Raw genomic sequence first — 105,906 nt, forward strand, 5'->3', positions numbered from 1 at the left:
AACAGAATTTTTGAAATGAGTGGAATTTGCTAATTCATTTGCATCTAGTTAACAAATTATTCTAAAGACACTAAAACCCATTCTCTGAACCAAATTCTCAATAGCCTAAACCAGTGGTCTCAAACTCAATTCCTGGAGGGCCACAGCTCTGCAGAGTTTAGCTCCAACCAGCTCCAAATCACACATGCTCAGAAGTTTCTAGTAATCCTGAAGACCTTGATTAGCTGGATCAGGTGTGTTTGATTAGGGTAGGAGAAAAACTGTGCAGATCTGTGGCCCTCCAGGAATTGAGTTTGAGACCACTGGCCTAAACCAATGTTAAATAAGTCACCCTGTACTTTTCAAACAAATTCAGGTAGTTTAGACACTGTTTGCAGATCTCATGCACTCTTTTTGCAAAACTCTAAACATATTCCCACTCATTAAATGCAATTTACACTGTGATAAACTTGGGATGCAAAACCCTAAATGCAAAAAAGCTAAATGGTTGTCATAGTTTACATACAATAATTCAAAACTGTTTACACTAGTTTCTAAATATGTGAATGTACAAAATATAAACCAATTCAAAGTGCACAGATGGCATGGGTGCATTCATCAATCTGAGAGGTACAGGAGAGTTTCTATATGATGTGGAGGAAGAGGATGACAAGGAAGAGCAAGACCAAGAACAGTCATTTCAGATGAAATTAGAGCTACTGTGACTGAGATTTTTTGTGCATGGAATGACAGAGAACCGGACAAAGTTTTCAATCAATATAATAATCAGTTGGAAAGTTCAAAAGAATAATGGAAGATAATCTTGTGTACAATTGCAAGTCTACCACGTTAGGGTGGAAAAACTGGCCCATGTTGACACAAACAAGGTTTTTTCCCCTGTTGCCTGCCTGCGATGTAGATGAAGTCCTCTGAGAGATATATATATATATATATATATATATATATATATATATATATACACACACACACACACACACCGGTCCCCTTACATCATGCACCTGTTAAATTGCTTGGTAACACCAATTGCTAATCGAGAAAATATTCAGTGAGTGGCAGTAGTGTGGACGATAATGCCTTGTTGATGTCAGAGGTCAGAGCAAAATGGGCAGACTGGTTAGAGATGATAGCTAGGCAACAGTAACTCAAATAACAACTCGTTACAACTAAGGTATGCAGAATACTATCTCTGAACACACACCACATCGAACCCTGAAGCAGATGGGCTACAGCAGCAGAAGACCACACCGGGTACTTCTCCTGTCAGGTAAGAACAGAAAACAGAGGCTACAATTTGCAAGGTTTGTCTTTATTTCTGCTGCTACATTCAGATGGTAGAGTCAGTTAGAGTCAATTTGGTGTTCTGCCTTGACTCAATGGTTCAGGCTGCTGTTGGTGGTTTAATGGTGTGGGGGATATTTTCTTGACACACTTTGTGCCCCTTAGTACCAACTGAGCATCATTTAACTGGAACAGACTACAAAAGTATTGTTGCTCACCATGTCAATCGCTTTATGGCTACAGTTTACCCATCTTCTGATGGGTACTTCCAGCAGGATAATGCACCAAGCTCAATTAATCTCAGACTGGTTTCTTGAACATGACAATGAGTTCACTTTACTCAAATGGCCTCCACAGTCACCAGACCTCAATCCAATAGAGCACCTTTGGTATGTGGAGGAACAGAAGATTCACATCATAAATGTGAAGCTGAAAAATCTGCAGCAACTGCGTGATGCTATCATGTCAACATGGACCAAAATATCTGAAGAATTTAACCAACACCTTGCTGAATCTATGCCATGAAGAATTAAGGCAGTTATGAATGCAAAAGGGGGTCCAACCCAGTACTACCAAGGTGAACTTTATATGCACATCACACCTCTGTTTATCAATGTGGCTACTGGCTACCAATAGCTGCTCACATAAAATTCAAGGCCATTGATGTTTGATTACAAAACCACCATGGGATCTGTACCCCTTTACCTAAATTCATTTCTTCAGACTTACTGTATGTGCCCTCTAGAAGCTTGCATTCTGCAAATGAACGTCACTTGATTGTGCCATCCCAAAGCAGCACAAAGTAACTTTTACAGACTTAATTAAATGTTTCCTCCTGTGCAATGATCTGCTCAACAAACAACTGAGTCCTTAGCCATCTTCACGAATCGGCTAAAAACATATCATCTTTATTTTGACCCTCTAACTTTAGCTCTCACTATTCTAATTCTATTCTTTAATAATAATAATAATAATAATAATAATAATAATATCTAACTTGCTTTCTAATCTTTTTGTATTCTGTTTTCTTTTCAGTTATTATACAATTAACAAAAGCAAAAAAAAAAAAAAAAAAAAAAACACTCTAACACTAGCTAGCTCTATTCTTTTTCTATTCTATATGTTTTCTTTTTATATATTATATTTTTTAAAGCCCTTGGTATGTGTACTCTATTAAGCTAACTGAGACTTGTTATAGAACTTGTATATCATTGCTTTTTAGATGAATTTGATTGTTTCCATTGTCCTCATTTGTAAGTCGCTTTGGATAAAAGCATCTGCTAAATGTATAAATGTAAATGTAAAGTGGGCAGTGAGTGATTATATATATATAATAATCATGAAGTGCTCTAAAACTTCCTGGTATACAGCTGTGTTGACCTTGGACCTCAGAAAACACAGTGGACCAACACCAGCAGATGACATGGCACCGCAAACCATCACTGACTGTGGAAACTTTACACTGGACTTCAAGAAACGTGGATTGTGTGCCTCTCCTCTCTTCCTCCAGACTCTGGGACCCTGATTTCCAAAGGAAATGCAACATGTACTTTCATCAGAGCAAATAAGTTTGTACTACGAAACTATGGACTCTCTCTTTTCTAGCATTTTAAATACAGTTGCTCCTTTACGCTTAAGGAAGGTTAAGGAAACCAGTATGACACCATGGTATAATAAGCATACTCGCACCCTAAAGAGAGCAGCCCGAAAAATAGAGTGCAGCTGGAGGAAAACAAAACTAGATGTATTTCGTATTGCCTGGCGGGAAAGTAACCTATCCTACAGAAAAGCATTAAAAACTGCTAGATCTGATTACTTTTCTTCTCTTTTAGAAGGAAACAAACATAACCCCGGGTATTTATTCAATACAGTGGCTAAATTAACAAAACATAAAGCCTCAACAAGTGTTGACATTTCCCAACATCACAGCAGTAATGACTTTATGAACTACTTTACTTCTAAAATCGATACTATTAGAGATAAAATTGTAACCATTCAGCCGTCAGTTACATTATCGCATCAGACAGTGCACTATAGACCCCCTGACGAACAGTTCCACTCATTCTTTACTATAGGAGAGGAAGAATTGTATAAACTTGTTAAATCATCTAAACCAACAACATGTACTGTATGTTAGACCCTATACCATCTAAGCTCCTAAAAGAGGTGCTTCCAAAAGTCATAGATCCTCTTCTGACTATTATTAATTCCTCATTGTCATTAGTATATGTCCCCAAAACCTTCAAACTGGCTGTTATTAAGCATCTCATCAAAAAACCACAACTTGACCCCAAAGAACTAGTTAATTATAGACCAATCTCGAATCTCCCTTTTCTGTCCAAGATACTAGAAAAGGTGGTATTCTCACAATTATATTCCTTCTTAGAGAAAAATGGTATATGTGAGGATTTCCAGTCAGGATTTAGACTGTATCATAATACTGAGACTGCTCTCCTTAGAGTTACAAATGACCTGCTCTTATCATTTGATTGTGGTTGTATTTCTCTATTAGTCTTATTGGATCTTAGTGCTGCGTTTGACCACAACATTCTTTTGCATAGACTTGAACACTTTGTTGGCATTAATGGAAATGCATTAGTATGGTTTAAATCATACTTATATGACCGCCATCAGTTCGTAGCAGTAAATGAAGATCTATCATATCGATCACAAGTCGATATGATCTTATCATCTGATCGTGGGTGTATCTCTCTATTAGTTTTATTGGATCTTATTGCTGCGTTTGACACAATTGACCACAACATTCTTTTGCATAGACTTGAACACTTTGTTGGCATCAATGGAAGTGCATTAGCATGGTTTAAATCGTACTTATATGACCGCCATCAGTTCGTAGCAGTGAATGAAGATGTATCATATCGATCACAAGTGCAGTATGGAGTACCTCAAGGCTCAGTACTAGGGCCGCTACTCTTCACGCTTTATATGTTACCCTTGGGAGATATCATCAGGAAACATGGTGTTAGCTTTCACTGTTATGCTGATGATACCCAGCTCTATATTTCTTTGCGTCCCGGTGAAACACACCAATTTGAAAAACGAATGGAAAGCATAGTCGATATAAAAAACTGGATGACGATTAATTTCTTACTGCTAAATTCTGAAAAAACTGAGGTGTTAATTATAGGACCTAAAAACTCTGCTTGTAATAACCTAGAACACTGTCTAAGACTTGATGGTTTCTCTGTCAATTCTTCGTCATCAGTTAGGAACCTACGTGTGCTATTTGATTGCAATCTTTCCTTAGAAAGCCACATTTCTAGCATTTGTAAAACTGGATTTTTCCATCACAAAAATATATCTAAATTACGGTCTATGCTCTCAATGTCAAATGCAGAAATGTTAATCCATGCATTTATGACCTCAAGGTTAGATTATTGTAATTCTTTATTGGGTGGTTGTTCTGCACGCTTAGTAAACAAACTACAGCTAGTCCAAAATGCAGCAGTTCTTAATAGAACCAGGAAGTATGACCATATTAGCCCGGTCCTGTCAACACTGCACTGCACTGGCTCCCTATTAAACATTGTATAGTAATATATAGTATAATATTTGTCTTTTTCTCTCTTATTACGAGGTCACCGTAGCCACCTGATCCAGTCTGTATCCAGATCAGAGGGTCACTGCAGTCACCCGGATCCAGTACGTATCCAGACCAGATGGTGGATCAGCACATGGAAAGGACCTCTACTGCCCTGAAAGACAGCCGAGACCAGGGCAACTAGAGCTCCAGATACAGATCCTCTGTAATGATCTTGTCTCAGAGGACCACCAGGACAAGACCACAGGAAACAGATGATTCTTCTGCACAATCTGACTTTGCTGCAGCCTGGAATTGAACTACTGGTTTCGTCTGGTCAGAGGAGAACTGGCCCCCCAACTAAGCCTGGTTTCTCCCAAGGTTTTTTTTCTCCATTCTGTCACCGATGGAGTTTCGGTTCCTTGCCTCTGGCTTGCTTAGTTGGGGTCACATCATCTACAGCGATATCATTGACTTGATTGCAAATTAATGCACAGACACTATTTAACTGAACAGAGATGACATCACTGAATTCAATGATGAACTGCCTTTAACTATCATTTTGCAGCTTCATAAAATTAGGGTTGAACCAGTTTTGTCACATGGACTATTTAAACGATGTCCTTATTATGTCCTTAATATGTCTTATTTTGTGTCCTGAAGATGAATGAAGGTCTTATGGGTTTGGAATGACATGCGGGTGAGTGAATTTTCATTTATGGGTGAATTATTCCTTTAAAAATTAGTTGGTATGGGATTACCATATAATTTAGATTTTCTTTGTTTATTAGTATTAGTAGTTTTTTGTGAAACATTTCATATTTATATTCAACCAAAGTTAAAGTTCAGAATATAAAGTTCTGCCAAATGTGTCATTGTCACTCTGACATGCATTACATGCATTACATTTTTACTTGATTGAATACATCTAAGAAAGTTACTCCTTGCAATATTAAGCATTAAATTAATGATTAAACAAATAATGATGCTAAATTTAAGACCATAAATCCTGTATAATTTCTGATGTGCAATATACTGTATATGCATTATGTAGAATTGATATGATATCATATGATTTGATTTGCAAAAGTCTAAGATCTCTAAATGATCAACAAAATCAACATTTTGCTTAAACTTGTGTATACAGTCAGCTACATTTTGTCTTATTGGTACAGCAGATACTTTTCTAGCAAGTAAAAACCCTTTTACTATATTAAACATTTCCACATTCAGGTCGTGGTACACCTATCCTTTCTGTGAAATCTTTAATGATTTTTATAAATTAAACATAAAGGCAACTTTTTATATTGTTAGTAATATTTGAAGATGAACACTTACCTGACTGAGTCAAAATAAATTTTCCTGATTATCCATACATAATTTCTAATGTTTTTAAAAGGTACTAGTACTTAAAGAGCCAGTAAGATGAAAATTCTAAGCTTCCTATCACTGTTTATAAGTCCTGTACAATAGGTTTAAATCCATCAAGGTTAAAAAACATTGTCATTTTGTCAAAATATCATTTTAAAATTACCTCAATTCTCAGAGATCCCCAAACAGTTCGCGCGAAGCTGTTCTTAAGATTCAGTTTCCTTAAACCCCACCTTTCAGTAGCATACTGTGTTCTGATTGGTCAACTAACATAGTCAGTTTTGATTGGTTGTTCCGCACACAACTTCATGGTAAACCATGCGTTAGCATCTTTTTAGGGTGAATCATGTCTTATTCCTCTCATCGCGAAGCAAACAGTAAAATAAAAAACTTGAACAGTCTCGCTGCTTTTTCTTCTGTGTAGGCGTATTCAAGCCGCTCGCTTCAGTTTGAATCTGAATAGCGCGTTCAGCGCGGGGCGTGGTCACATTAGATATAATAAAGGTAGACGTGAACAACGGACATCTCATTGTTTTCATATGGATTACTTTAACACAGAATATCTGTTAGCAGCACTTGTTACACTTCATTTTAATGACGTGTTTGTAAATGAAGATCAGCACAGACAAAGGCTGCAGACAGCCCACAAACTGATAAGATGCACGGGAGAAAACAAACACATAACTTCATAATCATACTTGGCGTTGTGATTCGGAGATGCTTGTTGGTCTAAATAAAGTTGGTAATGAACCCTCTTTTATGGCCAAACGCTTTGAAAATCCCGCCTTGTATTCATCGAGATTAGAAAAGCAGTCATCAGTGAAATGTTGTGTACACAACAAAAGGGATTTGTTGTACTGCTCTGTTATTGTGGTAAAAATGAATTTTAGCCATTGGTTCTTCTGATCTTTACGGAAGTTCTAAGCGGCCATACATTATAATTTTTTTCCTTTTTGTTTTCTCGTTATAACGACTTAATTTTCTCGTTATCTCGACATAATGAAAGTTTTTTTCTCGTTATAACGACTTATTTTTCTCATCAATATGGTTAACAATAAAGATTAGTAATAAGGAAAAGAAGCACATCAGCCTACATCGTAAAATCCCGTCCTACTGTAGATAAACAGAATACAATGATGTCAACCTTGGTTTTGATAAGCAGTTATTTTATGACACAGAACGCGTTGGTGAAACTCATGCATCTAGCAGGAACTTAATACACAAAATATTCATATTGATTCAAGCATTTAACATTTATGAATTAATTAAATGTCAGTAATGAAGACTGCACAAATTATAGCGATCACGAGGAAGGTCCGCGTACAGTAAAGTGGATAGTGTACAACACCCCTTCAGTTATATTCAGGTCTATAGTGCCACCTGCTGGCGCAGTTTTGTAACTTCTTAGAGAAAATTAAGTCGTTATAACGAGAAAACGAACTTCGTTATGTCGAGATAACGAGAAAATTAAGTCGTTATAACGAGAAAACAAGAAGAAAAAATATTATAATACATGGTCGCTTAGAACTTCCGTAGATCTTCATTCTTTGGCAGTGAAAATAAAACAAACTTGCCTTTACAATTAAAAACACACTCCTCGACATGATGCTATCACACCAACCAGAGCGTCTGTTTTGGGGGGGTGGGGCAGGTCAGAGTTCCGTTTCTCCCAAGACGGTAGGCGGAGATTATTATGCAAAGTGTTCCTAGTGACGTACATAGAGATGGGCAAAAGATTTGAAATCTATAACGACTCGTTTCAGCGATTCAGAGTCGACTCCTTACTTTAGAAGCCAATAACTTTATAAATCGTGTACTTTTTGGTTTAATTACTTTGCACATTGTTTACACAGACTTTACAAGATAATGGAGGATCCATGGCTGTGACTAGCTGCTTTTTCTTTTCTTTTTTCTGTGCGGGAAAATGCAGGGGGGTGGGCTTGCCTTTCTGGATGAGGAGGAGCAGGAGACGGTGACAGTGTGTGTGTGTATGTTAGAGAGAGAGAGAGAGAGAGAGAGAGCAAGCTGCCACATGCAAGCTGGTTGGCATGGACGCACGGCAGGCAAATGGAAAATAAAAATGTTACATTTTCCGCTTTCTTCCAGTCCATAATCAGGTAAGGAAAGGAAAATGACGAAGGAAAAAATGGTGCTAAATAGAAAGAGGTGCACTGGTTGTTTGCAGACTGATGAATGTGTGTAATCTTAACAGAGAGGAGGATAGATATACGCTTTGTGTGCTTGTGTAAAGGTCAGTTCACATGCATGAGGCAGGACATGGTGAAATTCCTATAGATTACCACATAACATAGCATGTGTATGAATAGATATATTTATTGTCATCTGCACATATCTGAAAGATGCAAAAGATTCAGCATGCAGGACTTCACTGCATATCACATGCATGCTTAATTGCTAGAAAGCTTGTGAGTCTTTAATAACAGCTCAGATTGTATTTGTGTGTAATAAAGTGCATGCATGTTTATGGCTGCTTCCAGGTGTTTTCTGTGGCTTTGCTGCTCCTGGTACCATGGTAACAGCTCAAAGTGTTGTCAGATCTCTCCTCCAGCCTCTGCTCCTCTATACTGTAGGTGAGTACCTCTGACCTTGGCTCAATGCCTAATCTAACATATGTGCCTGAAATCTCATAAAACCTGTTAAGAACATGCTCATGTCATAATTCAATGTAAAATTAAAAGAAAGTAATGATAATTTATATACATAGATAATTTCTATAATTATTTTAGGACCTTTAAAAAAAATACCTATAATAATAAAAAAAGTGTTAAAAAGTGCTGAATTTGGAATGTTGTTTTGTACATGCAATTGAAGTCAATGATCACTAAAATTGTTTGGTTACCACCATTCTTCAAAATATACATACAGTATTTTTTAGTTCATTTATTTTTTTGCCTATTTTTCAGACTAATCAGCAGGTTGCACCATTATTCATTAAAAAACACACTTTCTTTACTTTGTGATAATGACTGTAACATATCATCACCAGACGGGGAATCTATCTTGCAAGCTTTATTGAACAACTCCTGGTCGTACAGGCAAGGATCAGTATCAGCAAACACTATAGTAGAGGTAATCCGAATCGTCGTCAAACACAGGCAATAGATTGGGGTAGCAAGCAATATTCAGAGTCCAATAAACAATCCAAGGTCAAGAGGCGGGCAGCAATGGTTCAAGAGACGGTAAACAAACAGAACTGGTAACAGGAAATCAAACACGGGAAATAACGCTTGGAAATGTCAGCCGGAGCAAAACAAGACTTCGCGTTTGACTGATGGAGTTGTGCAGCTTATATAACCGTACCAATGAGCTGCACCTGTGTGATGATCAGAGTCCGAGGCACGGGGATGATGGGTAGTGTAGTGCGAATCAGTATAAGTGAGTGTGAGAGTCAATATTCAGGAGATGGAGCCCTCTGCTGGCCAGTAGCGGGAATCACGGGGTTCGTCTCCGTGACAGAGCCCCCTCCCTGCGAGCGACTCCTGGCGCGAGATAGTAGACGACGTCGGGGTCTACCGCGTGGTCGAGGGGCCGGTCTCTCCGGATGTAACCGATGGAACTCAGTGATGAGGTTGGGGTCTAGTATGTTGTCAGCATTGACCCAGGATTGTTCCTCCGGACCGTACCCCTCCCAGTCGACCAGATATTGCAGGATGCGTCCACGACGCCTGGAGTTAAGAAGTTCTCGCACCTGGTAAGTTTCCTCAGTCTCAATCTGGACGGGCTGGGGACTCTGCTCACGGGACCTCCCCTCTCCCTCCTCTCCAGGGGCCACAGCAGGCTTGAGCAGAGATACATGAAAGGTGGGAGAAATGCGATAGGTGTCAGGTAATGCAAGACGGAATGAGACAGGAGTGATCTGATGTGTAATCTTGAATGGACCCACGTACCTCGGACTTAACTTCTTGCAGGGTAGTCGGAGACGGAGATCTCGGGTAGAGAGCCACACCCATTGTCCGGGTTGGTATACAGGCCCAGGACGCCGACGAGTGTCTGCATGTTCCTTTTGATGGCTGATGGCTCGCTGAAGATGTACGTGAGCTTGGTTCCAAGTCTCCTCACTGCGTTGCAACCAGTCCGTGACAGCGGGTACGTCGGTTGGTTCCCCGGACCAGGGAAACATGGGAGGCTGATAGCCTAGGATGCACTTAAAGGGAGTTATTCCAGTAGCTGGCTTGACCAGGGAGTTCTGTGCGTATTCAGCCCAAAGGAGGTACCGTGCCCAATCTTCTTGGTTGGAACTACAGTATGATCTCAGGAACCGGGTGAGTTCCTGATTGAGTTTTTCGACCTGACCGTTGGATTGAGGGTGGTAACCGGAGGTCAGGCTTACGTTTACGTCAAGGGCTTGGAAGAAGGCTTTCCAGAGACGGGATGTGAATTGAGGACCTCTATCGGAGACGATATCCTCCGGTAGTCCGTAGAGACGGAAGACCCAGTTACAGAGTAGTTCGGCTGTTTGTAGGGCAGTGGGCAGTTTGGGCAGAGGAATCAGGCGACAGGCTTTGGAGAAACGATCAATCACAGTAAGAATAACAGTGTTACCTTGAGAGACAGGTAGGTCAGTGATAAAGTCTATTGCCAGGTGGGACCAAGGTCGTTGTGGGATGGGGAGTGGTTGGAGTAATCCGGCTGGCAATTGGCGAGGAGTCTTGTGCGCATTACAGGTTTGGCATTGTTGGATGAAGGCTATGGTGTCTTTGGGTAATGATTCCCACCAGAACCGGTTCTGAAGCAGATGAATGGTTGCCGTGATACCTGGATGACCGGATGCGGGCAAACAGTGCGTGTGGTTGAGTATTTGATCGCGTAGAGTAGGTGGTACGTAAACCTTATCAGGAGGACAAGTTGTGGGAGGTGCCTGTTGAGAGTTGTGCTGTTGGATAAGTGTCATGATGTCCCATTGTACGGGTGCAATGATTACCTTGAAAGGGAGTATAGGTTCAGGTTCGGAGTAGATCTGTTCATCCTCGTGAATACGGGATAGCGCATCTGCCTTTGTGTTCTTGGAGCCCGGGCGGTAGGTGACTGAGAAGTCGAATCGGGAGAAGAACAATGACCATCTTGCCTGCCGTGGATTGAGGCGCTTGGCTGAGCGTAAATACTCAAGGTTCTTATGATCTGTTAGTACAGTGAAAGGAAAGTTGGCCCCCTCCAGCCAGTGTCTCCACTCCTCGAAGGCCGCCTTCATAGCTAGGAGTTCACGATCCCCTACATCGTAGTTACGTTCAGCAGCATTGAGTTTGCGGGAGTAAAAGGCACAAGGGTGGAGTTTACCGGTAGAAACCTGGCGTTGAGAGAGAATAGCCCCGATACCAGTGTTGGAGGCGTCCACTTCGACGAGGAACTGAAGAGATGGGTCAGGATGGTGGAGTATGGGTGCAGTCACAAACCGTTCCTTTAGGTCTTGGAATGCCTGGAGAGCAGCCTCTGACCAGTGTAGCCGATGGGTTCCTTTTTTGACCATTGACGTGAGAGGACTGACCACAGAGCTGAAGTTTCTGATGAAACGGCGGTAGAAGTTAGCAAATCCCAGAAAGCGTTGGAGTTCCTTCAGTGTTTTGGGTTCAGACCATCTGAGAACGGCATTGACTTTGCTCTCATCCATGGCGACCCCCTCTGGACTGATGACGTACCCCAGAAAGTGAAGTGACATTCAGCCAAGTATGGTGACCCATACTCAGAATTTGTGCTCTGCATTTAACACATCCGAAATGCACACACACAGAGCAGTGAACACACACACACTGTGAGAACACACCCGGAGCAGTGGGCAGCCATTTATGCAGCGGCGCCCGGGGAGCAGTTGGGGGTTCGATGCCTTGCTCAAGGGCACCTAAGTCGTGGTATTGAAGGTGGAGAGAGAGCTGTTCATAAACTCCCCCCACCCACAATTCCGTCCGGCCTGAGACTAGAACTCACAACCCTTCGATTGGGAGTCCAACCCTCTAACCATTAGGCCACGACTTCCCAAAGGTGGTGGAGGTGGTATGGAACTCACACTTCTCCGCCTTGGCATAGAGTTGGTGTTCAATAAGTCGCTGCAGCACGGCTCTCACATGTTGGATGTGTTCCTCCAGGGTATCTGAATAGATCAAGATATCGTCAATGTATATGATAACAGTCTTATTTAGCATGTCTCTGAAGATGTCATTGACAAAGGATTGAAAAACCGAAGGACTATTGACCAGACCGAACGGCATCACCCGGTATTCGTAGTGCCCCTTGGTGGTTGAGAAAGCTGTTTTCCACTCGTCCCCCTCCCTAATGCGGATGAGGTTGTATGCGCAGTGCAAATCCAATTTGGTGTAGTGTTGTGCAGTTCGTAGCTGTTCTAATGCAGAGGGCACCAGTGGAAGTGGATAGCGAAACTTTACTGTTATCTCGTTGAGTCCACGATAATCGATGCAAGGGCGCAAACCTCCATCCTTCTTACGGACAAAGAAGAAGCCAGCTGAAGCAGGAGAGGTGGACGGGCGTATGAACCCCTTCTCCAACTCCTCCTCAATGTACTTGGCCATGGCTTCTGACTCGGGTAATGATAATGGAAATACTCGACCCCGGGGTGGTGATGAGCCTGAAATTAGATCAATGGCACAATCATGACTGCGGTGTGGTGGTAATGTGTTTGCTTGTACCTTGCTGAAGGCGGTGGCGAGATCGCGATACTCCTTGGGCAGACTGGGAATGTTGGTGGACTCCGAGCCTAACGTTACGACTTGCACAGTCATGGGAGAGATGGTTGAAAGGCATGATTTCTGACACTGGGTGCTCCATCTAAGAATTTGTCCCTCTCTCCACGACACTTGAGGGTCATGCAGTCGGAGCCAGGGCAAGCCCAAAATAACAGGAGTGTTAGATACAGGGAGCACGTAGAATTGAATAGTTTCTTGATGTAGCAGACCAGTTAACATTTGCAGTTCTTGAGTGTGGTGAGTGATCAATCCAGACCCCAAAGGGCGTCCATCTATTGTGGCTACAGACAGAGAGTTCGTACATGGAATTAGAGAAATGTTTCTTTTTGGCAAATTCCTTTTGGCAAATTCTTCAGAGATAAAATTCCCAGCTGCTCCAGAGTCAAGTAGAGCAGTGGTAGCTACACGAACGTTGCTAGTCTTGATTACCAGCGGAACTGAGACACAGTAAAAAGAGGCACTCACCGACTTGGGAGTACAGGAAGAGCGGCGTGACGGACAAGTAATTCGTTGATGTCCCGGAGCGCCACAGTAGAGACAGAGTCGATGAGACATGAGACGTTGACGTTCCTCAGCCGTCAGATGATAGGAGTTGATCTGCATGGGTTCTGTATTTTCTGCGGACCGTGTTGTTGTAACAGGGAAGAGGCATTGAGCACTGACACGGCGAGAGCGTTGCAGGTTATCAATGGTGATGGTAAGCGAAATGAGATCACTCAGAGTTCTCCCCTCATCACGGCAAGCGAGTTCGGTTTGCAGTTCGTGATTAAGCCCCTTGCGGAACAATACTTTCAGCGTGTCACTCACCCATGATGTTTGAGCAGCCAGTGTACGAAAGTTCATAGCGTATTCCGCTGCTGTTAATCCTCCCTGCGACAATTCAAGTAGACGCTCACCCACTCCTTTCCCCTCTCGGGGGTGATCAAATACCTCATGGAATCGCACCAGAAAGTCAGTGAAAGTGGTGAACGCTGTTCCATCCTCGCACCATACAGCCGTTATCCATTCCAAAGCTCTTCCCGTTAATAATGAGCAAACGAAGGCGATCTTACCAGCATCAGTGGTGTAAAGGGTGGGTTGCTGCTCGACGAACAGCGAGCATTGCAGTAGGAAGCCCTTACACTTGGTAGAGTCCCCGTCAAATTTCTCCGGGTAAGCCAGTTGTGGATTAACTTGCGCTGGCGTTCCTGCCGCGTGAGCAATGGCGGCCGCTGCCGGTGGTGGTGACGTCACGGCAGAGCTGTGGAGGTTTCGAACAGCCTGTACCAGTTCCTCAGTGATTTTAGTCAAACGATTCAATTGATGCTGGTTAGCAGTGATTTGACTTGCCTGAGCTGCCATTGTAGCACACAGATGATCGTAAGCCGCTGGATTCGGTTGTGGCGAAGTCTTCTGTAACATATCATCACCAGACGGGGAATCCATCTTGCAAGCTTTATTGAACAACTCGTGGTCGTACAGGCAAGGATCAGTATCAGCAAACACTACAGTAGAGGTAATCCGAATCGTCGTCAAACACAGGCAATAGATTGGGGTAGCAAGCAATATTCAGAGTCCAATAAACAATCCAAGGTCAAGAGGCGGGCAGCAATGTTTCAAGAGATGGTAAACAAACAGAACTGGTAACAGGAAATCAAACACGGGAAATAACGCTTGGAAATGTCAGCCGGAGCAAAACAAGACTTCGCGTTTGACTGATGGAGTTGTGCAGCTTATATACCCGTACCAATGAGCTGCACCTGTGTGATGATCAGAGTCCGAGGCACGGGGATGATGGGTAGTGTAGTGCGAATCAGTATAAGTGAGTGTGAGAGTCAATATTCAGGAGATGGAGCCCTCTGCTGGCCAGTAGCGGGAATCACGGGGTTTGTCTCCGTGACAATGACCATCTGATTTACATTAGATTATTATGCCACTTATTACATGGCTACTCGCCAAGTAAATAAATATGTGGATGTGAAATTGATTTAAATGATGTGTAATTATACAGCAGTTTCCTCAAAAAAAAGAGAAAGAAAGAAAATATTCTAATACAATGTAGTAGACACTGCAACTATATTACACTAAAATTAAAAGCAAAACAAGGGAATTCTTGCAACTGACGAATCCAAATCAGTTATTCCAGAGTACCATATAATAATATAATATAATATAATATAATTAGTGATGTGAATAGTTTAAAAAATAATGAATTAATCATATTTCTTTTATTATTAATCACGATTAAATGTGAGTGATTCCACCAAACATTACAATTTTTTTAAAATACTTTTACATAGCAGTAATTCACATTGCACATTCAAACCTCTAATTAATGTAGAAACAACTTAAAGACAGTATTTTTATATATATATATTTCTATAATGGCATCTTGTTTATGACTGAAAGCCCGTATCCTTCTGAAATAGTTCAGCGAGCGTGATTTCACCAAGTACAATATGTTCCTGCATCAACATCCTTGTTGATCCTAGAAAAACAATCCAATTAACCAATCAGAATTGTGGGATAATATCTGTTTTAGACTTATGATAAGGGTTAGGTGCTTCTACATCCCTGTTAATCAGCTATCCTTTCACACTGATTTTAGCAATAAATTATGGGTAGGGATTGGGTAATGACAGTAATGTTGATCCAGGAAAATGTCACATTGACCGAAATAGTTTATCCACTAATATTTAACCATTGATTCAACATTACAAAGCTATCAATTTTAACTTGTATTAGTCTACTTAAAATAACTTCTAATTTAAGTGAACTTTAAACAATCTTCACATAAACCTGTTATGATATCATATTTAGTAAGTAGGAAATATAAAGAAACTGATCTTTTTTTTACCCCTCATCTCAAGAAATGTCTACGGTGCCTGGGAGAGGACATGGCCGGTTCACTTAGTTTTGTCGTGGCCACGACATAATAACTTGTGGGAACATCATATTAACTCGGGGGAACGTCATATTATGTAGTGGGATTATTTTGTCAGGGTTACGACATCCATTTCTCGTGGCCACGACTTCTTATTTTGAAGGAAGAATTTATGACGTGCCAGTGGCAGCGCTAGGGCGGTCCTTGATGGAGTCCCATCAGAAATTGTGCCTGGCACAAAACGTAGTTTCATTTGTCAATGAAAACACAAAATGCTTATTTATAATTTATCTGACAATTATGCCAATGAAGTTTGAGGTGATGTGATGATAAATGAGCGCGTTGTGTTTTAATTTACAAATGAAACTACGTGAATGATTAATTCCTCAAAGAAACTCTATTGTATTTATAATTATGGTCCATTAATTAGCTGAAATAAAAATGAAATATATGTTAAATTTAAAATGCAAAAATTGCAGTCAGCATAAACAAAGCTTGGATTTGAATGTTGAGAATTGTACTGTAGACTATTATTTACAAAAGTATTCAGAACATTAAGTAAAGAGATCGAAATGAAGCAAAAAAAAAAGAAAAGAAAAAGAAAAAAAGAGCATAAATATAAAAACAATAGAAATAGTCTATTAATAATAAGAATGATAATATATAAATATTACGGGGAAAAGACGATCAGTTAATTCAAAATAAAATATTAATCAATACATCTCTGATAATTCCAGGTTGCTATGGTCACACAGGTTTGTTTATGTTTTAAACTCGTAGCCACGAGAAAAACATGTCGTTTCCTCAACATAAGAAGTCATGGCCATGAGAAATGCATGTCGTTGTCTCAACATAGCATCTCATGGCCACGACATATGGATGAGATCATCGACAAAATTATCTCGTTGCCACGCGAGATGTTAACTCGTGCCAAAAATTATGTTCGCACGAGTTAATATAACATTCCTACAAATTAATCTAATGGCCACGACATATCATCACGTTCCCATGAGTTATGTTGTGGTCACGACAAAACTAAGTGAACTGATCATGTCCTCTCCCAGGTACCGTATATCTACGTCCACACGAAACCAACACAAATCGATGTAGTATACATGCCAGACCAATATGTGGCGTTATAATTCTGCCACAGAGATACACTAAAAATGGAGAAGAAGGCTTGGACTTTATATACAAATGAGCATGAAACAATACATTTATTAATCTGTGTTAATGTTAGTTAATACGAAGACAATTGTTCAGTGTTTGTTCATGTTTTTGTTGCTGTTATGTGACATAGTGGTGTCTGACTAGGGGCAAGACATGGGCTGATGATGTAATCATTTCAGAAAATATACATAAGTAACGTTAGCTGTGCTCCTACGCCTAGTGAGAATATAGTTCCCAGTATTTATACGATTAAAAATGGTCTCAGTCTCATATAGCCTTGTTATTTGTACATGCTGTGACTATACAGATCACAACATGTAAATAAGAAAATGTTTGCATTATTTTGTCACTTATTGGGATTACTATGCTACCATTATCCATTTACATCCAGTCTTTGTGCTAAGCTAGGCTAGCGGTGGGTGCGTCTAATAACACTTACAGAATGCAAAGAAATGAAAAAGGTATGTATGGACTTATCTAACTCTGGGGGATTGTGTGAATAAGCTAAAGTCCCAAAAAGTCGGAGTGTTCCTTTAAGAACTGTTATGTTTGCTCACTGGCTAAACTATATTGCCCAGGGACCACAGATGTAAATTAGCTTTACAGCTAACTCTGGTACAGGGCTTGAACTGTGCACGGTCCCTGTCAAATAAACTGATAAAAAAAAAAAAAAAAAAATAAAAAAAAAAATAAATAAATAAAAATATTATGGCTGTAATAACTGGAACCGACACGGAGCTTTCTTCACTGTGTGCTTTTAGCCTTACTCTCTCTAATCTCGTGGGATGCGAGATTTGCCCGAGGGCTATGGTGTCACTTTTAGGACATACAGTATCAGTCAGGATGTTACATCTCCCTTCTCAAGAAATAAATAAATAAATAAATGGCATAACCAAAGCACACACAACATTAATTCTGCGAACATAACAATTGTGCTGAATGCATATATAAACTGTCTGACAGATACAGTCTGTAGTCGTTAGCGTCATTGCTGTGATGTAAACAGGTACCAGGTAGCAGTTAAATGACATACGACATGTGCACCAATAAGTCATTAATTTTAAGTCAGAAATAATGTTTTCATTTCCATGTGATTCAAGTAACTTAAAGGTGAACTAGTTGTGTAAGAAAAACAGAACAGGCAGTTAAACTGATTGCACAGTGTTTCAGAGGTAGTAGGCAAGTAACAGGTATTAATAAAACATGAAAACACCTTTCTCTTGTTTCCTTCTTTTTCTTTCTTTTTTTTTTTTTTACAAGAGACAACAACAACAGCTGAAGTGCAACTTTACAATATTCCGATTTTTTTCCTTTTTTTTTTTTAGGGCAGCGATCCGCCTACACTCTTTACATTATAGGTCAAGGATTTGTCTTGGCCTGGAGATGCGGCCAAACCTTGTTGTGTAATTGGGCTTTTGTTGGTTAGTTGGTTGTGGATGGTCCGCAGGTTCGGGGTGTGGTGGCTGTGTGTTATTGGTGTGTGTGTCTGAATGCTGTGTGTCTTTGGTGTCTTGAGCATCTCTGCTGTCACAGAGGTGCCAACGGTTGCGCCGTAGAGTCTGTCCATCTTCTGCATGGATGTGGTAGCTCCTGTGTGTGTGTGCATGTTGTGTTACCATTGCAGGTCTCCTTGAGCCATCTTCCTGACGGAAACGAATGGGTGTGCCGGCAGGTAGGTAAGGCAGTGGCTTGGTGCCTCTGTTGAAGTATGCTTGTTGGCGGTGTTGACATGCCTTTCGTCTGTTTTGGACAGCTCTTTGAGATAGTACCTGTGGCTGCAGATGCCTACTGGTCACTGGGAGTATGGAATGCAGTCGTCGGCTCATCAGAAGCTGGGCCGGTGACTGAAGGTTGTCAACTGGAGTGTTCCTGTACTCCAGCAGAGCGAGGTAGGGTCTGTGTTTCCAGGTTTTGCTTTGTCCAGGGTGCGCTTTGCTGTCTGGACGGTCTTTTTAGCAAGGCCGTTGCTCTGTGGGTAATGCGGACTTGTGGTGGTGTGGGTGAAGTCCCATGCGTTTGCGAAACAGCGGAACTCCTCAGAGCAGTAGCATGGTCCGTTATCACTGATGACTGTCTCTGTGATGCCGTGACGAGCGAACACGGACTTGAGTTTGGCGATTACTGCAAGTGAGGTGGTATTTGTGGGCTGCTCCATATCAAAGAATCTACTGTAGTAGTCTACAATGACAATGAAGTTTTGAGTGTTCCATGTGAAGAAGTCTGTGCCTACCACTTGCCATGGTCTCTCGGGTATGTCATGGGACCACAGTGGTTCTTTGGGGTTAGCATCACGTCATTCCTGGCATATACTGCACTGTTCTACTGTTACTTCTATTTGTTTGCCCATCCCGGGCCAGAACAGGAGGTCCCGTGCTCTGTGTTTGCTTTTCTTCCGGAGGTTTGTGGTCGGATTCTACAATCACTCTCCAGCCATGTATTCGTGAAAACGCTTACAGCCAAATAAAACCGCATAAAGTTCTTTCTCTATCTGAGCATAATTCACTTCGGTGCTGTTGAGTGACTTGGAAGCGTAGGCAATGGGTTTTTCGTCCTGGAGCATAACAGCGCCGAGGCCACATTTTGAGGAGTCTACTTGGAGTCTCAGTTCTTTTTGTGGGTCAAAGTATGCGAGCACAGGGTGGTCTGTTATACATCTTTTCGTCTGCGTAAATGCTTTGTCATGGTTTTTGTCCTATAAAAACTCACTGTGCTGTCATAGTGGTGCATTTATCTCGGAGAGGCGTGGTGCGAATCTGGCCAGATAGTTAACCATCCCGAGAATGGTTTCTAAATCTCCTCTACTTGTGGGTGGTTGCATGTCTTGTATCGCTTTCACCTTCGCTGGGTCTGGCTTGACACCTTCTTGCGAGGTGTGGGCGAAGTAGCTGACCTCTGACACACATTTTTGGGATTCATCAGGATTTAGCCTTACCCCTCTTTCTCTTGTGCATTTCAGCATGGCCCTCAGGTTGTTGTCGTGTTCAAGCTTGTCTTGCCGAAAATGAGTATGTCATTGACGATGGCAGCTACACCTGTGAGGCCCTCATATGTCTCGTCCACGCGCCTTTGGAATTCGTCCCAATAGCCTGATCTGGCGTTGAGTACGCTTAAGTACTTCGCTCCGGCGAGCTTTGTGGTGACATCCTCTAAAGTTGGTAAGGGGTAGTGTGGCCTTTTTATCGCCTTGTTGAGGTCTCTGGGGTCCAGGCAGACCCTCAGCTTGCCAGTCTGGGTTTTTTCTACACAGGAGCATTAACCCATGGGGGGTGCTTTGGTATCCACTATGTAGAATTCCTGCACAATGGAGGTGTTTTTATACTTGCACTTTTGATGACAGGTGCCTTTCACTTTCAGGAACTCACCGCCATATCCTGAGATTTTTTGAGTGGTTGGTTTTATGGTGTCTCTGAACAGTCTTTCAAATATCTGTACTGGAATTGCATTGGTCTGTGCGCCAGTGTCGATTTTAAATGTAACTTTCTGAGTCCCGATTTCAATTTCAGCGTAAGCTTGTTCGTTACATTTTCCTGTGTTTTCACTTGTGAGTCCGTCAATAAAACGTTCTACCTGCTCATCTTCAGTGTCTTCATCCATCGTGTGAATCACTTTTCTCGTGTGGCTGTTTGTTTGTAGTTTTGACTTACAGGCCTTTGCAAAGTGATTGAATTTTTTGCATTTCATGCATTGCTTGCCTTTAGCTGGACAGGCACCGTCTTTGGTCGTGTGCAGGCCGCCGCATCTATAATATTCTCTTTGTGCTGTGGTGGGCTCTCAGTCTGGCTTTGTGACTCGTGCGCGCTGATCTGTGTTCCGGTCTTCGGGCTATGGCGTGTACAGCGTCGTTATTTGGGTATTTGCTTCCAACCATCTCTTTGAGTTGGACTTGTGCTATATCATGAGATCGCGAAATGTCGATGGCTTGGTCTAGCATTAGCTCCGCGCCGTGGCTGAGCAACTTCTCCCGCACTCGCGGTGAATTTGTAGCGAAAACAATGCTCTCTCGCACCATCTCGTCGCTGTTGGGGTATCCAGAGTCCTTTACTAACAGCTTCAGCTCCGTGACAAAGTGTTCAAAAGTTTCCCCATCACCTTGTGTTTATCGTTCTCATGGAAACGATATCTTGCATATATCGGGTTAGACTTTGGTGTGAGGTACGCGGTGTACTTATCGTAATATGTTTGTAGTTTCGTCGCGTCGTCATCTGTTAGTGTCCATGTGTTGAAAATGTCGCACCCTTTTTCCCCGATCCATAGGAGGAGATAGCTGCATTTCTCCTGTTCGCGTTTGTATCCCGGGTTACCCAGGCTATCAGTGAAGAAGATAAAAGATAAGGAAAAAAATAAGGAAAGAAAATATTATTTAAAAGAAAGTATAAGAAGTTATTTGATAATTAACTGTATCGGAGTGATGGGATCTTTAAGAGCTAGTAATAGCATTTAACTGAGTAAGCCCCGCCTACCTACCGCTTTCAAAACGCGTGAGAGAGAGTTCTCGAGAGGAGAGCGAGTGAGACGAGGCAACCGCATGAAGTGATCTTCAAACCCTTCCACATTAATCAATTTAGAGATAAAAGTGTTTGGATGCGACTGAAAAACAGAATTTCTGTCGCCAGGTTAAGAAGTGGATGAGGCATGGGCTCGTAAAATAGAGACCGATGCAGACGCATGGAGCATCAAAGTACTGCAATTTAACGTCCTTAATTAGAAATATATCGATTCCTTTCCTTGGTGAGTTACAATTCAAACACTACTTTGATATTAATGCAGGAAAAGTGCCGCGAATTTGATAGAGAATCAATATGAGGTGTGTTTGTACAGGCCGCGTCTATGCTGAAGTTGATAGCATATGGGCTAAAGCTAACGCACATGCAAAAATGCTAATGAGCTAACTAAGTATCGTAAAGTGTTCAATAAGTGTTAAAGTGTCAAGTTATAATGTATTATATGAAGTGCAAACGTGATTTGATGATTAAATTATTTGAATTGAACATTAATTATGGTTCTGCCTTGTGTTTCTATAAGGCTGGGTTGTTTTGTGAGATTTGAGTTCTTCTGTTACGAGTTTCCCGACTTCACGCTGGATGCACGAGGTGCAATTCATATAAGGCGAGCCACCCATGGAGCAGTTTTCTCTGCTGAACTGTGTTTTTGAGCCACCGAACTGGTAGGAGAATCGCTTTCTTTTTGCTTTTGGATAAACGGGACCTGAACTCATTGAGAACTGTTGCTTTCATTATTTTTCCTCTGGATTCACAAAGGACATAAACTTTGAACTTGAACTGTTTCAAAAGAATCAACGGTTCTTTGAATTGAATCATTTAGTTCATAGACTCATAGATTTAAACAATTCACTGATTCACTTGAGTATTCATTGAGTATTTGCACAGCTGAAAAGCTATTGATTTTCAAAGGGAAAACGTGATCTATCGAATTTGCAAGATAATTTACTGAATCACATTCTGTACATTGAATCATATTGAGTGTTTATCTGAGTATTTGAACTATTAATTGTAACATTTTGTTTGAGAGTATTAAGTTACGTTTTATTCCATTTAATTTGGGTTACAAACAAACTACTCACATATTTTTTTAGTTTATTTCATTTACTATGCCAATCGCATGGCAATTGTTTCAACTGAGTTTAACTGTTTAACCTGCTGATTCTAAGTGCCTAGAAAGTTCCAAAGAGTAATCAGAGGAAACGTTGTAATTCATTTTACACTGTCAAATTGTAATCATATGTGATTCAGCTATTCAAAGAAAAAGAGAAAAACATTTTCTTATAAAATCAATCTTTACTCAGTTCAGAAGCTCAGTGTTGGTTATTCACTCACCTGCTGTGGCACCTTTCTTCTGATCACTTGGCCCATACTGAACATTATACTAGTGTGACATGCTAGACATGTTACACGCTACACGTTTCTCCCGTAGAGGTGCGGAGAATATTTGCTCCGCGTGCTGCTTGAAACGCCGCCACACATTCCGGCAAGTTAGCCGATTCCCAATCCATCTTGGGTGCTGGGACTCCGAAACTATCCATGTTTCTCTCGGGACAGGAGTACTAGCCTTTACTCTGACACCATGTAATGTTTGCTCACTGGCTAAACTATATTATGGGTGTAATAACTGGAACCAACACGGAGCTTTCTTCACTGTGTGCTTTTATTAGCCTTACTCTCTCTAATCTCGCGGGATGCGAGATTTGCCCGAGGGCTACGGTGTTACTTTTAGGACATACAGTATCAGTCAGGATGTTACAAGAACTATGCATCGTTAAAGTTTCACTTTCACAATGACCAAGCCAATTATTGTGGTGTTTACATGGAATAATCGTAATATCAGTTTACCTTATGAACCCAAAGTCTCCGCAACAGGGGGAAAACGATAAAACGAGCATCTTCCATCTGAAGACTTGTGATGCATTTTAGGGCAAAACAAAAACCATTGTCAACCAACAATATAAAATGCGGGAAACTGTTAATTGGTTATTCTATTATTAATTGTATTAAAAGTTAAACTGGCCCCCCAACTGAGCCTGGTTTCTCCCAAGGTTTTTTTCTCCATTCTGTCACCGATGGAGTTTCGGTTCCTTGCCGCTGTCGCCTCTGGCTTGCTTAGTTGGGGTCACTTCATCTACAGCGATATCATTGACTTGATTGCAAATAAATGCACAGACACTATTTAAACTGAACAGAGATGACATACCTGAATTCAATGATGACCTGCCTTAACTATCATTTTGCATTATTGAGACACTGTTTTCCAAAGGAATGTTGTTCAGTGCTTTGACGCAATGTATTTTGTTTAAAGCACTATATAAATAAAGGTGATTGATTGATTGATATACTACGACTGGAAAAAAAATATAAATTGATAAACTGTTCAGCGTGATGAGATTTAATGTTTTGGACAGTGCCTGTACTCCCATTTAGCAACTTGTTAGCAACCGTCTTTTTTAAGAAACATAACAGTTTAAAAAAAATCATGAGTGGAGTGTAACTTGTGTGTTTTATGTCGTAAAATAAAACGTGAAATTATCTTGAGCCTGTGTGAACCATGGGCCTTATTTTAGAGATTTAACAAAAATCCCATTCAAAAAACCCATTAACTCTGGGACGATGGAACTCACTTCTGTTTTTTGCCTACAACTTGACATCATAGTTCTACCACTCTATTCACAGTGCATTAAGTAAGGGATAATGTACATCAAGCCAGTTTTTATCTCAGAATAAACCCCGACAGGGTGATAAGGACCCTGACTAAAAAAATATATATATTTTTTTACCATATATGTTGAAATGAATGCTGAAGTCTTCATGTCTGCTGAAACAAAGTGTGACCTGAATATTAAATGATTTTGTAATCAGTCTTGATGTATATAGATTCATACAATGTTAAAGTTTCTTCAGCTGGAAGCTGTGTTAAGATGGTAAGGAAGTGGCAGGCTCAGGTGGTGGCTGAGGCATGGTGTCTTGGTTGGTAACGTGGCAGTGGGTCATGCAGGCAGTTTTCCTAAGGCACGTTACAACAAAGCAAGAGGGAGGGAGAAGCTGCAGTTAGTGCAGGATGAGGTGCGGACAGAGTTGGAGGAAGACCGCCTGACCAAGATGGTCGGTATATGCAACAGCAAGGCGCCTGGACTAGGTGGGAAAATGCAGAGCAGCGCAAGATTATCTGGGCAGAGTTGTGGAGCTCTGAACCACTGCGCATCAAGTTCATCATAGGTTCGGTGTACGTTCTTCTACCTAGCCCATCCAACCTGCACCGCTGGGGCTTGGTAGACTCACCAGCATGCCAACTGTGCCAGAGAAGTGGCACACTGGAGTATATCCTCAGCTGCTGTCCAAAGGCATTGGGGAATGGGCGGTATCGTCCTCAGGGCTTTGTCATATACAATTACTGTATATATATATATAAGTGTCAGCATCCTTCCAAGCAAACCATCTCCTTTGTCAGAGCTAGGGAGAAGGCATATCAGCAGCCACGCTCCACAGAGGGGCTCCTCGCAAATGCAAGAGACTGGCATCTTCAAGTGGACCTGGGAAACAGCACAAGTTCCCAAATCACATCACGGTCACCTCACTCCGCCCAGACGTGGTAAAAACATCTGAGTCGACTAGGCAGTTGGTTATTGTGGAGCTAACAGTACCCTGGGATGACGGACTGGAGGAGGCAAATGAGCGCAAGAGAGCCAAGTACACGGAGCTGGTGGGGGACTGCAGGAGTGATGGCTCGAAGGCATGGAGTGTGCCAGTGGTGGTCGGATGCCGGGGCTTCGCTGGACAGTCGTTGCTCCGAACACTCTAAATCCTTGGAGATGAAGAACAACTGTGCAGGCGAGACATAAAGAACATCTCTGAGGCTGCTGAAAAAGCCTCACGATGTTTGTGGATCCAGAGGAGAGATCAATGGAGTAGCATGCCACTTGAACACAGGCCGGGGACTGATCAACCATTGCAGGTTTGCCCAGGAGAGGGTGTCTGTTGATTAAAGACCCGAAACATCTGTGGACCCCATGTTCAAGCTGAAACATTGTCTGTGAAATGACCAGTTAAAAAACCATCAAGATTTATTAGCAAAGAGACAGAGCTTTGGGGCATAGATATAATTACAAAATCCAATCAATATCTAAACACGGTGCTGAATAATAGGCACAGAATGCAATCAATATATGCTATTTGGGTCATTCAATACTTATAGGATAATTGCAGTACCAGTGGCTAACAATGTGAATTTTAGACAGAAATTAGAAAAATTACATTGTTTTTTTTATGGCTTCTGGGTCAAATCATCAGTCTCAGTGAGGCTAGGTGACTTATTTTGTCTAATATTACATCCAGCTTCAGATGTCCAAAAAATTGAATTATACAGTAGAATATTTTTAGATGCAGTTTAGAGACAAAACAGGTTTGCTTGAGTTGTAAAAATGCATACAGTACATACACACATATTTATTGCATTCAATTCAACATATTTTTACAAAATATTTGAAAAAAATAAAGAAATGTAGGTCTGCAGTGTGCATGCATATAGAATATTATTTTTATTTTAGAAATGTTCTTACATCAGTCTCTTTTGAAATCAATTGTGCTTCTATCAATTATAGATTTAACTGCATATATAAAGCATTCTAAATAAGTCCATTTCAGTCAGGACGCTTTCATTAGATGCAACAGCATATGTAGGTAGCAGACAGCGAACTGGGTTTGGGAACAGAGCTATAGTGTATGACATTTCACATTAAAGAAAATCCCTCCCACCAGTGATGGTAACACAACCCAGATGATCTAAGCCAATTTAACACTCAGAGATTCATAAATCTGCATTCACAACTCTGCCTGCCCCCACAGAGATGAACACGTCTTCAGCTAATCATGTTGTGTTTCCCTTATAGAGACTCTGAGAGGAAAATGTGATCACACAGGATGTTAGCATGATAGCAACAGCTGCTGGAGATCCAATAACAGTGCCAAATGAGCTTTATTAGAGTTGATCGAGTATATGCTGCACATTACAAACAGAAGTCATTTTTATGGCAGCTTTGAAAGGCTCAAACTCTGATATTCAGTGATATTCCATCATTCCAGTAAGAATTAATTCTGTTGTTTTTAATTTTGTCAATGAAAAAATAAAATCTAGTTACCAGTATAAATATATAGCACTTTATACAATACAGATTGTTTCAAAGCAGCTTTAGAGTAATAAACAAGAAATTAACAGAAGCCATAATGCAAACTTCTTCAAAATGCCAGACAAATTCAAATTCTGCTGTAAAACAGTTCTAAATAGCCAACAGTTCATGTCAGTTCCATTCAATAACTGTGTGAAGTCATTCAGTTATGAAACAATTTAAATTCAGCTATAAGAAGCTCTATAGAATGCAATAGTGTTGTTACTGAGGTCAAGTCAGTTCATTGTTGATTCAATTCAGTTCAATAACAGTGTTGATGCTGCAAAATTCAATAATCATGAAACTAATTTGATTTAGAAGCAGATTTATCAAACTCAGTTCAGTTCATGTTTTGTTATCCACTAATTCTGTCAGTGCAGTCAAATCGATAATCTTATATATTATGTGCCAGATTTACCAGATAACAGGGAAAATTTGAATGAGACTATCTATCCATAAAAGCTCTGATGGGAGTGTAAAATTCTGACAATTTCTGACAAACTGACAAATTAAAGAACACAGATGCAGCCAACTCATTTCCACAGTACCAATACAATTTACAAAGAGCAGCACAAATGAACAAATATCTGTCACGATTGTCAGCTGGAGTGCTCATGAACTCCAGTAGAAGGCACTCCACTCAGGACTATTGCATTTGGGGTCTGAACTGAACATTTCCCATAATCCCGTGCCTAGGGCTAATCACCGCCAAGTGTTCCCCATTACCACTCCCCTATATATACTGTGTTTGGACTCTCAGTTATTGCAAAGTCTCTGTGTTGGCAGGAGTTGTAGGTGGGAGGGAGTGAATGAACAGAGCTCTCTTTTCACCCCTCAATACCCATGGCTGAAGTGCAGTATGATGTCAAGTGTGGGTTACCATACTTGGCAAATGTCACGACTTTCACTTATAACGCCTGTGATTCTCTGCCGTCTGCCTCAACCTCTGACTGGTATTGTTTCTGATTCTGGATATCCTTTGACATACTTGATGCGGTTATCTGATTACTTCCTGACCATTCTCTAAATAAATATACTGCAAGTGGATCCTAACGTCTCTGACTCTGCATCACAGAAGACTTTGCCTGACCAGGATTAAGCAGCCTGGTATCCTCTTGTTACAGAGATATCTGTTCCCACTTTTATGTCAGCGTTTCACCTATCCAGCTCAACCATGGACCCAGTAGGCCAGCTATTACAGAACATTTATTGAGGAGTATGTTCATCAGTTCTGTGAGTTGTCATATCAAGTGATCACTTTATGATGAAGTTTTGTTTAAGGACTTGTACAGTTTTGAACTCTGTGTACCAACTAAATCAGTGTTACCTGGAGGGGGATTTAATGGCAGGTTGAGGGACATCGTGGAATATGCTATTTTGTTATGTGGCTGTCAGTTCACTGTGGGCGAGGCAAAGGACAGTGTTGGGGGGGTGGGTGGGGGTGGTGTGTCACAATCATCAGCTGGAGTGCCCATGAACTCCAGTAGAGGGCACTCCACTCAGGACGATTGCATTTGGGGTCTGAGCTCCATTTCCCATAAACCTGCACCTTTGCCGCCTGCCCCGACCTCTGCCTAGTATTGTTTCTGATTTTGGATATTGTTTGACATACTTGACATCGTTATCTGATTACTGCCTGACCATTCTCTAAATAAATATACTGCAAATGGATCTGAACGTCTCTGACTCTGCATCACACTATCGTTGGCATGTCAAGTGCAAAATATTTAAAAACATGCTTTTTGGGCATTAAATAATAGCATAAATACCAGTACCATACCATTTGTCTTAGTAAATAATGTTGCATGGTTTATTTAAATCTCTTCCCATACATTTTGCATCTGAAAAGGAACTTCCTACAAATGCATGTGCAATACAGTCAGCCATAAAACAACTGCCCATTCCTTTTCATTGCTTATTTTCACTGTCTTCTGTAAATCCTCACAGGAGATTTTTTTTTTCTTCTTTTAGTGGGGTTTGAATTGATGCAAACTGTTATTAATTCTGGCCTAAGTCTCTTGTAAACTATAACTAAGCAAGTCAAAGGCAACAGCGGCAAGCAGCCCAAATTCTATCAGGTGAAACCTAAATGCCATATAAAACCTATATGTTATAGCCAGAGACATTAAACCAAAGTCCTGACTCTCTGTGGTCATTAAAAGTCCCAGAATATATTTTGAAAAGAGTAGTGGTGTGACCTCGGCATCCTGGCCAAAGCACTTTGAGTTTTTAGAAAAGCATTATATTAATGTAATGAATTATTATTATTATTATTATTATCATGTATTGGGTGAGTTGTTCAATGTGAGATCAACATGATCATTGGAAAAGTGTCAATGAAATCATCACACCTTCTATAAACCTGTGTGATTCTTATGTCTGAGACTGTTGCTTAATTACTGTTGTGTAATGTCCCAGTCCCTCCTGATTGAATTTAAGAGATTAATGTAAAGTTGTTGTTTTATTTAAGGGCCTCCTGTACTGTCTTGTTATGCTAAGACAGAAGACAAGCTGTTTAAGCATCTCTTCAGCAACTACCAGAAATGGGTGAGACCAGTGGAGGAACTAAATGGAACGGTGCAGGTGAAATTTGGCTTGGCTATCTCCCAGCTCGTGGATGTGATGAGAACTAGTGATGCTGAAACAGCATTCTCCTTATCCAGGCAAAATCTTGTCTTACAGTAAACATCATATTTAAGAAATATACACTAGGAAAATCTCTATCATCAGTAGACTGGGAATTTCACATTTATTGTTAACCATTGTGTTCTATTTGGGGTCAGAGAGGTTAGGGTACGGTTAGTAATAATGGGATAAATCATCAGTAAGATAATCTGATTGATGTATTTGGGACACCAAACCTTAAGCACATATAAAATCAATTTTAACAGAACATGAAGGTTAATAGAATAACATAATATAAAATATTGGCTATTATATTGGATTATTATTTATAAGAAACGACTGAACATGACATTTCTGTCAGAACATTAAATAACAGAGAAGCTTAATTTTTTTTAAATGGATATTAAGAGTGGTAGTATGTGTACAAATACTGCATCACATGACTTACTTATTTCATACATAATTCCCATGCGTAACTAGTAACTATGATCATAAAATCCCTTTTTGAATCAATATACTAGACAGTCTGTTGAGCGTTGAAATCGTTAAAATCTTAAAAAAATATTTTATTTGAAGATGAACAAGTCAAAAAAATTCTTAAGTTTGAGTTATATTTTTCTAAACCGGCAAATGAAAAGTAAACTGTTACACTGCAAATTTACAGTCTTACAGATCAGATCCTATGTGCTCGACCCCTGTGAAAATGGCTTAGAGAGCCATTATGTTTTCTATAGAAAACCAGAAACTATGATTTTCAATTATACCATCATAAAAATGCACTTCAAATAAACTAGATGATTTGATTTTGCTCATGTGTTTTTCCCAATAAAAGAACACTGCTCAACACTGTTTACATGACTTATTGGGTAATTAAAATATATTTGGGCAATAAAACATACTGTAATTAAACATAATCGGTGTAAGAGCATGCATGTTAACTGGCTTACAGAGAGACTAAGTTTTGAATGACACAATAACCATTTATAGGCAATAAAAAAATTCTAATTGATATATGAACTTTTTCGACTTTGTCAATAGGCCTATATTTATTATTCAAAATACTAATCGTCAAGTAAAGGATAATGTACATTCATCCTGTTGAAAAATAGAATAACAAATAGTTCAAGCAAGAGTACAGCACCAACTGCAGTTACCCGGATGAACCTGTGTTATTAGCTTTTACAGGTTGTTATCCAGGAATAACATACCTCAGAATGTCATGACTGACCAATCGGAATCAAATATTCCACAGAGCGTTTAATAACATGAAATATTCACTACCTCTGTGTGTCCAAACTAAAATAATTATAAAACCGAACCGTTCGGTACGAGGCTTTTTACGCATTATGTATACTGAACGGTTCGTTGGACTAATTAATTATATTTGAAAAAAAATATATAATGATATGCGTTCAACAAGGTAGCCCAATAACCCAAACGGCGTAACAGGCAACGCCCCTGACACCCCCGAAGAAGGAAAAAAAACACCAACTTATAGTTATATGTTTATGTTAGGCTACTCAGGGGGTAGCTTACAGGGAATCCAAAGTGCACCCAAACACCAGACCTGTTGGTTATTGGAGGATCTTCTATTTCTGGTCTGTTAAATACATTAGACATTTTGCAACGAGTCTTCAGCGCGTGCTGATTGAGCGAGCGCCTTAGGGGCCGTTCACATATCGTGCCTAAAAATGCGTGAAAAATGCTAGGCGCGTCTTTCTCCTCCTTTCCAAAGCGCTCCGGCAGAAGCGCTCATGAGGCGTCTGTCTTTGCTAAGCAACAATGACGTGCTCTCTCCATGAGACGCGGAAATTTCAGCAAAGGATAAATGGATTTGCAGCTCTAAAAATCGCTAGCAGTAGCTCTGCTACTAAATTTATTTCAAAATTGCAATCCATATACAACTATGATCAGCTGTTCCTTCATCTTGGCTGAGTTTTCAACGTTGTTACGGAAAAAGGATGAAGATGATTGGTTAGTCTTGTCACATGACCTGCGATGTGCTTGCGGCATTCTGAAAAGTTGAGATGTTTTTACATTTTGCTGTATCTAAAACGTACCGAACCGAACCGTGACATCAGTGTATCGTATCGAACGGACATTGCATGCGAACCGTGAATTTTGTGAACCGTTACACCACTAATATATATATATATATATATATATATATATATATATATATATATATATATATATATATTAGGGGTGTAACGATACGCGTATTCGTATTGAACCGTTCAGTACGAGGCTTTCGGTTCGGTACGCGGTGCGCATTATGTACCGAACGGTTCGTTGGACTAATTAATTATATTTGGAAAATAAATAAAAAATTGTGAAATATAATGAGATGCGTTCAACAAGGTAGTCCAATAACTCAAACGACGTAACAGGCAACGCCCCTGACACCCCCGAAGAAGAAAAAAAACACCAACTTATATGTTTATGTTAGGCTACTCAGTCAGGCGCTGTGTGAAAGACCCTTTAGCCATTTTGCAACGAGCCTTCAGCGCGTACTGAGTGAGCGAGCGCACTCTGTAGTGGAAAACGCAGGTTTTAAGAACATGCTTAATGTAATTGAGCCCCGTTAGCCTACAATATTCCTTCACGAGCCCATTTCAGCCAGACCGTAATTCCTGCTTTGTTCCAAAAAACATAAGCCCTATAGAGAACCAATTGAGTAAAAACACACTCAATATAAAGAGTTATAGAGTTCCATATAAAAAGTTACATCTTTGTATTTGTTCATAACTACTACAACAATATAACATTTTCATTTATTTTTTTTATAAGGAGCTGTTTTTGTTTTATATAGTATGCTGCTAAGAAAACACCATAGAAGATGGGTAAAGAATAGCTCCATCGTTGTTCAATGTAAAAAAACAAACATAAAAAAACATACTTTGTTAGTTTTAATAAATAAAACATTTTTTAAAAATCAAGGAAATTTATCTGCCAATTTTTTTCTTTTTGCTGTATCTAAAACGTAGAGAACTGAACCGTGACGCCAGTGAATCGTATCGAATCGAACCGAACCGTGAATTTTGTGAACCGTTACACCCCTAATATATATATATGTCTCGCACAGGTTTTATAAAGACCAGATGGCATGCATAAGTTTCCCCAATACCCCATACTGCCCTACAAGACATCTTTGGGGAACTTAAGCCTGGGATGGAATCTGCATTGGTTGTCTCCGTTGAAATTATCAAAAATAAGAGAGAGAACCTGGCCAGAATAGGGATATTGGGTGACATTAATAAAATGTCCCTGTCTCTTCATTCTGGATCCAACATTCTTGGCATCATGGACAGGATGAATCTTGTGTGAGCATCCCATCGGCAGGGCTTTAGAGGCAGAGAAGGCAGAGAACTTTGTCTGAACAGGATCCTCATCTGCATGTTACAGTATTCAAGAAGCAGAGACCTGTGAACCTTTTCTGCATGTTGTAGAATTCAGGCAGAGAAAGAATTCAATCAGATGGACTAAATAGGTGGCATTGATACTATAGTATAGATATATAGAATATAGATTTAAAAGTATATAGATCATAAAGAAGGGAATAGTTAAAGTCTGGGGTGGAGTATACTGATTAGTTTAAAGTGCAAAATGTGCTATTGAAATGTTTAGAACATCTAAAAAAGATGAGGTTGTGCATACTCTGATTGTGAATAGCAGAAAATTGAGAGTGGTGAATGGAAAGCTCAAAAATCTGGAGAAGCAAGAGGCTAAAGTAAATGAACAATCACCTCGTGCATCAAACCCTAAGTCCAAAAGCCTGTACCCAAATATTTCTAGGCCTGAGTTTGTTGATCCATAGAATAATTCAGACACAGACATAGATGCAAATTCTAGTTCTTCTACTGAGGAAGACTATTCTTAGTGGACTAAGTGATCGATAGATTACCCTCCAGGTAATAAGAAAAAGTTATACAACGAATGAAGTGAGACCCTTGAGCATGGCACAAACCCCCAACTGCTCCCCAGGTGCCACAGCGGACAAAATGGCTGGCAACTGCTTCAGTTGTGTGTTCTTGGTGTGTGTGTGTGTATTTTGTGTGTGTGTGGTCTCGCATAGCTAGACCTTCAGACTGATGGCTGAAGGTCTGGAATCCATGGCAGCTTACTTTGGCCAAGGCCCACCCATGAGGCCGTTTACCTGACATCTCAAACAACCAATCACAGTTTTTGAATCAGCGTCATGTTTCGGGGTGTGGAAATGTCGCTACAATAAAAGACCAGTGTGTAAAACTCTTGGATGTATTTTAAGGATTCTGTGCCGCAAAATTTTTATATTTTACATACTTTTGAGAATCCAGAATAAAGTAGATCCTGATAAGTGCTCGTTGTCACAGTTGTACACATGAAGGCTTTCTTCTTTTGTGAGAGAGTTTGGAGGCACGGCATATTTGTTTCCAGGCAGAACGTTAAAGAACATGGCACACACATATCTCATGGAAATCCTGTATAATTCAACCATAGTTAATTAACATATTTAATCCAATGACTTCGACACTCTTGAAGTGTTTCAAATTTTGTGTGCTTTATGCATCAGACGTTCAGCCAACGGTCCATGGGAGTGACATCTGAGGCTGAGACTAGTGTGTGTGTGTGTGTGTGTGTGTGTGTGTATACACTACTCACTGATGTGTGTGTGCACTAGAATGGGTTAAATGCAGAATACATATTCCAAGTATGGGGCATTTCATACTGCTATACCTCACATGCACACTGTTTAAGTGGATAAGGCTGGAAGAAAGATCATTGCTGAATTTCTGATAAAGCTGAAGAAAGTCAAATATGATTTTGGGCAGATCACATCAATAAAACAGAGCCCAGGCAAAACATTTGAGGACTAAACACACAGATTTAGGGTTGCCATACTGAACTTTAGTGGCATGACAAAGACAGAAATGGATGCAAACATATTGCTGATACAAAATGCTAATTATGGTCGATGGTATCTAATGTGTGTGAAAGGAATAGACAAGAGTGTAGCTCACACTCTCAAAAAGTTGCAGGGCACTTATGATGACCTATATTTGTGGCAAGATTACACTATTGACTCTGTGTCCCAGGCCTATGGTCACCTTAAGTCTGCCAATATGCTGCAAATAACAAAAATATCGTACAACGGTAAATCCAGAGTTGAATCAGATGCTGAATGCTGTTCCTCCATGCCTCCATGGGAGGGACATTAACTGTGATTAACCACAATCCTGATGGGTTTATGCTACAGCTTTGATTGACAGTTTAAAAAATGGTTTCTTAATTGACACAGGGTCTTAAATAATGGTAATACCTGATAATTACCAATCTGGTATTTTCTGTTACACAGACACTGACACAGGTGATGCAAATGCTGTCAAGACAGACAGACATGGGGCAAACAATAGTTAGGTACTTGAACAGTACTTGAAAATGGACTAGATAGTTTATCTTGGTTAATTGTATAGATTAGCACATATCTTGGCATTTTTATCTAATCAAATGTCAGAGATGAACAAGTTTTCCTCCTCACCCATTTCAGACTGCCTTCACCAGCAAACAGTTGACCCAATTGCCATCAAGGCACCAGGACAATGGAGGACAAGGCAAGTAATCAGCCTAGTACATTTGCCCAGTCTGTGTATATACTGTATTTACTAGTGGTTAAAAGTGAGGGGCTTGTACTCCACCATAGAACAGACAAAAGACACCTGTGAATGAATAAAGGAGAAAATGAAACAGTGAAAAATAATGCAAAAAAAAAAGGTATAGCAAGAACTTAGTTAAATTAGTTGGTTTTGCTTAAGAAATGCCTCAGATATTATTATCCAATATAGGAAAAATCAGGCCCAATCAGATGAATGAACTGCAGATTCTTACCATGGACATGAGAGGAGTCAGGTATTTCCAGCACAGCATGAATAAGTGGTTGGGACTTGATTTTGTCATGTGATAAGTTGTGTGTAGAGGATTTAGCTTCTTTGGCTTTCCAGCATTGATGTTGTATTCTGTTGGCTTTAATGATGTTAAGGTTTATAGCCTGTGTGTGATTTACCATTAAGGGCATATTGTAGTCAAACAACAGGAATACATACATCCCCCCCTGCAGGTCACAGTATAACATAACAACAGATTAAGATATTGTGGTGTTAATAATATACAATGCAAATTACAGAAATAAAATTGCACAGACCCTTGGTCTTTCAGATTTGAGAATTTTAACAGTAGGCCTTTATACTGTAGGCTCAGTTAATTTTTGTTAATTTTACTCTCATTACACAAAACACTCTCCTTTGACCTCTGTAACCATGATGAATTGGCCCAAGAAGCAAGTGAAACAGAAGAGCAGGAGGAATGTTTCTCCCCGTCCTGCCCTGTGCAGAATCACTGGGAACAGATCCATCACTGATGTCGTGACGGCTTCCACTGCAACAAACTTCAAAGGGACAGTCATATAGTTATGGAAGAATATGAGAGTGAGTAAATAATGACATAAGTTTTATTGTTGGGGGTGCTATCCTTTCAAAGCACTGAAAGCTTTTTTTCCAACAAACACCAAATTATCTAATTTACCTAAATAATCATTTAGTAATTCTTTTTTTTTTTTTTTTTTTTTTTTGTAAAAGAAAACTATATATTTAATGTAAATATAATCTTAGTTACATATAAGTGTTAAATATAAATATTAAACTATCATTCAGAGAACATGCAAATTAGTGCATTTGTATTTATATTTAAATTCCTTATTGATTTTATATTGTAATAAAAAACATTTATAGTAATTTGCAGTTCAAGGCATTACAACTTATTTGTCTGTTTTATGTCACCTGCATCTGGCCCCAGCAAAATAATTATGATGAAGAAACAAACAGCCCACTACTGAGGGAGAGACATCATGGCTACTGCCTGGGGATAAGCTATGAGCACTAGTCCTGGACCTGTCAGAGACAGTGTGGGATTGGATGTTGGATGCAGTCAGTACTCATTACTTTAATAAAGTCTCTGTTTGCCACATTTCATTATGCTTTCAATTCTCCTAATACAGTGTGTTTGAATGTTGCACGAATGTTGCATTACTCTGTAATGGGGATTCCCTGCTATTGGACCTTATTGTCACGGTTCTTGAATTTGCTGGCTCATGCTCTCTGTGTGTACTTGGTTGTGTTGGAGGTGTGGCCACTGATTACCACTCACCTGATCACCACCAACAGCTGCAGTCACTTTTCACCTGCCTATATATGTGCTCATCCCACTTCCCAAGAATGTAATAAACAATATGCTTTTGTTTTGGTAACACTTTATTTTGATTACCCGCTTTAGACAGTCTGTTAACAATAAGTAACTTTGCAATTGCGTGTCAACTACCAGTCATTAGAGTATTAATAGACTGTCTGTTTAATGTTTATAAATGTTCTTGCAAAACTCTGTATGACTGTAATTATTTACTCCCATAACTCAGTAGCTGCAGGCATTGAATTAATCAGCATTGTCCGGTTGAAGATCAAATTCTTTGCAGCAAGATTTATACAGTCATCTAAGAAAAAATATAAATAAATACAAAAAAAAATTGATTTTGTGATTTGGTATTCATCAGAGAGCAGCAGATGGGTGTATTGTTTATTTATTTAGATTATCATGTCTTCCAGGTGTTGTCACAACCGGCCCATGGCAGTTGGTAGCTGAAAGAAGAGATGAGGAAGAAGAAGCGCGCAAGCCATGGCAAAAGTGTTTGCATGGGAAAAGATTAACAAAATTTAATTAAACAATATTTACAAATTTCTGATTAAAACTTTTATAATACATGTAGCAGAGGAATGGAAATCTCCCAATTTTTCAACCACATTTCCTGCCACAGCCAGAAGAAACTCAAAGAGTCAGTGACCTCTCTCTTCTGTTTGTCCTTTTATTCTGTCCATTCCACACAGTTTTCACACATTTCCATTGATGTCCAGGCTGCACAAATTCTGGAGTGGTGATGTACTGCATTCTGGTTAGCATTAGTTTCTACAAATGTGTCAAGGTATTCATTGACTGATCCTCCCCAGCTAAACTGACAAACAGGTTTACATTATTTAAGAAACAGAAAAGACAGAATAATGATAATATCCAAATCTTATGCAATAGTTATCCACAATTATTCAAATAAAGTGGCTAAATGAAATAATGTAAATTTTGCATTGCATTATGCCATGTGATACTGTATGTAGTGGCATACCTGTATACCAGGGTAGAGACAGCACATATAACTCACCTTCCATCTGAAAAGTTTAGTCACAGTATAGATTAAGTCATTGTCAGGGTTATGGGCTGTCTCTGTGTGTTTTTGCTCTGTGTGACCCAGTTTCTTCCTCTTGTTGATGTCTAATTCGAATCCAGGTGTCTAGTCATTAGTCCTTTAAAGTGGGGTGAAATGCTCGTTTTCACTTAATCTTGAGTACCTATAGAGTAGTACTGCATCCTTCATAACTCCAAAAAGTCTTTAGTTTTATTATATTTATCAGAGAAAGATAGTCTGTACCGATTTTTCCCGGAAAAACACGAGCGCCTAGAGGCGTGACGTGTGGGCGGAGCTAAAGAATCACGAGCGCGAGTAGGCTTTTGCGTTGAGAGTGTTTGGAAGCTGTGACACAGATCCAGAGGCTGAAATTTAACAAGAGCAGCATCAGCAAAGGCGTCTCTATGTGGTATACTGAAACTGTATATATTTGCTTAGCGGTTTTGGAAAATGACTAAGTTCCACTTTATGTCGTCTTTTTTTTTTTTTTTTTTTTTACGCTGTACATGTGGAAAGTGCAGTTTGATGACAACATCGCATGTTGTTTACTTGATGTGCTTACGCGCTGATAGCTAAGTTGACAACACAGAGATATTTGAAGCAGTTTTACTCACCGGATGCGGTTCCAACACACGATCAAACTGGGCCTTGTTTGTAAAACAAGCATCTTCGAAATGCAGGGAACAAACAAAAACACTTCCACAACTCCGTTGATGCTCTGTAAAAATAAACTCCATCCACTGGTCCCTTAATGCTGTTTCTCTTTTGGTAATCTGTGCAGGGTTGTCTTGCCCTGGCAAACAAAAACACACTTCTTTTGTGACTTTTTGCCATTCTCTCGCTCTGATCGCTCTGATCTCGCCTGTGCTCAGCCTCTGTGCTCTGCTATACTGGAGCGCGCACTCTTCCGGCAGAAGTGCCTTAGGACCCATATAAGGAAATTCCGCTCCATTTTACGTCACACAGAGCCATACTCGAAAAAAACTTTCCGAAACTTGTGACAAACCGGAAGAGGTTTTTTTGGAACAAAAATACTCCTTCAAACATACAACTTAATTTTTGAAACTTTGTCCATGTTTAGCATGGGAATCCAACTCTTTAACTGTGTAAAAAACTCAGTATGCATGAAATAGCATTTCAGAACTCCTTGTTTCCTTAAATCAGTCATCAAATCATCAAAATAATTTTGTGATATGTTTATTTACTTGAATACATTTTTTGGGTAACTAATACTATTGGAGTATATTTAAAGATGGGTACTTTTACTCTTACTTTGGGGAAAAATCTGTACTTTTACTTCGTTGTTGTGAACGAAACTCCTCTCACTACTTTATCTTAATACAATACAAGTTATAAATGCTTTAGTTTATTCTAAATGCACCATATACATTTCTCTTGGCAATAAGTGATGCCCATTCGCAAATGATTAATTCTTACGTCAATTCTTGAGTCAATTCTTGAGTCAATTCTGTTAAAAGGCTTGATCAAACCAGTGAATCGGTTTGTGAATCAGTTTGAATAATTCAATTCAATGTCAATTCTGATAACTCTGGTTTAATTTCTCAAATGGATGCAGGCAGAGCTCCCCCATTCCCGCCTTCAGGGGAGCAAATCATGATGGCCTTGGCTTACCTGGGGGTAAGCACAGACAAAAGGAGACAGAAGGATAAGGAGAGACTGAGACAAGAGAGAAGAGAGAAGAAAAAATAAATCCTCTGCCAGTTTTCCGGACACACTTGTTCAAACGCTTGTTCCTCAACCATCCCTCAGGAACGACTGCCGCATAAAATATAATAAAACCACAACATTAACAGTCCAAGTCTGGTCCTCTCTTGTCCTTCACTGTCATCACTCCTCTTTTTATCCATCTGGAGCTCCTACTTGGGACTCAAGCCCAGTCAGTGACACAGGTGTCGCTCATTATCAGTCGCTCTACCAGCCTTGATCCATTCCCATGGCTCTTGGTCCTGCCCCATTCATCACAGTATATTATACAGGTCCTTCTCAAAAAATTAGCATATTGTATAAAAGTTCATTATTTTCCATAATGTAATGATAAAAATTAAGCTTTCATATATTTTAGATTCATTGCACACCAACTGAAATATTTCAGGTCTTTTATTGTTTTAATACTGATGATTTTGGCATACAGCTCATGAAAACCCAAAATTCCTATCTCAAAAAAATTAGCATATCATAAAAAGGTTCTCTAAACGAGCTATTAACCTAATCATCTGAATCAACTAATTAACTCTAAACACCTGCAAAAGATTTCTGAGGCTTTTAAAAATTCCCAGCCTGGTTCATTACTCAAAACCGCAATTATGGGTAAGACTGCCGACCTGACTGCTGTCCAGAAGGCCATCATTGACACCCTCAAACGAGAGGGTAAGACACAGAAAGAAATTTGAACGAATAGGCTGTTCCCAGAGTGCTGTATCACATCTCAGTGGGAAGTCTGTGGAAAAAGTGTGGCAAAAAACGCTGCAAAACGAGAAGAGGTGACCGGACCCTGAGGAATATTGTGGAGAAGGACCGATTCCAGACCTCGGGGAACCTGCGGAAGCAGTGGACTGAGTCTGGAGTAGAAACATCCAGAGCCACCGTGCACAGGCGTGTGCAGGAAATGGACTACAGAGAAGCAGCACTGGACTGTTGCTCAGTGCTCCAAAGTACTTTTTTCGGATGAAAGCAAATTTTGCATGTCATTCGGAAATCAAGGTGCCAGAGTCTAGAGGAAGACTGGGGAGAAGGAAATGCGAAATGCCTGAAGTCCAGTGTCAAGTACCCACAGTCAGTGATGGTCTGGGGTACCATGTCAGCTGCTGGTGTTGGTCCACTGTGTTTTATAAAGGGCAGGGTCAATGCAGCTAGTTATCAGGAGATTTTGGAGCTCTTCATGCCTCCATCTGCTGAAAAGCTTTATGGAGATGAAGATTTCGTTTTTCAGCACGACCTGGCACCTGCTCACAGTACCAAAACCACTGGTAAATGGTTTACTGATCATGGTATTACTGTGCTCAATTGGCCTGCCAACTCTCCTGACCTGAACCCCATAGAGAATCTGTGGGATATTGTGAAGAGAAAGTAGAGAGACGCAAGACCCAACACTCTGGACGAGCTTAAGGCCGCTATCGAAGCATCCTGGGCCTCCATAACACCTCAGCAGTTCCACAAGCTGATTGCCTCCATGCCACGCTGCATGGAAGCAGTCATTTCAGCAAAAGGATTCCTGACCAAGTATTGAGTGCATAACTAAACATAATTATTTGAAGGTTGACTTTTTTTGTATTAAAATCACTTTTATTTTATTGGTCTGATGAAATATGCTAATTCTTTTAGAGGAATTTTGGGTTTTCATGAGCTGTATGCCAAAATCATCAGTATTAAAACAATAAAAGACCTGAAATATTTCAGTTGGTGTGCAACAGTGGTAGCACTAGGTAGTACACCTAAAATAGATGCAGAATTATCTTTTATAGTCTCAATAAAAAATGTTTACTAAACTTGGGCTATTGTTGTTTACTTAGAAAATATATATATTTTTAAATCAACCCTTTCACGCGTAAATTACAAATATTTTAATTGACCCCTTGTTTCCATGGCGACACGTCATGATTGTCTCATGACACACCACAGCCGCTAACAGATGTATCGGTATTTGTTTTATATAATGTTTCATTTTTTTATTAAAATATATACACAAACTTGCTTACCATGTCAACTATCTGATATTCCGATTCTTCGTTTAAAAACCTTTATAAATTATCTTGATTTATAACGAGATGAGCACTGCAGTTCAGAGTCCTTTCAGCCGGAATTAACGTACAGCACTTGAATTTCCCTAGTTTCTCCCGGAAAACATGAAAGTAAGTGGCTTTTGAACTTGACGAAGACTAGAGTAAACTTTATGGTTCTGCTATGTGTGTCTGATATATGAATAAAACACGTCGGCAAATTACATTTGATTATAGATAGTTGTTGCTGCTGCAATAGACATCAGTGTGTATTTTACAAACTACCAATATATTTTTTTACTAGTGATTATGTATATTTAAATGTATGAAACCTAAAATAAACATTATGTGGTTTAAAACACTGCATGTTAATTGTGATATATGACAAGCGCTGTGCGTCCGTCTCAGTCTCTCGGTCAGTGCAGCCAAAGCAAAGCTGTTTGAATCTGGCAGTTCTGTGATGCCACTGAACATTCTAAATCATACTCTCAGGGGAGATTTAGAATCCAATATATGGTGCCATAATGGCCAAAATGTTAAAATGTAATTTACATTTTAAATTATGTTTGTTAAAATATATCTGTCGACATTTGGACTGCCAACCAATCAGCAACAGCAGCTGACTTTGACCCCAGAAGTCTATGATATTAACAGATAATTTTTGATTGCACATTGCTAGCTAGCAATATTACTAGCTAAAGTGGAAATGTCCAAGTATTGTACCAGAAGTTCAAAATTATCGTATTTGGAAGAAAATTATTACATTTAGATTACATTTACATTTATTCATTTAGCAGACGCTTTTATCCAAAGCGACTTACAGATGAAGACAGTGGAAGCAATCAAAAACAACAAAAAGGGCAATGAAATATAAGTGCTATAACAAGTCTCAGTTAGGTTAACACAGTACACATAGCATGGGATTTTAAATAATATAATAAATAAAAAGAAAACAGATAGAATAAAAATAAATAAAAGAATAGAGCATGCTAGTTAGAGGTCTTTACACATACACACACACATACATATACAATTGCATAATAAATGAAAAGAAAATAGAATACAAAAAGATTAGAAAGTTAGTTAGATTTTTTAAAGAATAGAATTAGAATAGTGAGTGTTAAAGTTATAGGGTCAAATAAAGATGGAAGAGATGGGTTTTAAGACGATTCTTGAAGATGGCTAAGGACTCAGCTGCTCGGATTGAGTTGGGGAGTTCATTCCACCAGAAGGGAACATTTAATTTAAAAGTCTGTAAAAGTGACTTTGTGCTTCTAATTAATTTAACAATTAACTACATGTTGACACGACGGAATGGTTGGACGGAAGCAGTGCGACATAAATGCTATCCCATCATTTTGCACAGTAATCTGACAATAAATGTGGCACACCCAGATTTTCATATGCACACCCAGAGTCTCTTTTCTGGCTACGCTACTGGTGTGCAATGAATCTAAAATATATGAAAGTTTAATTTTTATCATTACATTATGGAAAATAATGAACTTTTATCACAATATGCTAATTTTTTGAGAAGGACCTGTATGTAGATACCAATGCAACATGTTAGTGTTCCAAGAATCTTCAATCGTTTTTGCATCAGCACCCAGTCCTGTTGCATATGCAAAAAACTATGCTTCGAAGACAAAGAGACGAATGAGATGTTCTTGCATATAAAGAACTGACTTACATATAAAGAGGTGAATCTCATTAAAGGGACACTGAGTAGGAATTACTCCCATCTAGTGGTGAAATTGTATTTTGCATTCAAACTAATTTTGCTCTCCAGCGCCTCGCTTTTTCAAATGCGCGTTGCATCTACGGTAGGCGATATGTACCAAAAAGCTTTGACGGGATGTCTTCTAATAGCACTTCGTCGAGTTTTCCTTCAGGTGAACAGGTGTATTATTTCAAACAAACTGCAACATGACCATAAACAAACGAATGTTACAGTATGAATTACTGACTGTGGAAAACATGAAATATTGTAATTAGTAGTTATGTCTTCTTTATTCGTTATATTTTCTGAATTATAAGCATTGTTAGATATAAAAAAAAATATTATAATATAGATTGTAACACTGACTTACCTGTCGAGAAGAAAACTGGCCACTTCAGCATCTCTTTTGAAATCTTTATCCAGCATTAGCTCTTTCCACCTAGAAAAAGCTTCCCCGACATTAACTCTTGTTTTCTGTAATCTACGGTCACGTTTCCTTTTACGTTCTATTTTTGACTGTTTTGGCGACTATGTTTTCTTCTCCTGTGGCGCGGCATATGTATGGTCCATAATAAGAATGCAATCCAGACTTTTAAACTTGCCGGTGCAGTTTCAAGCGCCTCTCACTGCTCTGCACCTGCGTTTCTGGCTCTGACCGAAAACGCGCTGTGGAAACGCGTTGGCTTAGTACTTTTTGTCCCTCTCTGCTATTATAGTTTTGCAAGATGGCGGAACTACATGGAAGCCTCCGTCGACCTACCCGTCCCATGTATATAAAGATAATACATTCTTCATTTACAAGGATTAGTTTAAACATTGGCATAGGTATTTGTACACCATTGAGGGCATATTTATGAATAAAAATATTGATTTTACATAATAAAATACCTAAAAAGTTACTTATTGTCCCTTTAAATCTATAAAGAACATTTCCAGGTTATATTTCACGCCAAACTTAAAGTTAAGTTTTTAACATTAAGATTATTTGTCCCCCTTGAGACATCCTATGTTTATGTGTCATGAACGTACACACAAACAGAGAGATCCAATTTGCAGTGTTTTATTTAGGAGAATCCAATAATCAGACAAAAGCTTGTGGGAAATGTAGTGCCTGCAGTGGGGTGACTATATGGGGAAGTGAGACCACTAGTGGACACCCAGGGATACACAGATCAGACATTGTGACACTATGTGACTTTCCTCTTTCAGAAAAATCCAATCAAATTATATTACAAATTATCCCTGCTCTTTCTGTAGGGGTAAGTGGGTGATTGTTGTCAACTGTTCAGAAGAAGTGAAATAAAGTGGACGTATCTGTAATAAAACGTCCCAATACTGCTTTGAGGGGTGAATAAAGGCCCCCTGTAGTAAGGTAAATATCCACATTTCAAATGTAATAAACTCTTTTTTTCTCAGTTCTGCTGACTGTGGGGAACCGTAGTTTAAATAAAAAGTAAATGTTTCAATTTCAGTTCACTTTACTGTTAAGGATTTAAATGACAGGCTTTTTTTCAGAAGGACATTAACTATTTTGAATTTTATGTTGAGGAATAATGATTATTCATCTGAAAAATCCATTGTGAGTGGTGAATATTGAATGTATGTAGTTCTATCTAAATGTTTTATATGTAAAATACTGTACATCTGTTAGCACTGTTTGACAATGTTTCCGCATTTAGAACACCTTCACAGCATGTTTATTACTGTACCTTAGTGAAAGCACTGCCTTATTCTATTCACTGCAGGGACCCTGTAATAGCATATAGGTCATAAGCTACGGGAAACTCAATTATTTTGTGCAGAGAAAGTGAATAAAATCTAAGCAGCCATGGTTGGCGTGCTTCTCTTTGCATGTAAGTACTGAAATTACTTAATCTATCATTAATGATCAATTAATGAAATCTCCACAAATGCTGGTGTGTTGGTTTAAAAAAAATATTATTGTTTTTAGATATCACAGTGAATCTATTCCTTAAATGTCAAGGTATGTTCCAATAATACACTTAATAAACAACTCATCTAATGTACTGTTGTATTTATCAGTATGAAAATGTCCCAAACTTCTTACCTTCTCAGGTCAAACGATTCATCAAGCTAAGATTTACAGTGAAAATTCAGAAGTTCCAGAAGGTGGAAGACTGGAGGTTACTTGCAGCACATTTGGCTTTACAGTAAAGGCAGTTTATTCATATCTGTGTAAAAATGGTAAAGCCATTCTTATGAAAAAAGGGACACCTCGACAAGACACCACCTTTAAAATAGAGAGAATAGAAATGAACGCTTCAGGCAACTACAGCTGTGTGTTTTCAGAAGAGCAGTTGGAAATAACCAAAGTGACAGGATATGGTCAAAATTACATCTTCATAAATGTGATCGGTAAGATACACAGCACTGTTTGCCTACATTTGTGAGTATGTTTGATAAAATATTGCATTACTTACAAATTGCCTTTAATAAGAGAGAAATGTTTGATACTGAAAATATTTGTATGTGTATGTGGGGTATTGATTTGTCCTGGAATATATTAAGGGATACACTACAACATTTATAAGTGCTCTTTTTCTCGCCACAGAATCTTTTATTTATACACAGATTACTTTACTTAAACCTGAGGTGCCAGTGGGAAGTGATGCTGAGTTTAACTGTTCGACATCCAAACCTTTACACAAAAACCTGTCCAAGAACATGATTTGGGCTTATCTCATCAAAAATGGAACACCTGTTGAAGTTAATATTTGGGACACAGAGAAGATGATGACAACATTGACCCTCAGAGATGTCAGGATTGAAGATGCTGGGACATACAGTTGTGTTGTATTCCTAAACATACTCCCTTACCATGGAATGAGACTTCATCAAAATATTACAGTCAATCTTGAGATTACTGGTAAGAATGGGAGGGGACAAACAAAAAAAAAATTACAATTTAGAGTTATAATTTAATCAGCTCAGTGGAAGTTGTAAAAATAGTAATTATTACAGAAATAATGTACTTTAAAAGAAAATACTTTATTGCAAACTGAATGTAATGTTTTCAGGCACTTAACAATGTTAATTGCAATTGCATGAAGATGTGTTTATAGTTTATATTAAATGCAGCTATTATATAAGCTGAAATTTAAAGTTGTTATAACCCACTTAATTAAGACTTAAGCGATGTGCAGTTTCATAATTCTGTTGTCTACAATATGGTTAAAGTGTGTTGCCGTCTGTACACTTGAAACGTGCATGTCATTTATTTACATATATTTGCAATTACACATTTGAAATGAAAAAGTTGTAATTTAGTGCATTTAAAATATATTAACTTCAAATGTAATAGTTAACAACACACATTAAAGTTAGTTTTACATCTTTATTTACATGTGCATTAGTATAATATTAAACACAACAAAGTAAGTGCATTAAAACATGACTAAAGATTTTTAAACAATGATTTAAAATGTACTTTAAAATAAAATATTTCATACATCCTAATCACAGTGCACACTTTTTAAGTGTTCTTAATTGTTAAAAGTGTTGTCTTGAACTTTAAAAAGGTATAGCCTTTTATTTCATACATATTATATTATCTGAAGATACCAATATAAATAAAGCATTATAGTTAACTACAGTACTAAACTATAAGAATTAAGTTAACTGTCAAAATGTTTTTTTTTTTTTTTTGTTGTGTTTTTTGACAGTGACATCTAATAGCATAACTGACAAAGTCATATTTGTCATAAGGTACTCTAGCATAGTTTTGCTCTTCAGTCTGTTGCTGGGAATCTCGGCACTGATCCGAAAACGAGGTACCACTTTCTCTAGATCTGCAAACACTGACACTCAATTTTGTTGAATTGTTCTGTTTAAATTCTAAAACTCATTTTCTTTCTGGTAGGATGCCTTAGAATCAACATTGAAAGGTCACTTTGAAAAATTACAAGAAATTAAAGTAAATTAGAAATGTAAATATATCAGATATTAGATTTAGAACAATTTTAATGCATTCTTAAATCAACAGATCTTCGAATAACGAGACAGAGCTCAGAGGAACAGAAATTTTCTACGAAGGTATTCATTTAATGGTTATTATTTCTTGTTGGATTATTCCTTATGGAAAACAGAAGGTTTGGGTATGCTGTCACTATACATAACAACTGAGCTCATGGATTTCTATTAACTCTATTAACTTGTTTATTAACTTTCATACATTGCAAAGTTAGCCTGATCTCATGAGAAAATCTGACAATTTTATATGTTAATGCTGTGTAATTATTGAAGCAATCTTACAGTATTGTAAAACACAGTAATATATATATACAGAAATTTAGTAATTTTGTGATGTGCAGTTACAGTGAATAACCTCATCTGCATAACACCAATGTCTTTTATTTTTACAGATGAATAGTATAATGACGTTGGAAGCATTACAGTATGATTAAATTATGCTGTTGCAACTTCGTAGTGTTATCTTTGCTTTTGCTATTTTACAACTGTTGCTTTTTGTGGCCTTTTTAAGTTTCTGTTTTAATCTCTTTGTAATCTGTTTATTGTCATTTTTTTATGAGACTGAATTACTGACTAATTGTTGATTATCACTTTAGTCACTGTGCACAATTTTTTTTTCATGTAAACATTGCTGTAAATTATCTTTCAAGACTGGACATTCATTACAACTCATTCATACCAAAATACATTATGAATATTGTTAATGTAACAAATTTTTCAATACAAACTGATGTTGTTGTTTTTTTTCTCTAAATCTGAAGTGTGTTATTGTTTTCACAAATGTACTGAAGAATATCTCACAATAAAATAATTGGAATTTAAAGATATTTCACCAGGTACAGATCATATTTCCATGTTTTTTTATGCAGTTTAAAAAATCTTTATTTGTCATACAAATTCTATTTTAAAGGTTGATAGTGCTGTGAAATGTACTAACTGTTAACATCACATAAATATTAAATTAAAGTCAATTTTAGGTCATTTAGTACAAACACATTAAAATAATAAAATACTAAATAACTTTTAACACTGCATATATTTGTTTTCAGAATCAGTAGATATTTAACTCCATGTAGTGTTTTTAGTTATATTTTTCGAGTAAATCATGTTTTCTTCCATTGAAATATATACATCTTATTTTGGAGTAAAGAAGTAACTCTAAATGTGTCTTACGTCCCTGAGGTATATTTTTAGCAATAGCCAAAAATAAATTGTATGGGTCAAAATTATTGATTTTTCTTTTATGGCAAAAATCATTAGGATATTAAGTAAATATCATGTTCTATGAAGATATTTTACAAATTCCCTACCGTAAATATGTCAAAAATAATTAATTTAATTTAGTATTTTTTGATTAGTAATATGCATTGCTGAGAATTCATTTGGACACATTTAAAGGCGATTTTCTCAGTATGTAGATCTTATTTAATTTTTGCACCCTCAGATTCCAGATTTTCAAATGGTTGTATATTGGCCAAATATTGTACATTTAGAAAAATTTCCACTTAAGTTTTGTGGTCACATATAAGCTTTTCATTGTGCTATGAACATAAATGTACACACAAGCTGATACACAAGATAGACTTAGAAAAGAACAAAGGACATCTATAACACAATTATGTAATATCCAAATTCTGATTTCACAACATTATTGTTCTTTTTCAAAAATATTATCTTTATAATCTTGAAAAATATCAACAAATGAGTATAATGCACTGTGAAAGGAAATCTGCTTATATTGTACAAATATTCAACTGATATGCAAAATCCAATTGATACTATCTTTTATATAATACTAACACTAAAATGTCTGTGTCTGTCTATTTTTACTACATAAAATAATATCAATGCAGTGCTTTGTAAACTAAGCATTCAGAGATATATCAACTGAGCAGAACACAACATCTTAACTGTAGGAAACTACTTTATGTACAACTGCTTCTGTCTGTCTTTGAAGAGGCTAATGTAGTTGTTCCCAACACTGCACATTTTGCATCTCTCCTTTGTCTGACACTCCCAGCTCATGTCTTGTAGTATCTACTAATGAGCTGATGATCTGAATCAGGTGTGTTTGATTAAGGTGACACAGAAAACATGCAGTGTTGGGGGGCCTCCAGGAACATGCTTGGGAACCACTGGGCTAATGCAATTATATTGAATGTTTTTTTTTTTTTTTTATGAATATTTTCACATAAGAATTACCTAAATTTCACTACTATAGTGTAGATGCACATTTCAGATTCATTGGGTTTCTTTTTAGATAAGTAGTATTTGCCTTAAACAGATTAAACTTTTCTAAAAACGTTTGCATAAAGACATCAAACTGAAATTGTAATAATAAATCAGAAAGAATGTTGGTGTGTAACACATTATTTGTTTTTCTTGGTTTACTTACATACTTGTTCACTGTGTGCTTACATAAATTATATATCACAGGGAGATGATGTCAGAGCTTTTTGCAGTAGATAATATGGAATATCTAAAAAACTGTCTTTACTTAGAAACAAGCAGAAACACAGATCAGAAAAATGCAACCAGTAAAACAGATAAAATATCTGTCATCAAACTAAACCAAACAGGAAGTATTTATACAGAAGGCAAATTAATGAACTAATGATATAATTATCAATGTATTAGGTGACTGAAATGACTGATAAATCATACTGAAAAACTAGAGCAAAGGAACAAACTGAAGGTCTATTATCATGACAGATGACTTTGTCTGTCCGATTAAAAAAGAAGAACCACTTCAGCAGTGTGTGTAAAATACACCTGATGGAAAATTTCAGTGGTGACGGCTTTGGTGTCTATGGGTATGACCTTTATGACACTCAGTACACATTTAATAAGCATGTTACAGATGGTCAGAAGAAACAAAATATGAATTGGCTTGTCAAACTGAAAAATAATACAATCAACAGACAAGCAAATATAATTTGGGCAGTATTACAGGTTTTGAACTAATATAGCCAAGAACATATGCAACACATGTATCACCACACACACACAAACACACACATGCACCTCACATCCTGTATTTAACCACCTTCTTATTATTCGTCTCACAAATGCCGCCTCACTAAAGGCGAAACTAGCAATAGAGCAAAGTTCTGCATCACATATCTTGTACTGCATTTATATATGTCTACATGTCTTCTCATATAATAGCTTTAACCACAGTCAGTTGCACAGTAGTGGAACTTTACACAATGACTTTCTGTAGCTCCAATCCTCTGAACTTGTGTGAAATGACAAAGAGCAAAATGCACAAATTTGCCTGCTTAGCAGGAGCAGCTCTGTTCGTGCTTTTAATTAGTTTCTATAAAACCTGATGCATTTTGTGTATACCTGGCTAAAATATGTCTTCAATCAAGATTCAAACTGAGAGAGTGGATCTTTGCCCCAATCATTTGCTTAAATAATTTAGAAATATGTGCGTACTGTATATTGAATACAGGAGAAGGTGTAAAGCAGAACCTTGTGTCACTCCAATCTTTATTGGTATTAAATTAGATAATTCATAATTTAAATAAACAAAATGGTAACATATTTCATAAATATGATTAATTTGTACGGAGGTGCATAATTGAGCAGACACATTTATTTCTAATATTTTAGACACAAACAGAATTTTTGAAATGAGTGGAATTTGCAAAATCATTTACATATAGTTTCCAAATTATTCTAAAGACACTAAAACCCATTCTCTGAACCAAATTCTCAATAGCCTAAACCAGTGGTCTCAAACTCAATTCCTGGAGGGCCACAGCTCTGCAGAGTTTAGCTCCAACCAGCTCCAAATCACACATGCTCAGAAGTTTCTAGTAATCCTGAAGACCTTGATTAGCTGGATCAGGTGTGTTTGATTAGGGTAGGAGAAAAACTGTGCAGAGCTGTGGCCCTCCAGGAATTGAGTTTCAGACCACTGGCCTAAACCAATGTTAAATAAATCACCCTGTACTTTTCAAACAAGTTCAGGTAGTTTAGACACTGTTTGCAGATCTCATGCACTCTTTTTGCAAAACTCTAAACATATTCTCACTCATTAAATGCAATTTACACTGTGATAAACTTGGGATGCAAAACCCTAAATGCAAAAAAGCAAAATGGTTCTCATAGTTTACATACAATAATTCAAAACTGTTTACACTAGTTTCTAAATATGTGAATGTACAAAATATAAGCCAATTCAAAGTGCACAGATGGCATGGGTGCATTCATCAATCTGAGAGGTACAGGATAGTTTCTATATGATGTGGAGGAAGAGGATGACAAGGAAGAGCAAGACCAAGAACAGTCATTTCAGATGAAATTAGAGCTACTGTGACTGAGACCATGTTTTGTGCATGGAATGACAGAGAACCGGACAAAGTTTTCAATCAAATTTGTGCAGATTCTCTGTGGCCACCATAATCAGTTGGAAAGTTCAAAAGAATAATGGAAGAAATCTTGTGTAGAATTACAAGTCTACCATGTTAGTGTGGAAAAACTGGCCCATGTTGACACAAACAAGGTTTTTTCCCCTGTTGCCTGCCTGCGATGTAGATGAAGTCCTCTGATACACACACACACACACACACACACACCGGTCCCATTACACCGTACACCTGTTAAATTGCTTGGTAACACCAATTGCTAATTGAGAAAATATTTAGTGAGCGGCAGTAGTGTGGACGATAATGCCTAGTTGATGTCAGAGGTCAGACCAAATTGGGCAGACTGGTTAGAGATGATAGCTAGGCAACAGTAACTCAAATAACAACTCGTTACAACTAAGGTATGCAGAATACTATCTCTGAACACACACCACATCGAACCCTGAAGCAGATGGGCTACAGCAGCAGAAGACCACACCGGGTACTTCTCCTGTCAGGTAAGAAAAGAAAACAGAGGCTACAATTTGCAAGGTTTGTCTTTATTTCTGCTGCTACATTCAGATGGTAGAGTCAGTTAGAGTCAATTTGGTGTTCTGCCTTGACTCAATGGTTCAGGCTGCTGTTGGTGGTTTAATGGTGTGGGGGATATTTTCTTGACACACTTTGTGCCCCTTAGTACCAACTGAGCATCATTTAAATGGAACAGACTACAAAAGTATTGTTGCTCACCATGTCAATAGCTTTATGACTTCAGTTTACCCATCTTCTGATGGGTACTTCCAGCAGGGTAATGCACCAAGCTCAAATCATCTCAGACTGTTTTCTTGAACATGACAATGAGTTCACTTTACTCAAATGGCCTTCACAGTCACCAGACCTCAATCCAATAGAGCACCTTTGGTATGTGGAGGAACAGAAGATTCACATAAATACTGTAGATCCACCACTGTACTGGATCACATCAACTCCACCATTGACAGTGTAACAACAGAAAAACAGATAACAACATACCCTAATCAGAAGCCATGGATGAACAAGGAGGTGCGACTTCTGCTGAAAGACCGCAACGCTGCCTTCAGGTCAGATGACGCTCAGGCCTACAGTAAATCCAGGGCTAACCTGAAAAGGGGCATCAAAAAGGCCAAGTACTGCTACAAGCTGAAGGTAGAGGAACACTTTTCCAACTCTGACCCCCGACGCATGTGGCAGGGCATCCAGATCATCAGTGACTACAAGTCAAGCAACTCCACACCAACAGTCACGGATGTCTCCTTCCTTAACGAGCTAAATGACTTTTATGCTCACTTCAACAGCGACAGCAAGGAGACGGCCACCAAAATCTCACCCTCAGCAGACCACCAACCCCTTAAACTCACCCCCTCAGATGTCCACACTGCACTGAGCCGGATCAACGCACGCAAGGCTGCTGGCCCGGATGGCATTCCTGGACGTGTGCTTAGGGCATGTGCAGAGCAGCTTGCAGGGGTCTTCACAGACATTTTCAACCTGTCCCTCACCCAAGCAACTGTGCCAACATGTTTTAAGTACACATACATTGTTCCAGTACCGAAACACTCCCCCCCAACGTGCCTGAATGACTATCGCCCCATAGCACTCACACCCATCATTATGAAGTGCTTCGAGCGACTGGTCCTAGCACACCTCAAAGACTGCCTCCCACCCACACTGGACCCACACCAATTTGCCTACCGCAGAAATAGGAGCACAGAGGATGCAGTATGCACAGTGCTGCACTCTGCACTCACACACTTGAACAATAACAACACGTATGTTAGGATGTTGTTTGTTGACTTCAGTTCAGCATTTAACACCGTCATTCCCTCCAAGCTGACCACAAAACTTGGAGACCTGGACATCAACACCTCCCTCTGCAACTGGATTATGGACTTTCTGACCAACAGGCCTCAGCATGTTCGGTCAGGTCACACCCACTCCACCACCATCACACTTAATACTGGCGTACCACAGGGCTGTGTGCTGAGCCCATTCCTCTACTCCCTTTACACCCACGACTGCAAGCCTGTGCATGGATCCAACTCCATCATTAAGTTTGCAGATGACACCACGGTGATTGGCCTCATCAGTGACAACGATGAGACTGCCTACAGGGAAGAGGTACAGCACCTGGCCACATGGTGCGCTGACAATAACCTGCTCCTTAACACCAATAAGACCAAGGAGCTCATTGTGGACTTCAGGAAGAAGAATGGAAGCACTCATGACCCCATCCACATTAACGGGCTGGCTGTAGAACGTGTTTCCAGCTTCAAGTTCCTGGGAACCACCATCTCGGAGGAACTGTCCTGGTCAAGAAGGCTCACCAGCGCCTTTTCTTCCTCAGGACACTGAAGAAGAACCAGCTGTCTTCATCCATCCTGGTGAACTTCTACCGGTGTGCGATCGAGAGCATCCTGACCAGTTGCATCACAGTCTGGTATGGAAACTGCTCAGTGGCTGACCGCAAGGCACTGCAGAGGGTGGTGAAAACTGCCCAACGCATCACAGGGACACCGCTTCCTGCTCTTGAGGACATCCAGAGGAAACGCTGTCTACGTCGAGCTCGCAGCATTCTCAAGGACTCCTCTCACCCTGACCACGAACTGTTTAACCTCCTCCCCTCCGGAAGGCGTTTCAGGAGCCTCCGGACAAGGACCACAAGATTCAGGAACAGCTTTTTCCCTAAAGCTGTCTCCTTGCTGAACTCTTCCCTCTGACACCCCTCAACAACCCCCACACCACACATAGACTCCTCCCCCTCTTCAACACTCTGATTTATTTATTTATTCACAACAAGCAAAAAACAGTAACTTGTTATTACTTGCACTACTGTCTGTTCATCCAGGAACACTGTATAATCCATTTGCACATTGTAATATTTTCTATGCACTTTACTGTCCATTGCAATACTGTAAATTATGTTCATAGTTCTGCCTATAGTGTACATACACTTTTACATAGCCATCTGTATAGTATGTTCATAGTACACCTATCTGTATATCGTGCTTATAGTATTTAATATCTGTAAATTATGTCCATAATACTTACCTGTATAGTTATTGTACATATTATAGACCTTTATTCTGTACTTACTGCTTATTGCACTTCTGGTTAGATGCTAACTGCATTTCGTTGCCTTGTACCTACATGTGCAGTGACAATAAAGTTGAATCTAATCTAATCTAATCTAATCTAAATGTGAAGCTGAAAAATCTGCAGCAACTGTGTGATGCTATCATGTCAACATGGACCAAAATTTCTGAAGAATGTATCCAACACCTTGCTGAATCTATGCCATGAAGAATTAAGGCAGTTATGAATGCAAAAGGGGGTCCAACCCAGTACAACCAAGGCGAACTTTATATGCACATCACACCTCTGTTTATCAATGTGGCTACTGGCTACCAATAGCTGCTCACATAAAATTCAAGGCCATTGATGTTTGCTTACAAAACCACCATGGGATCTGCACCCCTTTACCTAAATTAATTACTTCAGACTTACTATATGTGCCCTCTAGAAGCTTGCATTCTGCAAATGAATGTCACTTGATTGTGCCATCCCAAAGCAGCACAAAGTAACTTTTACAGACTTAATTAAATGTTTCCTCCTGTGGAATGATCTGCTCAACAAGCAACTGAGTCCTTAGCTATCTTCAAGAATCGGCTAAAAACATATCATCTTTATTTTGACCCTCTAACTTTAGCTCTCACTATTTTAATTATATTATTTAACAACAACAATAATAATAATAATGATATCTAACTTGCTTTCTAATCTTTTTGTATTCTATTTTCTTTTCATTTATTATACAATTAACAAAAGCAAAAAAACAAAACAAAAAAAAAACACTCGCTTGCTCTATTCTTTTTCTATTCTATCTGTTTTCTTTTTATATATTATATTTTTTAAAAGCCCTTGGTATGTGTACTCTGTTAAGCTAACTGAGACTTGTTATAGAACTTGTATATCATTGCTTTTTAGTTGATTTTGATTGCTTCCATTGTCCTCATTTGTGAGTCGCTTTGAATAAAAGCATCTGCTAAATGTATAAATGTAAATGTAAAGTGGGCAGTGAGTGATTTTATATATAATAATCATTATGTGCTCTAAAACTTCCTGGTATACAGCTGTGTTGACCTTGGACCTCAGAAAACACAGTGGACCAACACCAGCAGATGACATGGCACGACAAACCATCACTGACTGTGGAAGCTTTACACTGGACCTCAAGAAACGTGGATTGTGTGCCTCTCCTCTCTTCCTCCAGACTCTGGGACCCTGATTTCCAAAGGAAATGCAACATGTACTTTCATCAGAGCACATAAGTTTGGACTACGAAACTCTTTCTTTTCTAGCATTTTAAATACAGTTGCTCCTTTACACTTAAGGAAGGTTAAGGAAACCAGTATGACACCATGGTATAATGAGCATACTCGCACCCTAAAGAGAGCAGCCCGAAAAATAGAGTGCAGCTGGAGGAAAACAAAACTAGAGGTATTTCGTATTGCTTGGCGGGAAAGTAACCTATCCTACAGAAAAGCATTAAAAACGGCTAGATCTGATTACTTTTCTTCTCTTTTAGAAGAAAACAAACATAACCCCAGGTATGTATTCAATACAGTGGCTAAATTAACAAAAAATAATTAATAAAAAATAAATAAAAGTGTTGACATTTCCCAACATCACAGAAGTAATGACTTTATGAACTTCTTTAGTTCTAAAATCGATACTATTAGAGATAAAATTGTAACCATTCAGCCGTCAGTTACATTATCGCATCAGACAGTGCACTATAGACCCCCTGAGGAACAGTTCCACTCATTCTCTACTATAGGGGAGGAAGAATTGTATAAACTTGTTAAATCATCTAAACCAACAACATGTACTGTATGGTAGACCCTTTACCATCTAAGCTCCTAAAAGAGGTGCTTCCAGAAGTCATAGATCCTCTTCTGACTATTATTAATTCCTCATTGTCATTAGTATATGTCCCCAAAACCTTCAAACTGGCTGTTATTAAGCATCTCATCAAAAAACCACAACTTGACCCCAAAGAACTAGTTAATTATAGACTAATCTCGAATCTCCCTTTTCTCTCCAAGATTATATTCCTTCTTAGAGAAAAATGGTATATGTGAGGATTTCCAGTCAGGATTTAGACCGTATCATAATACTGAGACTGCTCTCCTTAGAGTTACAAATGACCTGCTCTTATCATCTGATCGAGGTTGTATTTCTCTATTAGTCTTATTGGATCTTAGTGCTGCGTTTGACCACAACATTCTTTTGCATAGACTTGAACACTTTTATGGCATTAATGGAAGTGCATTAGTATGGTTTAAATCAGGGGTGCCCAACCCTGCTCCTGGTGATCGACTGTCCTGCAGAGTTTAGCTCCAATCCTAATCAAACACACCTGAAGCAACTTATTAAGGTCTTCAGGCTCACTTAAAAATTAAAGGCAAGTGTGTTTGATTAGTGTTGGAGCCAAACTTTGCAGGACAGTCGATCGCCAGGAGCAGGGTTGGGCACCCCTGGTTTAAATCATACTTATATGACCGCCATCAGTTCGTAGCAGTGAATGAAGATGTATCATATCGATCACAAGTCGATATGATCTTATCATCTGATCGTGGGCGTATATCTCTATTAGTTTTATTGGATCTTATTGCTGCGTTTGACACAATTGACCACAACAATCTTTTGCATAGACTTGAACACTTTGTTGGCATCAATGGAAGTGCATTAGCATGGTTTAAATCGTACTTATATGACCGCCATCAGTTCGTAGCAGTGAATGAAGATGTATCATATCAATCCCAAGTGCAGTATGGAGTACATCAAGGCTCAGTACTAGGGCCGCTACTCTTCACGCTTTATATGTTACCCTTGGGAGATATCATCAGGAAACATGGTATTAGCTTTCACTGTTATGCTGATGATACTCAGCTCTATATTTCTTTGCGGCCCGGTGAAACACACCAATTTGAAAAACTATTGGAATGCATAGTCGATATAAAAAACTGGATGATGATCAATTTCTTACTGCTAAATTCTGAAAAAACTGAGTTGTTAATTATAGGACATAAAAACTCTGCTTGTAATAACCTAGAACACTGTCTAAGACTTGATGGTTTCTCTGTCAATTCTTCGTCATCAGTTAGGAACCTAGGTGTGTAATTTGATTGCAATCTTGCAAGATTTTAAAATATTGCTTATTACTTATAAAGCCCTGAATGGTTTTGCACCTCAGTATTTGACTGAGCACTTTTTACATTATAATCCTCTACGTACGCTATGTTCTCAAAACTCAGGCAATTTGATAATACCTAGAATATCAAAATCAACTGCGGGTGGCAGATCCTTTTCCTATTTGGCGCCTAAACTCTGGAATAACCTACCTAACATTGTTCGGGAGGCAGACACACTCTTGCAGTTTAAATCTAGATTAAAGACCCATCTCTTTAACCTGGCTTACACATAACATACTAATATGCTTTTAATATCCAAATCCGTCAAAGGATTTTTAGGCTGCATTAATTAGGTAAACTGGAACTGGAAACACTTCCCATAACACTCTATGTACTTGCTACATTATTAGAAGAATGGCATCTACGCTAATATTTGTCTGTTTCTCTCTTATTACGAGGTCACCGTAGCCATCAGATCCAGTCTGTATCCAGATCAGATGGTGGATCAGCACATGAAAAGGACCTCTACTGCCCTGAAAGACAGCCGAGACCAGGACAACTAGAGCCCCAGATACAGATCGCCTGTAAAGATCTTGTCTTAGAGGACCACCAGGACAAGACCACAGGAAAAAGATGATTCTTCTGCACAATCTGACTTTGCTGCAGCCTGGAATTTAACTACTGGTTTTGTCTGGTCAGAGGAGAACTGGCCCCCCAACTGAGCCTGGTTTTCCCAAGGTTTTTTTCTCCATTCTGTCACCGATGGAGTTTCGGTTCTTTGCCTCTGGCTTGCTTAGTTGGGATCACTTCATCTACAGAGATATCATTGACTTGATGCAAATAAATGCACAAGCACTATTTAACTGAACAGAGATGACATCGCTGAATTCAATGATGAACTGCCTTTAACTATCATTTTGCATTATTGAAACACTGTTTTCCTAATGAATGTTGTTCATTTGCTTTGAAACAATGTATTTTGTTTAAAGCGCTATATAAATAAAAGTGACTTGACTTGACAAGTGCAGTATGGAGTACCTCTTTAGAGAGGTCCCTTTGAGCCACTGGATTCAGTGGAGCTCAAGTTCCTGTCTCTTAAGACAACACTCCTGATCGCGCTCACCTCCTTCAAGAGGGTCAGGGACCTCCAAGCATTTTTGGTAAGTTAAGAGTGCCTTGTGTTTGGGCCGGCCTACTCTCACATTGTCCTGAGACCCCAGCCTGGATATGTGTCTCCCTTTCGAGACCAGGTGGTGAACCTGCAAGCACTGCCCCTGGAGGAGGCAGATCCAGCCTTGACATTGCTGTGCTGTGGCTCACTGGATAGTGGATGCCATCGCCTTGGCGTACCATTTCCAAAGCAAAGTCATGCCACCTGGGGGTGAGGGCTCATTCCACACAGTTTGGCCTCCTCCTATGCCTTGGCGTACCATTTTCGAGCATCCTCCAGCACCCTCAGCAGTCAGACTTTGCAGAACAGCCTGTCGCCAGGCCCAGTACCGGTGTTAGCACGCCTGGAGTCCCGGTCAGCCCCTGTACTGGGCAAGGTGTCCATATGGCTTGATTCCCTATGGGGTAATCCCATATGTGTAAGTTTTGAAGCAATCTTTCACTGAAGGTTGGAATCCTTTCCAAAAACTTTTTGTGGTTGGAACAGCAGCATGGCCTTCTCCATCAGTGATGTACTCACCCTTTTGGTCCCCTTGGGTACCAAGGTAATTTAATTTGCGAATGAACTTTTGTGGCACCGCGGCTTGTCACAATTGTAGCACCACAGGGTTGTGAGGGTGTTCATAGGATGCCAAATGTCGTTCGACATAACTCGTAGTGACAGGCAGATAGGCAATATCTTGGTTACATATGTAACCCTCAATCCCTAATGGAGGGAACGGAGATGTTATGTCCCCATGCCACAACCTTGAACCATTCATTATTGCCGGGACACATTCTCGGCTGCTCAGCATGAAATCTGAATGAGTGGATGTACCTGTCACCTATTTATACTCAGGGCACAGGGAGTGGCTCTGTTAGCCAATTTTCATTGGGGTTTTCTCTTAAACTCAGAGATGATTGGCCTCCCAAGTGAGACCCCATATGTTGTTCGACATAATGTCTCTGTTCCCTCCATCAGGGAATGAGGGTTAAGTACATAACCGAGACGTTTTGTTGAAGCACATTGTCTGTAAGGCAGCTCTCAGTGCATGCTTTGAATGAGACTCCCCCAAGGCGGCGGTGTCCACTCAGAAGGCACCAGAGGTGGCGGTGTCTACTTGCAACTCCCCTGAGGTGGTGGTGTCTGCTCTCAGTTCCCCCGATGTGGGGAAGTTCCCCCCATGACAAAAATAAAAATAATTATTTCCGCATAAAAAGTATTCTCATAGATTCATAAAATTAGGGTTGAACCAGTTTTGTCATATGGACTTTTTAAACAATGTCCTTATTATGTCCTTAACATGTCTTATTTTGTGTCCTGAAGATGAATGAAGGTCTTATGGGTTTGGAATGACATGCGGGTGAGTGAATTTTCATTTATGGGTGAATTATTCCTTTAAAAATTAGTTGGTATGGGATTACCATACAAAACATGTTACAATTGTTTTTCTGATAATTTAGATTTCCTTTGTTTATTAGTATTAGTAGTTTTTTGTTAAACATTTAATATTTATATTCAACCAAAGTTAAATTTCAGAATATAAAGTTCTGCCAAATGTGTCACTGTCACGCTGACATGCATTACATTTTTACTTGATTGAATACATCTACGAAAGTTACTCCTTGCAATATTAAGCATTAAATTAATGATTAAACAAATAATAATGATAAATTTAAGACCATAAATCCTGTATAATTTTTGATGTGCAATATACTGTATATGCATTATGTAGAATTGATATGATATCATATGATTTGATTTGCAAAAGTCTAAGATCTCTAAATGATCAACATAATCAAAATTTTGCTTAAACTTGTTGTATACAGTCAGCTACATTTTGTCTTATTGGTACAGCAGATACTTTTCTAGCAAGTAAAAACCCTTTTACTATACTAAACATTTCCACATTCAGGTCGTGGTACACCTATCCCTTTGCTGTGAAATCTTTAATGATTTTTATAAATTAAACATAAAGGCAAATTTTTATATTGTTAGTAATATTTGAAGATGAACACTTACCTGACTGAGTCAAATAACATTTTCTTGATTATCCATACATAATTTCTAATGTTTTTAAAAACATAGATTTTCCTGAGACTAATATTTCATATGTCAGGCATTACACAGTTAATGCATTTTTAATTTTTTAACAGTCGATGTGGACATTTCACAGCCTAAGTGATGTTGATGGAAAAGCAATATTTTATTTTGATTAAAGAGTCATATTTAAAATATGACCAGTAAGAAATTAAGATGATGAATGTAATTCATTGTTATAAAATATATCAGCTCAGTCTTAGTCTCTCCATCCACCAAAGCGACATTAGCCTAAAAATGTCTGAATACCTCTAGTGTACTCTCACTAACATGTGTGCATGTTTTGAACAGGAGGGTAGACTTTACCAGATAATGGAGGATCCATGGTTGTGACTAGCTGTTTTTTCTTTTCTTTTTTCTGTGTGGGAAAATGCAGGGGGGTGGGCTTGCCTTTCTGGAGGAGGAGGAGCAGGAGACGGTGACAGTGTGTGTGTGTGTGTGTGTGTGTGTGTGTGTGTGTTAGAGAGAGAGAGAGAGAGAGAGAGAGAGAGAGAGAGCAAGCATCCACACGCAAGCTAGTTGGCATGGACGAACGGCAGGCAAATGGAAAATAAAAATTCTAAATTTTCTGCTTTCTTCCAGTCCACAATCAGGTAAGGAAAAGAAAATGACGAAGGAAAAAATGGTGATAAATAGAAAGGGGTCCAATGGTTGTTTGCAGACTGATTAATGTGTGTAATCTTAACAGAGAGGAGGATAGATACACGCTTTGTGTGCTTGTGTAAAGGTCAGTTCACATACATGATGCAGGACATGGTGAAATTCCTATAGATTACCACATAACATAGCATGAATAGATATATTTATGGTCATCTGCACATATCTGAAAGATGCGAAAGATTCAGCATGCAGGTCTTCACTGCATATCACATGCATGCTTAATTGCTAGCAAGCTTGTGAGTCTTTAATAACAGCTCAGATTGTATTTGTGTGTAATAAAGTGCATGCATGTTTATGGCTGCTTCCAGGTGTTTTCTGTGGCTTTGCTGCTCCTGACGGTACCATGGTAACAGCTCAAAGTGCTGTCAGATCTCTCCTCCAGCTAGTGTGCTGTGCTGTCCTCTGCTCCTCTATAGGTGAGTACCTCTGACCTTGGCTCAATGCCTAATCTAACATATGTGCCTGAAATCTTACAAAACCTGTTAAGGACATGCACATGTCATAATTCAATGTAAAATTAAAAGAAAGTAATTATAATTTATATACATAGATAATTTCTATAATTATTTTAGGACCTTTTAAAAATACCTGTAATAAAAAAAGGTTTAAAAAGTGCTGAATTTGGAAAGTCAATGATCACTAAAATTGTTTTGTTACCGCCATTCTTCAAAATATACATACAGTATTTTTTTTGCCAAATTTTAGACAATCAGCAGGTTGCACCATTATTCATTAAAAAACATACTTCCTTTATTATGCCACTTATTACATGGCTACTCACCAAGTAAATAAATATGTGGATGTGAAATTATACAGTACTTTCCTAAAAAGAAAGAAAGAAAGAAAGAATGAAAGAAAGAAAATATTCTAATACAATGTAGTAGACACTGCTACTATATTACACAAAAATTAAAAGTAAAACAAGGGAGTTCTTGCAACTGATGAATCCAAATCAAGTATTCCATAGTGCCATGTAATAATATAATATAATATAATATAATATAATATAATATAATTAGTGATGTGAATAGTTAAAAATATAATGAATTAATCATATTTTTTTGATTATTAATCGCGATTAAATGTGATTGATTCCACTAAACATTACAATTTTTGAAAATACTTTTACATTGCAATAATTCACATTGCACACAAAAACTTCTAATTAAAGGGGGGGTGAAATGCTATTTCATGCATACTGAGTTTTTTACACTGTTAAATAGTTGGATTTCCATGCTAAACATGGACAAAGTTTCAAAAATTAAGTTGTACGTTTGAAGGAGTATTTCTGTTCCAAAAATACTTCTTCCGGTTTGTCACAAGTTTCGGAAAGTTTTTTTCGAGTATGGCTCTGTGTGACGTTAGATGGAGCGGAATTTCCTTACATGGGTCCTGAGGGCACGTCTGCCGGAAGAGCGCACGCTCCCGTATAGCACAGCACTGAGAGCACAACAGACTTCACTGATCAGAGCGAGAGCGTCGCGAAATGTCACAAAAGGAGTGTGTTTTTGGTTGCCAGGGCAAGACAACCCTGCACAGATTACCAAAAGAGAAACAGCATTAAGGGACCAGTGGATGGAGTTTATTTTTACAGAGCATTAACGGAGCTGTGCAAGTGTTTGTGTTTGTTCCCTGCATTTCGAAGATGCTTATTTTACAAAGGTCCGGACTTGCACATCGTTTATTTCTTAAGGACAATGCAGTCCCAACGAAAAAGGGTCACGATCGTGTGTTGGAACCGCATGCGGTGAGTAAAACTGCTTCAAATATCTCTGTGTTATTAACTTAGCTATCAGCGTGTAAGCACATCAAGTAAACAACATGCGATGTTGTCATCAATCTGCACGAGTAAAACTGTTTCAAATATCTCTGTGTTGTTAACTTAGCTATCGGCGCGTAAGAACATCAAGTAAACAACATGCGATGTTGTCATCAAACTGCACTTTCCACATGTACAGCTTAAAAAAAGAAAAGTGGAACTTAGTCATTTTCCAAAACCGCTAAGCAAATATATACAGTTTCAGTACATACCACATAGAGACGTTGTTGCTGATGCTGCTCTTGTCAAATTTCAGCCTCTGGATCTGCTTCTGGATCATAAATATACGCTGAATCTGACTGTTAGCCATGGATTGTTTTGGTTGGTTTTGTCCTCACGGTGTCACAGCTTCCAAACTCTCTACGCTAAAGCCTACTGGCGCTCGTGATTCTTTAGCTCCGCCCACACGTCATGCCTCCAGCCGGTCGTGTTTTTCCGGGAAAAATCGGTACAGACTATCTTTCTCTTATGAATATAATAAAACTAAAGACTTTTTGGAGTTATGAAGGAGGCAGTACTACTCTATAGGTACTCAAGATTAACAGGATATTGAGTGAAAACGAGCATTTCACCCCCCCTTTAATGAATTAATAAATACTTAAAGCTACAAAGTAAATGATTTGATTGATCACGATGTGGATCTGACACACATCTTTAAGGCTATGTTCACAAACAGCCAGAGCTTTCCCTATCTGATCTTTTTTTACCCCTAATCTCAAGAAATATCTACGGTGCCTGGGAGAAGACATGGTCGGTTCACTTAGTTTTGTTGTGGCCACGACATAACTTGTGGGAACATCATATTAATTCGTGGGAACGTTATTATGTACTGGCCACGAGATCATTTTGTCAGGGTATCGACATCCATTTCTCGTGGCCACGACTTCTTATTTTGAAGGAACAACATGTATACAAGAATTTATGACGTGCCAGTGGCGGCGCTAGGGAGGTGCTTGATGGAGTCACATCAGAAATTGCTTAACCCTGGCACAAAATGTAGTTTAATTTGTCAATGAAAACACAACATGCTTATTTATCATTTATCTGACAATTATGCCAATAAAGTTTGAGGTGATGTGATGATAAATGAGCGCGTTGTGTTTTAATTTACAAATGAAACTACGTGAATGATTAATTTCTCAACAAAGCTCTGTTGTATTTATAATTATGGTCTATTAATAAGCTGAAATAAAAATGAAATATATGTTAAATTTAAAATGCAAAAATTGCAGTCAGCATAAACAAAGCTTGATTTGAATGTCGAGAATTGTACTGTAGACTATTATTTACAAAAGTATCCAGAACATTAAGTAAAGAGACCGAAATGAAGCAAAAAAAAAAGAAAAAAGAAAAAAAAAGAACATAAACTAATATAAAAACAATAGAAATAATCTATTAATAATAAGAATGATAATATACAAATATTACAGGGAAAAGACAATCAGTTAATTCAAAATAAAATATTAATGAATACATCTCTGATAATCCCAGGTTGCTATGGTCACGCAGGTTTGTTTATGTTTTAAACTCATAGCCACGAGAAAAACATGTTGTTTCTTCAACATAAGAAGTCATGGCCATGAGAAATGCATGTCGTTCCCTCAACATAGCATCTCAAGGCCACGACATATGGATGTTGTTACCTCGACAAAATGACCACGTGACCACGTGACCATGTTAACTCATGCCAAAAATTATGTTCCCACGAGTTGATATGACATTCCTACAAATAAATCTCATGGCCACGACATATTATCACATTCCCACGAGTTATGTTGTGGTCAAAACTAAATGAACTGACCATGTCCTCTCCCATGCACCATATATCTACGTCCACACGAAACCAACACAAAGTGATGTAGTATACATGCCAGACCAGTATGTGGCGTTATAATTCTGCCACACAGATACACAAAAAATGGAGAAGAAGGCTTGGACTTTATATACAAATGAGCATGAAACAATACATTTATTAATCTGTGTTAATGTTAGTTGATAAAAAGACAATTGTTCAGTGTTTGTTCATGTTTTTGTTGCTGTTATGTGACATAGTGGTGTCTGACAAGGGGCAAGACATGGGCTGATGATCATTTCAGAAAATATACAGATTCGCTGTCCACATGAAAATGCAAGGGTGGTGTTTTCAGATTTATCCACTCAGGGACCCAGTTTCAAAAGAATATCAGTTTCACTAACCCAAATGTCGGATCCGGATGCCTGGAAGCTGACATGGCCGGCTCACTCAGTTTTGTCATGGCCATGACATAATAACTTGTGGGAACGAGATAATAATGTGGGAAGTCAATAATGTGGGAAGTCGTGGTCTAGTGGTTAGAGAGTCTTACTCCTAACTAGGGGTGTCACGATTCTCCAAATCCTCGATTCGATTGCATTTTCGATTCTAAGGTCACGGTTCGATTCGATTCTCGATTTTTACATTGAGACAGTCATGAAGCTCTGTGTTGCTCTGGATGTCCAGCAATCTGTAGTCAAGGCAACTAAATGTGCGCTGCTCAGACCTTCAATAACTTTCTCTTTTACATTATTGTACATGGAGGGAATCACCGTAGCTGTGAGATGCGTTCTACTTGGGATTTCGTAGTGTGGCTCTAGCACGCTAATTAAATGCCTAAAACCGGTGTTTTCCACCACCGAATAAGGTTGCATGTCCGGCTATGAATACTCCTACCGCACGCGTAATTGCATTTACACGAGTTGAGTTGCTTGGAAGTTTAATTCCAAATGAAGACGGAAGAGTAGTTTGTGTAGTTGTTGGTTTAACAGATAAATCTATGTTTTTGTGGTGCATGCGGAGATGCCCTGCCATGTTAGTCGTGCTGCCAGTGAGAAAATATGGTACACGCAAATAGCACAGCTTGCAAACTGTTGTTTTTTTTTTGTCGACAACGTAAACGTTGTCAACATAACTCACTGGAAATCCAAAATACTTACACACCAGCGATTTCAGTGAAAGAGGAGGGGATTTGAGTTCTGTCGATGGGTCTCCTGCATCTGCAGTTGCCATGCTATCTTTTGAGTGGCTGTTAGAGGAGGTTGACTCGCAGCACTTCAACACGTGTTTTTTTCCGCTTGGCAAGTAACCAGACACAACATGGGGGAGTGGCAGCATCGACGATTCCATTTTTTAATTCGAAGTTTGAGACTGTGACTTAATTTCGATCGATTTCGATTTAAAATTGAAATCGTGACACCCCTACTCCTAACCCTAGGGTTGTCGTTTCGAGTCTTGGGCTGGCAATACCATGACTGAAGTGCCCTTAAGCAAGGCTCCAAACCCCAACTGCTCCCTGGTATTGCAGCATAAATGCTGCCCACTGCTCTGGGTGTATGTTCACGGTGTCTGTGTTCACTGCTGTGTGAGTGCATTTTGGATGAGTTAAATGCAGAGCATTGATTGATCATCTCAAGGAAGACCGCCTGACCAAGATGGTCAGTATGCAACAGCAAGGCGCCTGGACTAGGTGGGAAAATGCAGAGGAGTGCAAGATTACCTGGGCAGAATTGTGGAGCTCTGAACCACTGCGCATCAAGTTCCTCATCGGTTCGGTGTACGTTCTTCTACCTAGCCCATCCAACCTGCACCACTGGGGCTTTGTAGACTCACCAGCATGCCAGCTGTGCCAGAGAAGTGGCACACTGGAGCATATCCTGAGCTGCTGTCCAAAGGCATTGGGGAATGGGCGGTATCGCTGGCGACATGACCAAGTCCTCAGGGCTTTGGCATATACAATTACTACAGCAATCCAAAGCAGTAAGTGTCAGCATCCTTCCAAGCAAACCATCTCATTTGTCAGAGCTGGGGAGAAGGCATATCAGCAGCCACGTTCCACAGTGGGGCTCCTCGCAAATGCAAGAGACCTGCATCTTGAAGTGGACCTGGGAAAGCAGCACAAGTTCCTGAATCACATCACGGTCACCTCACTCCACCCAGACATGGTAAAAATATCGTCGACTAAGCAGTTGGTTATTGTGGAGCTAACAGTACCCTGGGATGACGGACTGGAGGAGGCAAATGAGCGCAAGAGAGCCAAGTACACGGAGCTGGTGGGAGACTGCAGGAGTGACGGCTCGAAGGCATGGAGTGTGCCAGTGGTGGTCAGATGCCGGAGCTTCGCTGGACAATCTTTGCTCCGAACACTCAAAATCCTTGGAGATGAAGGACAACTGTGCAGGCGAGACATAAAGAACATCTCTGAGGCTGCTGAAAAAGCCTCACGATGGCTGTGGATCCAGAGGGGAGATCAATGGAGTAGCATGCCACTTGAACACAGGCCGGGGACTGATCAACCATTGCAGGGTTGCCCAGGAGAGGGTGTCTGTTGATTATAGACCTGAAACACCTGTTGACCCCGGGTTCATCACTGATGATGTGTCCAAGTAGCACCTAAAGGTGTATGTTAGAACTGTACTGATTATGGTTGTCTATGAAATGACCAGTCAAAAAAACATCAAGATTTATTAGCAAAGAGACAGAGCTTTGGGACGTAGATAAAATTGCAAAATCCAATCAATATCTAAACACGGTGCTGAAAAATAGTCACAGAATGCAATCAATATATGCTATTTGGGTCATTCAATACTTATAGGATAATTGAAGTACCAGTGGCTAACAATGTGAATTTAGACAGAAATTAGAAAAATTACATTTTTTTTTTTATGGCTTCTGGGTCAAATCATCAGTCTCAGTGAGGCTAGGTGACTTATTTTGTCTAATATTACATCCAGCTTCAGATGTCCAAAAAATGGAATTATACAGTAGAATATTTTTAGATGCGGTTTAGAGACAAAACAGGTTTGCTTGAGTTGTAAAAATGCATACAGTATATACACACATATTTATTCAATTCACATATTTTTACAAAATATTTGAAAAAATAAATCAATAAAGAAATGTAGGTCTGCAGTGTGCATGCATATAGAATATAATTTTTTTTAGCAATGTTCTTACATCAGTCTCTTTTGAAATCAGTTGTGCTTCTATCAATTATAGATTTAACTGCATATATAAAGCATTCTAAATCAGTCGCCTCTTCATTAAATGCAAAAGCATATGTAGGTAGCAGACAGCGAACTGGGTTTGGGAACAGAGCTATAGTGTATGACATTTCAAATTAAAGAAAATCCCTCCCACCAGTGATGGTAACACTACCCAGATGACTTTTAATCCAATTTAAAACTCAGAGATTCATAAATCTCCATTCATAACTCTGCCTGCCCCCACAGAAATGAACATGTGTTCAGCTAATCATGTTGTGTTTCCCTTAGTGACTGTAGAGACTCAGAGAGGAAAATGTGATCACACATGATGTTAGCATGATAGCAACAGCTGATGGAGATCCAAACGAGCTTTATTAGAGTTGATCGAGTTTATGCTGCACATTACAAACAGAAGTAATTTTTTTATGGCAGCTTTGAAAGGCTCAAACTCTGATATTCAGTGATATTCCATCATTCCAGTAAGAATTAATTATGTTGTTTTGAATTTTGTCAATGGCAAAATAAAATCTAGTTATCAGTATAAATATATAGCACTTTATACAATACAGATTGTTTAAAGACATCTTTAGAGTAATAAACAAGAAATTAACAGAAGCCATAATGCAAACTTCTTCAAACTGTCAGATAAATTCAATTTCTGCTGTAAAACAGTTCTAAATAGCCAATGGTTCATGACAGTTCCATTAAATAACTGTGTGAAGTTAATCAATTATGAAACAATTGAAATTCAGCTATAAGAAGCTCTATAGAATGCAATAGTGTTGTTACTGAGGTCAAGTCAGTTCATTGTTGATTCAGTTCAGTTCAATAACAGTGTTGATGCTGCAAAATTCAATAATCATTAAACAAATTAGATTCAGAAGCAGATTTATCAAACTCAGTTCAAGTTTTGTTATCCACTAATACTGTCAGTGCAATCAAATCGATAATCTTATATATTATGTGCCAGATTTACCAGACAACAAGGCAAATTTGAATGAGACTCTATATCCATAAAAGCTCTGATGGGAGTGTAAATTTCTGACAATTTCTGACAAACTGACAAATTAAAGAACACAGATGCAGCCAACTCATTTCCACAGTACCAATGAAATTTACCAAGAGCAGCAGAAATGAACTACCGTCAGCTGGAGTTCCCATGAAGGACTATTGCATTTGGGGTCTGAACTGAACATTTCCCATAATCCCGTGCCTAAGGCCAATCAACGCCAGGTGTTCCCCATTACCAGTCCCCTATATATACTATGTTTGGACTCTCAGTTATTGCGAAGTCTTGTTTAGTCTAGTCTCACTCTTCTCAGTGGTTTCCTTGTGTTTGTTCCTACCGTGTCTTATCTTGGATTGTTTTGTGCCCATTGTGCAGCTGTGGCCTAATGGTTAGAGAGCCTGCCTAGTTACCAGAAGGTTGCCGGTTTGAGTCTCTGTGTTGGCAGGAGTTGTAGGTGGGAGGGGGTGAATGAACAGAGCTCTCTTCCCCCCTCAATACCCATGGCTGAAGTGCAGTATGAAGTCAAGTGTGGGTTACCATACTTGGCAAATGTCACAACTTTCTCTTTTTTCACTTTCACTTATACCGCCTGTGAATCTCTGCCGTCTGGTTTGACCTCTGCCTGGTATTGTTTCTGATTTTGGATATCCTTTGACATACTTGATGCTGTTATCTGATTACTTCCGGCCATTCTCTAAATAAATATACTGCAAATGGATCCTAACGTCTGTGACTCTGCATCACAAAAGACTTTGCCTGACAGGGATTCAGCAGCCCGGTATACTCTTGTTACAGAGATATCTGTTCCCACTTCTATGTCAGCGTCCAGCTCAACAATGGACCCAGTAGACCAGCTATTACATCTTCGTCAAGGAGGCCTATCTATTGAGGAGTATGTTCATCAGTTCTGTGAGTTGTCATATAAAGTGATCACTTTATGAAGTTTTGTTTTCAGGAGTTGTACAGTTTTGGACTCTGTGAACCAAATAAATCAGTGTTACCTAGAGGGGGTTGATTCTCTGCCGCCTGCTCCGACCTCTGCCTAGTATTGTTTCTGATTTTTGATATCGTTTGACATACTTGACATCGCTATCTGATTACTGCCTGACCATTCTCTAAATAAATATACTGCAAATGGATCTGAACGTCTCTGACTCTGCATCACACTATCGTTGGCATGTCAAGTGCAAAATATTTAAAAACATGCTTTTTGGGCATTAAATAATAGCATAAATACCAGTACCATACCATTTGTCTTAGTAAATAATGTTGCATGGTTTATTTAAATATTTTCCCATACATTTTGCATCTGAAAAGGAACTTCCTACAAATGCATGTGCAATACAGTCAGCCATTAGTGCCAGAAGAGGGTTTGAATTGATGCAAACTGTTATTAAATCTGGCCCTAAGTGTATTTTAAACTATAACTAAGCAAGTCAAAGGCAACAGCGGCAAGCAGCCCAAACTCTATCAGGTAAAACATAAATGCCATATGAAACCTATATGTTAAAGCCAGAGACATTAAACCAAAGTCCTGACTCTCTGTGGTCATTAAAAGTCCCAGAATATATTTTGAATATGTTTCATCCTGGCCAAAGCGCTTTAAGTGTTTAGAAAAGCATTATATTAATGTAATGAATTATTATTACTATATTATTATTATTATTATTATTATTATTATGTCTTGGGTGAGTTGTTCAATGTGAGATCAACATGATCATTGGAAAAGTGTCAATGAAATCATCACACCTTCTATAAACCTGTGTGGTTCTTATGTCTTTGGCTCTTGGTTGAAATTACTGTTGTTTAATGTCCCAGTCCATCGTGATTGAATTTAAGAGATTAATGTGAAGTTGTTGTTTTATTTAAGGGCCTCCTGTACTGTCTTCTTATGCCAAGGCAGAAGACAAGCTGTTTAAGCATCTCTTCAGCAACTACCAGAAATGGGTGAGACCAGTGGAGGAACTAAATGGAACGGTGCAGGTGAAATTTGGCTTGGCTATCTCCCAGCTCGTGGATGTGGTGAGAACTAGGGATGCTGAAATGGCATTCTCCTTATCCAGGCAAAATCTTGTCTTACAGTAAACATCACAATTAAGTAATAAACACTAGGAAAATCTCTATCATCAGTAGACTGGGAATTTCACATTTATTGTTAACCATTGTGTTCTATTTGGGGTCAGAGAGGTTAGGGTAAGGTTAGAAATAATGGGATAAATCATCAGTAATATTGATGTATTTGGGACACCAAACATTAAGAACATATAAAATCAATTTTAACAGAACATGAATGTTAATAGAATAACATTATACATAATATTGGCTATAATATTGGATAATTATTATTATTTATTTTTTTTCAGAATGAGAAGAACCAACTGATGACGACCAATGTTTGGATGAAGCAGGTAAACAGGACTAATCCATTAAAAGCTTTATCTGATTAATATGAAATATATATTTTTTTAATACCTTTATTCATGTTCTGTTCTGGTAGTCATTGGTCATTGGTACACAACCAACATGTATTGCTTTCTTTACTTTTTTAATTGCGTGAGGATCAGCTATGCCCATAAATCCATGTCTCTCTGCTGTCAGGAGTGGACAGACATGAAGCTCCGATGGAATCCGGATCATTATCTGGGCATCACCTCCATCAGAGTTCCCTCAGACTCCATCTGGCTTCCTGACATTGTGCTCTATGACAAGTATGTAGTGCCACTCAGTGGCAACCTAATGAGTAAGAAAGGACTGAACATGACGTTTAACATTTCTGTCAGAACAATTAATAACAAGGATGCTTCTAATATATTTTTATGGATATTAAGAGTGGCATTATGTGTACATATACTGCATCACATGACTTACTTATTTCATACAGAATTCCCATGCATAACTTGTGAGTAACTATGATTGTCAAATCCCTTTTTTTAATCAAAGGTACTATTAAAATCTTGAAAAATATGCAATTTGAAGCCTTAACAGTCTGTATCTCAGCTTGATGAGTGATTCTCACCTGTAGTGCAGATGGTCATTTCGAGGCCACAGTGACAAAAGCAGTTGTGAGATATGACGGCACTATCTCCTGGACCCCTCCTGCCAACTATAAATCTGCCTGCACCATTGATGTGACGTTCTTCCCCTTTGACCTTCAGAACTGCTCCATGAAATTTGGCTCCTGGACCTACGATGGTTCCCAGGTATGCTGTAAAGTTTGTAACTGTTATTAAAGGCATGAAAAAACAATGTTTACATCTAGAAAGGAAAATATATACCTAAAAATTAACCAAAATTTTACCTTTAATAAAAATGTATCATCAGTTCATAGTGACCACTTTAATCAAGCACAAGAAAAGTAACTAAAATGACTCATACTGTATATTCTAAGTCATCTGAAGCAATAGTTTTTTTTTTTTGTGTTTATATGAAAATTTATGCAACAACTACATAATGTTCCTTTTCTTAAGGTGGACATTCTCCTTGAGGATGTACATGTGGACAAACGTGACTATTTTGACAATGGTGAATGGGAGATTGTGACGGCCACGGGTAGCCGGGGTTTGAGGAGTGATGGGACCTTTTTCTATCCATCCATCACTTACTCCTTTATTATCAGACGTCTTCCTCTTTTCTACACACTCTTCCTCATCATCCCCTGTATTGGGCTATCTTTCCTGACCGTGCTGGTGTTTTATCTCCCATCTAATGGAGGGGAGAAAATCTCCCTCTGCACGTCTGTCCTAGTCTCTCTTACTGTCTTCCTTCTGGTGATAGAGGAGATCATCCCTTCCTCCTCAAAGGTAGTACTCTTTTTAAGAATTTAAAGCTATATTATGTTTTATTACATTGCGATTAGTACTGTAAGTCAGTGTGCCACACTTTTTTGTTTAATTTTACATTATTGTCAGCAATAAAATTGCAATATTGTTCAGCTATTTGTTTTTTGTGTGATAAAGTTTCAGCACCATGCAGTAAGTTCATTCATTTAGGCATTGAAGTGCTTTTCTGTATTTGCTTTAGGGGCTCTTATGTCATTCTGGAGTTGTGGTGGAAGAGTCTGTCATTCATTTCTAGATGTCAAAAAGTTTTAGATTAAACCATACAGTATATGCAACACATGCAACAGTGAATGATATACAGTACATGATATAGTATATCTATATCTATTTGATAATCCATAGTTTCAGTTACTCTGAAAAAAAAAACAAAAAAACAAGGATGCCACTGGGAGTGTAAAGTGGAGCAGAGAAATTTGAGAGGAAAATAAATTATAAAAAAAAAAAAAAAAATGTTTTGGGGCTGGCAAATTTGCCATATTATCTAAAAATGATAATTACTCACCAAAATAAATAATAATTTACTCTGATGTTGTTCCAAACCCATTAAACTTTGGTTAATCTTCAAAACACAAAATAAGATAATTTAATGAAACAACTTTATAGCTTTCTTTTTTTGCGATCTTCTAAGTTCTGGTTACCTGGACTTTCAGTGGCGATACAGAAACGTCTAAGCTTTCATTAAAAAAAAGTTTGTTTTTTTATTGTTTTTTAAAAAATTTTTATAGACCTATAGTTTTGTAACGGCAAGGTGACAGTATTTGTAAAAAAAAAAAAATCACTATCCCTTTAATGTATTAAAATAACATACATCAATTCTTATATTATTACGGTTTGAAAAAAAAAAAAAATTAAACACATGTTGAAATTATTTCCACTGAGGATTATTTTCATGCTTTCATTCTCATTTTCAAATGACTTAATGTTTTTTACTCTGCTCTTATGTTTTCTGTCCCAGGTGATTCCTCTCATTGGAGAATATCTGGTCTTCACTATGATCTTCGTGACGCTTTCCATTGTCATCACTGTCTTTGCCATTAACATCCATCATCGCTCCTCATCTACTCATCACAACATGGCTCCCTGGGTCCGCCGTATCTTTCTGCACCACCTACCAAAACTGCTTTGCATGCGCAGCCATGTGGACCGCTATGCAACCACCGCTGCAAGGGGTGGAAGAGAAGGGCTGGTCTATGGGAAGAGTTCGGAGCAGGATACCACTCCTCTGCTCAATGCAGAACATAGTCTGAAGGCAGCCTTAGACTCTATAAGCTACATCACGCTTCATGTTGTGAAGGAGAATGAAGTCAGAGAGGTAAGTATCTCACTTTAGACTTTCAGACTTAATAAGACTTGAGTTCTAATAAATTCTTATGTAATGCCTTCTTTTAGGTTGTTCAGGACTGGAAGTTTGTGGCCCAGGTTCTGGACCGGGTTTTCCTGTGGTTGTTTCTCTTAGTATCACTGCTCGGCTCTGCTCTGCTTTTCATTCCTGTCATCTATAAATGGGCCAACATCATTGTTCCCAGCTATGCTGGAAGTACCATCTAAAACAAATGAATGTATAACATTGAGAAATCTTTAGCTTGGATAAGGTTTTCGCGTCACTATTATATTAAACATCTATGCAACTTGTAGCAATTGAGCGCTGTCATTTATGCTTTTAACATGCTGCATCACATTAATCGTTGTATGCTGATTTCATTACAATAACATTTACAATAAAAATACTGTTTTAAAGTGTTTGTGCTTTGTGAATATGTATATGGTAATGCACTCCTAAAGGTGATATGTATCCTAGATTACTCATCTTGCACCCAAGGTCATATAAAAATGTTTTGTCCAATCAAATGCTCTCTAGAACGGAAATGCCCCTTTTTCCTCATACCAGCTGCAACCTACTAGCACTAACAAGCTAATTATAGTGTTTTGAAGTCCATGGGTTTTCCTGTGGAATTGGGCTACTTTTATACTGCTGCCATGGGCTGTTTTTTCCGTCTGCTGATTGAAACGAACACCCTTCACAACCACTGCCCCTGGAACACATCGGTGGGACAGTTGATACCTGGAACACGATTTTGAAGTGAAAGATAATTTTGTTCCTTCATTGGACAAGTAATCCACATGACTCCAGTCCATCAATTGAAGTCTAATGAAGTGAAAAGCTCATTTGTGTTAATAAACATTTTTATCATCAATACACTTTTAATTTCAAACCATTGGTGCAAGTCCTATCTACTTATCTACATATACAATATTGCTCTTTCCTGTGAAAAAGCTGCCTAGGTTATCAGGAGATAAATATGCACAGATGAAGATAAATGTTATACACTGTTTACAATCAAAAATCATCATTACAGTTTCATGCGTATTTCACCAAATCTGATTATGTAGGTGGACAAACTCATCTACATCTTGGATGGATGGCCTGAGAGTGAATAAAAATTTTAGCAAATCAGTTTTGGGTGAACTATTATTTTAAAGAACACCAGTAATTCTGAGTTTGGCACACAGTTTGATAGATCAAGTGGAGGATGAGAGAGGACCAGGCCTGGATTTATAGTTTTGTTTGGTTTTTGTTTGTGTGCGGCAGTCGTCCGCAAGGGGCTGCCACGCTGTTTTTTCTTTATTGTCCGCCGGTTCCTGCCTCTTCTTCCACGAACATTGTTACAATCACTATAAGCTAGTCTGTCATTTCAATTTCATTCAATGTCTACTGAGTATATAGCAGTAATAGCAGTATATCAGTACACATAATAGTTGTCATTAAAGTCCACTGGTTTACCATTATACAAAGTTCTTAAACCCCACTTGTTCCACTGTATGCAACACAAAATGGCATAGTTATATAACTTGAAACGCATCAGTAATTATGCAGAGTAGACATATTTAGTAGTTTTTTTTTTTTCTCAGCTCCTGACTTTAATAATTCATTTATTTAAACCTGTGACATTGCATTGTGGTTCAAGGGTTAACTCTCTGTTATTCAACATCCAGTCCCTCTCTCTGAAGACATTCACTAGAGTCTTTGTGACACTTGTTCTCACTAGCAAATTCACTCACTGGCTCATCTAAGGGTAAGAGCTTTTTTAAATGAAAATAATGTGTATTTAGAAAGTTATTTATTTCTCAGATATCTGTTGATGCATTACCACTATTTAAATAGGTGCTTAAACTTTTTATACCTTTCACAACTTTATTCTTCCCTCCTATTTATGACAATTTTATTTCGTATTTTAAGTAACTGCTTGTAAAACGTACATGCAATTCAAATATTGGAACATGTTATGTAATTTTAGTGACCACAGAAATGCTCTTGTTTAGGTACAGAAAACAACATTTTCTTCATCTATATATTGTGAAACATTATATCAGTATTTTACTTCTATTTTTGTCTTGAACTGTAAAAAACATAACAATATATCTTATATGTAGAAGTAAAAATGTTAAAAGAAAAAAAGAAAAACAGCTTTAGTTTTCTGCTATACACAGCAGATTTTTTTAAAACGGAGTTAACACTAGAAAAGGGTAAATTCTGTTGAAGCCGAGAATCCACCTTCACCAGACAGAACACAGAACACAATAAGCTTGTTTGAGATGACAAACACCCCGTCTTGAATGCATTTGAGAGTAGAGTGCTGCAGCCAGAGAAAGAACCGGTTAAGAGCTGTCAAGAGCTGATAATTCTCACTATACTTAGTAGACATGCAATCTACATGAACAAATACAAAATGCATTATTATTAAAACATCACATTTACATAATTTGTTGCTAATTAAGCGGATGCATCCAAAATGTATTCAAGTTGATATAGATAATAGAATAACATTACACAAGTGAGCCTGTCCCAATACCCACACATGTGGTATTGGCCACTTGAGATGCACAAAATAAGTGTACAAAACTATCCCAGGTCTTAAAAAGGCCCTTGAAATTTTTACAAATCTATGTTGTATGATCCATCATATAATCAAAGGTTCCACACACTTGCAGTCTTCTTGCTCACTTGGAACACTTGGGCCCTAGACAGAAAATACTCCATGGTAGTAGAGAAGTGGTCAATTTGCAAAGAGCACAAGCATGGGCACTGAGACAGGCCCATTCTCAAAGACATTGCTAATAGAGACACAAGTGGCAGGATACACAAATAACCAACACACTCCTATCTCTACAACTGGTCATGCCCCAAACCAACCCTGACCCTGTTTTAGGATCAAACAGAGCAATATATATAGAGACACAGTATTTATACTTTCAACAAAATTCACCAACAAATGGTGTTACACTAAGATTTGTCACTTTGGTTTGAATAGTATTTTTTTTTAAGATGGGCTCAGAAATTAATATTTTAGCTTAAAAACTGTGTTTGCATTGTTTCTTGAAGGAATCTAATGGATCTAAGAGGGTACTTCAACAGGATCGGGTTTACTGGTCCATATGACAAACCTGACCTGGACACTTTACGCACCGTCCATAAGCTGCATGTTATGACCATTCCATTTGAGAACCTCAGCATCCACTGCGGGGAGAAAAACACAACGGACCTGAACATCATCTATGATAAATTAGTCAAGAGCAATCGGGGAGGCTGGTGTTGTGAAAACAACCTCTTGTTCTCATGGGTCCTAAAGGAGATGGGTTACAAATACACCACACTAGGCTCCAAGGTGTTTAATAAATTCCAAAATGATTTCTACCCTGTGGACTCTCATCTGATCAATATGGTGGAGATCGATGGGAAGCCTTACATTACCGATGTGAGCTACGGAGTGTCATGCCAACTCTGGTATCCCTTAGAGATGATCTCGGGTAAAGATCAGCCGCAGCCTCCAGGCGTGTTCCGCCTGCTAAATGAGGGAATGACGTGGGTTCTGGAGAAGACTTCAAGAAAGCAAGTGGTCAAAGATAAGGCTAATGCTAATTCTAGCCTCATTGACAAGCGCCTGGTGAAGAAAATGTATTGCTTCCCATTAACACCCCGTAATAAAGAGCATTTTGTGGAGACCCTGGATTGCTTGCAGACCAGTCCTGATTCTCGGTTTGTGCTGAAGTCCATTTGCTCCCTTCAGACCCCCAACGGCTTCAGAGCTCTGATTGGCTGGACTTACAGCGAGATCATATACAACCCAGAGGAGGACTCTGACATGGTGGACATGAAAGAAATCCCTGATTGTGAAATAGAGGCTGTGCTGAAGGAAAAGTTTAATGTGGTGTTAGTCAATAAGTTCACACCGAAAAACAAAAAAGCTAATTATTGCATGTAATACAGTATAATACAGAGAAAACACATACTTCCTTAAATGGCTTTTCTTTTTCTTTTTTTTTGGAAGCGACTAGTCTAGCCAATAAAATGGTTTCTGTTAAAACCCTGAAGCATTTTCTGTGTGTCTCAATGCTTTTTTATGATTTCAGAAAAGATGATTTAAAATAGATACAGAATATATGCACTTCTAAAGATTGTTTAAAGATTATTGACTCTTTATTTCTTAGTGATTGATAGAAACATGTATGCTCCAAAACACTGTATACATGTCCATTAAATAAACACAGCTCCATATTTTGTGCCAACAACGTATTTAAAATTATTATATAGCATCACAATTTAGATGTTATTTGGAAACATTAATAAATAAATGAATACATTTCATGAAAAATTGTACATTTAATTGTTGTTGTTTTACTTTAATAAGCAATTTTGAAACCGTTTTCTGTCACCACTTGATGTCCAGTGTAAAATTTAGGTTCAAGGTAGAACCACTCCTTCAAACTATAATATTTCAATCAGGACCACTTCCGTCAAGTATATTTATTTATTTATTATTTATTTATGACAATTATAATTGCATACAGTTAGTGTTGGCGGTATGGTTATGTTCTGGGCAACACTCCACATGCCTGTCCATGCAGCCATGCTTGGACAGAGCGGGGAGAGCAGCAAGACAAACCCCCCTGGGGTACAGAACAGAACCATTATAAGCATAAAAAAATTACAATTCACAATTACATGAGTTGTAAACAAAATGTGATAGACACTGCTTCCAATGAAGAGACTGTAAAGAAAGAACAAAGTTGGATCGGATTACAGGTTCAGTTGGTGGAGTTGGGGTTGGAGGAAGGAGTTAAATGGATTAAAAGAGCATTCACTTATCTTAGATGTGGATTTCAGATGTTCTGGAACAAACTGCAACAGTTTGATTTGCAAGCAGCGATGCAATGGAAGAGACACTTAAAAATGGGAATATAAATAGACCGCAGGTGATAGGTGTCAAGACTGGATTGGTCCACGTCAGCAACAGCTGACTGTCAGCTGGTGCAAGCTTGACCTACGTGGCCTGACTGAACTAACGCGATGCTCCATAATGACATTTTTATTAAGTCTAATTGCTTGTCCAGGGTGCTGTTGAAATTGCATGCATTTATCATTGTGAGTTAAAACTGGTTACTAACAGGTAAGGTTAGTGTTTAAATTTAGCAGCAGTTTGCCGCAATTTACAGATAACATAAACTTTTCTCCCAATATTGCATCTTAGTTTATAAAGTGACCAATTAAAACAAAAGTGTCTCCCTCAAAATTATAAAAGAAGGCAACTGCATGTACAAGTATAATAATTAAACAGATGTTGATTAAATTGCATTTAGTCACTGCACAATATATTTGAATTGATACATTTATTTTCACGTCATGTTTCTTTTATTATGTCATGTCTCATTTTTAACATTCAAAATGTCTGAGGTTAAAATTTACAGGGTTAAAGGTGAAATGGCTATTATTATTCAAATATTAATTAGGAAACACCACTGCATCATACCACCTTATTTTCAGTATAGTGAATGTTATCATTTGAGCAATATTAATATATTCATCAATAAGTATTGTTTTGTTTTTGTAAAAAATAATCACTTAAGACAAGTTCAGATTTAAAAAAAAAAACATTACATAAAAATAGCACATATGAAAGCACAGTCAGTGTTCTGAATTGTCAAAGATTTCTGATTCTTTTTGCAATAGAATTACCATACCTGCTTAGACATTTACATTTATTCATTTAGCAGTTTGACTGTAAGTGCATATATGCATACAGATTGTACATATCACTCAGTTTTCCTTTTTCTGCTGCAGCACTTGACACACAGATATCTAACTGCTAAAAATATGGAGAGAGTGATTATCAGAACAACAGCAAACAATGTAACTGCAACATCTACTGAGTAATAGGAGTACCAAGGCAGTTTATAAGATTCTGAACGAAGGTGAGCAGCTCCTTTATGTCTCATTACAAACTCAATCCAGAAGAGAGCGCTGTCCAATGGTTTAACTGGTGTGTCTCTGTGCAGATGAGAGAGCCTCTGCATACTCAGTCTGTAAGATGGCTCACTGATTACTTCTTGTATGGCCGTGTGCAGTGTGTTTTTATCTAAAGTTGTTAAGGTAACTATCTTGGCTCCTCCCCTGTCTTGCAATCTAACAAGATTGTCGTACTGGTCAAAAAACAGAGGAATTCCAATCACTGGAATGCCATGGTACAAAGCTTCTTGAAGACCATTAGTTCCACCATGTGCAATAAAAACTTTAGTCTTTGGATGCCCTAAAAGATCATTCTGTGGCATCCAGTCAACTAGCAATGTGTTGTTGCCCAAAGTAGATGGTCTTTTTCCAGTGTATCTCCAAATCACCTTTTGAGGAAGCCTAGCAAAAGCAGCCGCTATTTCAGCTGTTAAATCATCTGGTAAGACACTGATAAATGATCCTAAAGACATGATAATGACTCCATGCTCTCCAGAACTTTGCATGAAGACTTCCAGGTCATGTGGAAGGGTCTTTGCTGGTTTGCAGTGGAAACCGCCAACGTAGATGATATTTGGCATTGTTGGACGTGGAAACTCAAAAACAAAATCAACCCTCATAAGCCATATATCAGCCCCCTGGAGAAGTTCATAAAAACTTACAGGTGGATCGAAATATTTGTCACAAAGTGCTTGGTACTGTGCCAAATTAAAATAGCCATATTGAATGTACATTAGCAAATAATAGAAAATATTTTGTACTCGTTGAAAAAAGTTCATTTTGTCTGTGTTTCCAGATTTTGTGATAGGAATGTAAGACAGCGGTGAGGGAGCGATCTCAAAATGTCCCTCTCCAGGAGTGGTCCATCTCACATTATATACCATTGGTAACTTAAGTTTATGAGCCAGGAAAATGCCTGTACCCCATACAGGATCAGTGAGCACCAGATCGTATTGCTTTTCCTTCAGTGTCTTCAGAATTTCCTCACTTTCAAATATGTTTGTTATAAACTGACATATAATTTCATGCATTTTATAAGTGTTATAAAGTGTATCCAAATACAGCCAACCTGAGCCCAGCCAGCTGCTCTTTCCTCTTTCATAGTTGATTGCTTTGGAAAGCATGTCATCTACAAATTCTTCATCCATTCCTTTGGTGTTAGGTATGGTTATAGAGCTGTAATAAGTTGAATTGTCCTTGATGAACCAGCTATTAGAGGTGCGTAATACATCAATGCTGTGTCCTTGACCATGTAAAGCCTTGATGATGATGTCCATGTTCATCCAGTGACTTCCCTCCAAAGGTACCACCAAGACTTTGCCACCATCACAGAGAGAAACAAAAAGGATTACGACTTGTATCCAGAGAGGGACAGAAACCATATTCTTAGAAAATGGTGTCATCTTGCCTGTAAATTATAAAATAAATTGGATTACATAAATATGGACAATATTAGTTACTTAGATTAATAATTTTGTCTGTGGAGTACTAGGATAAAGTAAAGCAAATAAATAGTAGCCCAGTTTATTTATGTCACCTAGTTAATATCTGCAACAGCATGGAAATAAAAAGTCAGACAAGGGAGTTATCAGATAAATTTTCTTTTTTTAGTTTGTGCAAGATTCCACCTTGTACACATGAGAGGTGTTTTTGAAATAAATAAACTGAATAGAAATAAATAACTTGTCTACATACATTCATAAATCAACTGTAAAACAAATATAAAACAATACCAACAACTATCATCAGTGTGCTTATTCTTTAAAAAAGCAATGGATATAAAGTTAACTTAAACTACATTATACCTTATTATAATAACAGAAAACAAACTTCTAAATATAATATTATGGAGAAAAAAAATCTAAAATATGTAACTATATTGCAGATATTAGCAATTTAAGCAGACATGCTAACGGCTCTAGCACAACTGTTAGACGTGACAAACTAATACCTATCGCGGAATACTGCATTAGCTACTGGGTCAATGCCGGAAAAAATTATTTTACTGTCTATGGTCAATGCCGGAAATAGCTGCAACAGCTTACAGAAGCATTCCGTATTAAACAAAGAACCACGATAGGAACTTACTTCGTCAATGAAGTTGAAGTTTAAGGCTGAGCCAGAGCCGTTGAGCTCCTTAAAAACGCATGTGACAGGGTATGACAGCCACAATCACATTCATATAGCTATCAAATATATAATTCCGTGTAGAATTCAAATTGGTCCGATTCGTTTTGTGGTCTGCGCCGTCGCGCCGCTCGCGCGCACGTGATCCGCTCCGTGCTATCGTGTCCCTCCCTGGACCGGAGAAGAGTGTGTGCAGTGCGGTGGTTAGCTTGACACATTGCGAAACCAGACTTCTTTTTTTACTGAATGGAAAGCATATTTACACAGTCTTAATCGTTCCCTGTCCCCTGTGTAGTGCACTACGTGGCTTTCACCTTACAGAAATAGGAAAAGTTCAAAAGAACAGCATTGTCAAAAATAGAGATGTTTTCTAACAATATAAATCTTTACTACCACTGTTTCTATCAATTTAACAAATCCTTGCTTAATTCAAAACATCAGAGTTATTACATGATAAATCTAATATAAAGTGTAACACTTCCATTACCAAAAAGTGCTGTTAGTCCTGTTACACATTTGTACTTTCAATACAAAAAAGTGTTGTTACCAATGTCCTGTTAAACATTTGTACTTACACATACACATACCATTCAGTGGGTTGTTACATATGTGTAGTTACACAAACATTACAGCTGTAGATACTATAGTATGTACCAGTATGTACTTACACTGTGGTTACATTCTATGTACACAGTTACTATGAAAGAACACGGGTATTAAGGACACCTAATATAAAGTGGGACCAAATACTGACCTCAAGGTTTTGAATGGTAGTGTCTATTGTTACAAAATTTATATTTTAATTAAATGCTGTTGTTATTCATCAAATGATCCTGAAAAAGTATCATATGTTTCCAGCAATGATAATAAATTACATAAAATTTATTTTAAAGTACATTTTTATCAAGTAAATGCAGGCTTGATGACTAACAATATAGCCTATAAGGTTTTGACTTCATATATATATATATATATATATATATATATATATATATATATATATATTAGGGGTGTAACGATACGCGTATTCGTATTGAACCGTTCGGTACGAGGCTTTCGGTTCGGTACGCATTATGTACCGAACGGTTCGTTGGACTAATTAATTATATTTGGAAAATAAATAAAAAATTGTGAAATATAATGATATGCGTTCAACAAGGTAGCCCAATAACCCAAACAACGTAATAGACAACGCCCCTGACACCCTGAAGAAGAAAAAAACACCAACTTATATGTTTATGTTAGGCTACTCAGTCAGGCGCTCGCTCACTCAGTACGCGCTGAAGGCTCGTTGCAAAATGGCCAATGCGTTTAACAGACCAGAAATAGAAGATCCTCCAGTAACCAACAGGTCTGGTGTTTGGGTGCACTTTACCAATCGATCGGGGCATCCAAACAAGCATGGAAATCAAAATGGACTAGTACTGTACTGTGTCGGAATTTCCTGAGCAGTACGATACAATTAACAGGCCTGCACGTTATTAGATAGAAGAACTGTTATAAATACAACGTATGCACGGGCAGTTTTGAAAACTCCACCTACTTTGCTCTTGGCATAGTGCAGCGCAAATCGCGTTGTATCTGAAGGGCAACGCTGAGCCCAGGGTCCAGCGCCACGCATACCGTGTCCTGTGTGAAAGACCCTTTAGCCATTTCGCAACGAGCCTTCAGCGCATACTGAGTGAGCGAGTGCACTCTCTGTAGTGGAAAACGCAGGTTTTAAGAACATGCTTAATGTAATTGAGCCCCGTTACAATATTCCTTAACGAGCCCATTTCAGCCAGACAGTAATTCCTGCTTTGTTCCAAAAAACATAAGCCCTATAGAGAACCAATTGAGTAAAAACACACTCAATATAAAGAGTTATAGAGTTCCATATAAAAAGTTACATCTTTGTATTTGTTCATAACTACTACAACAATATAACATTTTCATTTATTTTTTTTATAAGGAGCTGTTTTTGTTTTATACGGTATGCTGCTAAGAAAACACCATAGAAGATGGGTAAAGAATAGCTCCATCATTGTTCAATGTAAAAAAACAAAACAAAAAACATACGTTGTTAATTTTAAAAAAATCAAGGAAATGTATCTGCCAATTTTTTCTTTTTGCTGTATCTAAAACGTACCGAACCGTACCGAGACACCAGTGAATCGTATCGAACCGAACCGTGAATATTGTGAACCGTTACACCCCTAATATATATATATATATATATATATATATATATATATATATATTTATATGTATAATTTTTTATTATTATTATTTTAATTTTATTTTACATTGCCTCATTTTATATTTGAGCTCCTGTCCCTGAAGAACTGTCTGCACGTCCCGGTTTCAACTGATTAATTAAACTGACTTAAAAAATAAATAAATAAATAAAAATTGTCGCCATGATTTTTGGATTATATCATAACCTGTGACATGTCTCTATCCTACCCAAATTAAGAATTAACAACAATTTCTACAGACAGCAGAGAAAAAGCGAGGGCGTTGCAGCAACAAATCTTGCATTCAAAAATATTCATATTTATTTCATGTTGCAATTATGAAAGAGGAAAATATCATTGATTCATATGCAGCTTGAACTGAGGCGAATTATCTCACTACAAATTAAAGAGCGTAAAAAGACGTTTATTGTTTGTATTTTATCATAGAATTGACAGAAGGCTGAGACTTTGTAGTAACAAAACACAAATCTGAGATCACTGGGTGGCTTGCATGCTAGTAATAATAAATAGACTTGAAAACTTTAAACAACATTTCCAAGCATTAGCCTAAATAAAACAGCTTGTGAATAGTCACTATACACATAACTTTATTTACTTCTGAAACATCAACAATAAGGCCTAAATTAAGTTAACCAAGTTGGTGCCCAAAAAGTTTGAGTGAGCAATTATGTGTTGCATATGGGCCCAGGGCTGACTTGCTACGCCACTTAAAAAGACTGATGTATCTGCATTTTATTATCTTATTGATAAAAACACATCATCAGCCATAAAATAGTACACGTGTCATGTCGTCTTTTTATTTGAAACATTCCCAAATGCATTAACTTAATTATAGTCACGACTATTAGCCGGAGTGCCCATAAACTCCAATAAAGGGCACTTCACTCAGGACTCTGACATTTTTGTTTCCATCAACCACCAGATGTCACCATATCATCACTTGGACACTAGTACCTTTCATACTGTTGCACCACACCCGAACTACATTCCCCATGAGTCACTGCATCACAGATCACCTTGCCACACCTGCACCTCATTCATCAGCCAATTTCCTAGCCACACCTACACCTCATTTACACACACACACACACACATATAACCAGCACAGTCACTCTCATACTTTGCAAAGTCTTGTTTAGCCCCGTCTAGCATTTCAGAGCATTTTCCCTGTGTTTGTTCTTCCCATGTCTGATCTTGGATTGTTTAAACCGGCTCTGATTCTCTGCTGCCTGCCCAACCTCTGCTTGTTTCGGTTATGATTCTGGATATCCCTGACGCCATTCCTGATTACTGCCTGTGTGACCATTCTCTTAATAAAGTTCTGCACATGGATCCGAAACGTCTCTGACTCCACATTACAATTATCATGAAATATCTTTCTTCTCACCTTTATAGATTATGCTGACCTATAGTGGGCGATGGTCAAAGTAACCTAATAATGTAACCTACTATGCATAAAAAACCTGTCTGTTTACTTAACAGATAAGAGTGTCATGTCATAACATATTTTTAATTTGAGTTTAATTGAGTTTATATTTAATCTGAATTTAACATTGAAAGTTAATGTGAATAGATGTGCAAACTAGGCTCATGACTTATATTAAGAATATTTACAATATCAGAGAACATTTTCACTGACAGTCTAGTTCAAGCACTATCAAAAACTCATATACACCTAGGGTGCCTTGAGGGTGAGCAATTTATGACCTAGTTTTCATTTTGTGGTTGAACTAACCCTTTAAGCATAATATAAAATCAAATGTAAAGAACATTCCCATCCTCAAGCATCACACTGGGGCTACTAAACTGCATCAAAGAAAGGAAAAAACATCTTTTTTAAACGAATCGTTGAGAACCAAAGAAAATTACAGATGATCCCTGAAATAATGGAAAACTTAAATTTACTTGGAATAAATACCCTTCTGTAAAAGTTCTTAAATCTTAGTTTTAATCCATGAACTTTAAATTACTTACAGTTATACCGACTGGCTTATGCTTCTTTGTTCAGAGCCGATATCTTTATCTTAAACTGAGCAAACTTCAGCATTACACCATAATCATGCATTATCTTTTAAAATGCAGTCAAAGTCCAAAGTTAATTTGGAACATGATTTATAGTATGGCACAGATGTCTATAAAGTACACACTTTTACTCACATGTAAATTTGCTGGTAATATCAATTTGATAAAGAGGGGTTTAAACTACTTTTCCACACTATGACTATATCATACAGCATATATTATAAAACAAATTAATTTGGCACAGTGGCAATTTAACTGGCGGCAATCACTATGCCAACTTGAGAGAGAGGAATAAAGAGAGTTCACATGAGGTAAAGCATAAAGAAAGAGTATATCTGCATAAAAAAGCATCTCTGCGTAATTTGACATATGAGATCAGATGTTATAAAATAAGATAAAAAGAACCCAAGAAAACAAAAAATGTTTAAGCAAGTGAAAAAAAAGCTTAGTGTCAGAGATAATAGTTTAGTTGTTTTAAGTAAATATCCAGGGCTCCATACTACCACACCATCTACATGACACTTATCTCTTATGTGGTCAAAAAAAGACGATTTCACCATAAAGTCAGAAAGATCAAATCATTATTCAAGGACGTAGGGCAGGGGGATGTCACAGCATTTACAAAAAAATGCATTGAGAGCAGAGGAATTCAATATTATTCTATAGAATGTGAAGAATGGGAACTTTCAATATCATCTTTTTGTTGCACATTTAACAGTCAAACCACTTCATATGGAAACATGTCACTCGGTTTTCCTTTTTCTGCTGCAGCACTTGACACACAGATATCTAACTGCTAAAAATATGGAGAGAGTGATTATCAGAACAACAGCAAACAATGTAACTGCAACATCTACTGAGTAATAGGAGTACCAAGGCAGTTTATAGGATTCTGAACGAAGGTGAGCGGCACCTTTATGTCTCATTACAAACTCAATCCAGAAGAGAGCGCTGTCCAATGGTTTAACTGGTGTGTCTCTGTGCAGATGAGAGAGCCTCTGCATACTCAGTCTGTAAGATGGCTCACTGATTACTTCTTGTATGGCCGTGTGCAGTGTGTATTTATCTAAAGTTGTTAAGGTAACTATCTTGGCTCCTCCCCTAACTTGCAATCTAACAAGATTGTCGTACTGGTCAAAAAACAGAGGAATTCCAATCACTGGAATGCCATGGTACAAAGCTTCTTGAAGACCATTAGTTCCACCATGTGCAATAAAAACTTTAGTCTTTGGATGCCCTAGAAGATCATTCTGTGGCAACCAGTCAACTAGCAATGTGTTGTTGCCCAAAGTAGATGGTCTTTTTCCAGTGTATCTCCAAATCACCTTTTGAGGAAGCCTAGCAAAAGCAGCCGCTATTTCAGCTGTTAAATCATCTGGTAAGACACTGACAAATGACCCTAAAGACATGATAACGACTCCATGCTCTCCAGAACTTTGCATGAAGACTTCCAGGTCACGTGGAAGGGTCTTTGCTGGTTTGCAGTGGAAACCGCCAACGTAGATGATATTTGGCATTGTTGGACGTGGAAACTCAAAAACAAAATCAACCCTCATAAGCCATATATCAGCCCCCTGGAGAAGTTCATAAAAACTTACAGGTGGATCGAAATATTTGTCACAAAGTGCTTGGTACTGTGGCATATTAAAATGGGTGTAAAGAATGTGCATCAGAAAATAGAAATACACATTTTTTACTCTTTGAAAAAAGTTCATTTTGTCTGTGTTTCTAGATCCTGTGATAGGGATGTAAGACAGCGGTGAGGGAGCAATGTCAGAGTGTCCCTCTCCAGTAGCACTCCATCTCACATTATATACCATGGGTAACTTAAGTTTATGAGCCAAGAGAATGCCTGCTCCCCATACAGGATCAGTGAGCACCAGATCGTATTGCTTTTCCTTCAGTGTCTTCAGAATTTCCTCACTTTCAAATATGTTTGTTAAAAGTTGACACATCATTTCATTTGATTTATAAATGACATGAATCGTATCCAAGTACAGCCATACAGCACTCAGCCAGTTGCTCTTTCCTCTTTCATAGTCGATTACTTTGTTAAGCATGTCTCCTACAAATTCTTCATCCATTCCTTTGGTGTTAGGTATGGTTATAGAGCTGTAATAAGTTGAGTTCTCCTTTACAAACCAGCTGTTGTAGGTGCGTATTACATCAACGTTGTGTCCTCGACCATGTAGCGCCTTGACGAGGACTTCCATGTTCACCCAGTGACTTCCCTCCAAAGGTACCACCAAGACTTTGCCACCATCACAGAGAGAAACGAAACAGATTACAATCGTTATCCAGAGCGAAGCAGAAACCTTGTTCTTAGAAAATGGTGTCATCTTGCCTGTAAGTGACAAAAAAAAAATAGATGACTTACGCTGTGCAGTACTGCATAGTCAATGAAATTAAGAAACAGAGTCCAATTTATATTTTCAAAATGATTTTTTTTTTATGATTTTTTAAATGAAAAAAGTTTGGATTATAAAAATATGTAGTAACATTTTCAGTTCCATTCAGTTGTATTATCTCAAGTATACACCCACAAGGTGAGGGATTATTTTTAATGCCCACTACATGTTATATATATATATGCTCCTGATTTCTTCAGCGCTGATATATTTATTTTGGCATGTTACACTCTGACCAAATTATTAGCATAATCACATCACCAAAAAAAGTGGTTATTCAAAATGAAGTGAGTAGCCAACAGCAAGCCAAAGTGCAGTTTGTTTGCAACAATGTCTTAGGCACATATACGTTTATAAAGTGCACACTTTTATTCATATATAAATTTGTTACTGATTTCAGTTCTACAGATTAGTAGTTGTGTTTATCAACAATATGACAACATGCAAACTTGACAAGAAATAAATCCAGACAACTAATTTGTAATTTAACTGTATGTATGTAATTTGTTCAGTATGGACTTTGAACTTTAGAAAGAACTGTGAGGAAATAACAGATCACTTGAGGGAATGCATGAATTTAAAATTAATTTAATCTGTTGAACTTTGTGAACACAGACTCAATGCCACTCTCACAGATACAAGTCTCAGTAAAATCTGTGCGATTAGATCATACACACCTTGGTAGAGGGGTACAGCATGCATACAGTCAGTTTCAACACCAGCCCAAGCCGTTAAAACGGAGAGTTGCTGCAGCCAGACACTGGAATCAGATCATGCGGAAGTAACGTTATTTCCAAACACTGCTGCGTCCGAAAGCTGAAAAATGCTGCCTCTGCAGGCAACATATGGAAGAAGGGAAGGAAACAAGGCACGTTTAAATCCTGGCTATATTCAAACCATTTTTATTTATTTTTGTATATTTTTTTATAGAATTTTTAGCGAGAAATTAGTAGTGTAGTAATTAATAATAAATTATGAAAAAGTTTCTCAAGGTATTTTTTTTAATGTATCAACTGACCCCTCATGAATCTAGCCAGTATAGTGTTACTTTTTGTAGAGATTTAGTAAATGTTTATTAGATTTTACTTGCACACACACAGTTTTTGTGTGTTTAGATTTTCAATTTTCAACAACATGTTGACCATGCCTATGTCCGTGAGGTCTGTCATTGCTGTAATTGACACCTTCAGTGTCTTGACAAAATTTCAACACCATGTACAATAGGCCATCTGGTCCAGACTCAAGTTTAACACTGTCTACATGCTGCTGATGTTTCAGAAACTTCTTTCCATGACTGAAGGCCTCCACAACTACCTGCAGAGGGATACTGCAGACCTGGGACAAGCAGTTCAGTACAAAACAGTGGACTACAACTCTTTTAAAAGAACAATGCAAAGCTCAAGAGTGCTATGCAGAGCTATATTTGAAGGCCTTGTGTGAGGCGAAAACATTTCAGAGCTTTCTGTAGGTTTAAGAAGAAGATGATTATGTGGTGGAGAGATTGTATAATGTTGGTCCTTAAATACTGTCTCCCCCACACAATTATATTATAGCCTCTTGCTTTTTGTCTGTTTCTGTTCTACATTGTAGGAACAACCTCAGAACCTCGAGAGATGCAAGAGGTGACAATCACGGAAAAAGTAGATACAAAATAAAATAAAACACTTTACCACTTTACAATGCTTTATTGGTTAACCTTAGTACTGCTTTACCAGTGAATGAAGAACATTATTTCACAGCGTATATTTCTTGATAATTTTTCACTATACCATTGTTCATTGTTTGCTCATTAGTATGTAATGCATTTGTATATGTGAAACAAAACAATAAAAGTATTAAAGATATTATTCGTTTTTAGCTCATGAAGTAGGCAAAGTTGAAAGAGGTGAAAAGTGTAAGGGATAGTAAGATAAAGGAGTAGAAAGAAGGGAGCAGAAAGGAGAAATAAGAAATAAAGAAGAAAATAACTGGATATAAGAAGAGAAATTCAGATGTTAGATTGCACACAAGGATCCTGAAATATGTGCAAATATGGGTATAAACATTTTTGACTTGACGACCTTAATATTACATTAGGCCCATCTATTTTCAAGACCCCCTGTGCCCCCTCCACATGTCTCATGTTTCTGTCTCCCTCTGGTGGTGGGATGCTTTCCTAGTGGTCTTGGTCATGTTGGTCATGTTAGGGCATGTTCCAGCTCTTATTTTTTGTGGTCAGACTTACCTTTCAGTCATTATGCCATACCTTTGCCCTACATCTCATCTACAGGCTTGAAGTTCGGATACATACTGACACACTTTCTAGGTCAGAGAATGTCTAGATGTCTAGTCAAGAACAAGGACATCTCCAGGGTGAGTTTAGTCCTGCTATTACACTGTGCATCTGACGCTCATGTTTAATGTTTGATTAGTTATTTTGCAAACCACATTGGCCTAGGATTGTATGAATGCATTGGGTGAAGACTATTTTACTATCTACCGGCATTTTCTTCATCTGTCTTCACCAGAGACTGTCTGGGGTGAAATTCTCTTTTAATAGGCCCTTGTAAAACAAGTTAAAGCAGCTGGGTTAGTAAGGTAGTCACAAATGCTATAACATTTTGAACCAAATACCATCTGTCAGTTCAGACAGCATTTTACAGAATGTTTTTAAGTTACTCTGATTATATATATATATATATGTATATATATATATATAGATAGATAGATAGATAGCTAGATAGATAGATGTTTGAAATGGATACATTATAATAATTGTTGTTTTTAAAGAGGGTAAAAGGAAATATAGTTAAATTATAGTTCACTTCACTGAAAATGTTTTCAGTTTAACAGCAATTGCTTTCAACAATCTCAAAAACTGGGAGTCATAAGTTTGGAATAATTAAGATTTTTGAAGAATGTCTTACCAAGTTTTACCAACTTCTTACCAAGGTTTCATTTATTTGATTAAAACAAAAACAAAAAATACAGTAATTGAATGAAATACAGTAAATATAGTAATATTGTCAATTTTGTTACAATTTAAAACAACAAAATGTAATTTATTCCAATGACGGCAAAGCTGAATTTTCAGTAGCCATTCATAATAATAATAATAATAATTCATTACATTTATATAGCGCTTTTCTAGGCACTCAAAGCGCTTACATAGTCAGGGGGTATCTCCTCATCCATCACCAGTGTGCAGCATCCACCTGGATGATGCGACGGCAGCCATAGTGCGCCAGACCCAGACAGCAAGCAGTTTCGGCCCAGGTCTGGCCCACATCTGGCCCACATGGATTTCATGCGGGCCAGATGTGGGTCGGTTCTGGGCCAACACTATGTTGCTGTCTGGGGAACACCCACCACACACCAGCTTACTGGTGGAGAGGAGCCAGAGTGATGAAGCGTTATTTTTTCAGTAACGGGGTAATCTAACTAATTACTTTTCCCGTCGTTACAACGCCGTTACCATTACTTGACGTTAAATGCGGTGCGTTACTATGCATTGATTTAATAAACTATGTAATCCGAACGCACCCCTGGCTCACACAGCGAATGAGGAGGTGGGCTAATAACGAGATAAGCGATTATGATTGGCTAAGGCAGAGTCATGTGTTTCATGGTAGCCAATAAGAGCCAGTGTTTTTACACACATGCCGAAACACACGCCAGCGGCGCCAAACATGCACACACATGCCGACACACACGCCAGCGGCGCCAAACACGCACACACACACACACACACACAACACACAACACACTACTAGCTAGTAGCACCGCTACACAGAGATTCACAGCAGCAGCAGAAATTGCGAGTCGTGAGCAATCAGATGAAAAGTTGGCATTTTCAAGGTGGAGATATATAAGCACTACTTCAAATTCATTGTGGTCAAAGGCAAGAACGTGCATGTAATGTGTACATGTAATGTGTGACACGCATCTACAAAGCTAGTGGCCAAAAACACTTTTCTTACAAATATAATACTTGAAGTGCAGGATAAAACTCTTCCTGTCTGTTGACGTGCAATAAATATCGAAAGTTATGTACGAACACCTGTCTGTTCTACTCATTTTAACTGACTTGTGAAAACTGTAAAAAAAAAAAAAAAATCTTTGACGTATAGCAACTTTTTTTTTTTTTTTTTTTTCAGTAACGCAAATAGTTACTTTCCCTGGTAACGAGTTACTTAATAACTCAGTTACTTTTTGGAACAAGTAGTTACTTTTTAACTAATTTCCTAATTACTTTTTTAAAGTAACTTTCCGAACAGTGGTTGACAGTATAGTGTCCCCATCACTACACTGGGGTGCTAGGACTCACACAGACCACAGGGTGAGCACCCCCTCCTGGCCTCACTAGCAACTCTTCCAGCAGCAAACTAGTTTTCTCAGGAGGTCTCCCATCCAGGCACTGACCAGGCTTAGCTTCAGTGGGCAACCAGTCTTGGGCTCCAGGGTGATATGGCTGCCGGCCATTCATAGCCATCTGTAGCATACAGTCTTTAGTGTCACTGATCCTGAACTGTTGAAGCATCCAGTTGAAAACGGCTTCATTTATTTCATAATCATTATTTATCTTTTTTCATGATTCTTTGATTAATAGAAAATCAAAAAAAAAAAAAAAAAAAAATCAAATAATAATAATAATAATAATAATAATAATAATAATTTACAAAAATATTTTTTTTTATGAAATACAAATCTTTTGTAAAATTATAAATATCTTTAGTAACTTTTTTTTTTTTTTGCTTAATAAAAGTATTCATTACTTTTGAAAAAAAAAATCTTACTTTTGAATGGTTTTAACTGTTTTGAAATATGAAATAATTAGTAATGTTTCTTGAGCAGCCAATCAGCATATTAGAATGATTTCATGTGACACACTGAATACTTGGGTAACAGTGCTGAAAATTCATCTGTGCTACCACAGAAATAAAATATATTAGGAAACTATTTATTATTTATTAGCTACCATGCATTTGTGGTAATATGTAAATCAAAAATAGAATAGTGGTAAATCAAATAGCAACAAGGGTTGTTTGTTTAACATCCCACAAGCCTGCGGGTTTGTCATAATTGTATTAATGGAGAATGTGACCTTTGTGTGACACTCAGAGAGCGAGAGAGAGAGAGAGAGAGAGAGAGAGAGAGAGAGCCAGAGCCAGAGAGAAACGTAAGATCAGCAGGTGGCACTATAGACTCACTATTGAAAGAACTCCTCCAAGCCTTGCAACGCCTCTTTCTGACCTTACATCTCAACCTTCTATCATTGCATGTAAAGTTTTATCAGCTTAATCTTGTTTTTTTCTTTTATTATTCATAAAAGAGAAATGTACATAATACATAATACATAATACATCGTACATAGTACATAATAATCATGTCATGTTGTAGGCCTACTTACGGTAAGAAGCTCAATAGCTAGGACACCTTAGTCATATCACTAAAAAAAATCATCTAATTCACTGTAATCTGATTTATAAGCACACACTTTGTTTATTAAAGATGCTATATAGCAAGATATCCTGAGGGATCTAGCAGTCAGCTCATGTGAGCTTTGTGTGTATATGAGAGATTGAAATGTGCAGTGGAGCTGAAAAAGCCCAGTGAGTGTGGTTTGTGTGAGTGAGGGGCCTTCTGAGGGATCACAGGAACAGACTGTTTGAGATTTCATCCTTCAATGCCACAATCTCCTCCTCCAAAAGCTTGTGTGTATTCAGTGTTTTAATATGGAACATAAAGAGTTAATCCCAATCACAGATGCATGTCATAAGTAGGCCCATGTAAAAAAAAAAAAAACAATTTTGTGAAGGTAGAAAACAAAGTATTGTTTTCTGTGTTTGGTTTGAGGACAGAGTGACTGTAAAGCACTATGTACCTATATGTGTGACACAGATGAAGTTTGCATGTGTTTGTGTGTTTGCATGACAGAATGGGCGTAATGAGTGTTCCACCTGAACATAAAGAGAGAGAGGGGCAGTAATTACCTCAACACAGGGGGTCTGCGCTCTTTCACACCTACACACACTCTCTAAAGCCCTTTCTGTTATTATTCTGTGAATAAGTAAGAAGTGGCAAAGACCATGGGAGGCCTATTTAAAAAAATAAAATAAAAATAATAATAATAAATAAATAAATAAATCTGTAATTACCGGGAAGAGAAAACACTCTAAAATACTTTCTCCTTCAATCATCCTCAAAACACTCTGCATAGGTTTCTGTAATTCTGCCTATTAAATATGGTATTCAATTGGAGTTTATTAATTACGGAGCCCCGCACATGACATGCAACAAAAAATAAATAAATTGTGCGCACGATTTACTAATTAGTTTCCTCAATGTACTAAATAGTGCACACGATTACTATTGCGCTCACTCGATTTGCTATTGCTTTCCCTTGATTTGCTAAATCATGTGCACGATTTAACAAATCGAGCGAACAAATTAGGAAATTGTGCGCACAATTTATAAATCAAGTGAACAAAATAGTAAATCTAGGGAATGCAATAGTAATCGTGTGCACATTATAGCCTAACATTTTTTTCCTGCATGTCATGTCTGGGGCTCCGTAATTAATAAATGAAAATTGTAAAAGACTATCATTCATTAAATTCTACATTTATTTATTTAATATTTTCACTGATTTTATTATTCTTTTAGCTACCAAAAAGGGTGTTACTATAAGCAGAAATTGCAGCATAATACTATGCCATGGCATTGGTTTCCCTTTGAAACACAGATGTTGTGGAGATGCTGGATGTGTCCCATGACAGAAAAATGCTTCACATAAAAGTAGGAAGGAAACAAGGCAAGTCCAAATCCAATGAATGTGTCGCAGCATGTCCACTGAAATGCCGTCATCTTATTCATTTTTAAAGGCAGAATAGATGTGTGCTTTTCTGCCTATGACATCCCTCAATACTGCTTTATAGTGGAGCTAAAACAAAACTAAATATGAAAGTTATTGTGTAAATGTATGTTTTCTGAACATTTTTTTTTTTCACTTTTCATTTAATTAATATGAAATCAGTATTGTAGTAACTAAAAATTTGCTTAGTTAACTTAACACCACCAATCTCTCTATTTTGTTATATCTTTAGACGTCGCCTCAGAATACTCTCCAAAACCATGTTCTGGAGGTACTTTTGTATGCAAATGAAGTAACTGCCTGACAGGGCAGCGAGAGAGCAAGTCAGCTGCCTAAGCTTTCAGAAGCAGCAACTGTCTTATGTTATTTAGGTTAAAAGTCAGCAGAAAGAGTTGACATGATGCTGTTTGTGATGAGGAACAAAAATAGGCTTTTATGGTCAAAGTTAGTCTCACAGAGCCAGAATATAAGCAGTAACTCATCCACGTTATAGTTATCTGGGAAAGGTTGGACAACAAGGCAGTAAGTTTACTTGTTACTATTACTGGTTTTGGCTGAAGTCTAATGACATGATCACAAACTAACTGATTAATTGGAAGTTCTTTCTGTTTGTATTATTCATCTTCAAAGCCTCCGAGGGTCCGTTGCACAAACAAACTTTTAACTGCATTGAGGGGGTCTGAACCTCTCAATGTGCCTGTGTTTGGAGAGGAGACACTCAGTGGGTTTGTATTTCTGAGTGTGAGTGTTTGCCGGTAGGAGGGTCTTTTGTCTCTCTGATTGTATTTTGCAAACACACAGCAGGTCTATCAGCATATGAACGGCCCAACAGTTGAGGCTACGCATAACAGAAAGGAAGAGAGCCACGAAACCACAGAGTGCGCACACTGCATGCATCCACATGAATGCATGCAAATCTATGGACACGAATGCAGGCACCCATACACTTACAGTGTTTACCTTGGACATCAGCCCAACCCACCAGTGCTGATTATAGAATGCATTCACTGAATCCTTACATGCACGAACTGCATTCGATGCACACCTCTATTGTGTGTGTGTGCTTTTGGAAGACCAATGCTAAATAAACACACTGACCGTGCCGTTAACGCTTTCATCATATACTTTTTTAGCATTTCCTTACGGAGCTGTCAGAATGATAAGGAGCTGAAAAGCAAGTAAGGTGGTAAAATGGTTATGTTTAGCAGCACTTTCACCAGAATACATTATTATACCTCAAAACATGACACCTTACAGACACAAAAAAGCTGCTTTCTCATGCTCAATTTACTGCTCCCCGGGCGCCGCAGCATAAATGGCTGCCCACTGCTCCGGGTGTGTGCTCACAGTGTGTGTGTGTTCACTGCTCTGTGTGTGTGCATTTCGGATGGGTTAAATGCAGAGCACAAATTCTGAGTATGGGTCACCATACTTGGCTGAATGTCACTTCACTAAATCACTAAAATTGATATAGTTAAAAACTTCTAAAAAAGTTTGAAAGTATTTCTGAAACTAGGGATATTATAAGTATAAGTAGAGTGAATGTAGAATTAAAGTGATTATTAATTAATTAGTTTATTTATTTTAGTAAGATTAAAATTATATATATTTGTAATGTTGGTGTTTACAAGAGTTTATGTTGGTATTTTAGGGGTTATCTTGTGCTAGGATACATGGCCAAAATCTTTCCTGAATATGGCTTTTTGTGTGAACGCAAACACGTCCCGGGATTGATTCCGGTATTGATCCTAGGTCGGGGGCCTAGAAACATTGCCGGGTTCAGTTCCGAAACGAGCTATACGTAATCAAAAGTCAGAACTAATGGCGTAAAATGTGTGTCGTAGTGATGATGCACGTTATCATGCAACTTTTTTACCGGGTGTTTGAAAGGCAGATCAACGTTCACAACTAAAAAATATGTGCAAATTGTAATGAAGCAGAGATCATTTAGCTCCTCACTATCTGCACTGAGTTCGTTTACCAGCTTAAGTGAAAGGTAATGTGGTCAGCATTTTTGTCTCTTACATTGCACTTGGATTTTCCAGAATCCAGATTTTTTATGTTTTTTTTTGTTTTTTTTTTAAAGGTTCATACATGTTTTGAAGTTTAATGAACCATACTTCAGTAATTACCAAATGGCTCATAGCATTGTATGTCCATTTTTCTCACTCAGTGGGAAATGGACTGACCAGCATGTGAGTTTGTGCTGTGCAGGGTAGCAGATCTCCCGCCTGAGCTTTGACCTTCCTCTTCCTTGACCTGCTGACTTGTAGTGAGAAACACAGGTCAGGCACTAGGTTACAGAGGGCATTAGTATTGTGTGTTGTGTTTGTACTAAGATTCTCATAATAATAAGGCATGTGGCCTTTGTGTTGCCTTTCTGCTGTCCTCGGCAACCCCTGACATTACCAAAAATCTGCTTCTAACCAGTGATCTATAGCCTGTATTCTGTCAGGTCCTGCAGTAAAGAAGCTGACAGCACTCTCTTTTGTGGTTATGAATATGACACTCTTGTATTCCAAAATTTTGAAGTTCAAGAACCAAAATCATTTGTGTGGCTCAAAACGTGCTTCTGATATGGATAAAAGTGTGAGTCAGGCCCTCACACTCTCTGCCAGTAAAGTCTGTCTGTAAACTACCTCTCACCTGGAGGCTGAAATATTTTCTCTGCATCTGTTGCCAATTAGAACTTTACCTTTGTTATACATAGTATGCCTGTCTGTAGTTAATGATAATGAACCACTTTTATGGCTAAATAGGTTTTTATCAACAGCATCTGTGGCATGGTGTCTGTTGTCACAGACAATAATTTTAAATTGTATCTCTTAACAAATAGCTGTGTTAATTAATTGTGTTATGAATAGTGCATTTACAAAAATTTAATGGAACAATCCATAATTATTAAAGCTGCATTTAACAACTTTTTGTTGTTGTTGTTGTTGCTTAAAATGACTTAATTTCCATTAAAATAAATATATAGATATATATATATGTATTTATTTTTTTTCACAGAAGTGTTCAATACTGATAAAATGTTTGAGCTGTTGGATCTGATTTTGGGCCCTATTTTAACGATCTGAAACGCAAGTGTCAAAGCGCGAAGCGCAAGTAACTTTGTGGGCGGGTCTCGGCGCTGTTGCTATTTTCCCGGCGGGATCAATGGCTCTTGCGCCCAGCGCAAATCTAAAATGGGTTGGTCTGAAGTAGCTTCATTATTCATAGGTGTGGTTTGGGCGTAACGTGAAATAAACCAATCAGAGCGTCATCCAACATTCCCTTTAAAAGCAGGTGCGCAAGTTCCATTATGGATTGCTATTATTATGGCGTATTTACCAGGCGCACGCCAGGAGCGGTTCACAGCCGAGGAGACTGATGTTCTTGTAAGAGCAGTGAAAGACAGAGAAGTTGTGTTGTATGGGGATGGGAGAATAATTAGCCTGAATAATTTGTAAGCTAGATTTATGCCTATTTTTTTCACATCTTCGTGGCACACCACAATGATTTCCGTCATCTCATGTGTTAATATTTTTTTTAGTGTAACAATTTATGATTTGCAAAAATAACTGTTGCATCTGTGTAGATTACATGAGCAAAGTGTATGCGCGTTGTGCACGCTATACATTATGGTCAAGCATGCGCCCTTAAAATAGCATAATGAACAACGCGTAACGCGCCACTGACTTTAGACTAGGTTTTTTCTGGTCAGTGGCGCAATTGTTTAATGGAACAGCAAAATAGCACCAGGGATTGTTTGCGCCGGAACACGCCTCCTTTTTTGCGCTGAACCGCCCAGGGAGCGCAAGTTCATTCACTAGTTTAGTGACGTGCTTCTGTGGAGGGAAAAGCGCGCTTTGCGCGGGTGCAAAATAGGAATGACACATGCGTCAGTGTACAAAGTCAGTTGCGCTGGGTGCAAGATAGGGCCCTTTGTGTTCTTGCATGTTTGTGTCCATAAACAACAAGAAGGTCATTATATCATTTGTAAGAAAGAATTGTTGAAACCTGTTTTGATATTGGTGTTGTTGCACAGAATTCGAACTAGTCAGATAGCTAACATTAAACATGGATATTCTATGCTGTTTAGTTCTAAACAGCAATTCTTATTGACTTTTGATGATTCACCCATTGTCACAACAAAGAAACCGTGAAAATATATTGAACTTTTGTTCTGATATTTTTTCTTTGGAAGATCTTCTTTCTGTCATTGAGCCTTGGTGAACCATGACAGAGCTGTTCTGGTGATAACCCTAAACCATGTTGATTCTTCAAACCATTAGTCTAATTTGCAAACAAGATCAAAACACCATTACTTTGTAGAATTCATGGCAGCTTTCATTGGCCAAGGCCTGCCCATGAAGCTGTTTGACCAACATGTCCAACATCCAATCACAGTTTGTTTAGTTCATCATCACGTTTGGAGGCATGGAAATGTCACCACAATAACAGACTAGTGTGTAAAACTCACGGACGTATTTTAAAGATTCTATGTCGTGAACTTTTAATATTTCACATACTTTTCAAAATCCAGTGTTAAGTTGATCCTGATAAGCGCTCTTCATCACAGTTGTAAACACGACTGCTTTCTTATTTCGTGAGGGGGTTTGACGCCACGCTATCTTTGTTTCCAGGTGGAAGGTTAAAGAATGCCACACACACGTCTCACGGTAATCCTGTAGAATTCAACCAATCCGATAACGACTTCGACATTCCTGAAGTGTTTCCACTTTTGTATCCCATATGCATCAAACGATCCGTGGACATGAGGTCTGAGGCTGAGACTAGCTACTTTGCAACAGACATCAACCACAGATGGTGATAGAGAGGCTTCAGTAGTGTTGCTGTGAAATATATACATTTGATGTGTTCAATTTGACCATAAGCGCTTTGCGAAGTCGACTTTACAGAGTATTCCACCATATTAAGCGGGATTTCCTGTCAAAAGAGAGCAAACATGTTCAGTTTGAAGGGCACTTTGAATACGGTAGGGTAGGGCTGCATGATGTGTCGTTTAAGTATCGATATCGCGGTGTACGGATCCACGATAGTCACATCACAGGATCTGCGATGTAGGTTGTCGTAGTTGATCCGTTATTCATTAAATGTACGGGCCAGCTGCTCCCCGGCCCTTGACGAATGTGATTCGCAGAGAGCGCACAAGAGAGAGAGAGAGAGAGACAGAGAGAGCACGAAAGAGAGCGCGTGTGGGAGAGAGAGAGACAGAGGGAGAGAGAGGGAGACAGTGGAAGAGAGAGAGAGTGCTTCAAACAACACGTCTTGCTCTCTCTTCCTTGCGCATATTAATCAATTGACATGATGGTGTCAATGTTTAAATCATTTAAAATGAGAATGTAAATCTGCTCACCCCATTTTTGTTTGTAAGAAAAAAATTAGATTAGATTTCATATCGCAATATATATCGCAGAAAAAAAAAATATTGCAATGTAATTTTTTCTTTTTCCTAGCGTATGGAATAAGGGAGCATCTACACATTACTTAGCAGGAAATGGAGAAGGAAATTTACTCACCAGTCATTGTGCATTACCACAGTATGGCAACAAGTTTGATTTTAGTTTAAAATAAACACAATTACAGTGCAATATCATTATTGTGGTAAAATATAATAAAATACATATCTAATTTATTTTGTTAAAACATTTCAGTCTTATCTTTTTTAAACCCATTTTATATACTAATGACAATAATAATAATAATTATTATAAAATGAGATTTTAAAAGACAAATATTCAAATGTTTTATTTTAAAGATAGAGTTAAAATGTATATTATTTAGAAATAATTATTTACAATATGCATTTATTATTATTATTATTAGAGGTTTTATATATATAAACTGGAAATAAAAAAATAAATGAATAAATAAGTGGAATTAGATTTGTTTTCCCAATTAATTCACCCCTAAGATGTAACTACCTGTTTTAATGAAACAATGTCAATACAATTTCATGGGCTTTAAAATTAATATTTATGGCCGTTAAATAATTCACTGGCCATAGGTGGTGTGGCAAAAAGTTAGATTTTTGTCCTGATAACATGTTTTTAAATGAAGCTGTATAGCTTAGAAAAGCTTGCTAGACATTCATTAACTTAGAAAAATAATTCCACCTCTAAATGGGTGATTTAGCAATTCATAAGCATTTTCTGTGATAATCAACAGCATGATAAAGATAAAATGGTGTTGAGCCTTGAATATTTATTTGACCTACTATCAGTTGTGCAGTATTTTAGCTGTTCTTGCGTGTTAATGTAAAATATTTATTAGAACTGGCTTTGGCTCAGAAGGCTCTGGCTCTATGAACTTGAATTTGTGTGTGTGTGTGTGTGTGTGTGTGTGACATGCTTGTGGCAACAGGATTTAATCTCTAAGAGGCTGAAGGCAGGGCAGCTCATATTAGTCTTTTATATGCTGAGACAATAGTTGCCTTTGTGAGTAGAGAGAATGGCTTATATCATACTAGTGTATTGTGTGTGTACGTATGTGTGTTTTTGTGTTTGTGGGTGTTCATATCTTTTGTGGCTTAAGAAATGGATACATTGGCCTGAATTGCCTTTCAGACACGCAAAAACTGCATGTACTACAACACAAAGGCTTGCGTCCTGCTGTTTGAGGGATTTAACTTATGACTTGATGGCTGATGGACCCTCCTTCCCTGAAACCATGGCGACAACAATCAGACGCACCGCAGAGTCATAGACAGCAAGAAACAACACAGACTCAGAGCAATAGACATTTCTCTCTCTGTGTCTTTGTCTTTCTCTCTTTCTCTCCCTGTCTGTCCCCAATGTGTTTCCAGTCTGCTGAGCTGAAGGTTACTGAGCTCCTCTGTGATCAAAGAGTTTTCTATTCAGACCATTGACCCTACAGTCCACCGCTAACCAGAGCACCCGAGCATTGAGGGCCCCTTTACATCTAATGTTCACCCTCAGTCTCTATTTTCCTGTCCATCTCATACTCACTTGTGATATGTTCACACATCAGACAGTGTAAAGGAGTATCGAGAAAAGAGTTGCCCCCGCTGTCACTATTCAACATCTTCACTGCCCTGTATTGACAGTGAACATCAACATGAAACAGTGGAATCAGAAAATTTTAGTTCTGTAATGTGACATTTCCAAATAAAACAATATATTCAGTGAGGAGAGATGTAGATTTTATTAGTTGGGAATTAACAGGTTTGTGAAGAGCAGATGGTTGACTTGCTAGCATCAGCAGTGTTGATAAAATAAAAATGTGTACATCATACATTTAATGTAAAATTTATAAAAAATAATGCTATTTATTAAAACAGCATTTTTAAGGAATGTCACACATGGTTTCAACCATGTTTTAAATTAATCTGTTGTTAAAAAAAATAATTAATTTAAAAAATAAAATAAATATATAATTCATTCATTTTTTTATTTGTTTACATTTTTAAACGTTAAAGGGATAGTTCGCCCCCAAAATGTGATGTTTATCTGCTAACCCCCAGGGCAAGTTGTAGGTGACTTTGTTTCTTCAGTAGAATACAAACAAAGATTTTAAACTATAACCGTTGCAGTCTGTCAGTCATATAATGGAAGTGAACGGGAATCACTGATTTGAGACTCAGAAAAACATAAACAAAAAAAACTAAATTAAACCCTTTGGCTCATGCTGATACATTTATATGTAAAGACACAAAACGATTGGTCTGTGCAAAAAACAGCAATGTCTGAACTCTCCTGAGAACGTTCTCAACAGCCAGCTTGTGACACGTCTTCTTCTTGCTTTATGGCGGATTTTTGAGGGTGCACTCTTGTCATGAATTAATTTATTACTTTTCCTACATAATTTTTAATAAACAACATTGGTAAAATATATATTTGGGAGTCGTAGACCTTTCCAATGATATATAGTTTGTCAAGATTAGATTAGATTTAATTGTAATATAGTGAAGTAAATGTAGGCGTCCTGTATACGGGACGGGGTGTCAGTTAAAGGTTAACTGAGATTGTAAATAGAGTGTCAATGGTCTATTTGAAAGATGGGTGTTGGTAATGCACTTATAAGTCTGTGATCCTCTGTAAAGCAAGAAGAAGAAGACGAGGTGTCACAGGCGGCTGTTGAGAATGTTCTCAGGACAGTTCAGACATTGTGGTGAATCAGAGGTAAAAAATTATATAAATGCTGTTCAGTTTCTAGCACAGACTGATCGTTTCATGTCTTTACACATCAGTGTATCATCATGAGCCGCAGGTTTAAATTGGTTTTGTTTTTATATGTTTTTTTGACTCTCAAAGCCGTGATTCCCATTTACTTCCATTATATGACTGACAGACTGCAACGTTTTGAGTTAAAAATCTTCGTTTGTGTTCTTTAACTGAATAAACAAAGTCACCTACAACTTGGATGCCCTAGTAGTAAGCAGATAAACATCAAATTACAATTTTTGGGTGAATTATCTCTTTAATTTCATTGATAGAGTTTTGTGCATTCATTTCATTACTACTGTTTTTGATAATAGATTTGTATTAAGTCATAAAACGATGCTGAACTGATTGTACACTTTTAATAAGTGTACAAATAACGCAAATGCCATTAGAATAAACAGAAATGCAAGCTCTGCATTGTGTGAGTTTGCTAAAACAACATTGGCTTAACATCATTTTTGCCACCTGTGTGGTGATGTCAGTGGAAAACAAGTCACTTAAAGGGGGGGTGAAATGCTATTTCATGCATACTGAGTTTTTTACACTGTTAAAGAGTTGGATTCCTATGCTAAACATGGACAAAGTTTCAAAAATTAGGTTGTACGTTTGAAGGAGTATTTCGGTTCCAAAAATACTCCTTCCGGTTTGTCACAAGTTTCGGAAAGTTTTTTCGAGTATGGCTCTGTGTGACGTTAGATGGAGCGGAATTTCCTTATATGGGTCCTAGGGCACGTCTGCCAGAAGAGCGCGCGCTCCCGACCCGTAGAGCAGAGCACTGAGAGCAGAGGCATTCACTGATCAGAGCGAGAGCGTCGCGAAATGTCACAAAAGAAGTGTATTTTTGGTTGCCAGGGCAAGACAACCCTGCACAGATTACCAAAAAAAAAAAAAACAGCATTAAGGAACCAGTGGATGGAGTTTATTTTTACAGAGCATCAACGGAGTTGTGCAAGTGTTTTTGTTTGTTCCCTGCATTTCGAAGATGCTTGTTTTACAAACAAGGCCCAGTTTGACGACGGATTTGCGTATCGTTTATTTCCTAAGGAAAAAGGGTCACGATCATGTGTTGGAACCGCAGGCGGTGAGTAAAACTGCTTCAAATATCTCTGCCTCCTTGTTAGTGCGAGACTCGGGTTCGAGCCCCGCTCGGAGCGATTTGTTGCTGTTGCTGCTCTCGTTCAGTTTCAGCCTCTGGATCTGATTCTGGATCATAAATAAACGGCTGAATCTGACTGTTAGCCATGGTTTGTTTTGGATGTTTTTTTTTCCCCACGGTAATGTCACAGCTTCCAAACGCTTTCAACGCTCGTGATTCTTTAGCTCCGCCCACACGTCACTCCTCCAGCCGGTCGTGTTTTTCCGGAAAAAATCGGTACAGACTATGATTCTCTTATGAATATAATAAAACTAAAGACTTTTTGGAGTTATGAAGGATGCAGTACTCAAGATTATAGGTACTCAAGATTAACAGGATATTAAGTGAAAACGAGCATTTCACCCCCCCCCCCCCTTTAAGATTTGATGAAAGTAAATGGATATACAGTGTGTCTATAATAATGTGCACTGAGTTAGAAAACTCTAACTGAAATGCTCATTACTAAAATATGCATTCATTCTTTTATTTCCATTTGTCTCACACTCAGCAGTGTAGGTAATATGCAGCTGTGATGTTGCTGGTCAACAAACA

General features: G+C 38.3%; 4 protein-coding genes and 1 pseudogene across 7 annotated transcripts; 3 read left to right on the top strand and 2 right to left on the bottom strand.

Annotated features, from left to right (window-relative positions):
• The first annotated feature begins 29,116 nt into the window (after nt 1-29,116).
• Nucleotides 29,117-74,817, top strand: LOC113061859 (neuronal acetylcholine receptor subunit alpha-5-like). 4 transcript variants are annotated; one of them, XM_026231329.1, is made up of 10 exons: nt 61,238-61,369; nt 61,465-61,503; nt 61,745-61,852; nt 71,133-71,284; nt 71,626-71,670; nt 71,861-71,970; nt 72,285-72,462; nt 72,730-73,062; nt 74,057-74,413; nt 74,491-74,817. In XM_026231329.1, exons 3-10 carry the CDS (start codon nt 61,780-61,782, stop codon nt 74,647-74,649), a joined length of 1,407 nt encoding a protein of 468 aa, XP_026087114.1. In that variant the 5' UTR covers nt 61,238-61,369; nt 61,465-61,503; nt 61,745-61,779; the 3' UTR covers nt 74,650-74,817. The 4 variants fall into 4 exon arrangements, with proteins under 4 accessions (XP_026087116.1, XP_026087113.1, XP_026087114.1 ...); XM_026231328.1 differs by lacking the exon at nt 61,465-61,503 and having other exon boundaries at nt 61,223-61,369; XM_026231330.1 differs by lacking the exons at nt 61,238-61,369; nt 61,465-61,503 and having other exon boundaries at nt 61,768-61,852; nt 71,162-71,284.
• On the top strand, nt 44,520-45,891 carry LOC113061320 (uncharacterized). The gene is made up of 4 exons (XM_026230338.1): nt 44,520-44,801; nt 44,900-44,932; nt 45,025-45,324; nt 45,521-45,891. Exons 1-4 carry the CDS (start codon nt 44,777-44,779, stop codon nt 45,889-45,891), a joined length of 729 nt encoding a protein of 242 aa, XP_026086123.1. The 5' UTR covers nt 44,520-44,776.
• A 1,277-nt stretch (nt 74,818-76,094) lies between the features above and the next one.
• Nucleotides 76,095-78,676, top strand: LOC113061297 (arylamine N-acetyltransferase, pineal gland isozyme NAT-3). The gene is made up of 2 exons (XM_026230326.1): nt 76,095-76,175; nt 77,483-78,676. The coding sequence occupies exon 2, from the start codon at nt 77,490-77,492 to the stop codon at nt 78,360-78,362; it is 873 nt and encodes a 290-aa protein (XP_026086111.1). The 5' UTR covers nt 76,095-76,175; nt 77,483-77,489; the 3' UTR covers nt 78,363-78,676.
• Nucleotides 78,677-79,770: 1,094 nt separating this feature from the next.
• LOC113061861 (UDP-glucuronosyltransferase 2C1 pseudogene) lies at nt 79,771-86,798 on the bottom strand (annotated as a pseudogene).
• A 535-nt stretch (nt 86,799-87,333) lies between these two features.
• On the bottom strand, nt 87,334-90,020 carry LOC113061860 (UDP-glucuronosyltransferase 2A1-like). The gene is made up of 2 exons (XM_026231333.1): nt 89,855-90,020; nt 87,334-89,113 (listed from the first exon to the last, which is right to left on the bottom strand). Exons 1-2 carry the CDS (start codon nt 89,877-89,879, stop codon nt 87,513-87,515), a joined length of 1,626 nt encoding a protein of 541 aa, XP_026087118.1. The 5' UTR covers nt 89,880-90,020; the 3' UTR covers nt 87,334-87,512.
• Nucleotides 90,021-105,906: the final 15,886 nt, after the last annotated feature.

The sequence above is a fragment of the Carassius auratus genome, chromosome 43, assembly GCF_003368295.1.
Source record: "Carassius auratus strain Wakin chromosome 43, ASM336829v1, whole genome shotgun sequence".
Lineage (NCBI taxonomy): Eukaryota > Metazoa > Chordata > Actinopteri > Cypriniformes > Cyprinidae > Carassius > Carassius auratus.

Excerpts from the sequence above, each read along its gene's own strand:
- LOC113061297 (XM_026230326.1), top strand. The coding sequence starts at position 77,490 with ATGGATCTAAGAGGGTACTTCAACAGGATCGGGTTTACTGGTCCATAT.
- LOC113061860 (XM_026231333.1), bottom strand. The coding sequence starts at position 89,879 with ATGCATGCTGTACCCCTCTACCAAG. Across the intron at positions 89,114-89,854 it reads TGCTGTACCCCTCTACCAAG|GCAAGATGACACCATTTTCT; the intron begins GTGTGTATGATC and ends TGTCACTTACAG.
- LOC113061320 (XM_026230338.1), top strand. The coding sequence starts at position 44,777 with ATGGTTGGCGTGCTTCTCTTTGCAT. Across the intron at positions 44,802-44,899 it reads TGGCGTGCTTCTCTTTGCAT|ATATCACAGTGAATCTATTC; the intron begins GTAAGTACTGAA and ends TATTGTTTTTAG. Across the intron at positions 45,325-45,520 it reads CATCTTCATAAATGTGATCG|AATCTTTTATTTATACACAG; the intron begins GTAAGATACACA and ends TTCTCGCCACAG.
- LOC113061859 (XM_026231328.1), top strand. The coding sequence starts at position 61,780 with ATGGTAACAGCTCAAAGTGCTGTCAGATCTCTCCTCCAGCTAGTGTGC. Across the intron at positions 61,853-71,132 it reads TGTCCTCTGCTCCTCTATAG|GGCCTCCTGTACTGTCTTCT; the intron begins GTGAGTACCTCT and ends GTTTTATTTAAG. Across the intron at positions 72,463-72,729 it reads GGACCTACGATGGTTCCCAG|GTGGACATTCTCCTTGAGGA; the intron begins GTATGCTGTAAA and ends CCTTTTCTTAAG.